The sequence below is a fragment of the Stylophora pistillata genome, chromosome 6 (genome assembly GCF_964205215.1).
Source record: "Stylophora pistillata chromosome 6, jaStyPist1.2, whole genome shotgun sequence".
Taxonomy (NCBI): domain Eukaryota; kingdom Metazoa; phylum Cnidaria; class Anthozoa; order Scleractinia; family Pocilloporidae; genus Stylophora; species Stylophora pistillata.
The window spans coordinates 6859266-6984574 of NC_142524.1; the positions used below are offsets into that span (position 1 = coordinate 6859266).

General features: G+C 39.1%; 16 protein-coding genes, 1 long non-coding RNA gene and 3 pseudogenes across 27 annotated transcripts; 4 read left to right on the forward strand and 16 right to left on the reverse strand.

Moving 5' to 3' along the window:
• Nucleotides 1–312: 312 nt before the first annotated feature.
• LOC148727992 (uncharacterized) lies at nt 313–3263 on the reverse strand. Its single transcript, XM_088762749.1, has 2 exons — nt 3162–3263; nt 313–2637 (listed from the first exon to the last, which is right to left on the reverse strand). The coding sequence occupies exon 2, from the start codon at nt 2607–2609 to the stop codon at nt 1566–1568; it is 1044 nt and encodes a 347-aa protein (XP_088618875.1). The 5' UTR covers nt 2610–2637; nt 3162–3263; the 3' UTR covers nt 313–1565.
• A 1071-nt stretch (nt 3264–4334) lies between these two features.
• On the reverse strand, nt 4335–14431 carry LOC148727993 (RNA polymerase II-associated protein 1-like). Of its 2 annotated transcripts, XM_088724426.1 has the most exons (17): nt 14280–14431; nt 13318–13475; nt 11996–12540; nt 11812–11921; nt 11210–11414; nt 10843–10905; nt 10175–10249; nt 9925–10073; nt 9593–9796; nt 8861–8986; nt 8046–8209; nt 7346–7478; nt 6436–6601; nt 5941–6035; nt 5552–5630; nt 5207–5269; nt 4335–4599 (listed from the first exon to the last, which is right to left on the reverse strand). In XM_088724426.1, the coding sequence occupies exons 5-17, from the start codon at nt 11249–11251 to the stop codon at nt 4435–4437; spliced, it is 1524 nt and encodes a 507-aa protein (XP_088580552.1). In that variant the 5' UTR covers nt 11252–11414; nt 11812–11921; nt 11996–12540; nt 13318–13475; nt 14280–14431; the 3' UTR covers nt 4335–4434. The 2 variants fall into 2 exon arrangements, with proteins under 2 accessions (XP_088580552.1, XP_088580551.1); XM_088724425.1 differs by lacking the exon at nt 4335–4599 and having other exon boundaries at nt 5238–5630; nt 11996–12067; nt 14280–14430.
• A 543-nt stretch (nt 14432–14974) lies between these two features.
• On the reverse strand, nt 14975–19676 carry LOC148727994 (uncharacterized). Its single transcript, XM_088724451.1, has 2 exons — nt 19543–19676; nt 14975–17130 (listed from the first exon to the last, which is right to left on the reverse strand). The coding sequence occupies exon 2, from the start codon at nt 16812–16814 to the stop codon at nt 16059–16061; it is 756 nt and encodes a 251-aa protein (XP_088580577.1). The 5' UTR covers nt 16815–17130; nt 19543–19676; the 3' UTR covers nt 14975–16058.
• A 637-nt stretch (nt 19677–20313) lies between these two features.
• Nucleotides 20314–21674, forward strand: LOC148727995 (uncharacterized). The gene is made up of 2 exons (XM_088724455.1): nt 20314–20478; nt 20598–21674. The coding sequence occupies exons 1-2, from the start codon at nt 20437–20439 to the stop codon at nt 21075–21077; spliced, it is 522 nt and encodes a 173-aa protein (XP_088580581.1). The 5' UTR covers nt 20314–20436; the 3' UTR covers nt 21078–21674.
• Nucleotides 21635–24311, reverse strand: LOC148727996 (uncharacterized). Of its 2 annotated transcripts, none has more exons than XM_088724460.1 (4): nt 24086–24311; nt 22568–22790; nt 22315–22386; nt 21635–21963 (listed from the first exon to the last, which is right to left on the reverse strand). In XM_088724460.1, the coding sequence occupies exons 2-4, from the start codon at nt 22593–22595 to the stop codon at nt 21659–21661; spliced, it is 405 nt and encodes a 134-aa protein (XP_088580586.1). In that variant the 5' UTR covers nt 22596–22790; nt 24086–24311; the 3' UTR covers nt 21635–21658. The 2 variants fall into 2 exon arrangements, with proteins under 2 accessions (XP_088580586.1, XP_088580585.1); XM_088724459.1 differs by lacking the exon at nt 24086–24311 and adding an exon at nt 23433–23559.
• Nucleotides 24312–28731: 4420 nt separating this feature from the next.
• Nucleotides 28732–30831, reverse strand: LOC148727997 (uncharacterized). Its single transcript, XM_088724450.1, has one exon. The coding sequence runs from the start codon at nt 30806–30808 to the stop codon at nt 30017–30019; it is 792 nt and encodes a 263-aa protein (XP_088580576.1). The 5' UTR covers nt 30809–30831; the 3' UTR covers nt 28732–30016.
• Nucleotides 30832–33009: 2178 nt separating this feature from the next.
• Nucleotides 33010–35594, reverse strand: LOC148727998 (RNA polymerase II-associated protein 1-like; annotated as a pseudogene).
• A 6295-nt stretch (nt 35595–41889) lies between these two features.
• Nucleotides 41890–55819, reverse strand: LOC148727999 (uncharacterized). Its single transcript, XM_088724901.1, has 2 exons — nt 54994–55819; nt 41890–44117 (listed from the first exon to the last, which is right to left on the reverse strand). The coding sequence occupies exons 1-2, from the start codon at nt 55817–55819 to the stop codon at nt 43144–43146; spliced, it is 1800 nt and encodes a 599-aa protein (XP_088581027.1). The 3' UTR covers nt 41890–43143.
• LOC148728000 (RNA polymerase II-associated protein 1-like) lies at nt 46001–50749 on the reverse strand. Of its 3 annotated transcripts, none has more exons than XM_088724443.1 (8): nt 50604–50749; nt 49705–49788; nt 49122–49254; nt 48212–48377; nt 47718–47812; nt 47215–47293; nt 46870–46932; nt 46001–46259 (listed from the first exon to the last, which is right to left on the reverse strand). In XM_088724443.1, exons 2-8 carry the CDS (start codon nt 49751–49753, stop codon nt 46095–46097), a joined length of 750 nt encoding a protein of 249 aa, XP_088580569.1. In that variant the 5' UTR covers nt 49754–49788; nt 50604–50749; the 3' UTR covers nt 46001–46094. The 3 variants fall into 3 exon arrangements, with proteins under 3 accessions (XP_088580569.1, XP_088580570.1, XP_088580568.1); XM_088724444.1 differs by having other exon boundaries at nt 49705–49783; nt 50604–50692; XM_088724442.1 differs by lacking the exons at nt 49705–49788; nt 50604–50749 and adding an exon at nt 49789–49963.
• A 10684-nt stretch (nt 55820–66503) lies between the features above and the next one.
• LOC148728001 (uncharacterized) lies at nt 66504–70907 on the reverse strand. 2 transcript variants are annotated; one of them, XM_088724441.1, is made up of 3 exons: nt 70738–70907; nt 70204–70365; nt 66504–68742 (listed from the first exon to the last, which is right to left on the reverse strand). In XM_088724441.1, exon 3 carries the CDS (start codon nt 68712–68714, stop codon nt 67755–67757), a length of 960 nt encoding a protein of 319 aa, XP_088580567.1. In that variant the 5' UTR covers nt 68715–68742; nt 70204–70365; nt 70738–70907; the 3' UTR covers nt 66504–67754. The 2 variants fall into 2 exon arrangements, with proteins under 2 accessions (XP_088580567.1, XP_088580566.1); XM_088724440.1 differs by having other exon boundaries at nt 70204–70907.
• Nucleotides 70908–71870: 963 nt separating this feature from the next.
• LOC148728002 (uncharacterized) lies at nt 71871–73397 on the reverse strand (the record flags this gene model as incomplete). Its single annotated transcript, XM_088724902.1, has 1 exon — nt 71871–73397. A coding segment is annotated over one exon (792 nt), but the record flags the coding sequence as incomplete, so codon positions are not given.
• Nucleotides 73398–73763: 366 nt separating this feature from the next.
• On the forward strand, nt 73764–75599 carry LOC148728003 (uncharacterized; annotated as a pseudogene). The gene is made up of 2 exons (XR_015988463.1): nt 73764–74193; nt 75204–75599. The product of XR_015988463.1 is annotated as an uncharacterized LOC148728003 (transcript).
• Nucleotides 75600–79797: 4198 nt separating this feature from the next.
• On the reverse strand, nt 79798–80964 carry LOC148728004 (uncharacterized). Its single transcript, XR_015988464.1, has 2 exons — nt 80819–80964; nt 79798–80063 (listed from the first exon to the last, which is right to left on the reverse strand). It is a non-coding gene; the product is annotated as an uncharacterized LOC148728004 (long non-coding RNA).
• Nucleotides 80965–82069: 1105 nt separating this feature from the next.
• Nucleotides 82070–84549, forward strand: LOC148728005 (uncharacterized; annotated as a pseudogene).
• An 8161-nt stretch (nt 84550–92710) lies between these two features.
• On the reverse strand, nt 92711–95903 carry LOC148728006 (uncharacterized). Its single transcript, XM_088724431.1, has 2 exons — nt 95812–95903; nt 92711–95288 (listed from the first exon to the last, which is right to left on the reverse strand). Exon 2 carries the CDS (start codon nt 95258–95260, stop codon nt 93965–93967), a length of 1296 nt encoding a protein of 431 aa, XP_088580557.1. The 5' UTR covers nt 95261–95288; nt 95812–95903; the 3' UTR covers nt 92711–93964.
• A 1080-nt stretch (nt 95904–96983) lies between these two features.
• LOC148728007 (RNA polymerase II-associated protein 1-like) lies at nt 96984–101031 on the reverse strand. Of its 2 annotated transcripts, XM_088724445.1 has the most exons (7): nt 100843–101031; nt 100227–100359; nt 99318–99483; nt 98824–98918; nt 98333–98411; nt 97988–98050; nt 96984–97248 (listed from the first exon to the last, which is right to left on the reverse strand). In XM_088724445.1, the coding sequence occupies exons 1-7, from the start codon at nt 100955–100957 to the stop codon at nt 97084–97086; spliced, it is 816 nt and encodes a 271-aa protein (XP_088580571.1). In that variant the 5' UTR covers nt 100958–101031; the 3' UTR covers nt 96984–97083. The 2 variants fall into 2 exon arrangements, 1 of the variants encoding a protein (XP_088580571.1); XR_015988462.1 differs by having other exon boundaries at nt 97163–97248; nt 97988–98411.
• Nucleotides 101032–102436: 1405 nt separating this feature from the next.
• Nucleotides 102437–106907, reverse strand: LOC148728008 (RNA polymerase II-associated protein 1-like). 4 transcript variants are annotated; one of them, XM_088724447.1, is made up of 8 exons: nt 106536–106907; nt 105044–105344; nt 104829–104900; nt 104645–104754; nt 104046–104248; nt 103521–103640; nt 103010–103084; nt 102844–102908 (listed from the first exon to the last, which is right to left on the reverse strand). In XM_088724447.1, exons 1-5 carry the CDS (start codon nt 106736–106738, stop codon nt 104122–104124), a joined length of 813 nt encoding a protein of 270 aa, XP_088580573.1. In that variant the 5' UTR covers nt 106739–106907; the 3' UTR covers nt 102844–102908; nt 103010–103084; nt 103521–103640; nt 104046–104121. The 4 variants fall into 4 exon arrangements, with proteins under 4 accessions (XP_088580574.1, XP_088580575.1, XP_088580573.1 ...); XM_088724446.1 differs by lacking the exons at nt 102844–102908; nt 103010–103084; nt 103521–103640 and adding exons at nt 103679–103741; nt 103887–103947; XM_088724448.1 differs by lacking the exons at nt 103521–103640; nt 104645–104754; nt 104829–104900; nt 105044–105344; nt 106536–106907 and adding exons at nt 102437–102632; nt 103679–103741 and having other exon boundaries at nt 102760–102908; nt 104046–104221.
• Nucleotides 106908–108278: 1371 nt separating this feature from the next.
• LOC148728009 (uncharacterized) lies at nt 108279–111676 on the reverse strand. Its single transcript, XM_088724438.1, has one exon. The coding sequence runs from the start codon at nt 110223–110225 to the stop codon at nt 109266–109268; it is 960 nt and encodes a 319-aa protein (XP_088580564.1). The 5' UTR covers nt 110226–111676; the 3' UTR covers nt 108279–109265.
• A 1634-nt stretch (nt 111677–113310) lies between these two features.
• Nucleotides 113311–114015, forward strand: LOC148728010 (chromobox protein homolog 3-like). The gene is made up of 2 exons (XM_088724461.1): nt 113311–113612; nt 113732–114015. The coding sequence occupies exons 1-2, from the start codon at nt 113454–113456 to the stop codon at nt 113870–113872; spliced, it is 300 nt and encodes a 99-aa protein (XP_088580587.1). The 5' UTR covers nt 113311–113453; the 3' UTR covers nt 113873–114015.
• Nucleotides 114016–121916: 7901 nt separating this feature from the next.
• Nucleotides 121917–124259, reverse strand: LOC148728011 (uncharacterized). The gene has a single exon (XM_088724436.1). The coding sequence runs from the start codon at nt 124243–124245 to the stop codon at nt 123202–123204; it is 1044 nt and encodes a 347-aa protein (XP_088580562.1). The 5' UTR covers nt 124246–124259; the 3' UTR covers nt 121917–123201.
• Between the last annotated feature and the right edge of the window lie 1050 nt (nt 124260–125309).

Here is a 125309-nt window from a genome sequence, read left to right on the forward strand (position 1 = left end):
TCTCACCTCTATTTACCCCTCCTGTTCTGTGAAGCATCGCGTATGGTCTTATAAAGACGCAGTTACCCCAAACTGGGTTGTTGTGACTTTAAGCAAATAAACTTTAGCTTTCAGATACTGTTGTTTGCGTTATTTTTGTTCTTTGGTAATAATTTTCAAGCCATTTCATTGAGCATTAGCAGAGTTCTCATCCCATTCTAATTCTTCTTAGTGCAGGCATTACAGTGATGAGTCGAGCTCAGCTAAAACTCAACCAAATGGCCTAAAATTGCTATCAAAGAACAAAACGAAAGTAACACAAACAACACTATATAGAGGTTGAAGTTTATTTGCTTTATTATTTACAGAGTTACAGAGCCCTCAAGCACCTCCCTTGTGGAGCTACCAGGGTACATTGCCATCACTCCAAGAATTCCCCTCAGTGCACCAACATCACTTTTTTTTCATTGATTTTTCTTTTATTCACATAACAGATTTAGCTGAAAAGGGGGACTGCTCATAGTCTATAAACTCCCATACACAGCTTTACAATATTATTCACTTACACAGAGCTTTAAGTCCTATGCGATTTATCTTAAAACAAGAAACTGAACATTTTCAAATCCCTTCCTGCAGAAGTTATTCCTCACTTAACTAAACTAATTCAACAATGAAAAAACACAAATAACCACCATAGTATGGATACTTTACCTTGATGGCAACTGTAACAACACAATTCTTTTTTAAGTACCACTAAATCAAAACCCAGTAGCCCTGGTCTGGTTATTCTGTAGGCAATTACAGGACTTCAGGTTAAACTCGACTTCATCTTTCGCAAATCAATTTTGATGTTGATAATCTCCACGGTTACATTGACCGACTATCAACTCAGTCTTAACTGAGTATCAACCAAGTATCAACTGAATATTAATGGAGTGTAAACCTAAGTATCAGCTGACTATTGACCAATTGTTGATTGAGTGTTGACCGACCTACTGGTGGAGTATCCACCGACTCTTGACCAACATATCGACTGATCCTACAGAAACATGATCTGATTTGTTTATACCAAAAAAAGAAAAACAAATAATACTAGTTTGAGGTGATAATAGAGTTGGTAGTTTAAACAGATACAAGCAAGTTTTGAATTTAGAAATTCAGCAAGACCTAAAAGAGTAGCATGCAAACACTGAGTGAATTTACAATCATCACTAAAAAGAGAAATGAATTTAGGCAAAACATGCAGTCACTCAGTACATGGTAAAATTCCACACCTAGGTAATATTGTCTATGGTTAACTATTCAACAGTGACTAAACTAAGCAGTTGAAGAAAACATGAACATCAAATATATGCTAAATTATAGTATTACTACTAAAAATGCTTTCATCTAAGTACAGTTACTGTAATAAAATAAGAACAAACTCAAATGCAACATGATTATTTACTTCTCAGTTCCAAAACTAAGAGTAAACCACCAGATTTTTCAGCACACATTATCAAGGTTATCCAAGGGCTGGACTTAACCGGAAGAGATATCAACCCTCAATAACACTTTTGCTCCAGAATGATTAAAAAAATATCAGTTTACTGTTTTTGCATACCATGTTCATACATATGGTGAAGTATGCCACAACAATTGTGACAAAATTTACCACACATCCAACACGTGAATTTCTCTCTGTCTAAAGATAGTTGTCTACACCTGTGTGTCTTTAAGCTCCTCTGATCCTCAAACCCTTTGCTGCAATAGCTGCACTTGTGAGGCCAATTCCCATGGTATGATCTGTTATGCACTGTCAGGTTTGACTTTGCAGTAAAGTATTTGTCACAATGAGTACATTTGTAAGGTTTCTCACCACTGTGAACTCTGAGGTGTAGTTTCAAAGTTCCTGCTTGATTAAATGTTTTGTCACAATGAGTACATTTGTAAGGTTTCTCACCACTGTGAACTCTGAGGTGTACTTTCAAATTTGTTGAATGATTAAATGTGTTGTGACAATGAGTACATTTGTAAGGTTTCTCACCACTGTGAACTCTGAGGTGTCTTTGCAAATTTCCTGCTCGATTAAATGTTTTGTCACAATGAGTACATTTGTAAGGTTTCTCACCACTGTGAACTCTGAGGTGTACTTTCAAAGTTCCTGCTTGATTAAATGTTTTGTCACAATGAGTACATTTGTAAGGTTTCTCACCACTGTGAACTCTGAGGTGTATTTTCAAATTTCCTGCTTGATTAAATGTTTTGTCACAATGAGTACATTTGTAAGGTTTCTCACCACTGTGAACTCTGAGGTGTCTTTGCAAATTTGATGAATGATTAAATGTTTTCTCGCACTGCATACATTTGTAGGGTTTCTCACCACTATGAACCCTACTGTGTTGATGTAACACACGTTGATGCTTGAAGCTCTTCTCACACTGTGTACATTGATAAGGTTTCTCATCACTATGAACCCTGTTGTGTTGCTTTAACCCTCTTTGATTTTTGAAGCTCTTCTCACATTGTGTACATTTGTAAGGCCTTTCATCTCTGGGAGTGCCAAAATGTGTTGTCTGATTTGTTTTTGAGTGAAAGCAGTTTTCACTGTTGGCACATCTGAGTACATTCCTTCTTTTGCTCTGCCTCATTTTCACTCTACTTGCCTTTTCTCACAAACTTCAAGACAAGAAATTGAACATAGTCAGGTAACATAGATAAAGACATTTCAATTGTTACTAGTTGACATCAGTTTTTTATTCAAACCTTGGACGGGATTAAGTTTTGGGGATCAATATATATTTCTTTTATTTCCCTTATTTTCTCTCGTTGAACTCTCTTTTCAAAATTGGCATGTTATTTTGACAAAAGATAGAAATGTTTTTGCGCAATATTTTCCACTCATTCACGGAAAGTATAGTGAACAAAACCGAAGATAAAAGTTCCAATTTGGCTTAAAATAGTTTATTCTGGTTTTCTAAACATGCAAAACTTGCAAATTCAACCTTTGATCCACTTATGTAACAAACTCTTGTGTTCAAAAACAATTTGCAGCTTTTAATTTAATCGAACCATGATTTAACGAAATAAAGTGAATTGAGTGCAATAGTGTTCGATTATTTAATTATCCATTCAATTTGGTTGAATTGCCTACGCCAGGACAACTAGTACGGAGCTAGAGTAGGGTGAATAAGATTACATACCTTATAGTTCCACAGGAATCAAATAAACCACAAGTCAAAAGATAACAAAATTGAACTACACCCATGAATATGGCGGATTTACCAGGCTAGCTCGGGAACGTAGCAAATTACGTCTTGTATGACTGCACAAAGTGTTCTCGCCACTGCAAAAAAACGATTGTTGCCTTCTATTAGTCAGATTTCATTGAAGCTATATATGGAGAAGGTGGAAATTTGATGATCGTTAATCCTTGCTAACAATGAGCAAACACTTGTTGAAATGAGATGAGATTTCCGTGCAGTTATTTGTTTTAAAGGGGAAGTACCCAAAGCGACGCGGCAGAAATGAAGTCACAATGACCCATGCTCACCTAATCACGTTTCAGAAATGAATTTTCATCATCAACCCGACATGTGCACTTGCGAAAACATCGATTTTCTTGGCTTTGAGTTGATAAACAGCTAATAGAAGAAAATGAAACCATTTCTAACAGAATTCGATTTGAGACGCGGTCTCTGTACGGTACTGTAACTAAACAGATTCTTTCGTTAGGCGCGAAGATACTAAGACGATAGCTTCCAATTGGCGGGAAATACGCTCGGATATTTGTCCGCGGATATCGTCTTTACCGAGATGCGAACAGTTTTCCGAGACGGTGACGCTAGACAAAAAGTATGAGCCACTAGTATGAATTTACCAGCATATTGTTGCACCAAATGGAGGCTATTGAGTTCAGTATCCTTCAGATGTTTTTGCAGCGAGCGAGAAAGATGTTTTGTTGCTTGGGATTTTTTCTGATCATTGTTCTCTGGTTCGAATTATGAACAAACAAACATGTCCATTCTCCTGTAACAACAGCAAACCGCTCTTGTCTTGAATCAAATTTAAAAGCGGGGCTTATATCGAAGCGGACGTAAGGTTTGAATATTAGGGCGTATCACTTGGGGTATATCATCCGATATTCCCTAGTTTTATCAAGAGCCTATGTGATGGGCTCCTGGTTTTTTTTCAGTCATGTGCTGCACTTAGAACAATCGCGCGCGAGCAAAAACATTTGATGGACTGTAAGTTCTGATATTTTTATCTCGGCCACATTTTGATCCGACGGTGAAGAAAAGACAGATGCCTACCTGTCTGGAAAAGGTAATAGTGGACTAAAGTGAACAAAGAAAACGAAAATAAACAGTACTACATTTGGTTCTCTGTCCGTTGCTATTTTTATTTTGAAAGAAATAATTATCATTGATCTATGCATTTCCACAACTTTAAATAGCAGAATGATTCCACTATTCTTTACGCAGAGGCCATTTTCTGGAACATTTTGCGGCATTCTTCGAGGTCGTCGCGATTCCTCAGTAGGAGTTGTCGGGCAACTGGAAGATTAGCGAACTTTTCAAAAAGTTCCAAGGAACTGGAGGAAGCTGGTTTGTAATAGTGTAGAAAATCATGTCGAACACTCTGAAGCAATCGAACATAGAAAAACAAATTAACCTAGAACGAAGGGAGAGGGAATACCAATTTCAAAAGGTCACAGGTCACAAACAGATCCTTTATTCGCAGAATGATAAACAGACAGAGAAACAGACACACAGACAGAGAAATAGACAAACGAAGACAGACAAACGACGAACAGGACAACCGACAGACAGACAGACAGACAGATAGTCAAACAGGAGAACAGATATACAGTCAGGCATAAAGATAGAGAGATAGACGAAAATGCAGGCAGATAGAAAGCTAAACATACAGACACGCAAACAGATACTCAGACAAGGCAAAAGACAGACAAACATTCAAACAGAAGAACAGACATACAGTCAGGCAGAAAAAAAGGCTCACGATCATACGGGGAGATAGCCATACAGATATTCAGACTCAGGTACGGGGAAAGATAGACATCTAGATAGACTAACAGAAAGATGATCAGACTGATAGGCAAACAGCAGCACGATAGAGATGACTGACCAACCTACTCACTGGCGGATTGAATGACTGAGTGATGGAATTGCTAACCACGAAACAACAGAAAAAAATGAGCATGCAATAAACCAAGTAAAACAGTTACCTCATTATTCACTGCGAGAACGTGCTTCAAAAAATTTACCTTCTTTTTCAATTCATGTGAATCCTAGGATAAAATAAAAGATTATGAAAAAAGAAAACTTTGCATGACAAGGGGAACATTACTGGATACGTGGCCTGTACAAGTGATTCTTAATATTACTTTCTCAATTGTTAATAGACGTTTTAGTGTCGAGTATCGTTGAGTATTTGAACAAGTCGTAACATATTTTGACGAGCCCGCAGGGTAAGTCGAAATACACGCAATTGCAAGTAGTCTCCCTTTCGCAAACGAAATCAAGCGAGCAGGAAGGCTGTATAACACTATCATAAAACAGTTCATACTCACCTCAGGGTCGACTCTTTGGAAAAGAAAAGAATTAACGTGATGAACAGCTACAAGGTAAAAGAAAGGGGACCACTGCGACCTGAAAAAAAAAAAATTCGCACTGCTTATGGCTTAATATTTTCCCGTAGGCGAAGAAATTAATACTTGTGCGGGAGACAACAGTAAAAATTAGAGGCCTGTTCACAAGTTAATTAAAAGGGTGGCGTCTATTTCAAGACAATATTCCTTAAATCCCTTAGAGTAATAAAGGGAAATTGTTCGTGGACCGATCACAGAGGGAAATAAAGTAAAAACCAAAGCATTCCCGAATAACTTTCGACGCTCAATTCTAAAACTGCTCGATCAACATGTATTTATGGACAAGAGCAAACCGTATTTGTCGCACTTACCTGACTGTTTGCGTGGCAAGAGCTCGTAAATAGAGCGCCAGTAATGACTGGTTTTGTTCAACAGGATACAGGTATTCCTCCACAGGGATGGGTAGCTAAAGGAAACAGAGAATAATATCGCACTTGCCATCGAATTGTACATTTAAAGTCATATGGCAATCTTATACAAAATGGTTACTTTAACCCTCTTCCCAAGGTTTGGTAGAAAACCAGATTTCTGTACAAAAAAGTGGAGAAATGTCCAGCAATGAGTGAAAAGTGTAAGTAAGAGTCAAAATACTTCGCAAAAGCGGCAAGCTATAAAACAGTTGCATTTTGTAAATTTTATCGCCTTGAGTAGGGATCTTGAGAAAGAAAGGCGGAAGTTCTATGCATTAGTGGTAGAGAATATAGAAGAGAACAAGACATTAGGGGAGGAAAACGTTGGCTATTATAAAGCAAGAAAAAAGATGAAACCTTCTGTAGATTTTACAGCAACCATTTTATTGAGTTTACCTGGTCTAAGGGTATCGACAGAGCTCGCAAGACCCCTATGTGTTCATCCCAAACAGCTGTTCTGAATTTGATGTCGTGCTTCTGAGCCAAAGGTAAAATAACAAAAGAACCAAACAGAGCATCTCCAAAGGAGACCGCGGAGTACTGGGACAGAAGGGATGCGTACCTACAGGAGACAAGGTCAAAGTCGTGAGTTCACTTTTTGTCAAAATTTAATTGGAGAGTTGATAATAATAAAAAGTTATGTTAGAACACTGGAGTTTCGTTCTTCTTTCTATTTTATCTTTCGTGGAGAAATATGGAGATTAGAATTTGGGAAAGCTGATTTGTCAGAGCGAAACAACCAATATTACCACTACACGCAGCCAAATGACAAACTTCCCTCTCTAAAACGCTCCTTTTCGCGGGTCAAACAGCAAATTGCGGGCTGTAAATGGCATTTACCGCTCTGATATATATTTTATTACATGAATTTGTACGATTTGGCCTTGAGTATTGATAATAATGATAATTCCATGACTTTGGTCGGGCATATAATTTATCTGTGTCCCTCGTAACATCATTTGCACCCTCACTTCGCTCGGGCGCAAATGATGCTACTCGGGCCACAAACAAACTACATGCCCTCCAAAATGGCTAGACCGCTGACCAGGATCAAACTGTTGCGATCCCACAATGCCTTATTTTGACTATCAGTGTTTAAAATGATTTTTTTTAAGTTTTCGCGGACCCTTTAGGCCAATCATTGCAGGAACTTATCTCGGTCTCCAGAGTGGTAAAAGTATTGTTATTCCTCCAGAATGGAGGCTATTTCTTGTCAAAGAATGTTGGTCTCACCCCTCAAAATGGGAAATAAACTTTATGTCATGAGAAACAGAAGCAGAAATACTGATAGCACTCAACTACATACAGGTCGTAGAAGGATGTAAGTCCAGGAATTGCAGAATTGAAATGAAGGTGAAGGAGACGTGAGGGGCTTGTGTAAATCTTCAAAAGAGATGATAAATAGTTGTGAACGCCACTGTTCAGAAAAAGATCGTTTCCTATGAAAGTAAAAAAGGATGATGGTAAATTGCCTAGAGAGACAAAACTGAATAAAGTTGAAACAGTAAATGAGGGAAGTCTACAAAAGTTCTTCGAACTTGACAATTTCTATTTCGCGTATGGTTGCCAAAATTACAATTCATCTCACACAAGGAAACTGCTGATTTTAAGCCATCTCGTTTTGCTGCCGCAAATAATTATCGTTTGTGCGCCTTCTCATTTTTAGCCGAAAATAGCGTCTTTGAAACCTATTGACTAGCCCATGCATACACTCTTCCAGTCCTCTATTTCCTCATATCAGCTGTCAACCACTAAAACTCTACAAAGCAATCGAATAAAGGCTGCTGCAATTTTCGCATTGCGTATGCAGTCCAACAAAAGTCCACAACCGTTAAAACATGAACTTACAGCTCGAGGCAAATCCATTCGGCACTCAACAAATTTACTTCAAACATTTCTCTGTTCAAAAAAAATCAGCTTACTTTGTTCAGAGTAGGCGTGAGCGATGTGACTTGCGTGACACTTAAACATCGTAAGAGTCAGGAAGTGTTGCCTATAAATCTAACCTGTCAAGAAAATGCACATGAGCCTGGCTATTCTTGATGCCATGGTAACGTGACGTAAACAGGAGGGCCGCCATTCCTCAAGCAAGAGAATCAGTTGAAGTGTATTGGTTACTATGGAAACTGCAGAGCCTGAGATGGTACCGATGCTCTCGCCCCTCATTTCACTGACAGAATAAATCGACAAACAATTCAATTCACAGAAGGAATGTCATCCGAGTCTTAAATGGAACCATTTCATGGTTTTGGTCTTCGGTTTGCATAAAATAAAACGGTTCCTATACATCTGCCCAACAAGTATTGATTGTTCAAGTGCTACAGAATTAATCTATCAACTGTGTATTAAATTCCAAGGTATTTCGGCTTCGTTTGGTTAGAACCATACTCGTTATTTCAATTCAGAGTATCGTAAAACTAAATCTATAGAAATGGCGGCGATGCAAACTCACAAGCAACACATTATCCACCCTTCCCTCTCCCCCACGAATTGCATGCCTGGTGCGGGCGGAAAAATGCGAGTGTTTGAGTTAAAATTGATTTCCGTCTTAATTCGGCTGAAAAGATGGCGCGCAATTCTACACAGAATTTGAAAGCATATAAAGCTCAGCAAAATTCGGAGCGTATTGCACACCACGAACACTTAGCCAAGAATATCTGTATCGTGAAAAGGCAGAGAGAAACGCAAACAGCTCACATCGCCACATAATGAGCTCGTGATATCGCCACTTGTTTAAACTTTTGCATCTTCACATTTCCCCAAAGAGCCGAAAGTTACAATTCAGTATAAAACAGAATTGCGAACGTTGATGAATACTCACACACTTGTTGCCAGGTTGTACAGATCCACTATGGGAAGGAACATCCAATCAGCGGGTTGAAGAGCACCTACGCAGAGGGGCACCAGAAATGACTCAATATTACGCACCTGACGAAGGGCCATTGACCTGAGAGGGGTCCAGAAATGAGAATGAATAAAGTACACATCAACTGATTCCTCTTTTAAATGCAATAGCTGCGCGAGAATGTTTCAATGTTTCTCAAAATCTATGCTTATATGATCTAGGACATGCCTAGTATTTAAGGCACACATCTGGGAAAAAAAAAAAAAAAAACGGTTGGCCTACGCCGCTTAAATTATTTGGCTGCAATTCCCAAGCCTGTTTGCATCTTCTTTATTCTTGGCCATTCTTAGTCCTTCAGAGCTGTTCATTACCTACTTTGTGTTATTCTATCTTACCAGATTCTTATTTCATATTCCTCTTTAAGATGAATGTGGTTGTTAGACGTAACAAAAAGAAAAAATTTGAGATAATGTCCTCGCGTAACTTCAAACGCCTAGAAGTAATTAACATGCAATTTCTCCCAACAATTTAACTATATTATAAAACAAACAAGCTATGAGAATAGCTGGGCCTATCAGCTAGACGGAGTTCTCTTGATACAACACCAAATTCTTTAATCTAACTTTAAAAAAAATGTATGATAGTCACAAAAGTTACTGTTCGGATCTTAAGAAGTGAAGAGCCTAAGACAGAAGTCTGATTTCATACCTAGAAGTGTTCAAGGGATAATTCATGCCGTCAAAGGCGCTCACGAAAGTCGACCTTATACCAGGTAAGTTTTTATGAGCCTCGGTTATAAGTTCTCCTCTACTTGTAGCTGAAGTACCACATGTACTTGGAACTGGAGGGGTGGCCAGGGTCATTTCTGAGAGGTCTTTGGCAATACACATAAATGGTGGTCTTTTCACTTTGCTGAAATGAAAATATCAAAGTCAATGAAATCTTCCAACTTCATAAACACTAGGATTACGTTATAAAAATTCTTGTTAGTTTTGTCACCATGGATCATCCTTAACAACACAAAAAAACGGCCAACTCACCCGAAAAACTTCGAATCGAACAAAATCGTCGAAAGTAGATCTAGTGCATAAAACTCATCTCCTGGGAAGATCTTGGAAAAAAGCGATAGCGCAGCCTCATGCCATGGGGAATCATTACTTGAACGCTCATCTGATTCTAGCGGTTCAATCTACAAAGCAGAAAAAGAGTAACCAGTGTTTAGAAAGGTACATGCACTTACACACAGAAAAGAAAGGGAAAAAACCTTCAATAATGATCTTTTTTTCTTACCAAGTTACTGGCAAGTTTCAGCACGAAATACTGCAAATGATGCTCTTGACGAACAAAGAAGGACAACGAAACATCCTGTCGAGAAGTACAGAGTGAAAGCGAAGATGAAAATGTTTCCATGCTGAAATATGAACTTAATGACTGAATGGAAGAGCCGGACGCAAAAATATCTGGCTAGAGGTCATTACGTAGGTATTGGTCGCGGCAAAGTCCGTGTGTCATGACCGAGAGCCGAATATTTTCCCGTCCGCTCCGTACTACCTCAGACAATAACCGTTTTATCTTGAGACCATCTTTCTTCCTTACTCTTCCTTTCTTCTCCTATCTCGCAGCTAGCAGGACCGTACCGCTTTTTCTAGCCCTGCTCACGCCATCGCGCACGGAGACTTTTGCCTCATGTTTTTCCATAAAAGCGTGCGCAGAAGCGTATGGGTCATATGATAAGTTCAAATCAGACAAGCCATGGGAACTATACTAAGACCATTACGTGTGATATGACGTGTATACTTACTGGTGACAAATACAATCATTGGAGCCAAGGCAATCTACTTAAAAAACAGTCAATACACTGGAATGAATCAAGAACGTGCACTCCACTCCATTTTGAGCACCAACGGTTTGAAGCTTTATTCTGTCGTATAAAATAAAAAAAAAAACTGTACACAAACCTGGGATTCAACGACAAGTTTCAAATACTCCAAGACCGCTTTGTTCGAAAAAACAGCAGAGAACTAATAGTGAAACAAAAAAATTAAATACATAAGAAAGACATGTGACAGAATAAGCCTTTGGTCTCTTTTTCAAAACCAGGCCTGGTGCTGAACCATTCGTATGAAAATCAGTTTGATTTGCACGTGAATGAAACCTTATAATCAAGTGAAAAGATGAAGAACAGGATTCACTTCAAAAAAGAGGCCAAATTTAATCCGAAAATGGGCTGTGGAGAGAAAGGTTGTTCAATTAGTCTATGAAACATGATGACCAAATAGTTATTGTTTTGTAACCAAAAGCATAACGTGAGAATGCACAACGTACCTTGTGGGTGATTCCTCTGTGCAACTTTGTGACATGATACATGAGTTCAATTGTACATGAAGTGAAAGCAATCAGTTCAGGTCTGTGTGACTCCGCCAGTTCTGTACCAGGATTCACCAGTTCTATTGAACCAAGGTCTGGAAGACTGGGAATAGCTTTTCTACAAAGCTTTGATCGTCTGGTCTTGTTATAAGCTGATCTGGAACTTAAAATTAAGGAAACTAAGAGACTAAAAATCACTAATAACAGCCTTATACAACATTTTTTTCATTGGGCGAAAGTTATCCAGGATTGCTTTCAATTGGTTTTTCTTTACTTTACTCTATGATTGGTCCAGGGAACTCGCGCCACTTTCTCAACCAATCAGAAGCCAAAGAAAAACCAATCGCGCCTTGGTCGCCCGCCTTTTCGCGCGCTTTAGGCAGTTTGCTTGTTTTTACTTTAAGTTCTCAATGGCTTTTGAAGGTCTCGAATACTGGTATAGTGGTTTTGGTTTTACGACACTTGATGAAAAAAGTGCTCTGACTAATGACTCCTTATGACAAATCTAATACAAAGTTTTCAAAGGTGTATCTCACCGTAATTCACAAAACTGTAGTTACCTGATTTGTGTAAAACACCAATCCACGACACGATGCTCTATCAATGGATGGAGCACAGTGCTGGCTAACTGTTCTAACTGCTGTAGAGTCTCCACGGGAGAGTGGGATACCTGTGATAGAGCACATTTATTAGTTCACACAAGCAGCATGAGACACAGTTTGGAAGACACAAAAAGAATGTAACCTGGTCGTGAAGTTCAGAGTAAAAAGCAGCCAAACCAGCAAAAGCTCCAGAGAGGAGACAGAGGTTTTCATACTGAAAAACAGAGAATTACACAAAACTCAATAAGTTAAAAAATTTAACATTATCTGAGTAGATATGAAATACCTAACTGACAAATTCTAGCCTTATCTCTTGTCGTAAATATGTAATACCTAGAAAACTATAAAATGTCATACCTGAAGATCTTGAATTTTCCTACATCATTTTTTTCAATTTCGGGTTCAGCGCGTCTCCTTCACCTATCCTGGCAAATTTCAATCCAGTCCGAGCACCAGAAGTATCTTTTTTTGGGCCTTTAAATTCGCGATTTCGCGTCAGTCATTATTTGACCATGTTCCGGAAGTTGATCGCGGGACTCAAAGGAACTGACGTCAAAGGTTCAATGCGAAAATTTCACATGGCAAAAGGCCAAGCAAACATAACGGAGTGCTTTACTCTAACACCCTAACATCGATAATACCAGTATCCACCTTCTCTACACTCTTCTCTTAACATTTTCTTTGGTACTAGAAAGAGAATTTGTTCAACAATCAAAGCTCCTTAGATTGGTGACCATTTCCTCTATTCTCGTGGTCTTAATTATTATGAATATATCAACAAAGTTGAAATGGTAAATTGGCCACCGTTACGATTGAAAAAGCTGACGTTTCGAGCGAAGGGCTAACGACGAAGGGCTAACGCTCGAAACGTCAGCTTTTATAATCGTGACGGTGGCCAATTTACCATTTCAAGTTTGAGATACAATGCATAAATGAAGTTCATATATTTCGAACTGCGGTATTGGATACGTATGATGCACGATCCTCGCAGTAGATAGCGCTATTTCTGCAATAGCGAAAATCAGAGCGCTGCACTAGTATCGCAGAGGTCAGTGGTTCGAGTCCCGTACAGGCCTGATTTTTTCAGGTCTGATTTTCGCTATTGCAGAAATAGCGCTATCTACTGCGAGGTTCGTGCATCATACGCATTTCAACTTCGTTGGTATATTCAAATTATTTCGTTACCCCCACCGACGCAGCCCCAAACAGTTTCTTTAGAAGCTATCAGCCTTTGTTTGTCTTAATTATTACTTTAGGAAGAAATTAGGTGCTGGTAACTCTTGAGTTTGACGGTTTATGAATGTCTGCCTTGGTTATTCTTCGCCATTGCCATCCTGTGCGACTAACATAATTATTTTCATTTTATCATGAATCAAGACCGTTTTTTGTTGTTGTTGTTTCACCTGTCCTGCTTTGCTTAATAATCCTAATATCTATGGAGAAAATTGAAGGTTTGTAGCTCACCTAACAGCGTCACAGCCCAAGCCATACAATATACAGACTCTCCATGTTCTTAAACTTTCAGTGTATAAAAAATACGCCTCTTGCAGTTTCATTTGAATATTCCTGGGGCTCAGGGCAGTGTAGCGCATCAGTCGATCAGATAAATTGTACTTTGACATCTGCCAAGGAAAAAAAAAGGGTTAGAACATTCAACAGACAATACATACACAAACTACACTTATTACTTGCTTTTTGTTTCTTAATTTTGTTTGCTAGCTGGGTTTTCTTTTTTCTTTTTAAAGACATAATTCAATTAATAGCTAGACAGCTGAAACATTATAATCAATTTGAGACACAGATGCCTGTCCAGGTGCACGTTGATTTGAGAAAATTGCTGAAAACTCAAGGTTGCTTATTTAGGTGCTTCCATGAATTTTTCCAGTGTAATGGGAATGTCTAATGGTTCATCCACTGACCTTCCAGTCAAAAGCTCAGAGTTCAGGGCGAACTCAGGTCTATTTTTTAGCAATACAATTAACCATCACAGTGCTTTGGTCCAGTCTACTGAATTAACAGAGAGGCCTGACCAAATGCAAAAGGGTAACACTGTATCCCATCCATAGGAAGTAAAAATACTTCTGGTCTCTTCACACTTCTGAAGTCTCAATAAGCTTTGGCAAGATTGATTCACTGGCTTGTGCCCTGACTCCACTATTTGAGAGATGAAACCTAATTCATCTCTTAAATAGTGGAGGAAGCATCCAAATGAAAATAACTCTTACAAACCCAATCGATCAGGACACTACAGACTTATTAGATTCAGGACTAAGCTCTGCTTGACAACTAATGACATAATTCATACAAATGACTTTTCACATTTAGTCCATGAATGAACCATACAGAACCACCTAATGTAACTAACCAATCAGGACCAACTTAAGGCAGTCGAGTTCTATAGCCAATAAAATCACATAGAAACTGACCAAACAGGTTACATAAACCAGGCTTAGCACAATTCCCCTTGTGACAGCTCTTCACCTGACTCTGATGATGGCTTCTCAGGAGTACTTTCACCTGTCCAACCCTCCAGTCAAGTACGTCATCTTTTAGCAATACCTGAAGTATCTGTAATTTCCCCTTCACTATTTCCTATCCCTTGATTTTTTCAACTCAAACTTCTTTACTGCTATAACTCATAATGGTCATAACAAGCCTGTAATTGTAGGCGTTTATCGCATAGAGGACATCGAGGTACTAAAACTAACACCAGACCAGTATAACTTTGATTCCAATACCATTTAATCTCAGACTGATATCAAACACGGCAAACTAAAACACAAACAAGAAAACCTAGTCTAAGCGACATTACAAGGAGCTAAACTAAAAAAATAATTATTACATAACAAAGGTCGAGCCCATAAACCCTAACAATAATCGCTCAAATAATAAACGAAAACAAGGTGAGAGAAAAATACACTTACCGATTATCCTCTCTGTACGCCTCATTAACCAGAAGTCGCAAATGATCGCAGATAGCTTTATCGGTGATAACTTTATCGCAGATAACTCTATCGCACAAAACTCACATCGACTCTCCTATTAGCGACAGCACATCAGCCCACAACGCATGAGGTCGCAATAATGTCTCACTAAAACTTAATATTTAACTTAACGACAGTTACAGAGCCTCCTTTGTTATTCTAATAAATTAACTTACAAATCATGATTATATAATTGTCTACTTTGCTATTGCTAACAAACTGCAAAATAGTCAAACCATGTAATAACTTTATTCAACTAAATTTTTTTTTTTTTTTTCATGCATCCAAACCAAACCCTAAACATTTTCAATTGCCTCCCTACAGAGGGAATTCCTCACTAACATACCAAAATTAATCAATAACAAAACAAAGTAACTACCCCTGATAATTATTGTATCTGTAACAAGACAATGGTTATTCAAGAAAATCAAACCCATTAGTCCTGGGTTGATTGTTCCAAAAGCAACAAGAATTAAACTTGCAACTGCAAAAAGAAAATGATTATAAAATTGTAACTGTAACAAGGAAATGGTTATTTAAGTAAATCAACCCCATTAGTCCTGGGTTGGTTATTCCAAAAGCGATAAGGATTAAAGATTAAACTTAAGTTTTCTCACATCAATTTGAACATTTCAACCATATTGTTTGTGTGATAATATTTTTCATGCTACCTACTGACCACCTACTGAGGCTTAAATGAATGAGATTTTGTATCAATTGGATTTTCCATTCAGATGCGGAGCAACATTTATGTCACTGAGAATTGTCTTCTTTCTCTTGGTTTCTGTCTCCTATAGAGAATTGGCTGTTGAATACATCAAATTCACTCTGGTAGGCAAACACCTTACAAAATAACAGAGAAGTTGCATAGACTGAAAAAAGCCTTGTGCCACCATATTTGTTTGGAATTTTTGTCTTTTAAATCTTGTGCTTCCCCTCTGTGTTTCTGTTATATGTGGCCTGCTCCTTGTGCAAGGAAACTGGTATTTAAGCCACCTTATATTTGCTCTTTTGTGAAATAATTTTTAACACTCATATCGAAATGTCGCGTGTCAGTGTGGCCATATAAAATCATTTATATCAGTTCTAAATTCTCTATGTCTCTGTGCAAAAGGAAACCACCACATTCTTCCAAACACATTATCCGAGTGTTGGACTTACCAGAAGAGACCCCAAGCTTAATTAACCCGTGTGCCCCAAAATAACAGACTAAACATCAGTTTACTCTTTTTTCATACCATGTTCATACATGTGGTGAAGTATGCCACAACAATTGTGACAAAATTCACCACACATCCAACAAGTGAATTTCTCTCTATCTAAAGATAGTTGTCTACACTTGTGTTTCTTTAAGCTCCTCTGATCCTCAAACCCTTTGCTGCAATAGCTGCACTTGTGAGGCCAATTTCCATGGTATGATCTGTTATGCAGTGTCAGGTTTGACTTTGTAGTATAGCATTTATCACAATGAGTACATTTGTAAGGTTTCTCACCACTGTGAACTCTGAGGTGTCTTTCCAAATTTCCTGCTCGATTAAATGTTTTGTCACACTGAGCACATTTGTAAGGTTTCTCACCACTGTGAACTCTGAGGTGTGTTTGCAAATTTCCTGCATTATTAAATGTTCTGTCACAGTGAGTACATTTATATGGTTTCTCACAACTGTGAACTCTGAGGTGGATTTGCAAAGTTCCTGATTGATTAAATGTCTTGTCGCAATGAGTACATTTGTAAGGTTTCTCACCACTGTGAACTCTGAGGTGTCTTTGGAAATTTGATGGATGATTAAATGTTTTCTCACACTGCATACATTTGTAAGGTTTCTCACCACTGTGAACTCTGAGGTGTCTCCGCAAATTTGTTAAATGATGAAATGTTTTGTCACAATGAGTACATTTGTAAGGTTTCTCACCACTGTGAACTCTAAGGTGTCTTCGGAAAGTTGATGAATGATTAAATGTTTTCTCACACTGCATACATTTGTAGGGTTTGTCACTACTATGAACCCTAGTGTGTTGATGTAACACGCGCTGATGCTTGAAGCTCTTTTCACACTGTGTACATTGCTAAGGTTTCTCATCGCTATGAACCCTGTTGTGTTGCTTTAACCCTCTTTGATTTTTGAAGCTCTTCTCACATTGTGTACATTTGTAAGGCCTTTCATCTCTGGGAGTGCCAAAATGTGTTGTCTGATTTGTTTTTGAGTGAAAGCAGTTTTCAGTATTGGCACATCTGAGTCCATTCCTTCTTTTGCTCTGCCTCATTTTCACTCTACTTGCCTTTTCTCACAAACTTCAAGACAAGAAATTGAACATAGTCAGGTAACAAAGACATTTCAATTGCCACTGGTTAACATCAATTTTTTATTCAAACCTTGGACGGTGTTAAGTTTTGGGGATCAAAATATATTTCTTTTATTCCCCTTATTTTCTCCCGTTGAACTCTCTTTTCAAAATTGCCATGTTATTTTGACAAAAGATAGAAATGTGTTTGCGCAATATTTTCCACTCATTCACGGAAAGTATAGGGAACAAAACCGAAGATAAAAGTTCCAATTTGGCTTAAAATAGTTTATTCCGGTTTTTAAACATGCAAAACTTGCAAATTCAACCTTTGATCTACTTATGTAACAAACTCTTGCGTTCAAAAACAATTTGCAGCTTTTAATTTAATCGAACCATGATTTAACGAAATAAAGTGAATTGAGTGTAATTGTGTTCGATTAATTAATTATCCTTTCAATTTGGTTCAATGGCCTACGCCAGGACAACTAGTGCGGAGCTACAGTAGGGTGAATAAGATTACATACCTTATAGTTCCACAGGAATCAAATAAACCACAAGTCAAAAGATAACAAAGTTTTAATAGCTGATTTAATCAAGCTTGACATCATTGTCAATTACACCTTGGACTGTATTATTAAGTATTGCACATTTTGTCACAAGTTTAAAAATTAAAATTGGATTTCGATATTTTCAGAATGAAACCATAACAAGATCTTGTTATGCAAAGAAAATAAAGAGGCTTTTGCATCTTCGTTTTTGCTACAATAGAGAGGGTCTCCTATAATCGTTTTTAAAACTCAGTAATGTAAAAATATTTAGCTTTCTCATGCACCACGAATACTATTTAAAAGTCTTTCATATTTGTGCAAAATTCAAGACAATCGCGTTGATTAAATACTTTACTTTTATTAGTGAGTAGTATTGACCAGAGGGGATATCATGTCTTATTTGTTCAAGAACCACTTGTGGTCTGTTTTTATCAATGCATATGAAGTCTATGTATAGTCAAAACGCTCATCAAAACCTACCACAGCCATTTGAGAACAGTGCATACATTTTCAAAACAATAAAATAGTTGGAAATTCATTGCAGAAAACAAAATGATTAATGAATCACATTTAACTCAGCTCTTTATTGATGGGTCATGTTTAAACAAAAAAAATTTTTCATGTGAACATGAAAAGATATTATCATCTTTAATCACAATTCATGAATAAAAGAAATCAAATCACGATTCACAAGAAAAAATAATTTCTCAGTCATCCTCCACGTAAAAAGTATAGGGGACCCACTATAAATTTTAGCCTCAAGATGAGTGGTCATCACTTATTCAATCAAGACCCAAAAGAGGCTAAATGGCAAACATGTGAGATATTTTTCCAAGAACTACAACATCAACACAGATTAATAGTCCTTTTTACAGTTCTGGGCTTGGTGGCCAAGCCTTTGAACAGGAGTGAGGCTGAGGGTGACCCTGTTGTGATAGAGACCTGTATCTAGTTAGCAAGATAACAAAGAAATTTGCATTTGAAAAGCAGCAACATCACTATCATAACAAGGTCACCCTTAGCCTCACTCCTGTTCAAAGGCTTGGCCACCAAGCCCACAACAGTAAAAAGGATTAGTATACACTAAAACAGTGGATAGCGTTGAAGGCGCGCTCTGATTGGCTAATCAAACTCGGAATATCCTTTGCTATTTACCCCCGAGCAACTCGGGAAAAAATGGCGTCCCGGTTTGCATCCGTGACAAACGAAGAAACCACTCAAATTAACGACGTTGGTGTATATTATCTCACTGTTTTAGTATATATTAAAACAACTATTCACCTCAGCGTCGGTGGTTAGCAGTGGATTTACCTCGCCGCTTCGCGGCTCGGTAAATATCCACTACTAACCACCTCCACTTTGGTGAATAGTTGTTAACTATTCATCAATAACCTAAACACTAAAAAAATATATTAGATAGAAATGATTCTTATCGAAGATCTTCCATCCAGTTACTCTTTGAAGATGAACACATTCGTTTAAGCGACATTCATGTAGAGCCAACGTTTGTGAATATATGAAAGTCATATATTCGAACTTACTGCGAAGATCGCTCTCAGTTATACCCCTTCAGGTAGAGTGTTATTCATACAACCGAAGATGCAAGTTCTAACTTGGCTTAAAATAATTGATCCTAGTCCTCTAAACGTGTAAAAATTGGCAATTTCAAGCTTTGATCTACTATGTGACAAACTCTCATGCACGAAAACAGTTTGCAGCTTTCAATTAATCGAACTGTGAGCGAACGAAATCCAACTCAGTCAATGAATTGAGTCCAACTGTGCTTGATTGATTATCCGCTCCATTTGGTTCGACTACCCACTCCAGGACTACTAGCATTACGCTTAGGTAGAGTGAATTAGAGTACGTACCTTATAGTTCCACAAGAATTAAAGAAAAGACAAGTTACAGCGAAAATACACCCTTGGCCCTGACCGGCGGTTACCGCGGGAACAGAGCGAATTACGTCTTGTATGGTAGCAGAAAGCGTCCGCATCTTTGCAACAAAACACTGGGGGAATAAACATGCTTAGTTTTTCTTTAATGTTGCCTCGTTTTTTCAGTAATGATTCAGTAATAAAAATAACTGTTGGGAAAGGACAGGAGTTTGCAATCCTTTGTACTTGCTAACAATGAACAAAGAATTGTTGGAATAGGACAAGATTTCCAATTGATTAGTTTAATATAAGAAGTACTCCAAGCGACTCGGAAAGATCCAAGTAACAATAAAACTCACGAACCCAATCGATCAAGACACTACAGACTCACCAGACTTGGGACTTGGCTCGGCTAACAACTAATGAGAACATTCATAGAAACTACTTTTAACAACATTTTTTCCAAAAACAAACCATACAGAATCACCCAATGTAACTAACCAATCATCACCAACTTCTCGCAGTTACATGAACCAGACTTAGTACACTCCCCTAGGAACAACTCTTCTCTTGACTCTGATGATGACTTCTCAGGGGTACTTTCACCTGTCCAACCCTCCAGTCAAGTACATCCATAGCCAGAAATTCCGATCGCGAACCAAAGTGGGTGGTGCTTATTTCTGTTACGCGCCAGCACACATGTTAGCCTGTCAATAAAGCTAGCATGTGATTGGCCCATCTCTTAAAGGGGAAAGCCGTTGGGAAACCAAACTGGCGTCGCGCGATAGACCGTTGAAAGGCTACTTCTCGGTGTTACATTCGATTTCATCCGCGGATGCCGGCTTCGGCCAGCCAAAAAATATTGTGAGCAGAAGATCATCTTATTGGATGGTTGGAAGGCTCGTTGAAAGACGGGAAAGAAAAGGAACGGTAAGTGTTTGGTTGTAGTGCCTGTTTTCGAACGTGCTCGCTTGGTTGATATATTTTTTTACTAAATTCAGTGTTTACCTGAAATCAGCACGGGCTTTTTTTATCTTTCATTTAATTAGGTAGAATATTTGGTGCAATGGAAGGACTACTCGCCCTACGAAGCCTCCTGGCAGCCAGAGGAGGGTATCTTACCTCGATGTGTGGAGTTATTTAACAGGCCAACCCCGGACGTGGCAATTTTTCAAGAAAATGTGGCCGTCGAACGGCACTTGAAGTCGCGGTCACGTTTGCCTGTAAGGTTGTTTTTTCGGGGGGATGTTTATCGTTTGTTGTTTACTGGTAAGGGAGTGACGTGGGAGGGATGGACATTTTTTGAGAAAGATGATTTTAATCCTGTTTATTTTCCTCTTGGGTGGGATTCCTGGGTGGACTCTCATGGCCAAGGAATGAAGGTTTTTTACCCTTTGAGGGTTAAAACCTTCATTTCTTGGTCTCCAAAGAAGTATGAAATGGGTACAGGTGGGATTCCTGCTTTGTTACCAAGAGCATATCAGGAGAATATTTCTTTTAATTTTACCAAAGTAGCTCTAAATGATTGAATCATAAAGGGCTACTTTAGCAAAATTGTTAATGGTAATAAAATTAACAATAAGCGGAGTGCAATTTGGTCTGTAATCATACACACGATTTCAAATTAATAAAAATATTCTCCTGATATGCTCCTTTCATATCAAATAAAAAAATTATAAGACTTTTGCATGCAGGGCTATTTAAGTCTGAGTCAGTGGAAAATGTGTTATACAAGATTTGAGATGTATATGCCAAGTTTAAATGGTAGGTACATTCAACTGCAAATGTGCATTCATCTTTATAAGTGTGTACAACTTTGTCACAAGTGTTCATTCATTCATTCAGTGTGCATACATCTCTGTAAGTGAACATTCAACTCTGTAAATTGTAAGTGTACCTACATCTTTTTAAGTGTACATTAAACTCTGTAAATTTTAACTTTGTTGGCTTTGTACATCAATCTGTGTAAGTCCACAGTCAAATCTGTTTAAGACACATTGCTTTGTACATAAACATTTATCTTTGTATACATACCTTTCACCTACCACAGTATGTGTACTTTGAACATTGAATGCAAATGTAAAAATTGTATGTGCAAAATTAAAGTATTTTATTTCTTTCCCTTTTGTTTGGGTTTTTGTTGCTTTTCTTTAGATATTTTAGCTCTTTTAGATACTTCTTTAGTAGGGGAGACTGCTAATTGAGTTATATTCTTTAAGTAGCTGATTCTGCATTTTGTTTTTATAAGTTCATCCCAGTATTCCTTGGCTCTTTTTGTGTATTTACAGTGCTGTCGCTCTCTGTGCTTCAGAGCTTCCAATCTGTATTCAGTGCATATCACCTCTGCTAGATCATCATTGTGATTGCTCTTCCTTTGTATGATGCATCGTGCATGGTCAATGTTTTTTTCAACCCCTGAAACAGTAAGTTGCAACAAAGAGTAACATGATGTCACACAAATATGTAATCACACCTTAATTTCAAGGCTAGTTAAACAACTGCCTGGTGTAGTAAACAGTTTTTCAAGAATTTTTACCTTGACCACTGAACTGTTTTATATTGTTATTTTTTTGTACCATTTGGGTAACATGATATGCTCCTGCATGCATGTAACAGGTGACTTGCTCTTTTCTGTAGGGTATTCCTTTCTCCCCAAGGTCAGTAAAACTAATGATCCACTTTTTTGTCTTTGGATTTTAAAACACATGTACACATCATCAATTAGAAATACATAAAGTTTCAAGTCGTAATGGGCTTGTTTTGTACCTGTGCTTAAATAGTACTGTAGAGAGTGGCTCCCATAATGAAATGTAGTTGAAGTAAACATCTTCAAAAGCCCTAAAGACAGAACATCAAGACTAGAAATACTCAAAAAAGTGAAAACAGCAAATTGCATAACTTTTCATTAAATTAGGAGGTAATAATTGATAAGGATGAATTGATTACTTGGACTGTGATGTTATCTTAATTGAATACTTTATGAATAGAGAAATTGCATAGACTTTTAAACTGTACCTACCTTCCATAATTGAACAACCATGTGGCATGTGTTTTTTGCAAACAGTTGTAACTGGTTAGCCTCTTTGGAAGCTCTCTTAAGAGCTTCTTCCTTTCATCTCCCATGAGGCTTGTCCAATCCAAGGTTCCACTACCCTTGCTGTCAGCATTTCTCTTCTCCCAAATTAAAAAATTTTTTCACGCGGTCGTGGTAAGATTACGGTTCGTGGATGCGTTCATATTTGCTGAAAGAGGACGAAAAAAGCCGCAATATTTTCAGGGCATTCACAGTCTTAATTGCTATAAATGTTGAGTGACATCTTTGAACTTAAACAATTTGATTGGGATGGATCGATACCAGGAGAGGATTTCGGCTAAGTCAAACTGTAGAAAGTGGCATTTATGAAGATAGGCGCCATTTTGTATGTTGTAAAGGGCATTTCTTTGGAATGAAACGCTGCAAGTAATAACCGAGAAAACCGCAACGGGTGTTTGAGTTACGAAAACAAAGTAATTCTGCAATAAAAGTACTGATGAGTGTCATTGAAACTGGCGTTGGGATGGTGGGGTTATGTCCGTAATACGAATTTTAGAAACTGTTTTTATATGAATCTCCATACTGAACCTTCTGTTCTTCGCCACGTTTAAAATACCGTTAAAATTCTAAGTCTTACGGTGTATGGCGCACGCGCGGTTCGGAATTTCTGGCTATGTCATCTTTTAGCAATACCTGAAGTATCTGTAATTTCCCCTTCCTTATTGCCCATGCCTTGATTTTTTTTCAAGTGAAACTCCTTTATTCCTATAACCCATAACAGTCATAATGAGCCTCCTTTGTTGTTCTAATAAGTTAACTTACAAGTCATTGTTACATTAGATAAGCTTACCAAGTGGTCTAGCGCATGTGCAGTGAAGAAACTAAGAACATGTTCGGGACACAGTTTATATTCCTTGATCTGAGATAACTATATAAAATTACCGAAAAGCTGCATATCCTTTTACATGGTGTCAGGAGGGGGATCGGAAAAGAAAGGATTTTCACTGGTAAAGGGTGGCGGGTAACGGGTGGCGGGTGGCGGGTGGCGGGTAACGGGTGGCGGGTGGCAGGTGGCGGGCAGCGGGTGACGGGTCACGTGTGACGGATAACAGGTAAAAAAAGCAAATGTATCTTCTTTAACTTCTAACGTGACCTTAAACAGCAAAAACGTTTTTGTAACTGTAACAGTTGATCGAGGAAAATTAGCTCATGATAACGAACACCGAGAGTTATTCGTTAATTATTGTGACTTAATTATAAAACACTATAAATTGCAATATCACAAGTGTCCCTGAGACAATAACGTTTAACCTATGAAATATAAAAATCACGTTGTTACAAGGGGAATAAGTAACTTCTAGAGCTTTAAAGGTGTCCTTTAAAGAAGGTGATTTTCAAAAGCAAACTACAACTTTAAAGAAGGTGATTTTCAAGAGCTTACAATTGCGACCACGAAATTCAACATAATTTTAATTTCTTTACAGTTACTCTAAATAGACTTACCTCGTAGTTTGAAGTCATCAAGATGTCTCAGTTTATTCCGTTTAATGACAGTGGAATCTCTCAAATGGACCTAAATATTCTTCTTGAAATCCGCGCGAGTGTCGAAAGTATTTCTACCTGGCCGTGACCTTTGAACTGCTTTCACAGCGGGGAGTTCCCTGAACACATTACGTAACACCACGCGTTTCTTACTTCAATCACCCTAACCCTAACCACCCGCTACCCGTTACCCGTTACCCGCCACCCGCTACCCGTTACCCGTCACCCGCTACCCGTTACCCGGCACCCGCTACCGGTCATTCGCCACCCGTTACCCGTTACCCGTTACCCGTCACCCGTCACCCGCTACCCGTTACCCGTCACCCGTGGAGAAGACCTGCTGACAAAGGCCCGTCAATTGACTGGAGTACAGACGAAAACCTATTCAACCGGTTCAAAATGTGGAAACAAAGATGCGATGGGCCGATGGCTAAAATTGACGAGGAAATCAAGTGTAAACATCTGTTGTACTGGTCGGGAGAGCAAGGTATCGAACTGTTCAACAGCTGGGATCTGTCTGCAGACGAGCAGAAAAAGCTGGACAACTACTGGGAAAGATTTGAAACCAAAATAAAATGAGTTAATAGCAGCGTGGGAGCTTTATGACCTTCGACAAGGTACTCTCTCTCTTGAGGAATTTATTGCGAAACTAAGAATTCTTGTGAAGGAAGCCAACTATCCAGTCGAACACAACGATCGTTTCCTTAGAGATTTTCTTGTACTGGGTATGAAATCTGACCGTATACGTAAGGACTGCTTCAAGGTTGGAAATGCTCTCACGTTTAACGCAGCTAGTGGGATGGTCAAGTCAGAAGAGTCAACAAAAAAACAGCTTCAGTTAATAAATACCTAAATAAACTCCATCAATGCACCTAAAGGATACCAAGGCCTCAAAAATCAGCGACAAAACACTGGCGAAGGTAAATCCCAGGCTTGCAGGAATGACGGCTTGGGTCCTCATTCCAGAGATCAGTGTCCAGCGAAGAATGCCACATGCCATTATTGTCATAAAGTAGGACACCTAGCTAAGGTCTGCCTATCAAATTTAAAAAAGAAAGATGTGCATGACATTGAAGCTACAAGTAATAGTGCAAGCGAGTCCGTACCAAACCCTAATGATCACATATTTCTGGGCCCAATTGGTGTAACACCCTTGACCAGTAGTGTCCATGCCATCTCTTCTGGAGAGCAAGCCCTCTTGGAAGTCTTGCTATCACTGAGCCCAGCAGGAAAACAGACATCCGTCCCATGTAAGATAGACTCTGTTGCAGAAACCAACATCATACCCACATCCTTATACAATCAACTTGCCCCTAGGATTATCTACAGAAACCTACCACCAAGCTAACAGCATATGGTGGAACTGAAATCCCGAGCTTGGGCTCCTGCCGAGTTTACGTAAAGGGCCCTAACAACCCAAAACCCAAAATAATCCAGGCGGAAGTTGTAGATGTCCATGGGCCTCCCATCATTGGTAACATATCAGCCCAAAGTCTGAATCTTCTGAAACTTAATTGGGCCGTCGACGTTGAAAGTAGCAGCAAATCAACCAGTCAGTCCTTTAAACTATTCGACGCACGTGGTAAGCCACATCCTTTCCCTCTGACGAAAGAATACCTTCTGAAAGAGTATCAAGATGTCTTTACCGGACTTGGCAGTTTCCCTGGCCCCCTATACCATATAGAAACTAAGTCGTATATTCCTCCAGAACAACAGCCCCCACGGCAGATTCCAGTCCACCTGCAAAGTGCCTACCGAGAAGAACTTCTACGGCTAACACATGCAGACATTTTAGTAGAAATACATGATGAGTATACACCATGGGTCAATTCAACAGTGGTCATAAGAAAGCCCAACGGCACGATCCGCTTATGCGTAGACCCCGTGACCTCAATAAAGCCATTCAGCGCACCCCTTGCTATGTGAGAACCATAGAAGATGTGATAGCCACGGTAAGTGGCGCCTCCCACTTTAGTATCCTCGATGCCCGAAGCGGATTCTGGCAAGTTGAACTGGACGACGAGAGCAGCAAACTTTGCACTTTCAGTACTCCATGGGGCAAATACAAATGGAAGAGGCTACCTTTCGGACTTACCTGCAGTGGAGACGTGTTCCAAGAGAAAATGTACGACAAAGTGTTTGGAAACCTCGATGGCCTGAGTGGTATTGCAGACGATACCTTTGTTTACGGCAAGAGCGAAGCAGAGCACGATCAGGACATACTGAATGTCCTTGACACAGCACGGGAGAACAACATACGATTCAACCCGGATAAGTTTCGGTTTAAAGTAGACCAAACATCCCTTTTTGGATTTACGTGGACTTCAGATGGTCTAAGAGCTGATGATCTCAAGATTAAGGCTATCAGAGACATGCCTTCCCTACAGAATCTAGCCGAATTGCAGATCTTCATGGGGATGGTCAACTACCTGAACAGATTCTCCACGATCATGGCCCAGACCTCAGAGCCCCTGATCGAGGCAGCTGATGAAGAAAGGCACACCCTTCGTATAGATGGCAACCAGAGCATCACAACGCATTTCAAAGTCTCAAACAAATAATCACCGAGGCACCAGTGCTGGCCTATTATGATCCAGAAAAAGACAATGTGATTCAATCAGATGCAAGCTTAAAAGGAATTGGGTGTGTACTCATATAAGACAGTAAACCGGTGTGCTATGCAAGCCGATCACTCAGCGATACAGAATCCCGATACAGCAACATTGAAAGAGAACTTTTAGCCGCCTGTTGGTCCTTAGAGCGATTCAGCCACTACGTCTTTGGTAAGCAAGTGGTTGTAGAAACAGACCACAAACGGCTTGAAAGCATATGGAAGCATACCCAGTGTCTCACTACGCCTCCAGAGGCTCCTCCTGAAGATCTCCAAATACAACGTGGAAATTAAGTACATTCAAGGCAAAACAAACGTTGCAGCAGATGCCCTATCCAGAGTCTGCTGCATGGAATCCCCCAAAGAAGACTCAGAAACACTGCTACTTGAAGTTGATGGCATTAGCCACACCTTGCCCGCTAGCCCAGCTAAACTGGATGAAATACGAAACCACACAACTCAAGATACTGTGCTCAGCCATTTGAAGGATGTCATTCATCAAGGGTGGCCTGAATATCCAAACGAATGTCTTGCTAACCTGAAAGAGTTTTGGAACTTCAGAGAAGATCAAAGTGTTGAAAATGGCCTCATCTTGAAGGGACATCGTCTTCTGATTCCAAGCAACATGCGTCCTCAGTTACTTCAGATTATTCACCAAGGCCATCTGGGGGCAGAAAAGTGTAACTTGAAAGCTAGAGACTGTGTTTTTTGGCCAGGTATCTCAAAGGATATTAATGAAATTGCTTTCAACTGCGCCACTTGCATACAGTTTTCTAAACGCCAGCCAAAGGAACCCTTACACCCTCACTTTGTACCCAGTTTTCCTTGGCAGAAACTTGCCACCGATTTGTTCGACTTCCAAGGCGCCCAATATCTGTTGGTAACAGATTATTACAGCAAGTACCCCATCGTGAGAAAGCTGAGCTCCACTACATCTACTACTCTCATTAACCATCTCAAGTCAATATTTGCAGAAAATCGGGTACCAGAAACCTTGATATCTGATAATGGCCCACAGCACAACAGACAAGAATTTACAGCCTTTTGCAAGCAGTGGGGCATTGACCATGTGACAAGCTCACCACTGTATTCACAAAGCAACGGCTTCGTAGAGTGGTCAGTCCAGAAAGTAAAGAACCTTCTACGAAAAGCACAAGCCTCGGAAGAAGATCCATACTTAGCATTGCTGACATACCGGGCCACACCCGTAGACAGCAACCAACCGTCACCTTCTCTGCTGTTGAACCGTAGAGCTTACCGTACACAACTGTCATGCAGTGGCCATCTCCAACGTTCACAAGCTTTTGATAGCCGCAGAGAGCAACTACAAAATCGACAGGACACCCAGAGAACCATTACGACCGCCAAGGGACACATATGCTTCGACGACTAAATCAAGGCGAGCAAGTAGTCGTGTTCCAACCACAGACCAAGGAATGGATTCCCGCAGAGGTAAAGGAAGAGACCAGTAAGCCAAGGTCTTACATAGTCAAGACAACGGGTGGGTCTGAGCCAAGACGCAACAGAGTCCAGCTGAAGCTTTTACCTTTCCAGAAAACACCAACAACCTGTGGAGAACAGGTTATTAGCAACCAGGAGAGTACAGCCATGAGACAAAGCCCTTACCTCTTCAGACGTCATCGTCAGAATTACCTCAGGCGCCTGCCAAGTCACCGTTATCTTCCAACCAAGGCAGTGACAAGTTGCCTATGACAACAAGGAGTGGCCACATTGTAAAGGAGCCAGCTAGACTAGACTTATAAGCTTTTTTTTGCTGTCTGAACACTGATGAAGAAACACTCAGAGAAACACATATAAACTCTGTTTTCATTGTTATTTTTGTTGTTTCTGTTTTCTTTCCCTTTTTTTTGTTTGGCTGTTACTTTTTGTTAGAAACTTAGATTTCCGTTTTTAGCCTTTCTTAGGATGGAGATGTTACATTAGCTAAGCTTACGCAATGGTCCAGCGCATGCGCAGTGAAGAGACAAAGCACATGTTCGAGACACAAAGTTTATTTTCCTTAATCTGAGATAACTAAATAAAATTACCAAAAAGCTGCATATCCCTTTACAGTCATGATTGTGTACTTTTCTATTGCTAACAAACTGCAAAATGGTAAATCCATGTAATAACTTTTTTCAAGTAAATTATTTATTGTTTTCATGTATCCAAACTAAACCCAAAACATTTTCCAATGCCTCCCTACAGAGGGTAATTCCTCACTCACATACACAAATTCATCAATAACAAAACAAAATAACTACCCCTGACAATTATTGTATCTGTAACAAGACAATGGTTATTCAAGAAAATCAAACCCATTAGTCCCGGGTTGGTTATTCCAAAAGCAACAACGATTAAAATTGTAACTGCAACAAGACAATGATTATAAAATTGTAACTGTAACAATGGTCATTTAAGTAAATCAAATCCATTAGTCCTGGGTTGGTTATTCTTAAAGCAATAAGGATTAAAGATTAAACTTGACTTAATTTTTCTCATATCAATTTGAACATTTCAAGCATATTATTTGTGTCACGGCTCAACACTAACGGTAGCCCACTAACCACAGACTAGTAGAAATTCAGTGGTTCAATTCAAGCAAGTGGTTCTCAATTTCTACTAGCCAGTTTGGCTTAAATTGTCATAACATCTAAAAACATCTAAGATGTCACTAGCCTAGTCACTAGGCCAGTCAATTGAAAAGTTAATGTCAGGCCCAGTGTGTGATATTTTTCATGCTATCTACTGAGGCTTGAATGAATGAGATTTTGTATCAATTGGATTTTTCATTCAGATGCGGAGCAACCTTTATGTCACTGAGAATTGTCTTCTTTCTCTTGGTTTCTGTCTCCTATAGAGAAGTGGCTGTTGAATACATCAAATTCACTCTGGTAGCCAAACACCTTACAAAATAAGAGAGAAGTTGCATAGACTGAAAAAGCCTTGTGCCACCATATTTGTTTGAAATTTTTGTCTTTTAAATCTCATGCTTCCTTTCTGTGTTTCTCTCACATGTGGCCTGCTCCTTGTGCAAGGAAACTGGTACTTAAGCCACCTTAAATTTGCTCTTTTGTGAAATAATTTTTAACACTCAAATAGAAATGTTGTGTGTCAGTGTGGCCATATAAAATCATTTATATCAATTCTAAGTTCTCTGTCTCTGTGCAAAGGTAAACCACCACATTCTTCGAAACACATTATCCAAGTGTTGGACTTACCAGAAGAGACCACAAGCTTAATTAACCCGTGTGCCCCAAAATAATCAACTAAACATCAGTTTACTCTTTTTTCATACCGTGTTCATACATGTGGTGAAGTATGCCACAACAATTGTGACAAAATTCACCACACATCCAACAAGTGAATTTCTCTCTATCTAAAGATAGTTGTCTACACTTGTGTGTCTTTAAGCTCCTCCAATCCTCAAACCCTTTGCTGCAATAGCTGCACTTGTGAGGCCAATTCCCATGGTATGATCTGTTATGCACTGTCAGGCTCCACTTTCCAGTATAGCATTTATCACAATGAGTACATTTGTAAGGTTTCTCACCACTGTGAACTCTGAGGTGTGTTTGCAAATGTCCTGCTAGTTTAAATGTTTTGTCACAATGAGTACATTTGTAAGGTTTCTCACCACTGTGAACTCTGAAGTGTTTTTGCAAATTTCCTGGATCATTAAATGTTTTGTCACAATGAGTACATTTGTAAGGTTTCTCACCACTGTGAACTCTGAGGTGTCTTCGCAAATTTGTTGAATAATTAAATGTTTTGTCACAATGAGTACATTTGTAAGGTTTCTCACCACTGTGAACCCTGGCGTGTTCATGTAATGTGCGTTGATGCTTGAAGCTCTTTTCACACTGTGTACATTGATAAGGTTTCTCATCACTATGAACCCTGTGGTGTTGGTTTAATGCTCTTTGATTTTTGAAGCTCTTCTCACATTGTGTACATTTGTAAGGCCTTTCATCTCTGGGAGTTCCAAAATGTGTTGCCTTATTTCTTTTTGAGGGAAAGCAGTTTTCAGTATTGGCACGTCGGAGTTCATTCCTTCTCTTGCTCTGCCTCATTTTCACTCTGCTTGCCTTTTTTCACAAACTTCAAGACAAGAAATTGAACATAGTCAGGTACCATAGATAAAGACAATTTAATTGCTACTAGTTGACATCATTTTTTATTCAAACCTTGGACTGTATTAAGTTTGGGGATAAAAATATGTTTCTTTTATTTCCCTTATTTTCTCCCGTTGAACTCTCTTTTGAAAATTGGCATGTTATTTTGACAAAAGATAGAAATGTGTTTGCGCAACATTTTCCACTCATACACGGAAAGTATAGTGAACAAAACGGAAGATAAAAGTTCGCATTTGGCTTAAAATAATTTATTCTGGTTTTCTAAACATGCAAAACTTACAAATTCAACCTTTGATCCACTTCTGTAACAAACTCTTATGTTCAAAAACAATTTGCAGCTTTTAATTTAATCGAACCATGATTTAACGAAATAAAGTGAATTGAGTGCAACTGTGTTCGATGAATTAATTATCCATTCATTTGGTTGAATTGCCTACGCCAGGACAACTAGTACGGAGCTAGGGTAGGATGACTAAGATTACATACCATATAGTTCCACAGGAATCAAATAAACGACAACTCAAAAGGTAACAAAATTGAACTACACCCATCAATATGGCGGATTTACCAGGTTAGAACGGGAATGGAGAAAATTACGTTTTGTATGACTGCACAAAGTGTTCTCGCCACTGCAAAAACCCTTGTTGCCTTCTCTTATTCAGATTTCATTGAAGCCATGGAGAAGGTTGAAAATTTGGTGATCGTTAATCCTTGCTAACAATGAACAAACACTTGTTGAAATGCGATGAGATTTCCGTGCAGTTATTTGTTTTAAAGGAGAAGTACCCAAAGCGACGCGGCAGAAATGAAGTCACAATGACCCTTCCTCACCTAATCACGTTTCAGAAATGAATTTTCATCATCAACCCGACATGTGCACTTGCGAAAACATCGATTTTCTTGGCTTTGAGTTGATAAACAGCTTATAGAAGAAAACGAAACCATTTCTAACTGAATTCGATTTGAGACGCGGTCTCTGTAAGGTACAGTAACTAAACAAATTCTTTCGTTGGGCGCAAAGATACCAAGACGATAGCTTCCATTTGGCGGGAAATAGGCTCGGATATTTGTCCGCGGACGTCATCTTTACCGAGATACGAACAGTTTTCCGAGACGGTGACGCTAGAGAAAAAGTATGAGCTACTAGTATGAATTTACCAGCATATTTTTGCACCAAATGGAGACTACTGAGTTCAGTATCCTTCAGATGTTTTTGCAGCGAGCGAGAAAAATGTTTTGTTGCTTGGGTTTTTTCTGAGCAGTGTTCTCTGGTTCCAATTATGAACAAACAAACATGTCCATTCTCCTGTAACAACAGCAAAACGCTCTTATCTTGAATCAAATTTAAAAGCGAGCTTATATCGAAGCGGACGTAAGATTTTAATATTGGGACGTATCGCTTGGGGTCTATCCTCCGATATTCCCTTGTTTTATCAGGAGCCTATGTGATGGGCTCCTGGTTTTTTTCAGTCATGTGGTGCGCTTAGAACAATCGCGCGCGAGCAAAAACATTTGATGGATTGTCAATTCTGATATTTTTATCTCAGACACATTTTGATCCGACGGTGAAGAAAAGACAGATCCCTACCTGTTTGGAAGAGGTAATAGTGGACTGAAGTGAACAAAGAAAACGAAAATAAACAGTACTAGATTTGGTTCTCTGTCCGTTGCTTTTTTTGTTTTGAAAGAAATAATTATCATTGATCTATGAATTTTCACAACTTTAAATAGCACAATGATTCCACTATTCTCTACGCAGAGGCCATTTTCTGGAACATTTTACGGTATTCTTCGAGGTCGTCGCGATTCCTCAGTAGGAGTTGTCGGGCAGCTGGAAGATTAGCGAACTTTTCAAAAAGCTCCAAGGAACTGGAGGAAGCTGGTTTGTAATAGTGGAGCAAATCATGTCGAACACTTTGAAGCAATTGAACAAAGAAAAACGAATTAACCTAGAACGAAAGCAGAGGGAACACCAATTGTCAAAAGGTCACAGGTTACAAACAGATCCTGTATTCGCAGAATGACAGAGAGACACAGACACACAGAAAGAGAAATAGACAAACGAAGAAAGACAAACGACGAACAGAACAACCGACAGACAGACAGACAGACAGACAGACAGACAGATAGTCAAACAGAAGAACAGACATACAGTCAGACAGAAAGATAAAGAGATAGACAAAAATGCAGGCAGATAGAAAGCTAAGCATACAGACACGCAAACAGATACTCAGACAAGGCAAAAGACAGACAAACAGTCAAACAGAAGAACAGCTAGACATACAGTCAGGCAGAGAAAAAGGCTCACGATCATACGGGGAAATATTTATTTTAAATCAAGAAAAAGGTGAAACCTTCTGTAGATTTTACAGCAACCATTTTATTTAGTTAACCTGGTCTAAGGGTATCGACAGAGCTCGCAAGACCCCTATGTGTTCATCCCAAACAGCTGTTCTGAATTTCATGTCGTGCTTCTGAGTCAAAGGTAAAATAACAAAAGAACCAAACAGAGGATCTCCAAAGGAGACCGCGGAGTACTGGGACAGAAGGCATGCGTACCTACAGGACACGAGGTCAAGGTCGTTAGTTCACTTTTTTCGTTTTAAAAATTTGATTGGAGAGTTGATAATAATAAAAAGTTATGTTAGAAAACTGGAATTTCGTTCTTCTTTCTATTTTATCTTTCGTGGAGAAATATGGAGATTAGAATTTGGCAAAGCTGATTTGCCAGAGCGAAACAACCATTCTTACCACTACACGCGGCCAAATGACAAACTTCCCTCTCTATAACGCTCCTTTTCGCGGGCCAAACAGCAGAGTGCGGGCTGTAAGTGGCATTTGCCGCCCTAATATATATTTTATTTTTTGAATATGTACGATTTGGCCTTGAGTATAGATAATAATGATAATCACATGACTTTTGTCGGGTATATAGTTTATTTGTGTTCCTCGTAACATCATTTGCACCCTCACTGCGCTCGGGCGCAAATGATGGTACTCGGGCCACAAACAAACTACATGCCCTCTAAAAGGGCTAGACCGCTGACCAGAATCAAACTGTTTTTAAAATGACTTTTTGAAGTTTTCGCGGACCCTTTTGGCCAATCATAGCAGGAACTTATCCCGGTTTCCAGAGTGGCAAAAGTATTGTTATTCCTCCAAAATGGAGGCTAGTTCTTGTCAAAGAATGTTGGTCTCACCCCTCAAAAAGCGAAATAAACTTTATGTTATGAGAAACAAGAGAAGAAATACTGATGGCCCTCAACTACTTACAGGTCGTAGAAGGATGTAAGTCCGGGAATTGCAAAATTGGAATCAACGTGAAGGAGACGTGAGGGGTTCGTGTAAATCTTCAAAATAGATGATAAATAGTTGTGAACGTCACTGTTCAGAAAAATAGGTTCCTATGAAAGTAAAAAAGGATGACAGTAAATTGCCTAGAGAGACAATACCGAATAAAGTTGAACCAGTAAATGATGGAAGTCTACAAAAGTTCTTCGAAATTGACAATTTCTATTTCGCGTATGGTTGCCAAAATTACAATTCATCTCACACAAGGAAACTGCTGATTTTTAAGCCATCTCGTTTTGCTGCGGACAATAGTTATCGTTTGTGCGCCTTCTCATTTTTAGCCCAAAATGGCGTCTCTGAAACCTATTGACTAGCCCATGCATACACTCTTCCAGTCTTCTATTTAAACAATAGAGTGTTTCTGTCAAGGAAGTATCGGCTGATAGTTGCCCCACGGAAATTTGATGTTCTTCAAACAAATATTTGCCTGAGAAGCGAGGCTTCCAGGGCAAATATGCTAGTTCGAGGGCAGCTATGCTAAATATGCTAAATATGCTAGTTCGAGGGAAAAACAAATATGCTACTTTTAAGAACATCAAATTTCCAAGGGGCAACTCTCAGACCGATAGTTCCGAGACATAAACACTGTATTGTTTTTATTGTTCATCACTAAATTTTATTCCGCGCCTACAGTTTTTCACAAATGTCAATAGTTCGCAACCGTACATTGGCTAAATAATACGTTATACCTGTCAAAATTGAAAAGTCACTGTTTTTCCGATCTGCCTAACTTCGCGGCCGTCAAACTATTCAAAACTTTTCACGGATGAGTACTATCAATCTCGGTAATTTCCACGGACGGGCACTCTCCATCCGAGTATTTACCGCGGGCGGGAACTATGGGCTGATAGTGTCTCTCCACGGATGGACACTATCGCCTCACGTGATCGATTTAAACCAATAAGAACCGGAGAAAATTTAGTGGTGAACTAAAGTTTCTCATATCAGCTGTCAACCACTAAAACTGTACAAAGCAATCGAATAAAGGCTGCTGCAATTTTCGCATTGCGTGTGAAGTCTACCAAAATTCCTCAACCGTTAAAACATGAACTTATAGCTTGAGGAAAATCCATTCGGCACCCAAGAAATTTACCTCAATAATTTCTCTGTCCAAAAAAATCAGCTTAGTTTGTTCAGAGTAGGCGTTACCAAAGTGACTTCCGTGACACTTAAACATCATAAGAGTCACGAAGTGCTACCTGTAAATCTAACCTGTCAAGAAAATGCACATGAGCCTGGCTATTCTTGATGCCATGGTAACGTGACGTAAACAGGAGGGCCGCCATTCCTCAAGCAAGAGAACCAGTTAAAATGTATTGGTTACTATGGAAACTGCAGATTCTGAGATGGTACCGATGCTCTCGCCCCTCATTTCACTGACAGAATAAATCTACAAACAATTCAATTCACAGAAGGAATGTCATCCGAGTCTTAGCAATAGAACCGTTGCATAGTTTTGGTCTTCGGTTTGCATAAAATAAAACGGTTCCTATACATCTGCCCAACAAGTATTGATTGTTCAAGTACTACAAAATTAATCTATCAACCGTGTATTACATTCCAAGGTATTTGGGCTTCATTTTGTTAGAACCATACTCGTTATTTCAATTCAGAGTATCGTAAAACTAAAACTATAGAAATGGCAGCGATGCAAACTGACAAGCAACATATTATCCACCCTTCCCTCTCCCCCACGAATTGCATACCTGGTGTGGGCGGGAAAACGCGAGTGTTTCAGTCATAATAACATACATGAAAAAATTTCTCAGTTCTGATTGGTGAAGATGAATGCAGTTTTCAGTTAATTTAATGCAGAAGAGAGTTAATTCAGTGCAGAAGAGAGTTAATTCAGTGCAAAGAAAGAAACAAACCAGACATTCTGATTGGTGAGAATGATTGGTCAATATCAAGGTCAAGGTCAATGTCAAGGTCAATGTCACTTGCACGGTTTGAATAAATTATTTTTGCACGTGGTGCGCGCGCTCTACTTCTGCTTAGTTATGAGAAGCTACCTCATATTTCTTATGTATATTATTAATAGATAATCACATGATTTTCTCGTGCAATTTGGAATAAATAAGCACTTGTAAATGTTTTCAAAGACCACAATTTGCACTCATCCTACGGGCTCATGTAATTTTGTTAGTCTTTGAAAAAATTTATTAGTGCTTATCTATTCTAAATTGCACTCGAAATCATGTGATTACCTATACAAATTGAGTTCCGTCTTACCTCGGCTGAAAAGATGGCGAACAATTCTACACAGAATTTGACAGCATAGCTCAACAAAATTCAGAGCGTATTGCACACCACGGACACTTAGCCAAGAATATCTGTATCGTGAAAAGGCAGAGAGAAGCGCAAACAGCTCACATCGCCACATAATGAGCTCGTGATATCGCCATTTGTTTAAACTTTTGCATCTTCACATTTTCCCAAGGAGCCGAAAGTTACAATTCAGCATAACACACAACTGTGAACGTTGATGAATACTCCCACACTCATTGCCAGGTTGTAGAGATCCACTATGGAAAGGAACATCCAGTCGGCGGGTTGAAGAGCACCTACACAGAAGGGCACCAGAAATCACTCAATATTACGCACCTAACGAAGGGCCATTGACCTGAGAGGGGTCCAGAAATGAGAATGAGTAAAGTACACATCAACTGATTCCTCTTTTAAATGCAATAGCCAGCTAAACCAGCGCAAAAATGCACTTTTGCAACTTTGGCCATCTTATCCATTAGTAGCAGTTTTCCCAAATTCCCAACAAGAGGCAGTTTTGCCATTTTGCCACCACTGGCAATTTTGCCACTTTGGCCCCTATTGGCAGTTTTACCATTTTGGCCACAAGTGGCTGTTTTCCCGTTTAAGCCACTAATGGCAGTTTTGCAATTTTGGCCACTTGTAGCAGCTTTCCCATTTTAGCCACAAGTGACACTTTTGCCAATTTAGCCACTAGTGGCAGTTTTGCCATTTTGGCCACTAGTGGCAGTTTTCCCATTTTAGCCACTAGTGCCAGTTTTACCATTTTGGGCACTTGTGGCAGTTTTCTCGTTTTAGCTACTAGTGACAGTTTTGCCATTTTGGCCACTTGTGGCAGTTTTCTCGTTTTAGCTACTAGTGACAGTTTTGCCATTTTGGCCAGGAGTAGCAGTTTTGCCATTTTGGCCACAACTTGCAGTTTTCCCATTTTAGTCACTAGTGGCAGCTTTCTCATTTTGGTCACTTGTGACAGTTTTTCTATTTTGTCCATACTGTGGCAGTTTTGCCATTTTGGCCACTACTTGTAGTTTTGCCATGGTAGTCACTAGTGGCAGTTTTTCCAAGGTGGCCACTACTTGGATTTTTGCTACTTTAGTCACTACTGGCAGTTATGCCATTTTGGCACCTGGTGAGAATTTTGACATTGTGGCCACTAGTGGTAGCTTTGTCCTTTTGGCCACTTGTGACAGTTTTTCCATTTGTCCACTGGTGGCAGTTTTTCCATTTTGGCCCCTAGTGGCAGTTTTGCCACTTTGGCCGCTTGTGGCAGTTTTGTCATTTAAGCCATGAGTGGCAGTTTTGCCAATTTGGCCACTGCTTCCAGTTTTGCCATTCTGGTCAGTGGGTGGAAGATTTGCCATTTCCGCCACTAGTGGCAGTTTTTGCCATTTTGGCCACTAGTGGCATTTTTTCCATTACAGCCACTAATGGCAGTTTTGCCATTTTGACCACCGGTGGCAGTTTTACCATTTTGACTACTGGTGGCAGTTTTCCCATTTTAGGCATTAGCAGCAGTTTTTGTCATTTTGGCCACTACTGAAAGTTTTGCCATTTTAGCTACTTGTGGCAGTTTTATTTATTTCCAATTGGTGCCAGCTGAAGCCAACTCGCCGTTTTTCTGCATGCCTCGGGGGCACATGCTTCAGCCCGTCACATTCTCCCTTTTCTCAAGCTTTCTCAAAGAAACCATCACGGCCGCCGGCTTAGATGCCACGAATCTCTCCCCGCATAGTTTCCGCCGAGGCGGCGTCACACACGCGTATCAGTCAGGGGTTCCTGACCACTTCATCAAGCTGCACGGGGACTGGCGCTCAGAGCCTTTTAAACTTTACCTGTCTTTGCCTGTGGCCACACGCACCAGTGTCGCGGACGCTATGGCCACCTCGCTCTTTAATACAGTGTAGTCAAGTTATCACTTTCTTTTTATTTTTTCCTTTCTTCATCGTCTCTAATTTTCATTACTAGTGTTTTCTTTTCATCCCGTTTGGGCCCTTTTTTTAACATACTAATTTGGGGATTTTACTATTCTATACTTAAATGAAATTTTTCTGACCCAAACGTGTCTCTCATCGTAATCATATTGTCATGTTAAGAGAATAATTTAGAGGTTTGATTTCAAAAATCAAATTGCCATTTTAGCCACTTGTGGTAGTTTTGCCACTTTAGCCACTTGTGGCAGTTTGGCCATTTTAGCCACTTGTTTAATTTAATTTAATAATAAGTTCTTATATAGCGCATTAAAATTGAACTCTATGCGCTTTACAATTACAAATTAACAAAATTTCAATAAAAATCCTATACATGCAATTCGCTACTCTATCTAAACTAATGAATTATTACGTGTTATACATATGTTTGACAACGTACGATATCAAAAAATCTGGTGGCTTAATTTTTGAAAAGATAAGTTTTCAACAAGCGTTTAAAGGAGTCAACAGATTCGGCGTTTTTTATGCATTCAGGTAATTGATTCCACAAATACGGTGCGGCGTAGGAGAATGCTCTTTGCCCATACGTTTTAGTTCGAATTGTTGGGACCTCAAGTAGATTCATATTTGATGAACGGAGGTTTCGTGCTGGAATATATCGACTAAGAAGTTCAACAAGATAGGTTGGAGCCATGTCATTTAGTGCTTTGTATGTTATCAACAGTATCTTGAATTGAATTCGTTTTGTGACCGGGAGCCAATGAAGTTTCATAAGTATAGGTGTTATACTGTCTCTTGATTTAGCACCGACTAACAAGCGGGCAGCTGTGTTTTGGATCCGTTGGAATTTTTCGATGTCACAAATCGGTAGACCGTACAATAGGCTATTACAGTAATCAAGTCTCGATGAGATGAAGGCATGTATCAATCTTTCATTTTGCTGCGTCGAGAGGTATTTACGAACGCGACCAATATTTCTGATTGCTAGAGACGACGATTTACAGATGGAATTTATATGCGAGCGTAAGTTCATCACAGAATCAAGCATGACGCCTAGGTCTCGGACAGTATTAGATAGATTAATGATATCATCTCCAATATTGATATTACAGAAAGGAGGATTTTTTGAGAAGCGTGAGAGGAAATGAATGATTTCTGTTTTTGAAGGGTTGCACTGCAATCTGTTTTTCTTGGCCCACTCCATGATTGCATTAACACATGATTTCAATCTTTCCATGCCTAGCATTCTGTCAGAGGAGTTAATCTTTATGTAAAGTTGCGAATCATCAGCATATATCATACAGTTTAGGCCATGTTCAGCAACTTGTGGCAGTTTTGCCATCCATGTTAGACACTAGTGGTAGTTTTCCCAATTTTGCCACTACTGGCAGTTTTACCATTTTAGCCACTTGTGGCAGTTTTATTATTTTGGCCACTAGTGGATGTTGAGCCATTTTAACCACCACTGGTGGTTTTGAAATTTTGGCCACTAGAGGCAGTTTTACCATTTTGGGCATGCGTGGTTGTTTTGCCGTTTTAGCCACTAGTTGCACTTTTTCTATTTTCACTACTAGTCACAGCAGTTTTGCCAACTCCAGCACTGCTGGCAGTTTTTCCAATTTCGCCACTAGTGGCAGTTTTGCCATCCATGTTAGACACTAGTGGTAGTTTTCCCAATTTTGCAACTACTGGCAGTTTTACCATTTTAGCCACTTGTGGCAGTTTTGCGATCCATGTTAGACACTAGTGGTAGTTTTCCCAATTTTGCCACTACTGGCAGTTTTACCATTTTAGCCACTAGTGGCAGTTTTGGCATCCATGTTAGACACTAGTGGTAGTTTTCCCAATTTTGCCACTACTGGCAGTTTTACCATTTTAGCCACTAGTGGCAGTTTTGCCCTTTTAGCCAAAAGTGGCAATTTTTCCATTTTAGTTACTAGTGGCAATTTTACCATTTGGTTATTAGTGACAGTTTTACCATTTTGGCCACTAGTGGTAGTTTTGCAATTTCGGCCACAAGTGAGTGTTTTGCCATTTTAGCCACTAGTGGCAGATTTGCCGTTTTTGCCACAGCTGACGGTTTTGCCATTTTAGCCACTAATTGTACTTTTGCCATTTTGGCCACTAGTGGCAGTTTTTCTATTTAAGCCACTAGTGGCAGTTTTGCCATTTTGACCACTGGTGGCAGTTTTGCCATTTTAGCCATTAGCGGCAGTTTTTGCCATTTTGGCCACTACTGGCAGTTTTGCCATTTTAGCCACTGGTGGCAATTTTGCCATTTTGGGCACAGGTGACCGTTTTGCCATTTTAGCCACTAGTTGCACTTTTGCCATTTTAGCCACTAGCGGCAGTTTTGCTATTTTGGCCACTAGTGGTGTGAGATCATCCTTGTAGCCTGTGGTGAATAAATTAGCCATTCACGCACAGTTTACCTTTATGCCTTTATGTGATACAGACAGTGTAGCAAAGTAATGAAGTTGCCTCATCGTAATTTGCTCAATATGCATTTGAAAAACAGAATATTTGTGACGACAAAATATACCAAAATCGTCACTAAAACGTATATTGCTATATTCTTAGAATTTAATTACATTACACAATTTGACATGTGTTGTACCAACTGAGATAACGTAATTCTCAAGTCAGTCGCATGCTGAGATAACAATTTGAGTTATGCCCCACAGAAATGAGAGCAATTTAGCTTAGTGTATAGCCTTTCCTTGAAAAAAAATGGTTTTTAAAACAATGGGTCTTCGTTTTAGACCAGTGGGTCTTCGTTTTAGACCAGTGGGTCTTCGTTTTAGACCCGAGGGTCTTCGTTTTAGACCAGTGGGTCTTTCTTTTAGACCAGTGGGTCTTCGTTTTAGACCAGTGGGTCTTCGTTTTAGACCCGTGGGTCTTCGTTTTAGACCAGTGGGTCTTTCTTTTAGACCAGTGGGTCTTCGTTTTAGACCAGTGGGTCTTAGGTGTTAGGTCTTCGTTTTCGACACATCTCTGTAACTCCGTAAATAATAAGTGAGTGATGGACTTGTATATGACAAATAAATACCGCAGTGGAAATTCCATGCCACACCCAGCAAGTATAAGCAAACTGGTGCAATTTTAGTAAGTATTCCCTTCACGATCAGTGAGGAATCAATGTTATACTGTGAATTTTTTTTCTCTCACCTCTATTTACCCCTCCTGTTCTGTGAAGCATCGCGTATGGTCTTATAAAGACGCAGTTACCCCAAACTGGGTTGTTGTGACTTTAAGCAAATAAACTTTAGCTTTCAGATACTGTTGTTTGCGTTATTTTTGTTCTTTGGTAATGATTTTCAAGCCATTTCATTGAGCATTAGCAGAGTTCTCATCCCATTCTAATTCTTCTTAGTGCAGGCATTACAGTGATGAGTCGAGCTCAGCTAAAACTCAACCAAATGGCCTAAAATTGCTATCAAAGAACAAAACGAAAGTAACACAAACAACACTATATAGAGGTTGAAGTTTATTTGCTTTATTATTTACAGAGTTACAGAGCCCTCAAGCACCTCCCTTGTGGAGCTACCAGGGTACATTGCCATCACTCCAAGAATTCCCCTCAGTGCACCAACATCACTTTTTTTTTCATTGATTTTTCTTTTATTCACATAACAGATTTAGCTGAAAAGGGGGACTGCTCATAGTCTATAAACTCCCATACACGGCTTTACGATATTATTCACTTACACAGAGCTTTAAGTCCTATGCGATTTATCTTAAAACAAGAAACTGAACATTTTCAAATCCCTTCCTGCAGAAGTTATTCCTCACTTAACTAAACTAATTCAACAATGAAAAAACACAAATAACCACCATAGTATGGATACTTTACCTTGATGGCAACTGTAACAAGACAATTCTTTTTTAAGTACCAGTAAATCAAAACCCAGTAGCCCTGGTCTGGTTATTCTGTAGGCAATTACAGGACTTCAGGTTAAACTCGACTTCATCTTTCGCAAATCAATTTTGATGTTGATAATCTCCACGGTTACATTGACCGACTATCAACTCAGTCTTAACTGAGTATCGACCAAGTATCAACTGAATATTAATGGAGTGTAAACCTAAGTATCAGCTGACTATTGACCAATTGTTGATTGAGTGTTGACCGACCTACTGGTGGAGTATCCACCGACTCTTGACCAACATATCGACTGATCCTACAGAAACATGATCTGATTTGTTTATACCAAAAAAAGAAAAACAAATAATACTAGTTTGAGGTGATAATAGAGTTGGTAGTTTAAACAGATACAAGCAAGTTTTGAATTTAGAAATTCAGCAAGACCTAAAAGAGTAGCATGCAAACACTGAGTGAATTTACAATCATCACTAAAAAGAGAAATGAATTTAGGCAAAACATGCAGTCACTCAGTACATGGTAAAATTCCACACCTTGGTAATATTGTCTATGGTTAACTATTCAACAGTGACTAAACTAAGCAGTTGAAGAAAACATGAACATCAAATATATGCTAAATTATAGTATTACTACTAAAAATGCTTTAATCTAAGTACAGTTACTGTAATAAAATAACAACAAACTCAAATGCAACATGATTATTTACTTCTCAGTTCCAAAACTAAGAGTAAACCACCAGATTTTTCAGCACACATTATCAAGGTTATCCAAGGGCTGGACTTAACCGGAAGAGATATCAACCCTCAATAACACTTTTGCTCCAGAATGATTAAAAAAATATCAGTTTACTGTTTTTTCATACCATGTTCATACATATGGTGAAGTATGCCACAACAATTGTGACAAAATTTACCACACATCCAACACGTGAATTTCTCTCTGTCTAAAGATAGTTGTCTACACCTGTGTGTCTTTAAGCTCCTCTGATCCTCAAACCCTTTGCTGCAATAGCTGCACTTGTGAGGCCAATTCCCATGGTATGATCTGTTATGCACTGTCAGGTTTGACTTTGCAGTAAAGTATTTGTCACAATGAGTACATTTGTAAGGTTTCTCAGCACTGTGAACTCTGAGGTGTAGTTTCAAAGTTCCTGCTTGATTAAATGTTTTGTCACAATGAGTACATTTGTAAGGTTTCTCACCACTGTGAACTCTGAGGTGTATTTTCAAATTTGTTGAATGATTAAATGTTTTGTGACAATGAGTACATTTGTAAGGTTTCTCACCACTGTGAACTCTGAGGTGTCTTTGCAAATTTCCTGCTCGATTAAATGTTTTGTCACAATGAGTACATTTGTAAGGTTTCTCACCACTGTGAACTCTGAGGTGTACTTTCAAAGTTCCTGCTTGATTAAATGTTTTGTCACAATGAGTACATTTGTAAGGTTTCTCACCACTGTGAACTCTGAGGTGTATTTTCAAATTTGTTGAATGATTAAATGTTTTGTCACAATGAGTACATTTGTAAGGTTTCTCACCACTGTGAACTCTGAGGTGTATTTTCAAATTTCCTGCTCGATTAAATGTTTTGTCACAATGAGTACATTTGTAAGGTTTCTCACCACTGTGAACTCTGAGGTGTCTTCGCAAACATGATGAATGATTAAATGTTTTCTCACATTGCATACATTTGTAGGGTTTCTCACCACTATGAACCCTACTGTGTTGATGTAACACACGTTGATGCTTGAAGCTCTTCTCACACTGTGTACATTGATAAGGTTTCTCATCGCTATGAACCCTGTTGTGTTGCTTTAACCCTCTTTGATTTTTGAAGCTCTTGTCACATTGTGTACATTTGTAAGGCCTTTCATCTCTGGGAGTGCCAAAATGTGTTGTCTGATTTGTTTTTGAGTGAAAGCAGTTTTCAGTGTTGGCACATCTGAGTACATTCCTTCTTTTGCTCTGCCTCATTTTCACTCTACTTGCCTTTTCTCACAAACTTCAAGACAAGAAATTGAACATAGTCAGGTAACATAGATAAAGACATTTCAATTGTTACTAGTTGACATCAGTTTTTTATTCAAACCTTGGACGGGATTAAGTTTTGGGAATCAAAATATATTTCTTTTATTTCCATTATTTTCTCTCGTTGAACTCTCTTTTCAAAATTGGCATGTTATTTTGACAAAAGATAGAAATGTGTTTGCGCAATATTTTCCACTCATTCACGGAAAGTATAGTGAACAAAACCGAAGATAAAAGTTCCAATTTGGCTTAAAATAATTTATTCTGGTTTTCTAAACATGCAAAACTTGCAAATTCAACCTTTGATCCACTTATGTAACAAACTCTTGTGTTCAAAAACAATTTGCAGCTTTTAATTTAATCGAACCATGATTTAACGAAATAAAGTGAATTGAGTGCATTGTGTTCGATTCTTTAACTATCCATTCAATTTGGTTGAATTGCCTACGCCAGGACAACTAGTACGGAGCTAGAGTTGGGTGAATAAGATTACATACCTTATAGTTCCACAGGAATCAAATAAACCACAAGTCAAAAGATAACAAAATTGAACTACACCCATGAATATGGCGGATTTACCAGGTTAGCTCGGGAACGGAGCAAATTACGTCTTGTATGACGGCACAAAGTGTTCTCTCCACTGCAAAAAACGATTGTTGCCTTCTCTTTGTCAGATTTCATTGAAGCTATATATGGAGAAGGTGGAAAATTTGGTGATCGTTAATCCTTGCTAACAATGAACAAACACTTGTTGAAATGCGATGAGATTTCCTTGCTGTTATTTGTTTTAAAGGGGAAGTACCCAAAGCGACGCGGCAGAAATGAAGTCACAATGACCCATGCTCACCTAATCACGTTTCAGAAATGAATTTTCATCATCAACCCGACATGTGCACTTGCGAAAACATCGATTTTCTTGGCTTTGAGTTGATAAACAGCTAATAGAAGAAAATGAAACCATTTCTAACAGAATTCGATTTGAGACGCGGTCTCTGTACGGTACTGTAACTAAACAGATTCTTTCGTTAGGCGCGAAGATACTAAGACGATAGCTTCCAATTGGCGGGAAATACGCTCGGATATTTGTCCGCGGATATCGTCTTTACCGAGATGCGAACAATTTTCCGAGACGGTGACGCTAGACAAAAAGTATGAGCCACTACTATGAATTTACCAGCATATTGTTGCACCAAATGGAGGCTATTGAGTTCAGTATCCTTCAGATGTTTTTGCAGCGAGCGAGAAAGATGTTTTGTTTCTTGGGATTTTTTCTGATCATTGTTCTCTGGTTCAAATTATGAACAAACAAACATGTCCATTCTCCTGTAACAACAGCAAACCGCTCTTGTCTTGAATCAAATTTAAAAGCGGGGCTTATATCGAAGCGGACGTAAGGTTTGAATATTAGGGCGTATCACTTGGGGTATATCATCCGATATTCCCTAGTTTTATCAAGAGCCTATGTGATGGGCTCCTGGTTTTTTTCAGTCATGTGGTGCACTTAGAACAATCGCGCGCGAGCAAAAACATTTGATGGAATGTAAGTTCTGATATTTTTATCTCGGCCACATTTTGATCCGACGGTGAAGAAAAGACAGATGCCTACCTGTCTGGAAAAGGTAATAGTGGACTAAAGTGAACAAAGAAAACGAAAATAAACAGTACTACATTTGGTTCTCTGTCCGTTGCTTTTTTTATTTTGAAAGAAATAATTATCATTGATCTATGCATTTCCACAACTTTAAATAGCAGAATAATTCCACTATTCTTTACGCAGAGGCCATTTTCTGGAACATTTTGCGGCATTCTTCGAGGTCGTCGCGATTCCTCAGTAGGAGTTGTCGGGCAGCTGGAAGATTAGCGAACTTTTCAAAAAGCTCCAAGGAACTGGAGGAAGCTGGTTTGTAATAGTGTAGAAAATCATGTCGAACACTCTGAAGCAATCAAACATAAAAAACAAATTAACCTAGAACGAAGGGAGAGGGAACACCAATTTCAAAAGGTCACAGGTCACAAACAGATCCTTTATTCGCAGAATGATAAACAGACAGAGAAACAGACACACAGACAGAGAAATAGACAAACGAAGACAGACAAACGACGAACAGGACAACCGACAGACAGACAGACAGACAGACAGATAGTCAAACAGGAGAACAGACATACAGTCAGGCACAAAGATAGAGAGATAGACGAAAATGCAGGCAGATAGAAAGCTAAACATACAGACACGCAAACAGATACTCAGACAAGGCAAAAGACAGACAAACAGTCAAACAGAAGAACAGACATACAGTCAGGCAGAAAAAAAGGCTCACGATCATACGGGGAGATAGCCATACAGATATTCAGACTCAGGTACGGGGAAAGATAGACATCTAGATAGACTAACAGAAAGATGATCAGACTGATAGGCAAACAGCAGCACGATAGAGATGACTGACCAAGCTACTCACTGGCGGATTGAATGACTGACGGATGGAATTACTAACCAAGAAACAACAGAAAAAAATGAGCATGCAATAAACCAAGTAAAACAGTTACCTCATTATTCACTGCGAGAACTTGCTTCAAAAAATTTACCTTCTTTTTTAATTCATGTGAATCCTAGGATAAAATAAAAGATTATGAAAAAAGAAAACATTGCATGACAAGGGGAACATTACTGGATATGTGGCCTGTACAAGTGATTCTTAATATTACTTTCTCAATTGTTAATAGACGTTTTAGTGTCGAGTATCGTTGAGTATTTGAACAAGTCGTAACATATTTTGACGAGCCCGCAGGGTAAGTCGAAATACACGCAATTGCAAGTAGTCTGCCTTTCGCAAACGAAATCAAGCGAGCAGCGAGGCTGTATAACACTATCATAAAACAGTTCATACTCACCTCAGGGTCGACTCTTTGGAAAACAAAAGAATTAACGTGATGAACAGCTACAAGGTAAAAGAAAGGGGACCACTGCGACCTAAACAAAAATAAAAAGCAAAAAAAAAAAATTAGGATGACATGGAAAATGCAACGTGCCTTTGTCCGCCATTGGAAATATTTCAGAGGGGTGGGGAGAACGTTGGCGGGCTTTGCTGACCTCTCGCTGGCTCGCATTGCTTATGGCCTAATATTTTCCCGTAGGCGAAGAAATTAATGCTTGTGCGGGAGACAACAGTAAAAATTAGAGGCCTGTTCACGAGCTAATTATAGGGCGGCGTCTATTTCAACACAGTATTCCTTAAATCCCTTAGAGTAATAAAGGGAAATTGTTCGTGGACCGATCACAGAGGGAAATAAAGTAAAAACCAAAGCATTCCCGAATAACTTTCGACGCTCAATTCTAAAACTGCTCGATCAACATGTATTTATGGACAAGAGCAAAGCGTATTTGTCGCACTTACCTGACTGTTTCGGTGGCAAGAGCTCGTAAATAGAGCGCCAGTAATGACTGGTTTTGTTCAACAGGATACAGGTATTCCTCCACAGGGATGGGTAGCTAAAGGAAACAGAGAATAATATCGCACTTGCCATCGAATTGTACATTTAAAGTCATATGGCAATCTTATACAAAATGGTTACTTTAACCCTCTTCGCAAGGTTTGGTAAAAAACCGGATTTCTGTACAAAAAAGTGGAGAAATGTCCAGCAATGAGTGAAAAGTGTAAGTAAGAGTCACAATACTTCGCAAAAGCGGGAAGCTATAAAATAGTTGCATTTTGTAAATTTTATTGCCTTGAGTAAGGATCTTGAGGATGAACGGCGGAAGTTCTATGCATCAGTGGTAGAGAATATAGAAGAGAACAAGACATTAGGGGAGGAAAAAGTTGGCTATTTTAAAGCAAGAAAAAGATGAAACCTTCTGTAGATTTTACAGCAACCATTTTATTTAGTTTACCTGGTCTAAGGGTATCGAGAGAGCTCGCAAGACCCCTATGTGTTCATCCCAAACAGCTGTTTTGAATTTCATGTTGTGCTTCTGAGCCAAAGGTAAAATAACAAAAGAACCAAACAGAGCATCTCCAAAGGAGACCGCGGAGTACTGGGACAGAAGGGATGCGTACCTACAGGAGACAAGGTCAAAGTCGTGAGTTCACTTTTTGTCAAAATTTAATTGGAGAGTTGATAATAATAAAAAGTTATGTTAGAACACTGGAATTTCGTTCTTCTTTCTATTTTATCTTTCGTGGAGAAATATGGAGATTAGAATTTGGCAAAGCTGATTTGTCAGAGCGAAACAACCAATATTACCACTACACGCAGCCAAATGACAAACTTCCCTCTCTAAAACGCTACTTTTCGCGGGTCAAACAGCAAATTGCGGGCTGTAAATGGCATTTACCGCTCCAATATATATTTTATTACATGAATTTGTACGATTTGGCCTTGAGTATTGATAATAATAAAAATTCCATGACTTTGGTCGGGCATATAATTTATTTGTGTCCCTCGTAACATCATTTGCACCCTCACTTCGCTCGGGCGCAAATGATGCTACTCGGGCCACAAGCAAACTAGATGCCCTCCAAAATGGCTAGACCGCTGACCAGGATCAAACAGTTGCGATCCCACAATGCCTTATTTTGACCATCAGTGTTTAAAATGATTTTTTTAAAGTTTCCGCGGACCCTTTAGGCCAATCATTGCAGGGACTTATCTCGGTCTCCAGAGTGGTAAAAGTATTGTTATTCCTCCAGAATAGAGGCTAGTTCTTGTCAAAGAATGTTGGTCTCACCCCTCAAAAAGCGAAATAAACTTTATGTCATGAGAAACAGAAGCAGAAATACTGATAGAACTCAACTACATACAGGTCGTAGAAGGATGTAAGTCCAGGAATTGCAGAATTGAAATCAAGGTGAAGGAGACGTGAGGGGCTTGTGTAAATCTTCAAAAGAGATGATAAATAGTTGTGAACGCCACTGTTCAGAGAAAGATCGTTTCCTATGAAAGTAAAAAAGGATGACGGTAAATTGCCTAGAGAGACAAAACTGAATAAAGTTGAACCAGTAAATGAGGGAAGTCTACAAAAGTTCTTCGAACTTGACAATTTCTATTTCGCGTATGGTTGCCAAAATTACAATTCATCTCACACAAGGAAACTGCTGATTTTAAGCCATCTCGTTTTGCTGCCGCAAATAATTATCGTTTGTGCGCCTTCTCATTTTTAGCCGAAAATAGCGTCTTTGAAACCTATTGACTAGCCCATGCATACACTCTTCCAGTCCTCTATTTCCTCATATCGAATAAAGGCTGCTGCAATTTTCGCATTGCGTATGCAGTCCAACGAAAGTCCTCAACCGTTAAAACATGAACTTACAGATCGAAGCAAATCCATTCGGCACTCAACAAATTTACTTCAAACGTTTCTCTGTTAAAAAAAAATCAGCTTACTTTGTTCAGAGTAGGCGTGAGCGATGTGACTTGCGTGACACTTAAACATCGTAAGAGTCACGAAGTGCTGCCTGTAAATCTAACCTGTCAAGAAAATGCACATGAGCCTGGCTATTCTTGATGCCATGGTAACGTGACGTAAACAGGAGGGCCGCCATTCCTCAAGCAAGAGAATCAGTTGAAGTGTATTGGTTACTATGGAAACTGCAGAGCCTGAGATGGTAGCGATGCTCTCGCCCCTCATTTCACTGACAGAATAAATCGACAAACAATTCAATTCACAGAAGGAATGTCATCCGAGTCTTAAATGGAACCATTTCATGGTTTTGGTCTTCGGTTTGTATAAAATAAAACGGTTCCTATACATCTGCCCAACAAGTATTGATTGTTCAAGTACTACAAAATTAATCTATCAACTGTGTATTAAATTCCAAGGTATTTCGGCTTCGTTTGGTTAGAACCATACTCGTTATTTCAATTCAGAGTATCGTAAAACTAAATCTATAGAAATGGCGGCGATGCAAACTCACAAGCAACACATTATCCACCCTTCCCTCTCCCCCACGAATTGCATGCCTGCTGCGGGCGGAAAAATGCGAGAGTTTGAGTTAAAATTGATTTCCGTCTTAATTCGGCTGAAAAGATGGCGCGCAATTCTACACAGAATTTGAAAGCATATAAAGCTCAGCAAAATTCGGAGCGAATTGCACACCACGAACACTTAGCCAAGAATATCTGTATCGTGAAAAGGCAGAGAGAAGCGCAAACAGCTCACATCGCCACATAATGAGCTCGTGATATCGCCACTTGTTTAAACTTTTGCATCTTCACATTTCCCCAAAGAGCCGAAAGTTACAATTCAGTATAAAACAGAATTGCGAACGTTGATGAATACTCACACACTTGTTGCCAGGTTGTACAGATCCACTATGGGAAGGAACATCCAATCAGCGGGTTGAAGAGCACCTACGCAGAAGGGCAGCAGAAATGACTCAATATTACGCACCTGACGAAGGGCCATTGACCTGAGAGGGGTCCAGAAATGAGAATGAATAAAGTACACATCAACTGATTCCTCTTTTAAATGCAATAGCTGCGCGAGAATGTTTCAATGTTTCTCAAAATCTATGCTTACATGATCTAGGACATGCCTACTATTTAAGGCACACATCTGGGAAAAAAAAAAAAAAAAAACGGTTGGCCTACGCCGCTTAAATTATTTGGCTGCAATTCCCAAGCCTGTTTGCATCTTCTTTATTCTTGGCCATTCTTAGTCCTTCAGAGCTGTTCATTACCTACTTTGTGTTATTCTATCTTACCAGATTTTTATTTCATATTCCTCTTTAAGATGAATGTGGTTGTTACACGTAACAAAAAGAAAAAATTTGAGATAATATCCTCGCGTAACTTCAAACGCCTAGAAGTAATTAACATGCAATTTCTCCCAACAATTTAACTATATTATAAAACAAACAAGCTATGAGAATAGCTGGGCCTATCAGCTAGACGGAGTTCTCTTGATACAACACCAAATTCTCTAATCTAACTTTAAAAAAAATGTATGATAGTCACAAAAGTTACTGTTCGGATCTTAAGAAGTGAAGCGCCTAAGACAGAAGTCTGATTTCATATGAAGAAGATTTTCATCTGATTTTCATCTGATGAAGAAAGGCACACCCTTCGTATAGATGGCAACCAGAGCATCACAACGCATTTCAAAGTCTCAAACAAATAATCACCGAGGCAGCAGTGCTGGCCTATTATGATCCAGAAAAAGACAATGTGATTCAATCAGATGCAAGCTTAAAAGGAATTGGGTGTGTACTCATATAAGACAGTAAACCGGTGTGCTATGCAAGCCGATCACTCAGCGATACAGAATCCCGATACAGCGACATTGAAAGAGAACTTGTAGCTGCCTGTTGGTCCTTAGAGCGATTCAGCCACTACGTCTTTGGTAAGCAAGTGGTTGTAGAAACAGACCACAAACGGCTTGAAAGCATATGGAAGAAGAGCATACCCAGTGCATCGCTACGCCTCCAGAGGCTCCTCCTGAAGATCTCCAAATACAACGCGGAAATTAAATACATTCAAGGCAAAACAAACGTTGTAGCAGATGCCCTACCAGAATCTGCTGCATGGAATCCCCCGAAGAAGACTCAGAAACACTGCTACTTGAAGTTGATGCCATTAGCCACACCTTGCCCGCTAGCCCAGCAAAACAGGATGAAATACGAAACCACACAACTCAAGATACTGTGCTCAGCCATTTGAAGGATGTCATTCATCAAGGGTGGCCTGAATATCCAAACGAATGTCTTGCTAACCTAAAAGAGTTTTGGAACTTCAGAGAAGATCTAAGTGTTGAAAATGGCCTCATCTTGAAGGGACATCGTCTTCTGATTCCAAGCAACATGCGTCCTCAGTTACTTCAGATTATTCACCAAGGCCATCTGGGGGCAGAAAAGTGTAACTTGAAAGCTAGAGACTGTGTTTTTTGGCCAGGTATCTCAAATGATATTAATGAAATTGCTTTCAACTGCGCCACTTGCATACAGTTTTCTAAAAGCCAGCCAAAGGAACCCTTACACCCTCACTGTGTACCCAGTTTTCCTTGGCAATAAACTTGCCACCGATTTGTTCGACTACCAAGGCGCCCAATATCTGTTGGTAACAGATTATTACAGCAAGTACCCCATCGTGAGAAAGCTGAGCTCCACTACATTTACTACTCTCATTAACCATCTCAAGTCAATATTTGTAGAAAATCGGGTACCAGAAACATGGATATCTGATAATGGCCCACAGCACAACAGTCAAGAATTTACAGCCTTTTGCAAGCAGTGGGGCATTGACCATGTGACAAGCTCACCACTGTATTCACAAAGCAACGGCTTCGTAGAGTGGTCAGTCCAGAAAGTAAAGAACCTTCTACGAAAAGCACAAGCCTCGGAACAAGATCCATACTTAGCATTGCTGACATACCGGACCACACCCGTAGACAGCAACCTACCGTCACCTTCTCTGCTGTTGAACCGTAGAGCTTACCGCACACAACTGCCATGCAGTGGCCATCTCCAACGTTCACAAGCTTTTGATAGCCGCACAGAGCAACTACAAAATCGACAGGACACACAGAGAACCATTACGGCCGCCAAGGGACACATATGCTTCGACGACTAAATCAAGGCGAGCAAGTAGTCGTGTTCCAACCACAGACCAAGGAATGGATTCCCGCAGAGGTAAAGGAAGAGACCAGTAAACCAAGGTCTTACATAGTCAAGACAACGGGTGGGTCTGAGCTAAGACGCAACAGACTCCAGCTGAAGCTTTTACCTTTCCAGAAAACACCAACAACATGTGGAGAACAAGTTATTAGCAACCAGGAGAGTACAGCCATGAGACAAAGCCCTTACCTCTTCAGACGTCATCGTCAGAATTACCTCAGGCGCCTGCCAAGTCACCGTTATCTTCCAACCAAGGCAGTGACAAGTTGCCTATGACAACAAGGAGTGGCCACATTGTAAAGGAGCCAGCTAGACTAGACTTATAAGCTTTTTTTGCTGTCTGAACACTGATGAAGAAACACTCAGAGAAACACATATAAACTCTGTTTTTATTGTTATTTTTGTTGTTTCTGTTTTCTTTCCCTTTTTTTTTGTTTGGCTGTTACTTTTTGTTAGAAACTTAGATTTCCGTTTTTAGCCTTTCTTAGGATGGAGATGTTACATTAGCTAAGCTTACGCAATGGTCCAGCGCATGCACAGTGAAGAGACAAAGCACATGTTCGAGACACAAAGTTTATTTTCCTTGATCTGAGATAACTAAATAAAATGACCAAAAAGCTGCATATCCTTTTACAGTCATGATTGTGTACTTTTCTATTGCTAACAAACTGCAAAATGGTCAAACCATGTAATAACTTTTTTCAAGTGAATTATTTATTGTTTTCATGTATCCAAACTAAACCCAAAACATTTTCAAATGCCTCCCTACAGAGGGTAATTCCTCACTCACATACACAAATTCATCAATAACAAAACAAAATAACTACCCCTGACAATTATTGTATCTGTAACAAGACAATGGTTATTCAAGAAAATCAAACCCATTAGTCCCGGGTTGGTTATTCCAAAAGCAACAACAATTAAAATTGTAACTGCAACAAGACAATGATTATAAAATTGTAACTGTAACAATGGTCATTTAAGTAAATCAAATCCATTAGTCCTGGGTTGGTTATTCTTAAAGCAATAAGGATTAAAGATTAAACTTGACTTAATTTTTCTCATATCAATTTGAACATTTCAAGCATATTATTTGTGTCACGGCTCAACACTAACGGTAGCCCACTAACCACAGACTAGTAGAAATTCAGTGGTTCAATTCAAGCAAGTGGTTCTCAATTCCTACTAGCCAGTTTGGCTTAAATTGTCATAACATCTAAAAACATCTAAGATGTCACTAGCCTAGTCACTAGGCCAGTCAATTGAAAAGTTAATGTCAGGCCCAGTGTGTGATATTTTTCATGCTATCTACTGAGGCTTGAATGAATGAGATTTTGTATCAATTGGATTTTTCATTCAGATGCGGAGCAACCTTTATGTCACAGAGAATTGTCTTCTTTTTCTTGGTTTCTGTCTCCTATAGAGAAGTGGCTGTTGAATACATCAAATTCATTCTGGTAGCCAAACACCTTACAAAATAAGAGAGAAGTTGCATAGACTGAAAAAGCCTTGTGCCACCATATTTGTTTGAAATTTTTGTCTTTTAAATCTCATGCTTCCTTTCTGTGTTTCTCTCACATGTGGCCTGCTCCTTGTGCAAGGAAACTGGTACTTGAGCCACCTGAAATTTGCTCTTTTGTGAAATAATTTTTAACACTCAAATAGAAATGTTGTGTGTCAGTGTGGCCATATAAAATCATTTATATCAATTCTAAGTTCTCTGTCTCTGTGCAAAGGTAAACCACCACATTCTTCGAAACACATTATCCAAGTGTTGGACTTACCAGAAGAGACCACAAGCTTAATTAACCCGTGTGCCCCAAAATAATCAACTAAACATCAGTTTACTCTTTTTTCATACCGTGTTCATACATGTGGTGAAGTATGCCACAACAATTGTGACAAAATTCACCACACATCCAACAAGTGAATTTCTCTCTATCTAAAGATAGTTGTCTACACTTGTGTGTCTTCAAGCTCCTCCAATCCTCAAACCCTTTACTGCAATAGCTGCACTTGTGAGGCCAATTCCCATGGTATGATCTGTTATGCACTGTCAGGCTCCACTTTCCAGTATAGCATTTATCACAATGAGTACATTTGTAAGGTTTCTCACCACTGTGAACTCTGAGGTGTGTTTGCAAATGTCCTGCTTGTTTAAATGTTTTGTCACAATGAGTACATTTGTAAGGTTTCTGACCACTGTGAACTCTGAGGTCTTTTTGCAAATTTCCTGCATCATTAAATGTTTTGTCGCACTGAGTACATTTGTAAGGTTTCTCACCACTGTGAACTCTGAGGTGTCTTCGCAAATTTGTTGAATGATTAAATTTTTTGTCACAATGAGTACATTTATAAGGTTTCTCACCACTGTGAACTCTGAGGTGTGTTTGCAAATGTCCTGCTAGTTTAAATGTTTTGTCACAATGAGTACATTTGTAAGGTTTCTCACCACTGTGAACTCTGAAGTGTTTTTGCAAATTTCCTGGATCATTAAATGTTTTGTCACAATGAGTACATTTGTAAGGTTTCTCACCACTGTGAACTCTGAGGTGTCTTCGCAAATTTGTTGAATAATTAAATGTTTTGTCACAATGAGTACATTTGTAAGGTTTCTCACCACTGTGAACCCTGGCGTGTTCATGTAATGTGCGTTGATGCTTGAAGCTCTTCTCACACTGTGTACATTGATAAGGTTTCTCATAGCTATGAACCCTGTTGTGTTGCTTTAACCCTTTGTGATTTTTGAAGCTCCTCTCACATTGTGTACATTTGTAGGGCCTTTCATCCCTGGGAGTTCCATAATGTGTTGTCTTATTTCTTTTTGAGGGAAAGCAGTTTTCAGTATTGGCACATCGGAGTTCATTCTTTCTTTTGCTCTGCCTCATTTTCACTCTGCTTGCCTTTTTTCACAAACTTCAAGACAAGAAATTGAACATAGTCAGGTAACATAGATAAAGACAATTTAATTGCTACTAGTTGACATTTTTTATTCAAACCTTGGACTGTATTAAGTTTGGGGATAAAAATATGTTTCTTTTATTTCCCTTATTTTCTCCCGTTGAACTCTCTTTTCAAAATTGGCATGTTATTTTGACAAAAGATAGAAATGTGTTTGCGCAACATTTTCCACTCATACACGGAAAGTATAGTGAGGGGGGTGAATAGGCTAACGGATCGGCGGATTCCGAGAATTATTTTTCCCGGATTTTGGATTTCGAGCAAAATTTTAACGGATTTGCGGATCCAGAAGTTGCAACGGTTCGCGATTTCGTCGATTTTTTAGGTTCGGATTTTGGATTTTGTTTGTGAGGAAGTTCGGATCGAGGATCTGAACGATCGTCAGAAATGCGTTGTTTTCTGAGTATGTGTATTTTTATGTCACGGACTAGACTCTCTGCATGTCACGCGCTAGGGGAAATAGTAACGCACTGGGACGTCTGCTGTGTTCGCACCCCTAGGCCCCTATCCATGACACTGTACCCCACCAATTGCGATTCGCTCGATGGGAAGGCCATTGCCTAGCTAACACACAACAGCTCAAGGTGCGTTTTCCACCTTTTTACGAGACAAGTAGCGAACGGATTCGGATTTAACAATATTTTTTAACGGATTGACGGATTTGGTTATCAAATCGCAGCAGAGCGGCGGATTTGCATACCCCTATTCACCCCCCCCCCCCCCCCCTATAGTGAACAAAACCGAAGATAAAAGTTCGCATTTGGCTTAAAATAATTTATTCTGGTTTTCTAAACATGCAACACTTACAAATTCAACCTTTGATCCACTTATGTAACAAACTCTTATGTTCAAAAACAATTTGCAGCTTTTAATTTAATCGCGTTAATCGAACCATGATTTAACGAAATAAAGTGAATTGAGTGCAATTGTGTTCGATGAATTAATTATCCATTCAATTTGGTTCAATTGCCTACGCCAGGACAACTAGTACGGAGATAGGGTAGGATGACTAAGATTACATACCATATAGTTCCACAGGAATCAAATAAACGACAACTCAAAAGGTAACAAAATTGAACTACACCCATCAATATGGCGGATTTACCAGGTTAGAACGGGAATGGAGAAAATTACGTCTTGTATGACGGCACAAAGTGTTCTCGCCACTGCAAAAACCATTGTTGCCTTCTCTTATTCAGATTTCACTGGGAAGCCATATATGGAGAAGGTGGAAAATTTGGTGATCGTTAATCCTTGCTAACAATGAACAAACACTTGTTGAAATGCGATGAGATTTCCGTGCAGTTATTTGTTTTAAAGGAGAAGTACCCAAAGCGACGCGGCAGAAATGAAGTCACAATGACCCTTCCTCACCTAATCACGTTTCAGAAATGAATTTTCATCATCAACCCGACATGTGCACTTGCGAAAACATCGATTTTCTTGCCTTTGAGTTGATAAACAGCTTATAGAAGAAAACGAAACCATTTCTAACTGAATTCGATTTGAGACGCGGTCTCTGTAAGGTACAGTAACTAAACAGATTCTTTCGTTGGGCGCAAAGATACCAAGACGATAGCTTCCATTTGGCGGGAAATAGGCTCGGATATTTGTCCGCGGACGTCATCTTTACCGAGATACGAACAGTTTTCCGAGACGGTGACGCTAGAGAAAAAGTATGAGCTACTAGTATGAATTTACCAGCATATTTTTGCACCAAATGGAGACTACTGAGTTCAGCATCCTTCAGATGTTTTTGCAGCGAGCGAGAAAAATGTTTTGTTGCTTGGGTTTTTTCTGAGCAGTGTTCTCTGGTTCCAATTATGAACAAACAAACATGTCCATTCTCCTGTAACAACAGCAAAACGCTCTTATCTTGAATCAAATTTAAAAGCGGGCTTATATCGAAGCGGACGTAAGATTTGAATATTGGGGCGTATCACTTGGGGTCTATCATCCGATATTCCCTAGTTTTATCAGGAGCCTATGTGATGGGCTCCTGGTTTTTTTCAGTCATGTGGTGCACTTAGAACAATCGCGCGCGAGCAAAAACATTTGCTGGATTGTCAATTCTGATATTTTTATCTCAGACACATTTTGATCCGACGGTGAAGAAAAGACAGATCCCTACCTGTTTGGAAGAGGTAATAGTGGACTGAAGTGAACAAAGAAAACGAAAATAAACAGTACTAGATTTGGTTCTCTGTCCGTTGCTTTTTTTGTTTTGAAAGAAATAATTATCATTGATCTATGAATTTTCACAACTTTAAATAGCACAATGATTCCACTATTCTCTACGCAGAGGCCATTTTCTGGAACATTTTACGGTATTCTTCGAGGTCGTCGCGATTCCTCAGTAGGAGTTGTCGGGCAGCTGGAAGATTAGCGAACTTTTCAAAAAGCTCCAAGGAACTGGAGGAAGCTGGTTTGTAATAGTGGAGCAAATCATGTCGAACACTTTGAAGCAATTGAACAAAGAAAAACGAATTAACCTAGAACGAAAGCAGAGGGAACACCAATTGTCAAAAGGTCACAGGTTACAAACAGATCCTGTATTCGCAGAATGACAGAGAGACACAGACACACAGAAAGAGAAATAGACAAACGAAGAAAGACAAACGACGAACAGAACAACCGACAGACAGACAGACAGACAGACAGACAGACAGATAGTCAAACAGAAGAACAGACATACAGTCAGACAGAAAGATAAAGAGATAGACAAAAATGCAGGCAGATAGAAAGCTAAGCATACAGACACGCAAACAGATACTCAGACAAGGCAAAAGACAGACAAACAGTCAAACAGAAGAACAGCTAGACATACAGTCAGGCAGAGAAAAAGGCTCACGATCATACGGGGAAATATTTATTTTAAATCAAGAAAAAGGTGAAACCTTCTGTAGATTTTACAGCAACCATTTTATTTAGTTAACCTGGTCTAAGGGTATCGACAGAGCTCGCAAGACCCCTATGTGTTCATCCCAAACAGCTGTTCTGAATTTCATGTCGTGCTTCTGAGTCAAAGGTAAAATAACAAAAGAACCAAACAGAGGATCTCCAAAGGAGACCGCGGAGTACTGGGACAGAAGGCATGCGTACCTACAGGACACGAGGTCAAGGTCGTTAGTTCACTTTTTTCGTTTTAAAAATTTGATTGGAGAGTTGATAATAATAAAAAGTTATGTTAGAAAACTGGAATTTCGTTCTTCTTTCTATTTTATCTTTCGTGGAGAAATATGGAGATTAGAATTTGGCAAAGCTGATTTGCCAGAGCGAAACAACCATTCTTACCACTACACGCGGCCAAATGACAAACTGCCCTCTCTATAACGCTCCTTTTCGCGGGCCAAACAGCAGAGTGCGGGCTGTAAGTGGCATTTGCCGCCCTAATATATATTTTATTTTTTGAATATGTACGATTTGGCCTTGAGTATAGATAATAATGATAATCACATGACTTTTGTCGGGTATATAGTTTATTTGTGTTCCTCGTAACATCATTTGCACCCTCACTGCGCTCGGGCGCAAATGATGGTACTCGGGCCACAAACAAACTACATGCCCTCTAAAAGGGCTAGACCGCTGACCAGGATCAAACTGTTTTTAAAATGACTTTTTGAAGTTTTCGCGGACCCTTTTGGCCAATCATAGCAGGAACTTATCCCGGTTTCCAGAGTGGTAAAAGTATTGTTATTCCTCCAAAATGGAGGCTAGTTCTTGTCAAAGAATGTTGGTCTCACCCCTCAAAAAGCGAAATAAACTTTATGTTATGAGAAACAAGAGAAGAAATACTGATGGCCCTCAACTACTTACAGGTCGTAGAAGGATGTAAGTCCGGGAATTGCAAAATTGGAATCAACGTGAAGGAGACGTGGGGGGTTCGTGTAAATCTTCAAAATAGATGATAAATAGTTGTGAACGTCACTGTTCAGAAAAAGATCGTTTCCTATGAAAGTAAAAAAGGATGACAGTAAATTGCCTAGAGAGACAATACCGAATAAAGTTGAACCAGTAAATGATGGAAGTCTACAAAAGTTCTTCGAACTTGACAATTTCTATTTCGCGTATGGTTGCCAAAATTACAATTCATCTCACACAAGGAAACTGCTGATTTTTAAGCCATCTCGTTTTGCTGCGGACAATAGTTATCGTTTGTGCGCCTTCTCATTTTTAGCCCAAAATGGCGTCTTTGAAACCTATTGACTAGCCCATGCATACACTCTTCCAGTCTTCTATTTAAACAATAGAGTGTTTCTGTCGAGGAAGTATCGGCTGATAGTTGCCCCACGGAAATTTGATGTTCTTTAAACAAATATTTGCCTGAGAAGCGAAGCTTCCAGGGCAAATATGCTAGTTCGAGGGCAGCTATGCTAAATATGCTAAATATGCTAGTTCGAGGGAAAAACAAATATGCTACTTTTAAGAACATCAAATTTCCAAGGGGCAACTCTCAGACCGATAGTTCCGAGACATAAACACTGTATTGTTTTTATTGTTCATCACTAAATTTTATTCCGCGCCTACAGTTTTTCACAAATGTCAATAGTTCGCAACCGTACATTGGCTAAATAATACGTTATACCTGTCAAAATTGAAAAGTCACTGTTTTTCCGATCTGCCTAACTTCGCGGCTGTCAAACTATTCAAAACTTTTCACGGATGAGTACTATCAATCTCGGTAATTTCCACGGACGGGCACTCTCCATCCGAGTATTTACCGCGGGCGGGAACTATGGGCTGATAGTGTCTCTCCACGGATGGACACTATCGCCTCACGTGATCGATTTAAACCAATAAGAACCGGAGAAAATTTAGTGGTGAACTAAAGTTTCTCATATCAGCTGTCAACCACTAAAACTGTACAAAGCAATCGAATAAAGGCTGCTGCAATTTTCGCATTGCGTGTGAAGTCTACCAAAATTCCTCAACCGTTAAAACATGAACTTACAGCTTGAGGAAAATCCATTCGGCACCCAAGAAATTTACTTCAAACATTTCTCTGTCCAAAAAAATCAGCTTAGTTTGTTCAGAGTAGGCGTTACCAAAGTGACTTGCGTGACACTTAAACATCATAAGAGTCACGAAGTGCTACCTGTAAATCTAACCTGTCAAGAAAATGCACATGAGCCTGGCTATTCTTGATGCCATGGTAACGTGACGTAAACAGGAGGGCCGCCATTCCTCAAGCAAGAGAACCAGTTAAAATGTATTGGTTACTATGGAAACTGCAGATTCTGAGATGGTACCGATGCTCTCGCCCCTCATTTCACTGACAGAATAAATCTACAAACAATTCAATTCACAGAAGGAATGTCATCCGAGTCTTAGCAATAGAACCGTTGCATAGTTTTGGTCTTCGGTTTGCATAAAATAAAACGGTTCCTATACATCTGCCCAACAAGTATTGATTGTTCAAGTACTACAAAATTAATCTATCAACCGTGTATTACATTCCAAGGTATTTGGGCTTCATTTTGTTAGAACCATACTCGTTATTTCAATTCAGAGTATCGTAAAACTAAAACTATAGAAATGGCAGCGATGCAAACTGACAAGCAACATATTATCTACCCTTCCCTCTCCCCCACGAATTGCATACCTGGTGTGGGCGGGAAAACGCGAGTGTTTCAGTCATAATAATATACATGAAAAAATTTCTCAGTTCTGATTGGTGAAGATGAATGCAGTTTTCAGTTAATTTAATGCAGAAGAGAGTTAATTCAGTGCAGAAGAGAGTTAATTCAGTGCAAAGAAAGAAACAAACCGGACATTCTGATTGGTGAGAATGATTGGTAAATATCAAGGTCAAGGTCAATGTCAAGCTCAATGTCACTTGCACGGTTTGAATAAATTATTTTTGCACGTGGTGCGCGCGCTCTACTTCTGCTTAGTTATGAGAAGCTACCTCATATTTTTTATGTATATTATTAATAGATAATCAAATGATTTTCTCGTGCAATTTGGAATAAATAAGCACTTGTAAATGTTTTCAAAGACCACAATTTGCACTCGCCCTACGGGCTCATGTAATTTTGTTAGTCTTTGAAAAAATTTATTAGTGCTTATCTATTCTAAATTGCACTCGAAATCATGTGATTACCTATACAAATTGAGTTCCGTCTTACCTCGGCTGAAAAGACGGCGCACAATTCTACACAGAATTTGACAGCATAGCTCAACAAAATTCAGAGCGTATTGCACACCACGGACACTTAGCCAAGAATATCTGTATCGTGAAAAGGCAGAGAGAAGCGCAAACAGCTCACATCGCCACATAATGAGCTCGTGATATCGCCATTTGTTTAAACTTTTGCATCTTCACATTTTCCCAAGGAGCCGAAAGTTACAATTCAGCATAACACACAACTGTGAACGTTGATGAATACTCACACACTTATTGCCAGGTTGTACAGATCCACTATGGAAAGGAACATCCAGTCGGCGGGTTGAAGAGCACCTACACAGAAGGGCATCAGAAATCACTCAATATTACGCACCTAACGAAGGGCCATTGACCTGAGAGGGGTCCAGAAATGAGAATGAATAAAGTACACATCAACTGATTCCTCTTTTAAATGCAATAGCCAGCTAAACCAGCGCAAAAATGCACTTTTGCAACTTTGGCCATCTTATCCATTAGTAGCAGTTTTCCCAAATTTCCAACAAGAGGCAGTTTTGCCATTTTGCCACCACTGGCAATTTTGCCACTTTGGCCCCTATTGGCAGTTTTACCATTTTGGCCACAAGTGGCTGTTTTCCCGTTTAAGCCACTAATGGCAGTTTTGCAATTTTGGCCACTTGTAGCAGCTTTCCCATTTTAGCCTCAAGTGACACTTTTGCCATTTTAGCCACTAGTGGCAGTTTTGCCATTTTGGCCACTAGTGGCAGTTTTCCCATTTTAGCCACTAGTGCCAGTTTTACCATTTTGGGCACTTGTGGCAGTTTTCTCGTTTTAGCTACTAGTGACAGTTTTGCCATTTTGGCCACTTGTGGCAGTTTTCTCGTTTTAGCTACTAGTGACAGTTTTGCCATTTTGGCCACAACTTGCAGTTTTCCCATTTTAGTCACTAGAGGCAGCTTTCTCATTTTGGTCACTTGTGACAGTTTTTCTATTTTGTCCATACTGTGGCAGTTTTGCCATTTTGGCCACTACTTGTAGTTTTGCCATGGTAGTCACTAGTGGCAGTTTTTCCAAGGTGGCCACTACCTGGATTTTTGCTACTTTAGTCACTACTGGCAGTTACGCCATTTTGGCACATGGTGGGAATTTTGACATTGTGGCCACCAGTGGTAGCTTTGTCCTTTTGGCCACTTGTGACAGTTTTTCCATTTGTCCACTGGTGGCAGTTTTTCCATTTTGGCCCCTAGTGGCAGTTTTGCCACTTTGGCCACTTGTGGCAGTTTTGTCATTTAAGCCATGAGTGGCAGTTTTGCCAATTTGGCCACTGCTTCCAGTTTTGCCATTCTGGTCAGTGGGTGGAAGTTTTGCCATTTCCGCCACTAGTGGCAGTTTTTGCCATTTTGGCCACTAGTGGCATTTTTTCCATTACAGCCACTAATGGCAGTTTTGCCATTTTGACCACCGGTGGCAGTTTTACCATTTTGACTACTGGTGGCAGTTTTCCCATTTTAGGCATTAGCAGCAGTTTTTGTCATTTTGGCCACTACTGAAAGTTTTGCCATTTTAGCTACTTGTGGCAGTTTTATTTATTTCCAATTGGTGCCAGCTGAGGCCAACTCGCCGTTTTTCTGCATGCCTCGGGGGCACATGCTTCAGCCCGTCACATTCTCCCTTTTCTCAAGCTTTCTCAAAGAAACCATCACGGCCGCCGGCTTAGATGCCACGAATCTCTCTCCGCATAGTTTCCGCCGAGGCGGCGTCACACACGCGTATCAGTCAGGGGTTCCTGACCACTTCATCAAGCTGCACGGGGACTGGCGCTCAGACGCTTTTAAACTTTACCTGTCTTTGCCTGTGGCCACACGCACCAGTGTCGCGGACGCTATGGCCACCTCGCTCTTTAATACAGTGTAGTCAAGTTATCACTTTCTTTTTATTTTTTCCTTTCTTCATCGTCTCTAATTTTCATTACTAGTGTTTTCTTTTCATCCCGTTTGGGCCCTTTTTTTAACATACTAATTTGGGGATTTTACTATTCTATACTTAAATGAAATTTTTCTGACCCAAACGTGTCTCTCATCGTAATCATATTGTCATGTTAAGAGAATAATTTAGAGGTTTGATTTCAAAAATCAAATTGCCATTTTAGCCACTTGTGGTAGTTTTGCCACTTTAGCCACTTGTGGCAGATTGGCCATTTTAGCCACTTGTGGCAGTTTTGCCATCCATGTTAGACACTAGTGGTAGTTTTCCCAATTTTGCCACTACTGGCAGTTTTACCATTTTAGCCACTTGTGGCAGTTTTATTATTTTGGCCACTAGTGGATGTTGAGCCATTTTAACCACCACTGGTGGTTTTGAAATTTTGGCCACTAGAGGCAGTTTTACCATTTTGGGCATGCGTGGTTGTTTTGCCGTTTTAGCCACTAGTTGCACTTTTTCTATTTTCACTACTAGTCACAGCAGTTTTGCCAACTCCAGCACTGCTGGCAGTTTTTCCAATTTCGCCACTAGTGGCAGTTTTGCCATCCATGTTAGACACTAGTGGTAGTTTTCCCAATTTTGCAACTACTGGCAGTTTTACCATTTTAGCCACTAGTGGCAGTTTTGCCATCCATGTTAGACACTAGTGGTAGCTTTTCCCAATTTTGCCACTACTGGCAGTTTTACCATTTTAGCCACTAGTGGCAGTTTTGCCATCCATGTTAGACACTAGTGGTAGTTTTCCCAATTTTGCCACTACTGGCAGTTTTACCATTTTAGCCACTTGTGGCAGTTTTGCGATCCATGTTAGACACTAGTGGTAGTTTTCCCAATTTTGCCACTACTGGCAGTTTTACCATTTTAGCCACTAGTGGCAGTTTTGGCATCCATGTTAGACACTAGTGGTAGTTTTCCCAATTTTGCCACTACTGGCAGTTTTACCATTTTAGCCACTAGTGGCAGTTTCGCCCTTTTAGCCAAAAGTGGCAATTTTTCCATTTTAGTTACTAGTGGCAATTTTACCATTTGGTTATTAGTGACAGTTTTACCATTTTGGCCACTAGTGGTAGTTTTGCAATTTCGGCCACAAGTGAGTGTTTTGCCATTTTAGCCACTAGTGGCAAATTTGCCGTTTTTGCCACAGCTGACGGTTTTGCCATTTTAGCCACTAATTGTACTTTTGCCATTTTGGCCACTAGTGGCAGTTTTTCTATTTAAGCCACTAGTGGCAGTTTTGCCTTTTGACCACTGGTGGCAGTTTTGCCATTTTAGCCATTAGCGGCAGTTTTTGCCATTTTGGCCACTACTGGCAGTTTTGCCATTTTAGCCACTGGTGGCAATTTTGCCATTTTGGGCACAGGTGACCATTTTGCCATTTTAGCCACTAGTTGCACTTTTGCCATTTTAGCCACTAGCGGCAGTTTTGCTATTTTGGCCACTAGTGGTGTGAGATCATCCTTGTAGCCTGTGGTGAATAAATTAGCCATTCACGCACAGTTCACCTTTATGCCTTTATGTGATACAGACAGTGTAGCAAAGTAATGAAGTTGCCTCATCGTAATTTGCTCAATATGCATTTGAAAAACAGAATATTTGTGACGACAAAATATACCAAAATCGTCACTAAAACGTATATTGCTATATTCTTAGAATTTAATTACATTACACAATTTGACATGTGTTGTACCAACTGAGATAACGTAATTCTCAAGTCAGTCGCATGCTGAGATAACAATTTGAGTTATGCCCCACAGAAATGACAGCATTTTAGCTTAGTGTATAGCCTTTCCTTGAAAAAAAAAATGGTTTTTAAAACAATGGGTCTTCGTTTTAGACCAGTGGGTCTTCGTTTTAGACCAGTGGGTCTTTCTTTTAGACAAGTGGGTCTTCGTTCTAGACCAGTGGGTCTTCGTTTTAGACCCGTGGGTCTTCGTTTTAGACCAGTGGGTCTTTGTTTTAGACCAGTGGGTCTTCGTTTTAGACCAGTGGGTCTTAGGTGTTAGGTCTTCGTTTTCGACACATCTCTGTAACTCCGTAAATAACAAGTGAGTGATGGACTTGTATATGACAAATAAATACCGCAGTGGAAATTCCATGCCACACCCAGCAATTATAAGCAAACTGGTGCAATTTTAGTAAGTATTCCCTTCACGATCAGTGAGGAATCAATGTTATACTGTGAATTTTTTTTCTCTCACCTCTATTTACCCCTCCTGTTCTGTGAAGCATCGCGTATGGTCTTATAAAGACGCAGTTACCCCAAACTGGGTTGTTGTGACTTTAAGCAAATAAACTTTAGCTTTCAGATACTGTTGTTTGCGTTATTTTTGTTCTTTGGTAATGATTTTCAAGCCATTTCATTGAGCATTAGCAGAGTTCTCATCCCATTCTAATTCTTCTTAGGGCAGGCATTACAGTGATTAGTCGAGCTCAGCTAAAACTCAACCAAATGGCCTAAAATTGCTATCAAAGAACAAAACGAAAGTAACACAAACAACACTATATAGAGGTTGAAGTTTATTTGCTTTATTATTTACAGAGTTACAGAGCCCTCAAGCACCTCCCTTGTGGAGTTACCAGGGTACATTGCCATCACTCCAAGAATTCCCCTCAGTGCACCAACATCACTTTTTTTTCATTGATTTTTCTTTTATTCACATAACAGATTTAGCTGAAAAGGGGGACTGCTCATAGTCTATAAACTCCCATACACAGCTTTACGATATTATTCACTTACACAGAGCTTTAAGTCCTATGCGATTTATCTTAAAACAAGAAACTGAACATTTTCAAATCCCTTCCTGCAGAAGTTATTCCTCACTTAACTAAACTAATTCAACAATGAAAAAACACAAATAACCACCATAGTATGGATACTTTACCTTAATGGCAACTGTAACAACACCATTCTTTTTTAAGTACCACTAAATCAAAACGCAGTAGCCCTGGTCTGGTTATTCTGTAGGCAATTACAGGACTTCAGGTTAAACTCGACTTCATCTTTCGCAAATCAATTTTGATGTTGATAATCTCCACGGTTACATTGACCGACTATCAACTCAGTCTGAACTGAGTACCGACCAAGTATCAACTGAATATTAATGGAGTGTAAACCTAAGTATCAGCTGACTATTGACCAAGTGTTGATTGAGTGTTGACCGACCTACTGGTGGAGTATCCACCGACTCTTGACCAACATATTGACTGATCCTACAGAAACATGATCTGATTTGTTTATACCAAAAAAGAAAGACAAATAATATTAGTTTGAGGTGATAATAGAGTTGGTAGTTTAAACAGATACAAGCAAGTTTTGAATTTAGAAATTCAGCAAGACCTAAAAGAGTAGAATGCAAACAGTGAGTAAATTTACAATCATCATTAAAAAGAGAAAGGAATTTAGGCAAAACATGCAGTCACTCAGTACATGGTAAAATTCCACACCTTAGAAATATTGCTTATGGTTAACTATTCAACAGTGACTAAACTAAGCAGTTGAAGAAAACATGAACATCATATATATGCTAAATTATAGTATTACTTCTAAAAATGCTTTGATCTAAGAACAGTTATTGTAATAAAATAACAACAAACTCAAATGCAACATGATTATTTCCTTCTCAGTTCCAAAACTAAGAGCAAAGCACCAGATTTTTCAGCACACATTATCAAGGTTATCCAAGGGCTGGACTCAACCGGAAGAGATATCAACCCTCAAAAACACTTTTGCTCCAGAAAGATTAAAAAATATCAGTTTACTCTTTTTTCATCCCATGCTCATACATATGGTGAAGTATGCCACAACAATTGTGACAAAATTCACCACACATCCAACACGTGAATTTCTCTCTATCTAAAGATAGTTGTCTACACTTGTGTCTCTTTAAGCTCCTCTGATCCTCAAACCCTTTGCTGCAATAGCTGCACTTGTGAGGCCAATTCCCATGGTATGATCTGTTATGCACTGTCAGGTTTGACTTTTCAGTAAAGCATTTGTCACAATGAGAACACTTGTAAGGTTTCTCACCACTGTGAACTCTGAGGTGTATTTTCAAATTTCCTGCTCCATTAAATGTTTTGTGACAATGGGTACATTTGTAAGGTTTCTCACCACTGTGAACTCTGAGGTGTCTTTTCAAATGTTCTGCTCGATTAAATGTTTTGTCACAATGAGTACATTTGTAAGGTTTCTCACCACTGTGAACTCTGAGGTGTCTTTTCAAAGTTCCTGCTTGATTAAATGTTTTGTCACAATGAGTACATTTGTAAGGTTTCTCACCACTGTGAACTCTGAGGTGTGTTTGCAAATTTCCTGCTTGATTAAATGTTTTGTCACAATGAGTACATTTGTAAGGTTTCTCACCACTGTGAACTCTGAGGTGTCTTTGGAAATTTGATGGATGATTAAATGTTTTCTCACACTGCATACATTTGTAGGGTTTGTCACCACTATGAACCATGGTGTGTTGATGTAACCCCTGTTGATACTTGAAGCTCTTTTCACACTGTGTACATTGATAAGGTTTCTCATCGCTATGAACCCTGTGGTGTTGGTTTAATGCTCTTTGATTTTTGAAGCTCTTCTCACACTGTGTACATTTGTAAGGCCTTTCATCTCTGAGAGTGCCAAAATGTGTTGTCTGATTTCTTTTTGAGTGAAAGCAGATGTCAGTATTGGCACATTTGAGTACACTCCTTCTTTTGCTATGCCTCATTTTTACTCTACTTGCCTTTCCTCACAAACTTCAAAGAGAGAAATTGAACATAGTTAGGTAATATAGATAAAGACATTTTAATTGCTGATTTAATCAAGCCTGACATCATTGTCATTTAAACCTTGGACTCTATCGGACTCAAATGTATTTCCTTTATTTCCCTCATTTTTTCCCACTCAACTCTGATTTCAAAGTTGGCATGTTATTTTGAAAATAAAGGGTGTTTGTTTGTGGGTCTTCCATTGCAATATAATTAAAAAAACGTTTTTTAATTATATTGCATGTATTGTCACAAGTTGAAAGATTAAAATTGGATTTGGATATTTTTTCCATGAAACGATAACAAGATCCTTTTATACAAAGAAAATAAAGGGGCTTTCGTTTCTTAGTCTTTGTTTTCAAGTTTCTTCTTTTTTGCTACAACCATCCCAGAGTATCTATAGAGAGGGTCTGCTATACTCCTTTGTAAAACTGAGTAACGTAAAAATACTTCGCTTTCTCATGCATCACAAATACTATCCAAAAGTCTTTCCTATTAAAGCAAAATTCAAGACAATTGCGTTGATTCAATACTTTACTCTTTCTAGTGAGTAGTCTTTACCAGAGAGGACATCATATCTTATTTGTTCAAGAACCACTCGTGGTCTGTTTTATAACTTTTATCAATTTATATGAAGTCCACATACAGTCAAAACCCTGATCAACACCTACCAGAGCCATTCCACATTAATGCATACATTTTCAAAACAATAAAGTAGCTAGAAATTAATCGCACAAAACAAAAATGGTCCTCGAATCACATTTAACTTAGCTTTTTATTGATAGGTCACGTTTAAAAAGAAAAATTTGTTCATGTGAACATGAAAAGATATTATCATCTTTACTCACAATTAACGAATAAAAAACATAAAATCACAATTGACGAGGAAAAATCATCGCTCAGTCACGCTTCACGTAAAAAGTATAGGGGACCCTCTATAGATATTAACCTGAAGATGGGGTCAATCAAGACCCAAAAGAGGCTGTGTGGGGGATAATATGAAATATTATTCCAGGAACTACAACATCAACACAGATTACTTCATCAATAACCTAAACACTCAAAAAAAAATTTCAATAGAAATGATTCTTATCGATCATCTTCCATTCAGTTGTTCTTTGAAGATGAACACATTCCTGTAGATGTCACTATGTAGTGTTGGTTGTACAACCGAAGATACAAGTTGTCATTTGGCTTGAAATAATTGATCCTAGTCCTTTGAACGTGTAAAACTTGACAAATTCAAGCTTTGATCTAGTATGTAACAAACTCTCACGCTCGAAAACAGTTTGCAGCTTTTCATTCATCGAACTGTGAGCGAATGAAAATCCAATTCAATCAATGAATTGAATCCAACTGTGCTTGATTGATTATCCATTCGAATTGGTTCAACTAACCGCGCCAGGACTACTAATGTTACGCTTAGGTAGAGTGAGTGAGAGTTCCTACCTTGTAGCTCCACGAGAAATAAATAAAAGACAAGTTTACAGCGAAGAGAATTGAAAATATGCACCCTGGCCATGAAATATGACGGATCAAATAATCAGCGCGGGAGAGGAGAATATTATGCTTTGTATGATGGCACAAAGTGTCCGCATCTTTGAAATCAACCTGCCAGGGGAGAAATCACACATAGTTTTTCTTTCGTGTTGTCTCATTTTTTAATTAATGATTCAGTGATCATTATAACTGTTAGGGAAGTACAGGATTTTGTGATCCTTTGTTCTTGCTAGCAATGAACAAAGAATTGTGGAAACGGGGCAAGATTTCCAAACAATTGGTTCGTTTCATTTAAGAAGTACCCCAAGTGACACTGAAGCATCCAAATGACAATAACTCTCACAAACCCAATCGATCAGGAAACTATAGAGTTATTAGATTCAGGACTCAGCTCTGCTTGACAACTAATGACATAATTCATAGAAATGACTGTTCACATTTAGTCCATGAATGAACCATACAGAACCACCTAATGTAACTAACCCGCAATCATGACCAACTTAAGGCAGTTGAGTCCTATAGCCAATAACATCACATAGAAACTGACCAAACAGGTTGCATAAACCAGGCTTAGAACAATTCCCCTTGTGACAGCTCTTCACCTGACTCTGATGATGGCTTCTCAGGAGTACTTTCACCTGTCCAACCCTCCAATCAAGTACATCATCTTTTAGCAATACCTGAGTATCTGTAATTTCCCCTTCACTATTTCCCATCCCTTATAATAATAATAATAATAATAATAATAATAATAATAATAATAATAATAATAATAATAATAATAATAATAATAATATACATTAATTGAAGCTCCCCCTTAGGGGCTTTTCAGCCACAATGTAGACTAACTAAGAGCTTAAAAATCCCCACTGGCAGGAGAAAGACCAGTGGGCTATTTACAGACCACAGCCAAGGAGTTGAACCAGGGGCAACCGAGAACAAATCCAGTAAGTGGCAGGGTGGAGAACTTGAACCCGGGACACCGGATTACAAGTCCAGCACCCTAACCACTCGGCCACGCCGCCTCCTCTTAATGATTTTTTCAACTCAAACTCCTTTACTGCTATAACCCATAATGGTCATAACGAGCCTGTAATTGTAGGCGTTTCTCACATAGAGGACATCGAGGTACTAAATCTGACACCAGACCCATATAACTGATTCCAATACGATTTAATCTGATATCAAACACGTCAAACTAAAACACAAAGAAAACCTAGTCTAAGCGACATTACATGGAGCTACACTAAAAAACAATAATTATTACATAACAACACAAAGGTCGAACGCATAAACCCTAACAATAAATCGTTCAAATACTAAACGAAAAAAGGTGAGAGAAAAATACACTTACCAATTGTCCTCTTTACGCCTCATTAACAAGAAGTCGCAAAAGATTGCAGATAACTCTATCGCAGATAACTCTATCGCACAAAACTCGCATCAACTCTAATATTAGCGACAGCGCATGAGCCCACAATGCACGAGGTCGCAATAATGTCTCACTAAAACTTAAACGACAGTTACAGAGCCTCCTTTGTTATTCTAATAAATTAACTTACAAATCATGATTATATGATTGTCTATTTTGCTAACGCTAACAAACTGCAAAATACTCAAACCATGTAATAACTTTATTCAACTAAATTATTTATTTGTTTTCATGCACCCAAACCAAACCCCAAACATTTTCAATTGCCTCCCTACAGAAGGTATTCTTCACTAACATACAAAAATTAATCAATAACAAAACAAAGTAACTACCCCTGACAAGTATTGTATCTGTAACAAGACAATGGTTACTCAAGAAAATCAAACCCATTAGTCCTGGGTTGATTGTTCCAAAGGCAACAAGAATTAAAATTGCAACTGCAACAAGAAAATGATTATAAAATTGTAACTGTAACAAGGAAATGGTCATGCATTTAAGTAAATCAACCCCATTAGTCGTGGGTTCGGTATTCCAAAAGCAATAAAGATTAAAGATTAAACTTAAGTTTTCTCACATGAATTTGAACATTTCAACCATATTGTTTGGAATTTCTGTCTTTTAAATATCGTGCTTCCTTTCTGTGTTTCTCTCACATGTGGCCTGCTCCTTGTGCAAGGAAACTGGTACTTAAGCCACCTTATATTTGCTCTTTTGTGAAATAATTTTTGACACTCATAGAAATGTAGCATGTCAGTGTGGCCATATGAAATCATTTATATCAGTTCTAAATTCTCTCTGTCTCTGTGCAAAAGGAAACCACCACATTCTTCCAAACACATTATCCAAGTGTTGGACTTACCAGAAGAGACCACATGCTTAATTAACCTGTGTCCCCCAAAATAATAGACTAAACATTAGTTTACCCTTTTTTCATACCGTGTTCATACATGTGGCGAAGTATGCCGCAACAATTGTGACAAAATTCACCACACATCCAACAAGTGAATTTCTCTCTATCTAAAGATAGTTGTCTACACTTGTGTTTCTTTAAGCTCCTCCGATCCTCAAACCCTTTGCTGCAATAGCTGCACTTGTGAGGCCAATTCCCATGGTATGATCTGTTATGCACTGTCAGGTTCCCCTTTCCAGTAAAGCATTTATCGCAATGAGTACATTTGTAAGGTTTCTCACCACTGTGAACTCTGAGGTGTCTTTGCAAATTTCCTGCTCGATTAAATGTTTTGTCACAATGAGTACATTTGTAAGGTTTCTCACCACTGTGAACTCTGAGGTGTATTTTCAAATTTGTTGATTGATTAAATGTTTTGTCACAATGAGTACACTTGTAAGGTTTCTCACCACTGTGAACTCTGAGGTGTATTTTCAAATTTCCTGCTTGATTAAATTTTTTGTCACAATGAGTACATTTGTAAGGTTTCTCACCACTGTGAACTCTGAGATGTCTTCGCAAACTTGATGAATGATTAAATGTTTTCTCGCACTGCATACATTTGTAGGGTTTGTCACCACTATGAACCCTAGCGTGTTGATCTAACACGCGTTGATCCTTGAAGCTCTTTTCACACTGTGTACATTGATAAGGTTTCTCATCACTATGAACCCTGTGGTGTTGCTTTAACCCTCTTTGATTTTTGAAACTCTTCTCACATTGTGTACATTTGTAAGGCCTTTCATCTCTGGGAGTTCCAAAATGTGTCGTCTGATTTGTTTTTGAGTGAAAGCAGTTTTCAGTGTTGGCACATCTGAGTCCATTCCTCCTTTTGCTCTGCCTCATTTTCACTCTACTTGCCTTTTCTCACAAACTTCAAGACAAGAAATTGAACATAGTCAGGTAACATAGACATCAGGCCCCGGTTGTTCAAAAGCCGATTAAATTATCCCTCTATTAGAGGTTAATCGACGATTAAATTTCTTATCCCAAGGATAGCTAATCTAGTATTAAAATAACGTTCCTGAAAGCAGATTTATCCCTCGATTAACTATCCTGCGATTAAGCTGAGATTAAACCAGTCAAACCGGTTATTAGGAGCTATGCGGCTACGCACGAACAAAAAAAAATTGGAGGGAAAAAATGGCGGAAAGTGAGAGTGCACATGGAAATGGAAACCAAACGAAAGATAGAAAAACAAAACAGAATTTTTCACTTTATGAGATTGAAATCGTCACCGATAATGTCAAAAAACATCTGGACTTAATCCAGTTCAAGTGAACGAATGCTGTGACCAACAAAAAGAAACAAATGCTCTGGGAAGAAATAACCCAAGCGGTAAATGCTGTCGGAACAGCGAAGCGAACGGTTACGGAGGTAAAAGACAAGTGGAAAAATCTCCATAGCATCGCCAAGAAAGAATTTGCAGAATTCAAGAGGGAGATCAAGGTAACTGGGGGTGGTCGGCCTCCAAAGTCGCCAAGTGCTGCCAGCAGAGAGATAATTGAGGTGCTTGAGGACACGCCGGCGTTCAGCGGTTTGATTGGCTTTGAGACAGGTTTGTAAACAATTGTTTCTAGGTTACCAAAAATTTTAAAATTGTAGACGGTCAACCGGCCATGTTGTTTCGGCGGGGTTTTCAGCTCATCACTCGCCTTCCCGTCTTTGAGCGTACAAAATGTTCGGACACAAGGGAGGAAAAGATAAGTTTGCACGTTCTTTTTTTTTTAACCTACATCCATAACTCTATTAATCAAGTTTTACTTTATTTAGTTTATTATCCCATCGCATTTCATGAGTGTACTTCACGAACCGGAGGCTGCCACGGAGAATTCCAAACCGGTTTGCTGCCTTTGCGGCATTTACAGGGTTGCATTCGATTAAACCCTATTTAAGCTGACTCTAGACGAACGTTCCATGACGGACTATTAGTAATTCTCTTGATTAATTCATTTATGAAAAATGGCAAGCTGCGTCACTTTGCAAAGCGATCTCAGGAGTGAGACAAAAACCTTTGATTTCGAAGAATGTCTTGGATACAGTTTCTAATTTGGTTAAAATTTGTTTTGTCAAAGGCAAAGTGCTCCTAGTTTTTCTTTATTAATCTTTTACTAAAGAGTGTTCTTCAATTATTTACGAACGGCTATTTATAAATAACTAGTTTTTATCATTTCGTCTTCACGCAACTTTGTTTAGGTTTGTGATTGATGAAATAATTTGTTGTTGCTCCTGTTATTATGTCCTACTTTTTTGGTCACTAAACTGTGGTATGGTTCTCACTGGCAATTCACTTTGGTTCCACTTTATCTGTCTATATGAAGCCTAACTTTTGGTACATGACTTTCAGATTTTGTAAGCATTTTCGTAAATGATTTCACTGAGTTAAGTCTACTAGACGTACACAAATTCATTGTATGAATTTGAATAATTTATTTTTGTACATGTTAAAGCTTAAGATTCCTTGTGGGAGAGATGCTCCTTCTGTTGTTTCATTATGTGATGCATAAAACTAAATTCACACCCTTTGAGCCTGAGTGAAACCTTAATTGTGCTTGAAATATTTTATAGGAGAAGATGCTCATTTACTATCAGAGTCTGCAAAGATTGGGACTGAAGAAGACTGTTTGAGCATCAGTAAAGATTTGCATTCTTCACCAGCCAAGGCTGATGAACGGAAGAAGCCTGCAAGAATCAGTAATGATGATGTTCTGAAAAAGCAGTATGAATGCCTGTGTACTCAGAAGGAAACTTTGATTCTTAAAAAACAGAAATTAAAATTGCAAATTAATATTTTGGAGCAACAGGTGAATGGCAACAAGACCTTTGGAACTGCATTAAATGCAAATTTTGTAGTTGCTGACACTGATTCATTTTAAATGAGGAATATTGTAAAAAGTCCTCTAAAAGAATTATTTTGGGCAAATGTTCTTCTTGTATAATTTATAATGAAAAGTAAACAATGTATTCTGTTCTTAAACACGAAGGTGCGCTATATAAGGAAGTCTTCCCTGGGAAGACCTAGGCTCATTTGTCCCTCACCGTTGACGTGTGCGGGTCAAATTCAAATGCTGGTAGATGAACACAAGGAGCTAATGAGATGTCTATTGTTTACTTCTACCAGCATGGTGGCATGAGGTAACGTGCAAACCACCTACTTCGATGTCAAATTTACGGCCACAAATAAAGACAGTTTCGATTGGAGAAAGGAAATACAAATCTCAAAAACTCCTGTATTGTGATGAAGACATAAAACAATTTTGAGGAATGCACCCACTGTTCACTGCATTGGAGTAGCTGTAGCTCAAGCTGAATTGACCCCAAGAGTTCTACATTACACGACGGTTGATTAACAAATGGTCCAGTGGGACCTATGGCTCCTTTTTATAGCCACCTTTGTGTTTAAAATGTATTTTGATGCAATAAAACAGATTCTTGAGTGAAAATTATTTTAATGTTTTTTTTTCATCCAGAAACCCCTTCAATTTATCAGTGAATTTTTAATTTTTTATGGGTAGTTAAATTACAAGCAAAACTGATTGCATTAGGCAAATACAAAAATTAAAACTTGTCAGAAAAAGGTGTTGCAGATGTGGTCTCGGATGACCTTGCCATCCTGTGGACCATGGAAGCAAACAAGATTAGGCTGATCATCAGCCTCAGCATGGCCATCCAAAGGTTCATTTCTCAGAATTGCAATGTTATGTAAAACAGCACATGCTCCAATGATGATAAATACTTTCTCTGGCTTCATTCTGATCTCAGAATGAAGTAGATGGAACCTTCACTTCCACCAGCCAAAGGCTTGTTCTATTGCCACTCTTGTTCTTTTGTGGGCACTGTTGTGCTCTTGCTGCTTGTCTGTGACTGGATTCAGGTAAAGGGGTCATCAGGTAAGGCTTACAAGGGTAACCACTGTCACCTAACAGTAAACCATCTTCCAGGGACTGGTGTTGGTTATTAAGTTGTTGTCCAATTCTCGAATCCCTAAATATGAAGCTGTCATGGGTGCTGCCCGGCCATCGTTCTACAATGTTAGTAAACATGCCTAAAATGAAACAGCAAATAAGTAATGTGACCATTTCTTACCTATGATGTAGAAAATCTCATCTCATTTTATTACAACAATGTACTGCAAAGAGAAACCACAATAATCGTGTCTATGATTAACTTGGGTAACTGATTCAAATATTTAATTTACTTGCATAACCTTTTCATTATTTATTTAATTTGTGTTTTGAAAATTGGGGGGCTGCATCATTTTGAAATCCCTGCTGATTGCTGCACTCTGTTGGCCATTAGCTGTGTAATATATTCACAAACATCTCACATTTTTTCTTTTTTTTCCAAGCTTTTTTCTTTTTTATGCTGTTATTAAAATATTGGTGTAATAATCTTGGTTAATTTCCATGTGTTTTTGCAAACCAAACTTTACCCATACCATTTGAATCAAATTATTTCATTTAGTTTTGTTTTAAATAAGGTTGTCAATTGGGAACAGAATGTATGTGAACTGAAATGTTCAACAATATATTGACTCAGATCTTCTCATACCCTTAATTCCTAATAAAAAAATTTTTTTTATCACTACTCCCATATCCTAAATATATGAAACTACAATCTTAGTAGTAACTCCCATCAATGCAACCCCATAGCAGCTGGTTTGCTAGAAATCTCAATCTAAAAAAACTCTCAAGGGAGTTCCCCTCCCTGTCAAAGGTTATTTTACAATTTTTATGGAACACTAACTGTGATGATATTTTAGTATGTTACTAACCTTTGTGATTGCAAACTGCTTGCACATCTATGGAATGAAACCCTTTACGATTGACAAAATCATTTTCGTTTTGATGTGGTGCCTGAATCTTGATGTGAGTGCCGTCAACACAACCAATCACCCCAGGAAACCCCCCCCTCTGTGAAAAAACCGCGTTTGTTTTGAAATATCTCTGCTTCGGTCAATGGCCACTTGATGAAGTTTCCTTGTTTCTGTGCGAGGGCAAGGGAAACTTGGCCGATAATTCGGGACACAGTTGATTTTGACAAGCCCAGAGTATCTCCAATAACTTGAAGAAAGCTTCCGGAGGCGAAAAAGCGCAACGCTACAAGGACTTGCACAGTTGTCGACAAGGCATGGTTTCGAGATGTATCTTTTTCGAGATCGTCGCGAAGGAGCTCAGAAAAAAATTCTATGGACTCTCGACCAAAACGATATCGACTTCTCAATTCTTCATCAGTGAAATCGTCCAGGGAAAAGTCGTCTGGAGGCCTTAATGTTGTTTCTTTCCTTCTTGGGGCCGGCATTAAGCCTAATCCGCCAAGCAACAAGTCGGCCATTTTCTTTTGTTTGGGGAAAGTTTACCCTCGATTAGTGAGTTAATCCACCTCGCTAGGTGTGTTAAAATTAACCTTTACTTTAACCCAGGGATAGCGCTAATCGCGCTTTCAGGAACAGAAACTATTCGTGGGTTAGATTTTAATCTTGGGTTAGGGTGATTTAATCGAGGGTTAGCGCTAATCGGCTTTCGAACAACCGGGGCCTGTTTTTTATTCAAAGCTTGGACTGTATTAAGTTTTGGGGATCAAAATATATTTCCTTTATTTCCCTTATTTTCTCCCGTTGAACTCTCTTTTCAAAATTGGCATGTTATTTTGACAAAAGATAGAAATGTGTTTCCGCAATATTTTCCACTCATTCACGGAAAGTATAGTGAACAAAACCGAAGATAAAAGTTCCAAGTTGGCTTAAAATAGTTTATTCTGGTTTTCTAATCATGCAAAACTTGCAATTTTAACCTTTGATCCAATTATGTAAAAACTCTTGTGTTCAAAAACAATTTGCAGCTTTTCATTTAATCGAACCATGATTTAACGAAATAAAGTGAACTGAGTGCAATTGTGTTCGATGATTTAATTATCCATTTAATGTGGTTGAATTGCCTACGGCAGGAAGGGTAGTACGGAGCTAGAGTAGGGTGAATAAGATTACATACCTTATAGTTCCACAGGAATCAAATAAACCACAAGTCAGAAGATAACAAAATTGAACTACACCCATGAATATGACGGATTTACCAGGTTTGCTCGGGAAAGGAGCAAATTACGTCTTGTATGACGGCACAAAGTGTTCTCGCCACTGCAAAAAACGATTGTTGCCTTCTATTAGTCAGATTTCATTGAAGCTATATATGGAGAAGGTGGAAAATTTGGTGATCGTTAATCCTTGCTAACAATGAGCAAACACTTGTTGAAATGCGATGAGATTTCCGTGCAGTTATTTGTTTTAAAGGAGAAGTACCCAAAGCGACGCGGCAGAAATGAAGTCACAATGACCCTTACTCAGCTAATCACGTTTCAGAAATGAATTTTCATCATCAACCCGACATGTGCACTTGCGAAAACATCGATTTTCTTGGCTTTGAGTTGATAAACAGCTTATAGAAGAAAATGAAACCATTTCTAACAGAATTCCATTCGAGACGCGGTCTCTGTACGGTACTGTAACTAAACAGATTCTTTCGTTAAGCGCGAAGATACTGAGACGATAGCTTCCATTTGGCGGGAAATACGCTCGAATATTTGTCCGCGGATATCGTCTTTACCGAGATGCGAACAGTTTTCCGAGACGGTGACACTAGAGAAAAAGTATGAGCTACTAGTATGAATTTACCAGCATATTTTTGCACCAAATGGAGGCTATTGAGTTCAGTATCCTTCAGATGTTTTTGCAGCGAGCGAGAAAAATGTTTTGTTGCTTGGGATTTTTTCTGATCAGTGTTCTCTGGTTCGAATTATGAACAAAGAAACATGTCCATTCTCCTGTAACAACAGGAAACCGCTCTTGTCTTGAGTCAAATTTAAAAGCGGGGCTTATATCGAAGCGGACGTAAGGTTTGAATATTAGGGCGTATCACTTGGGGTATATCATCCGATATTCCCTAGTTTTATCAGGAGCCTATGTGATGGGCTCCTGGTTTTTTTCAGTCATGTGGTGCACTTAGAACAATCGCGCGCGAGCAAAAACATTTGATGGATTGTAAGTTCTGATATTTTTCTCTCGGACACATTTTGATCCGACGATGAAGGAAACACAGATGCCTACCTGTTTGGAAGGGGTAATAGTGGACTGAAGTGAACAAAGAAAACGAAAATAAACAGTACTACATTTGGTTCTCTGTCCGTTGCTATTTTTATTTTGAAAGAAATAATTATCATTGATCTATGCATTTCCACAACTTTAAATAGCAGAATGATTCCACTATTCTTTACGCAGAGGCCATTTTCTGGAACATTTTACGGCATTCTTCGAGGTCGTCGCGATTCCTCAGTAGGAGTTGTCTGGCAGCTGGAAGATTAGGCGAACTTTTCAAAAAGCTCCAAGGAACTGGAGGAAGCTGATTTGTAATAGTGTAGAAAATCATGTCGAACACTCTGAAGCAACCGAACAAAGAAAAACAAATTAACCTAGAACGAAGGGAGAGGGAACACCAATTTCAAAAGGTCACAGGTCACAAAGAGATCCTTTATTCGCAGAATGATAAACAGACAGAGAAACAGACACACAGACAGAGAAATAGACAAACGAAGACAGACAAACGACGAACAGGACAACCGACAGACAGACAGACAGACAGACAGACAGACAGACAGACAGATAGTCAAACAGGAGAACAGATATACAGTCAGGCATAAAGATACAGAGATAGACGAAAATGCAGGCAGATAGAAAGCTAAACATACAGACACGCAAACAGATACTCAGACAAGGCAAAAGACAGACGAACAGTCAAACAGAAGAACAGACATATAGTCAGGCAGAAAGAAAGAGAGATAGACAAAAATGCAGACAGATAGAAAGCTAAACATACAGACACGCAAGCAGATACTCAGACAAGGCAAAAGACAGACAAACAGTCAAACAGAAGAACAGACATACAGTCAGGCAGACAAAAAGGCTCACGATCATACGGGGAGATAGACATACAGATATTCAGACTCAGGTACGGGGAAAGATAGACATCTAGATAGACTAACAGAAAGATGATCAGACTGATAGGCAAACAGCAGCACGATAGAGATGACTGACCAACCTACTGACTGGCGGATTGAATGACTGACGGATGGAATTGCTAACCACGAAACAACAGAAAAAAATAAGCATTCATTAAACCAAGTAAAACAGTTACCTCATTATTCACTGCGAGAACTTGCTTCAAAAAATTTACCTTCTTTTTCAATTCATGTGAATCCTAGGATAAAATAAAAGATTATGAAAAAAGAAAACTTTGCATGACAACGGGAACATTACTGGATGTGTGGCCTGTACAAGTGATTCTTAATAATTAAAGGGCGGCGTCTATTTCAACACAATATTCCTTAAATCCCTTAGAGTAATAAAGGGAAATTGTTCCTGGACCGATCACAGAGGGAAATAAAGTAAAAACCAGAGCATTCCCGAATAACTTTCGACCCTCAATTCAAAAACTGCTCGATCAACATGTATTTATGGACAAGAGCAAACCGTATTTGTCGCACTTACCTGACTGTTTCGGTGGCAAGAGCTCGTAAATAGAGCGCCAGTAATGACTGGTTTTGTTCAACAGGATACAGGTATTCCTCCACAGGGATGGGTAGCTAAAGGAAACAGAGAATAATATCGCACTTGCCATCGAATTGTACATTTAAAGTCATATGGCAATCTTATACAAAATGGTTACTTTAACCCTCTTCCCAAGCTTTGGTAGAAAGCTTTTACTTCGCAAACACGGCAAGCTATAAAATAGTTGCATTTTGTAAATTTTATCGCCTTGAGTAGGGATCTTGAGGATGAACGACGGAAGTTCTATGCATTAGTGGTAGAGAATATAGAAGAGAACAAGACATTAGGGGAGGAAAAAGTTGGTTATTTTAAAGCAAGAAAAAGGTGAAACCTTCTGTAGATTTTACAGCAACCATTTTATTTAGTTTATCTGGTCTAAGGGTATCGACAGAGCTCGCAAGACCCCTATGTGTTCATCCCAAACAGCTGTTCTGAATTTGATGTCGTGCTTCTGAGCCAACGGTAAAATAACAAAAGAACCAAACAGAGCATCTCCAAAGGAGACCGCGGAGTACTGGGCCTGAAGGGATGCGTACGTACAGGACACAAGGTCAAGGTCGTTAGTTCACTTTTTTCGTTGTCAAAAAATTGATTGGAGAGTTGATAATAATAAAAAGTTATGTTAGAACACTGGAATTTCGTTCTTCTTTCTATTTTATCTTTCGTGGAGAAATATGGAGATTAGAATTTCGCAAAGCTGATTTGTCAGAGCGAAACAACCATTCTTACTACTACACGCGGCCAAATGACAAACTTCCCTCTCTAAAACGCTCCTTTTCGCGGGCCAAACAGCAGAGTGCGGGCTGTAAGTGGCATTTGCCGTCCTAATACACCCTATGCATAACGAGAAGAGACTGGGAGCGATAAACGTGAAAACGAGGCTAGTTGGGCCTTGTTAGCTCGTGTTAAAAATATGGCCGCTCATGACTCTGTAAGTAGCCGTCTTTCTCAGATTCTTACAGAGGAAGATATCCCAGGAGCATCGCTTCAAGGAAGAAATCCGACTGCTCTAAAATCAGATGAACTTCGTTTTTGGTTAAAATGTCGTGGCGATCCAGCAAAGGGGTTAAAAACAAAGGCACAATTGGCGAAAAGGCAAGTACAGTATTTGTCAGTCGTGCGTGATACTTCTTAGAATTAAACAGATTTTAATATCGTACAAGAAGATCAAAGGATTTTAGGAATTACTTTTCGAAATGAAATGTTGATGAAATGATTAATAGTTTTTCAACTTTTCATTTTAAAGAGTTCTTGAATATGTTGCGTCTGGTCGTGATAAAGATGTTGTGGATCCCGATAAAAATCTGTTATACACGCGTCGGAAGGAGAGACAAGAACAACTCGCTCAAAGTGATGCGATGCCTGAGGAAAGAACTGTTGAATTTCCATCAGCTGGATGGTCTACAAATTTGCAACGCATGCCATTATTCACAAGGGCAGAGATGGATTTACATATTTCTAAATCTGGAAAAAACTTGGACAAAAATAAACAGAACCATGCGGTTCCAACAAGCATGAAAAAGGCAAAAACATTTCTTGTTGATGAATATCTGAAGGACTTAACTTGCGCAAGTGACGACCATTATTTCTTTTTTAAATGCTTGTGTTACCATAGTTTCAAAAAAAATGAGCCACCCCATAAATTACAAGTTGCACTTTGTTTAGTAACTGGAGCTGTTAAATATGCCTCATGTACATGTGTAGCAGTAACTGTTGGTTTTTGCAATCATGTGCTGGCTGTTATGATGAAACTCTGTAAGTTCAGCTTGTATTGTTGTCAAGATATCAAGGACTTGGAAAATGACTCTGATATGACACAAGCTAAGGCATGCACTTCAAGTTTACAACTATGGCACAGGCCTGTAAGAGGGGATAAAATCAAGCCCCAACCTGTCATGGAACTTGAGGTAAAAAAGGTGAATTTAGACGCAGAATATAACCCTGATAGTGGAGTAAGGTGCTTGTTGTAAGAAGCTAGGAAAAATTTGGGTACACAGGCATCTGATGAGGCTTTGTTAAAAGACAAACTTCAAAAGATCAACCCTAAGTTTTCCCTGTCTCAAATTATGTCTACTGGTTGTACCAACTTACAGGAAACAAAATTTGGAAAATGTCCAAGTGGCTCCTATGCAAGTTACCAGTTACAGTTCACAGAGTCTAATTTTCAAGTTTTCTGTAATATTGACTCAATGCCAAGAGTAGACTGTCATAATGAACAAAATGCTATTTCTGTATATCCTCCATTTCCTTTGCAACAATCTGAGCCATATGAAAAGCCAGATGATTTAAGAAGCAGCCAGGAAGCACTCCTGGAACATTTGATTGTTGATGAGGTAAAGCTTAATACCATCGAGAAGAAAACAATTGAACAAGTAGCATCAGAAGAATGGCAGGCAGAAAGAAAATTTCGGTATACAGCATCTAATTTCTATACAATTGTAAAAAGGCAAAGGAATCATGACACTCTAATAAACAATCTGCTTCATCCCAAACCATTTACTGCCAAACAAACTGCACATGGGAAAACCTACGAGCCTGTAGCCTTAAAGGAGTATAAAAAATATATGTTTTCAACAAGGAATCCAGTTTCAGTGTTCAAAAGTGGTCTTGTTGTCAGTATGGCCTCTCCCTTTTTAGCAGCATCACCAGATGGCAAGGTCATTGACCGAGGCTGTAGCAAGCCTTTTGGGTTGGTAGAGGTTAAATGTCCTTACACAAAATTTCATGTTAGTCCCTTAGAAGCATGTGCAGATGAAAGTTTCTTTGCAGAAAATGTAAATGGAAAGCCAAGGCTGAAAAGGGGGCATCAGTACTACTTCCAGATACAGGGTCAACTAGGTATTACAAGAGCAAGTTGGTGTGACTTTGTTATCTATACTAACAAAGGCATAAGTATAGAGAGGATCATAATTGATCCTCAATTCTGGGAAGTATTGAATGAAGGCCTAAGGAACAGCTATTTTGAATATTTCATAGCACCAGCCTCTGTAGAGTTCAGTAAGCACTAGAAGGGTTAACTACCACAATCTAATCTTGTCATGAGTAAAGAGAATTGTGTCTCATACCTAACTGGATATGTTTAAACCAACATGGTCTGCATAATAAGATAGCTTTGAGGATAAAGCTTTTGTAAGTTTAGTACCTCTTTATTATTTGATTTTAAGATCTTTGGAACTACATGTAAAACTTACATCTTAAAGTGTTTGGGACTGAAAGCAAGCGAATCACATCCTTAGTTTTAGTTGGTTTAGAAAATAGTTAACCTGAGAGATATCATGAAGTTTACATTTATTAAATTGACTGAAATTCTGTAGTGTACCTCAGAGCTCTGTCTAACTCAGTATTAAGTGGAAATGAGAGGGTCCTGAATGTTACATAAAAAGGCACAGACACTCCACATTTGGTTTACTACCCCAAACAAACTGAGGGGTACAACACTATCCCATAAGTGAAAATTCTTGATTTTGTTGATAGCCAGTTCAACATGTATTCTAACAGAAGCAATTTCTTGAGTCTTGATAACATCTTGTGCTGTCAATTGGCTATTGGAACCTAAAAAGGGGGGAATGTTTAGGGTTACACCCAGTGGGAGTAGGTCTTCAATTGTAAAACCTTTATCGGCCATCACGGTGTCACCATTGTCAAACTTCAACTTCAGGAAACCACTTTGTTCAACAATTTCACGATCGGAAATGCTTCCACTATATAGCTGACTGATAAAAGTTATAGCTCCACTGGGAGCAATTCCAACTAAGCCTTTTAGAGTTACATGTTTCTTATAGGAGCTGAACAGTTTGGAATTCAACAGAAGGCTGGAAGGCATTTGGCATCTTATTTCCGTACAATCGATTATTACACGGGTGGAAGAGTACTTCTCTTTAAAGCTGTCATGCATTGTAGCTCTTATGACCTCCCTATTAGGCCATATAGATACTTGACCAAATTTTAAATATATATAATTAATCCAAGAAAGGAATGTTCTGCTTACTGTCGATTGTGAAATACCAAACAAGTGAGCCAGATGTTTTTCTGAAAATCCTCTTCTCAGTCTGCACAGAACAAGGAAGAACTCCTCTCTGGGTTCTAAGCTTCTTCGTCTACCTATGCTAGTACATCCCTCTGGTTCCTCGTTTCCACCATCGTAAAACTCCTTTTGGACAGTTCTTTCTTTTGATGAACAGTACCTAATGTTTTCTCCTTTCGATCCAGTATTTAAAAATTCAAACACAGCATTAAATGTTGCTAAGTTAGGAAATCCAGTATAAAAGGCAATGTCCTCGTCGGTAGTAAAATTGCGTGGTTGAAAAAGGCGGGAATCTTTAAGATTCAACTGGCGTTTCAATACCTCTATTTCAGCCTTTAACTTCGCATTTTCGAGTTCAAAACCTCGAATACTTACAAGTTCTTTAACTTCACCTGTTTGATCTCCACACGAATTTAAGCTGCTTTCCACATCAGGATAACTAATAGCTGCCGATGAAGTACAGGTTTCAAAAGTTTCTTTAGCTGCATTTGCAGTTGTTTGACTTTGACTTTGAGATTGTTGCAACTCCTTGTTTGAACACCCTGTTATAGAAGAAATATTGCGACATTTAGGAGGTGCTCTCTTTTTCGGAGAACCTGCTTTGGACCACGAAAATCGAGATGGAATTACCCCTGCCTTCACATAAACACGCTGACCTCCAACAGCTTTAACCAAGTCCTCGGGCTTAAAATGACGAGAACAGACCTTCGTGTTTTCGCTGACTCTAAACTCTTTTCCTTCGTCTCGACGAATGGCATGGAGCCAACGCTTTTTTAGGATAGTGTCGTCCGGAAATTTAAAGTAAGAAATTTTCTCCCCACTTTCGGTTCTGTACTTCTTTTTGGTACAGTTTGGCACGCAACAGTTTTGCGGCATTTTCAAAACCTGGCGCTCTTCACATCAGGCGGCCATTTTTATTTACTTGGCCCAACTAGCCTCGTTTTCAAGTTAAACGCTCCCAGTCTCTTTTCGTTCTGCATAGGGTGTATATATATTTTATTATATGAATTTGTACGATTTGGCCTTGAGTATAGATAATAATGATAATCAGATGACTTTTGTCGGGTATATAATTTATTTGTGTCCCTAGTAACATCATTTGCACCCTCACTCCCCTCAGGCGCAAATGATGCTACTCGGGCCACAAACAAACTACATGCCCTCCAAAAGAGCAAGACCGCTGATCAGGATCAAACTGTTTTCAAAAGGATTTTTTTAAGTTTACACAGACCCTTTTGGCCAATCATTACAGGAACTTATTCCGGTCTCCAGAGTGGTAAAAGTATTGTTGTTCCTCCAAAATGGAGGCTAGTTCTTGTCAAAGAATGTTGGTCTCACCCCTCAAAAAGCGAAATAAACTTTATGTCATGAGAAACAGGAGCAGAAATACTGATGGCCCTCAGCTACTTACAGGTCGTAGAAGGATGTAAGTCCTGGAAATGCAGAATTGAAATCAAGGTGGAGACTTGAGGGGCTCGTGTAAATCTTCAAAATAGATGATAAATAGTTGTGAACGCCACTGTTCAGAAAAAGATCGTTTCCTATGAAAGAAAAAAAGGATGACACTAAATTGCCTAGAGAGACAACACTGAATAAAGTTGAACCAGGAAATGATGGAAGTCTACAAAAGTTCTTCGAACTTGACAATTTCTAATTCGCGTATGGTTGCCAAAATTACCACTCATCTCACACAAGGAAACTGCTGATTTCAAAGCCATCTCGTTTTACTGCGGCAAATAATTATCGTTTGTTCGCCTTCTCATTTTTAGCCGAAAATAGCGTCTTTGAATCCTATTGACTAGCCCATGCATACACTCTTCCAGTCCTCTATTTCCTTATATCAGCTGTCAACCTCTAAAACTCTACAAAGCAATCGAATAAAGGCTGCTGCAACGATCGTATCGCGTGTGCAGTCCACCAAAATTCCTCAACCGTTAAAACATGAACTTACAGCTTGTGCACAATCCATTCTGCACTCAAATTTACTTCAAACATTTCTCTGTTCAAAAAAATCAGCTTACTTTGTTCAGAGTAGGCGTGACCGAAGTGAGTTGCGTGACATTAGAACATCGTAAGAGTCACGAATTGCTGCCAGCAAATCTAACCTGTCAAGAAAATGCACATGAGCCTGGCTATTCTTGATGCCATGGTAACGTGACGTAAACAGGAGGGCCGCCATTCCTTAAGCAAGAGAACCAGTTAAAGTGTATTGGTTTCTATGGGAACTCCAGAGCCTGAGATGGTACCGATGCTCTCGCCCCTCATTTCACTGACAGAATAAATCGACAAACAATTCAATTCACAGAAGGAATGTCATCCGAGTCTTAAATGGAACCATTTCATAATTTTGGTCTTCGGTTTGCATAAAATAAAGCGGTTCCTATATATCTGCCCAACAAGTATTGATTGTTCAAGTACTACAAAATTAATCTATCAACTGTGTATTACATTCCAAGGTATTTGGGCTTTGTTTTGTTAGAACCATACTCGTTATTTCAATTCAGAGTATCGTGAAACTAAAACTATAGAAATGGCAGCGATGCAAACTGACAAGCAACATATTACGTACCCTTCCCTCTCCCCCACGAATTGCATACCTGGTGCGGGCGGGAAAATGCGAGTGTTTCAGTCATAATAGTATACATGAAAAAATTTCTCAGTTCTGATTGGTGAAGATGAATGCAGTTTTCAGTTAATTCAATGCAGAAGAGAGTTAATTCAGTGCAGAAGAGAGTTAATTCAGTGCAAAGAAAGAAACAAACCAGATATTCTGATTGGTCAGAATGATTGGTCAATATCAATGTCAAGGTCAATGTGAAGGTCAATGTCACTTTCAGGGTTTGAATAAATTATTTTTGCACGTGATGCGCGCGCTCTTCTTCTGCGTAGTTATGAGAAGCTGCCTCATATTTTTTCATGTATATTATTAATAGATAATCACATGATTTTCTCGTGCAAATTGGAGTAAATAAGCACTTCTAAATTTTTTCAAAGACCACAAATTGCACTCGCCCTACGGGCTCATGCAATTTTGTTAGTCTTTGAAAACATTTACTCGTGCTTATTTATTCTAAATTGCACTCGAAATCATGTGATTACCTATACAAATTGATTTCCGTCTTACCTTGGCTGAAAAGATGGCGCGCAATTCTATACAGAATTTGACAGCATAGCTCAACAAAATTCAGAGCGTATTGCACACCAGGGACACTTAGCCAAGAATATCTTTATCGTGAAAAGGCGGAGAGAAGCGCAAACAGCTCACATCGCCACATAATGAGCTCGTGATATCGTCATTTGTTTAAACTTTTGCATGTGCACATTTCCCCAAAGAGCCGAAAGTTACAATTCAGCAGAACACACAACTGCGAACGTTGATGAATACTCACACACTTATTGCCAGGTTGTACAGATCCACTATGGAAAGGAACATCCAGTCGGCGGGTTGAAGGGCGCCTAGCAGAAGGGCACCAGAAATCACTCAATATTACGCACCTAACGAAAGGCCATTGAGCTGAGAGCGGTCCAGAAATGAGAATGAATAAAGTACACATCAACTGATTCCTCTTTTAAATGCAATAGCCAGCTACACCAGCGCAAAAATGCATTTTTGCAACTTTGGCCATCTTATCCACTAGTAGCAGTTTTCCCAAATCCCCAACAAGGGGCAGTTTTGCCATTTCGCCACCATTGCCAATTTTGCCACTTTGGCCCCTACTGGCAGTTTTACCTTTTTGGCCACAAGTGGCTGTTTTCCCGTTTTAGCCACTAATGGCAGTTTTGCAATTTTGGCCACTTGTAGCAGTTTTCCCATTTTAGCCACAAGTGACACTTTTGCCATTTTAGCCACTAGTGGCAGTTTTGCCATTTTGGCCACTAGTGGCAGTTTCCCCATTTTAGCCGCTACTGATAGTTTTGCCATTTTGGCCACTTGTGGCAGTTTTTCCATGTTGGCCACTAGTGCCAGTTTTGCCATTTTGGCCACTTGTGGCAGTTTTCCCATTTTAGCTACTAGTGCCAGTTTTGTTATTTTGATGACTTGGGGCAGTTTTCCCGTTTTAGTCACTAGTGACAGTTTTGCCATTTTGGCCACTAGTAGCAGTTTTGCCATTTTAGCCACTAGTGGCAGTTTTGCCATTTTGGCCACTTGTGGCAGTTTTGTCATTTAAACCATGGGTGGCAGTTTTGCCAATTTGTCCACTGCTGTCGTTTTGCCATTCTGGCCACTGGGTGGTAGTTTTGCCATTTCAGCTACTAGTGGCAGTTTTTGCCATTTTGGCCAGTAGTGGCAGTTTTGCCATTTCAGTCACTAGTGGCAGTTTTTCCATTTTGGCCACTAGTGGCAGTTTTGCCACCTTGGCCACTTGTGGCAGTTTTGTCATTTAAGCCACGAGTGGCAGTTTTGCCAATTTTGCCACTGCTTCCAGTTTTGCTATTCTGGCCACTGGGTGGTAGTTTTGCCATTTCAGCCACTAGTGGCAGTTTTTGCCATTTTAGCCACTAGTGGCAGTTTTTCCATTACAGCCACTAGTCGCAGTTTTGCCATTTTGACCACTGGTGGCAGTTTTGCCATTTTAGCCATTAGCAGCAGTTTTTGTCATTTTGGCCACTACTGGCAGTTTTGCCATTTTAGCCACTTGTAGCAGTTTTATCATTAATTTCCAATTGGTGCCAGCTGATGCCAACTCGCCGTTTTTCTACGTACCTCGGGGGCACATGTTTCAGCCCGTCACATTCTCCCTTTTCTCCAGCTTTCTCAAAGAAACCATCACGGCCGTCGGCTTATATGCCACGAATCTCTCCCCGCATAGTCTCCGCCGAGGCGGCGTCACACACGCGTATCAGTCAGGGGTTCCTGACCACCTCATCAAGCTGCACGGGGACTGGCGCTCAGACCTGTCTTTGCCTGTGGCCACGCGCACCCGTGTCGCGGATGTTATGGCCACCTCGCTCTTTAATACAATGTAGTCAAGTTATCACCCTCTTTTTATTTTTTCCTTTCCTTATCGTTTCTAATTTTCATTAGTGTTTTCTTTTCATCCCGTTTGGGCCCTTTTTTTAACATACTAATTTGGGGATTTACTATTCTACATTTACATGAAATTTTTCTGGCCCAAACGTGTGTCTGATCGTAATCATATTGTAAGGTTTAGAGAATAATTTAGAAGTTTGATTCCAAAAATCAAATTGGTTAATTATTGTTAGTGTTATTACGCAACCACAATCTAGCACGATCAAGTTTCGTTCGTTGCACGTGGTTATCTCGCCCGTGCTAGTTGTCGCTTTCGTTAGCCTCTTCGTTGTATCCTTGTTTTTGTTTCCCTCCCCCCGTCCCAGGGGGATTTTAATATTCTACAATTAAATGAAATTTGTCTGGCCCAAACTTGTGTCTCATCGTAATCATATTGGAATGTTTAGAGAATAATTAGAGGTTTAATTCAAAAAATCAAATTGCCATTTTAGCCACCCTTGGCAGTTTTGCCATTTTAGCCACTTGTGGCAGTTTTATCATTTTGGCCACTAATGGAAGTTTAGCCATTTTAACCACCACTGGTAGTTTTGCAATTTTGGCCACTAGTGGCAGTTTTACCATTTTGGGCATGCGTGACTGTTTTGCCGTTTTAGCCACTAGTTGCACTTTTGCTATTCTCGCTACTAGTCACTGCAGTTTTGCCAACTCCAGCACTGCTGGCAGTTTTGCCAATTTCGCCACTAGTGGCAGTTTTGCCATCCATGTTAGACACTAGTGGTAGTTTTCCCAATTTTGCCACTACTGGCAGTTTTACCATTTTAGCCACTAGTGGCAGTTTTGCCATCCATGTTAGACACTAGTGGTAGTTTTCCCAATTTTGCCACTACTGGCAGTTTTACCATTTTAGCCACTAGTGGCAGTTTTGCCATCCATGTTAGACACTAGTGGTAGTTTTCCCATTTTTGCCACTACTGGCAGTTTTACCATTTTAGCCACTAGTGGCAGTTTTGCCCTTTTAGCCAAAAGTGGCAATTTTTCCATTTTAGTTACTAGTGGCAATTTTACCATTTGGCCATTAGTGACAGTTTTACCATTTTGGCCACTAGTGGTAGTTTTGCAATTTCGGCCACAAGTGAGTGTTTTGCCATTTTAGCCACTAGTGGCAGATTTGCCGTTTTTGCCACAGCTGACGGTTTGGCCATTTTAGCCACTAATTGCACTTTTACCATTTTGGCCACTAGTGGAAGTTTTTCTATTTAAGCCACTAGTGGCAGTTTTGCCATTTTGACTACTGGCGGCAGTTTTGCCATTTTAGCCATTAGCGGCAGTTTTTGCCATTTTGGCCACTACTGGCAGTTTTGCCATTTTACCCACTGGTGGCAATTTTGCCATTTTGGCCACAGATGACCGTTTTGCCATTTTAGCCACTAGTTGCACTTTTGCCATTTTAGCCACTAGCAGTAGTTTTGCTTTTTTGGCCACTAGTGGTGTGAGATCATCCTTGTAGCCTGTGGTGAATAAATTAGCCATTCATGCACAGTTGACCTTTATGCCTTCATGTGATACAGACAGTGTAGCAAAGTAATGAAGTTGCCTCATCGTAATTTGCTCAATATGCATTTGAAAAACTGAATATTTGTGACGACAAAATATACCAAAATCGTCACTAAAACGTATATTTCTATATTCTTAGAATTTAATTGCATTACACAATTTGACATGTGTTGTACCAACTGAGATAACGTAATTGTCAAGTCAGTCGCACGCTGAGATAACAATTTGAGTTATGCACCACAGAAATGAGAGCATTTAAGCTTAGTGTATAGCCTTTCCTTGAAAAAAAATGGTTTTTAAAACAATGGGTCTTCGTTTTAGACCAGTGGGTTTTCGTTTTAGACCCGTGGGTCTTCGTTTTAGACCAGTGGGTCTTTGTTTTAGACCAGTGGGTCTTCGTTCTAGACCAGTGGGTCTTAGGTGTTAGGTCTTCGTTTTCGACACATCTCTGTAACTCCGTAAATAATAAATGAGTGATGGACTTGTATATGACAAATAAATACCGCAGTGGAAATTCCATGCCACACCCGGTAAGTATAAGCAAACTGGTGCAATTTTAGTAAGTATTCCCTTCACGATCAGTGAGGAATCAATGTTATACTGTGAATTTTTTTTTCTCTCACTTCTATTTACCCCTCCTGTTCTGTGAAGCATCGTGTATGGTCTTATAAAGATGCAGTTACCCCAAACTGGGTTGTTGTGACTTTAAGCAAATAAACTTTAGCTTTCAGATACTGTTGTTTGCGTTATTTTTGTTCTTTGGTAATGATTTTCAAGCCATTTCATTGAGCATTAGCAGAGTTCTCATCCCATTCTAATTCTTCTTAGTGCAGGCATTACAGTGATGAGTCGAGCTCAGCTAAAACTCAACCAATTGGCCTAAAATTGCTATCAAAGAATAAAACGAAAGTAACACAAACAACACTATATAGAGGTTGAAGTTTATTTGCTTTATTATTTACAGAGTTACAGAGCCCTCAAGCACCTCCCTTGTGGAGCTACCAGGGTACATTGGCATCACTCCAAGAATTCCCCTCAGTGCACCAACATCACTTTTTTTTTCATTGATTTTTCTTTTATTCACATAACAGATTTAGCTGAAAAGGAGGACTGCTCATAGTCTATAAACTCCCATGCACAGCTTTACAATATTATTCACTTACACAGAGCTTGAAGTCCCATGTCATTTATCTTAAAACAAGAAACTGAACATTTTCAAATCCACCCCTGCGGAAGGTATTCCTCACTTAACTAAATTAATTCAACAATGAAAAAACACAAATAACCACCATAGTATGGATACTTTACCTTGATGGCAACTGTAACAACACAATTCTTTTTTAAGTACCACTAAATCAAAACCCAGTAGCCCTGGTCTGGTTATTCTGTAGGCAATTACAGGACTTCGGGTTAAACTCGACTTCATCTTTCGCAAATCAATTTTGATGTTGATAATCTCCACGGTTACATTGACCGACTATCAACTCAGTCTTAACTGAGTATCGACCAAGTATCAACTGAATATTAATGGAGTGTAAACCTAAGTATCAGCTGACTATTGACCAATTGTTGATTGAGTGTTGACCGACCTACTGGTGGAGTATCCACCGACTCTTGACCAACATATCGACTGATCCTACAGAAACATGATCTGATTTGTTTATACCAAAAAAAGAAAAACAAATAATACTAGTTTGAGGTGATAATAGAGTTGGTAGTTTAAACAGATACAAGCAAGTTTTGAATTTAGAAATTCAGCAAGACCTAAAAGAGTAGCATGCAAACACTGAGTGAATTTACAATCATCACTAAAAAGAGAAATGAATTTAGGCAAAATATGCAGTCACTCAGTACATGGTAAAATTCCACACCTTGGTAATATTGTCTATGGTTAACTATTCAACAGTGACTAAACTAAGCAGTTGAAGAAAACATGAACATCAAATATATGCTAAATTATAGTATTACTACTAAAAATGCTTTAATCTAAGTACAGTTACGGTAATAAAATAAGAACAAACTCAAATGCAACATGATTATTTACTTCTCAGTTCCAAAACTAAGAGTAAAGCACCAGATTTTTCAGCACACATTATCAAGGTTATCCAAGGGCTGGACTTAACCGGAAGAGATATCAACCCTGAATAACACTTTTGCTCCAGAATGATTAAAAAAATATCAGTTTACTGTTTTTTCATACCATGTTCATACATATGGTGAAGTATGCCACAACAATTGTGACAAAATTCACCACACATCCAACACGTGAATTTCTCTCTGTCTAAAGATAGTTGTCTACACCTGTGTGTCTTTAAGCTCCTCTGATCCTCAAACCCTTTGCTACAATAGCTGCACTTGTAAGGCCAATTCCCATGGTATGATCTGTTATGCACTGTCAGGTTTGACTTTGAAGTAAAGTATTTGTCACAATGAGTACATTTGTAAGGTTTCTCACCACTGTGAACTCTGAGGTGTAGTTTCAAAGTTCCTGCTTGATTAAATGTTTTGTCACAATGAGTACATTTGTAAGGTTTCTCACCACTGTGAACTCTGAGGTGTATTTTCAAATTTGTTGATTCATTAAATGTTTTGTGACAATGAGTACATTTGTAAGGTTTCTCACCCCTGTGAACTCTGAGGTGTCTTTGCAAATTTCCTGCTCGATTAAATGTTTTGTCACAATGAGTACATTTGTAAGGTTTCTCACCACTGTGAACTCTGAGGTGTATTTTCAAATGTCCTGCTTGATTAAATGTTTTGTCACAATGAGTACATTTGTAAGGTTTCTCACCACTGTGAACTCTGAGGTGTATTTTCAAATCTTCTGCTCGATTAAATGTTTTGTCACAATGAGTACATTTGTAAGGTTTCTCACCACTGTGAACTATGAGGTGTCTTTGCAAATTTCCTGCTCGATTAAATGTTTTGTCACAATGAGTACATTTGTAAGGTTTCTCACCACTGTGAACTCTGAGGTGTATTTTCAAATGTGCTGCATGATTAAATGTTTTGTCACAATGAGTACATTTGTAAGGTTTCTCACCACTGTGAACTCTGAGGTGTATTTTCAAATTTCCTGCTTGATTAAATGTTTTGTCACAATGAGTACATTTGTAAGGTTTCTCACCACTGTGAACTCTGAGGTGTCTTCGCAAACATGATGAATGATTAAATGTTTTCTCACATTGCATACATTTGTAGGTTTTCTCACCACTATGAACCCTACTGTGTTGATGTAACACACGTTGATGCTTGAAGCTCTTCTCACACTGTGTACATTGATAAGGTTTCTCATCACTATGAACCCTGTTGCGTTGCTTTAACCCTCTTTGATTTTTGAAGCTCTTGTCACATTGTGTACATTTGTAAGGCCTTTCATCTCTGGGAGTTCCAAAATGTGTTGTCTGATTTGTTTTTGAGTGAAAGCAGTTTTCAGTGTTGGCACATCTGAGTACATTCCTTCTTTTGCTCTGTCTCATTTTCACTCTACTTGCCTTTTCTCACAAACTTCAAGACAAGAAATTGAACATAGTCAGGTAACATAGATAAAGACATTTCAATTGTTACTAGTTGACATCAGTTTTTTATTCAAACCTTGGACGGGATTAAGTTTTGGGGATCAAAATATATTTCTTTTATTTCCCTTATTTTCTCTCGTTGAACTCTCTTTTCAAAATTGGCATGTTATTTTGACAAAAGATAGAAATGTGTTTGCGCAATATTTTCCACTCATTCACGGAAAGTATAGTGAACAAAACCGAAGATAAAAGTTCCATTTTGGCTTAAAATAGTTTAATCTGGTTTTGTAAACATGCAAAACTTGCAAATTCAACCTTTGATCCAGTTATGTAACAAACTCTTGTGTTCAAAAACAATTTGCAGCTTTTAATTCAATCGAACCATGATTTAACGAAATAAAGTAAATTGAGTGCATTGTGTTCGATTATTTAATTATCCATTCAATTTGGTTGAATTGCCTACGCCAGGACAACTAGTACGGAGCTAGAGTAGGGTGAATAAGATTACATACCTTATAGTTCCACAGGAATCAAATAAACCACAAGTCAAAAGATAACAAAATTGAACTACACCCATGAATATGACGGATTTACCAGGTTAGAACGGGAACGGAGCAAATTACGTCTTGTATGACGGCACAAAGTGTTCCCGCCACTGCAAAAAACGATTGTTGCCTTCTCTTTGTCAGATTTCATTAAAGCTATATAAGGAGAAGGTGGAAAATTTGGTGATCGTTAATCCTTGCTAACAATGAGCAAACACTTGTTGAAATGCGATGAGATTTCCGTGCAGTTATTTGTTTTAAAGGGGAAGTACCCAAAGCGACGCGGCAGAAATGAAGTCACAATGACCCTTGCTCACCTAATCACGTTTCAGAAATGAATTTTCATCATCAACCCGACATGTGCACTTGCGAAAACATCGATTTTCTTGGCTTTGAGTTGATAAACAGCTAATAGAAGAAAATGAAACCATTTCTAACAGAATTCGATTTGAGACGCGGTCTCTGTACGGTACTGTAACTAAACAGATTCTTTCGTTAGGCGCGAAGATACTAAGACGATAGCTTCCAATTGGCGGGAAATACGCTCGGATATTTGTCCGCGGATATCGTCTTTACCGAGATGCGAACAGTTTTCCGAGACGGTGACGCTAGACAAAAAGTATGAGCTACTAGTATGAATTTACCAGCATATTGTTGCACCAAATGGAGGTTATTGAGTTCAGTATCCTTCAGATGTTTTTGCAGCGAGCGAGAAAGATGTTTTGTTGCTTGGGATTTTTTCTGATCATTGTTCTCTGGTTCGAATTATGAACAAACAAACATGTCCATTCTCCTGTAACAACAGCAAACCGGTCTTGTCTTGAATCAAATTTAAAAGCGGGGCTTATATGGAAGCGGACGTAAGGTTTGAATATTAGGGCGTATCACTTGGGGTATATCATCCGATATTCCCTAGTTTTATCAAGAGCCTATGTGATGGGCTCCTGGTTTTTTTCAGTCATGTGCTGCACTTAGAACAATCGCGCGCGAGCAAAAACATTTGATGGACTGTAAGTTCTGATATTTTTATCTCGGCCACATTTTGATCCGACGGTGAAGAAAAGACAGATGCCTACCTGTCTGGAAAAGGTAATAGTGGACTAAAGTGAACAAAGAAAACGAAGATAAACAGTACTACATTTGGTTCTCTGTCCGTTGCTATTTTTATTTTGAAAGAAATAATTATCATTGATCTATGCATTTCCACAACTTTAAATAGCAGAATGATTCCATTATTCTTTACGCAGAGGCCATTTTCTGGAACATTTTGCGGCATTCTTCGAGGTCGTCGCGATTCCTCAGTAGGAGTTGTCGGGCAGCTGGAAGATTAGCGAACTTTTCAAAAAGCTCCAAGGAACTGGAGGAAGCTGGTTTGTAATAGTGTAGAAAATCATGTCGAACACTCTGAAGCAATCGAACATAGAAAAACAAATTAACCTAGAACGAAGGGAGAGGGAACACCAATTTCAAAAGGTCACAGGTCACAAACAGATCCTTTATTCGCAGAATGATAAACAGACAGAGAAACAGACACACAGACAGAGAAATAGACAAACGAAGACAGACAAACGACGAACAGGACAACCGACAGACAGACAGATAGACAGACAGATAGTCAAACAGGAGAACGGGTATACAGTCAGGCATAAAGATAGAGAGATAGACGAAAATGCAGGCAGATAGAAAGCTAAACATACAGACACGCAAACAGATACTCAGACAAGGCAAAAGACAGACAAACAGTCAAACAGAAGAACAGACATATAGTCAGGCAGAAAGAAAGAGAGATAGACAAAAATGCAGACAGATAGAAAGCTAAACATACAGACACGCAAGCAGATACTCAAACAAGGCAAAAGACAGACAAACAGTCAAACAGAAGAACAGACATACAGTCAGGCAGACAAAAAGGCTCACGATCATACGGGGAGATAGACATACAGATACTCAGACTCAGGTACGGGGAAAGATAGACATCTAGATAGACTAACAAAAAGATGATCAGACTGATAGGCAAACAGCAGCACGATAGAGATGACTGACCAACCTACTCACTGGCGGATTGAATGACTGACGGATGGAATTGCTAACCACGAAACAACAGAAAAAAATGAGCATGCAATAAACCAAGTAAAACAGTTACCTCATTATTCACTGCGAGAACTTGCTTCAAAAAATTTACCTTCTTTTTCAATTCATGTGAATCCTAGGATAAAATAAAAGATTATGAAAAAAGAAAACTTTGCATGACAACGGGAACGTTACTGGATGTGTGGCCTGTACAAGTGATTCTTAATATTACTTTCTCGATTGTTAATAGACGTTTTAGTGTCGAGTATTGTTGACTATTTGAACAAGTCGTAAAATATTTTGACGATCCCGTGGGGTAAGTCGAAATACACGCAATTGCAAGTAGTCTCCCTTTCGCAAACGAAATCAAGCGACCAGCGAGGCTGTATAACACTATCATAAAACAGTTCATACTCACCTCAGGGTCGACTCTTTGGAAAACAAAAGAATTAACGTGATGAACAGCTACAATGTAAAAGAAAGGGGACCACTGCGACCTGAAAAAAAAAAAAAAAATTAGGATGACATGGAAAATGCAACGTGCGTTTCTCCGCCATCGGAAATATTTCAGAGGGGTGGGGAGAACATTGGCGGGCTTTGCTGACCTCTCGCTGGCTCGCATTGCTTATGGCCTAATATTTTCCCGTTGGCGAAGAAATTAATGCTTGTGCGGGAGACAACAGTAAAAATTAGAGGCCTGTTCACAAGCTAATTAAAGGGCGGCGTCTATTTCAAGACAATATTCCTTAAATCCCTTAGAGTAATAAAGGGACATTGTTCGTGGACCGATCACAGAGGGAAATAAAGTAAAAACCAAAGCATTCCCGAATAACTTTCGACGCTCAATTCAAAAACTGCTCGATCAACATGTATTTATGGACAAGAGCAAAGCGTATTTGTCGGACTTACCTGACTGTTTGGGTGGCAAGAGCTCGTAAATAGAGCGCCAGTACTGATTGGTTTTGTTCAACTGGATACAGGTATTCCTCCACAGGGATGGGTAGCTAAAGGAAACAGAGAATAATATCGCACTTGCCATCGAATTGTACATTTAAAGTCATATGGCAATCTTATACAAAATGGTTACTTCAACCCTCTTCCCAAGGTTTGGTAGAAAACCGGATTTCTGTACGAAAAAGTGGAGAAATGTCCAGCAATAACTGAAAAGTGTAAGTAAGAGTCAAAATACTTCGCAAAAGCGGCAAGCTATAAAATAGTTGCGTTTTGTAAATTTTATTGCCTTGAGTAGGGATCTTGAGGATGAACGGCGGAAGTTCTATGCATTAGTGGTTGAGAATATAGAAGAGAACAAGACATTAGGGGAGGAAAAAGTTGGCTATTTTAAAGCAAGAAAAAGATGAAACCTTCTGTAGATTTTACAGCAACCATTTTATTTAGTTTACCTGGTCTAAGGGTATAGACAGAGCTCGCAAGACCCCTATGTGTTCATCCCAAACAGCTGTTTTGAATTTCATGTCGTGCTTCTGAGCCAAAGGTAAAATAACAAAAGAACCAAACAGAGGATCTCCAAAGGAGACCGCGGAGTACTGGGACAGAAGGGATGCGTACCTGCAGGAGACAAGGTCAAAATCGTGAGTTTACTTTTTGTCAAAATTTAATTGGAGAGTTGATAATAATAAAAAGTTATGTTAGAACACTGGATTTCGTTCTTCTTTATATTTTATCTTTCGTGGAGAAATATGGAGATTAGAATTTGGCAAAGCTGATTTGTCAGAGCGAAACAACCAATATTACCACTACATGCTGCCAAATGACAAACTTCCCTCTCTAAAACGCTCCTTTTCGCGGGCCAAACAGCAAATTCCGGACTGTAAATGGCATTTAGCGCTCCAATATATATTTTATTACATGAATTTGTACGATTTTACCTTGAGTATTGACAATAATGATAATTCCATGACTTTGGTGGGGCATATAATTTATTTGTGTCCCTCGTAACATCATTTGCACCCTCACTTCGCTCGGGCGCAAATGATGTTACTCGGGCCGCAAACAAACTACATGCCCTCCAAAATGGCTAGACCGCTGACCAGGATCAAACTGTTGCGATCCCACAATGCCTTATTTTGACTATCAGTGTTTAAAATGATTTTTTTAAAGTTTTCGCGGACCCTTTAGGCCAATCATTGCAGGGACTTATCTCGGTCTCCAGAGTGGTAAAAGTATTTTTATTCCTCCAGAATGGATGCTAGTTCTTGTCAAAGAATGTTGGTCTCACCCCTCAAAATGGGAAATAAACTTTATGTCATGAGAAACAGAAGCAGAAATACTGATAGCACTCAACTACTTACAGGTCGTAGAAGGATGTAAGTCCGGGAATTGCAGAATTGAAATGAAGGTGAAGGAGACGTGAGGGGCTTGTGTAAATCTTCAAAAGAGATGATAAATAGTTGTGAACGCCACTGTTCAGAAAAAGATCCTTTCCTATGAAAGTAAAAAAGGATGACGGTAAATTGCCTACAGACACAACACTGAATAAAGTTGAAACAGTAAATGAGGGAAGTCTACAAAAGTTCTTGGAACTTGACAATTTCTATTTCGCGTATGGTTGCCAAAATTACAATTCATCTCACACAAGGAAACTGCTGATTTTAAGCCATCTCGTTTTGCTGCGGCAAATAATTATCGTTTGTGCGCCTTCTCATTTTTAGCCGAAAATAGCGTCTTTCAAACCTGTTGACTAACCCATGCATACACTCTTCCAGTCCTCTATTTCCTCCTATCAGCTGTCAACCACTAAAACTCTAAAAAGCAATCGAATAAAGGCTGCTGCAATTTTCGCATTGCGTGTGCAGTCCACCAAAAGTCCTCAACCGTTAAAACATGAACTTACAGCTTAAGGAAAATCCATTCGGCACTCAACAAATTTACTTCAAACATTTCTCTGTTCAAAAAAATTCAGCTTACTTTGTTCAGAGTAGGCGTGACCGATGTGACTTGCGTGACACTTAAACATCGTGACACTTAAACATCGGCTATTCTTGATGCCATGGTAACGTGACGTAAACAGGAGGGCCGCCATTCCTCAAGCAAGAGAATCAGTTGAAGTGTATTGGTTACTATGGAAACTGCAGAGCCTGAGATGGTACCGATGCTCTCGCCCCTCATTTCACTGACAGAATAAATCGACAAACAATTCAATTCACAGAAGGAATGTCATCCGAGTCTTAAATGGAACCATTTCATGGTTTTGGTCTTCGGTTTGCATAAAATAAAACGGTTCCTATACATCTGCCCAACAAGTATTGATGGTTCAAGTACTACAAAATTAATCTATCAACTGTGTATTACATTCTGAGGTATTTCGGCTTCGTTTGGTTAGAACCATACTCGTTATTTCAATCCAGAGTATCGTAAAACTAAATCTATAGAAATGGCGGCGATGCAAACTCACGAACAACACATTATCCACCCTTCCCTCTTCTCCCCCACGAATTGCATACGTGGTGCGGGCGGGAAAATGCGAGTGTTTGAGTTAAAATTGATTTCCGTCTTAATTCGGCTGAAAAGATGGCGCGCAATTCTACACAGAATTTGAAAGCATATATAGCTCAGCAAAATTCAGAGCGTATTGCACACAACGGACACTTAGCCAAGAATATGTATCGTTAAAAGGCGGAGAGGAGCGCAAACAGCTCACATCACCACATAATGAGCTCGTGATATCGCCATTTGTTGAAACTTTTGCATCTTCACATTTCCCTAAAGAGCCGAAAGTTACAATTCAGTATAAAACAGAATTGCGAACGTTGATGAATACTCACACACTTGTTGCCAGGTTGTACAGATCCACTATGGGAAGGAACATCCAATCAGCGGGTTGAAGAGCACCTACGCAGAAGGGCACCAGAAATGACTCAATGTTACGCACCTGACGAAGGGCCATTGACCTGAGAGGGGTCCAGAAATGAGAATGAATAAAGTACACATTAACTGATTCCTCTTTTAAATGCAAAAGCTGCGCGAGAATGTTTCAATGTTTCTCAAAATCTATGCTTACATGATCTAGGACACGCCTAATATTTAAGGCACACATCTGGCAAAAAAAAAAAAAAACGGTTGGCCTACGCCGCTTAAATTATTTGGCTGCAATTCCCAAGCCTGTTTGCATCTTCTTTATTCGTGGCCATTCTTGGTCCTTCAGAGCTGTTCACTGCCTACTTTGTGTTATTCTATCTTACCAGATTCTTATTTGATATTCCTCTTTAAGGTGAATGTGGTTGTTAGACGTAACAAAAAGAAAAAATTGAGATAATATCCTCGCGTAACTTCAAACGCCTAGAAGTAATTAACATGCAATTTCTCCCAACAATTTAACTATATTATAAAACAAACAAGCTATGAGAATAGCTGGGCCTATCAGCTAGACGGAGTTCTCTTGATACAACACCAATTTCTTTAATCTAACTTTTAAAAAAATGTATGATAGTCACAAAAGTTACAGTTCCGGTCTTAAGAAGTGAAGCGCTTAAGACAGAAGTCTGATTTCATACCTAGAAGTGTTCAAGGGCTAATTCATGCCGTCAAAGGCGCTCACGAAAGTCGACCTTATACCAGGTAAGTTTTTATGAGCCTCGGCTATAAGTTCTCCTCTACTTGTAGCTGAAGTATCACATGTACTTGGAACTGGAGGGGTGGCCAGTGTCATTTCTGAGAGGCCTTTGGCAACACACATAAATGGTGGTCTTTTCACGTTGCTGAAATGAAAATATCAAAGTCAATGAAATCTTCCAACTTCATGAATACTAGGATTACGTTATAAAAATTCTTGTTAGTTTTGTCACCATGGATCATCCTTAACAAAACAAAAAACGGCCAACTCACCCGAAAAACTTCGAATTGAACAAAATCGTCGAAAGTAGATCTAGTGCAAAAAACTCATCTCCTGGGAAGATCTTGGAAAAAAGCGATAGCGCAGCCTCATGCCGTAGGGAATCATTACTTGAACGCTCATCTGATTCTAGCGGTTCAATCTACAAAGCAGAAAAAGAGCAAGCAGTGTTTAGAAAGGTACATGCACTTACACACAGAAAAGAAAGGGAAAAAACCTTCAATAATGATTTTTTTTTCTCACCAAGTTACTGGCAAGTTTCAGCAGGAAATACTGCAAATGATGCTCTTGACGAACAAAGAAGGACAACGAAACATCCTGTCGAGAAGTACAGAGTGAAAGCGAAGATAAAAATGTTTCCATGCTTAAATATGAACTTAATGACTGAATGGAAGAGCCGGACGCGAAAATATCTGGCTAGAGGTCATTACGTAGGTATTGGTCGCGGCAAAGTCCGTGTGTCATGACCGAGAGCCGAATATTTTCCAGTCCGCTCCGCACTACCTCAGACAATAACCACTTTATCTTGAGACCATCATTCTTCTTTACTCTTCCTTTCTTCTCCTAGCTCGCAGCTCGCAGGACCGTACCGCTTTTTCCAGCCCTACTCACGCCATCGCGCACGGAGACTTTTGCCTCATGTTTTTCCATAAAAGCGTGCGCAGAAGCGTATGGATCATATGATAAGTTCAGATCAGACAAGTCATGGAAACTATACTAAGACCACTACCTGTGTTATGACGTGTATACTTACTGGTGACAAATACAATCATTGGGGCCAAGGCAATCTACTTAAAAAACAGTCATTACACTGGAATGAATCGAGAACGTGCACTCCACTCCATTTTGAGCACCAACGGTTTGAAGCTTTCTTCTGTCGTATAAAATAAAAAAAAAAAACTGCGTACAAACCTGGGATTCAACGACAAGTTTCAAATACTCCAAGACCGCTTTATTCGAAAGAACAGCAGAGAACTAATAGTGAAACAAAACAATTAAATACATAAGAAAGACATGTGACAGAATAAGCCATTGGTCTCTTTTTCAAAACGAGGCCTGGTGCTGAACCATTCGTATGAAAATGAGTTTGATTTGCACGTGAATGAAACCTTATAATCACCTGAAAAGATGAACAACAGGATTCACTTCAAAAAAGAGGCCAAATGTAATCCGAAAATGGGCTGTGGAGAGAAAGGTTGTTCAACTAGTCTATGAAACATGATGACCAAATAGTTATTGTTTTGTAACCAAAAGCATAACGTGAGAATGCACAACGTACCTTGTGGGTGATTCCTCTGTGCAACTTTGTGACATGATACATGAGTTCAATTGTACATGAAGTGAAAGCAATCAGTTCAGGTCTGTGACTCGGCCAGTTCTGTACCACGATTCACCAGTTCTATTGAACCAAGGTCTGGAAGACTGGGAATAGCTTTTCTACAAAGCTTTGATCGTCTGGTCTTGTTATAAGCTGATCTGGAACTTAAAATTAAGGAAACTAAGAGACTAAAAATCACTAATAACAGCCTTATACAACATTTTTTTCATTGGGCGAAAGTTATCCAGGATTGCTTTCAATTGGTTTTTCTTTACTTTACTCTGTGATTGGTCCAGGGAACTCGCGCCACTTTCTTAACCAATCAGAAGCCAAAGAAAAACCAATCGCGCCTTGGTCGCCCGCCTTTTCGCGTGCTTTAGGCAGTTTGGTTGTTTTTACTTTAAGTTCTCAATGGCTTTTGAAGGTCTCGAATACCGGTATAGTGGTTTTGGTTTTACGACACTTGATGAAAAAGTGCTCTGACTAATGACTCTTTATGACAAATCTAATACAAAGTTTTCAAAGGTGTATCTCACCGTAATTCACAAAACTGTAGTTACCTGATTTGTGTAAAACACCAATCCACGACATGATGCTCTATCAATGGATGGAGCACAGTGCTGGCTAACTGTTCTAACTGCTGTAGAGTCTCCACGGGAGAGTGGGATACCTGTGATAGAGCACATTTATTAGTTCACTCAAGCAGCATGAGACACAGTTTGGAAAACACAAAAAGAATGTAACCTGGTCGTGAAGTTCAGAGTAAAAAGCAGCCAAACCAGCAAAAGCTCCAGAGAGGAGACAGAGGTTTTCATACTGAAAAACAGAGAATTACACAAAACTCAATAAGTGAAAAATTTAACATTATCTGACTAGATATGAAATACCTAACTGACAAATTTTAGCCTTATCTCTTGTCGTAAAAAATGTAATACCTAGAAAACTATAAAACGTCGTACCTGAAGATCTTGAAGACTGTGATCACAACCCAGAATCTCTTTAACCCACTTAGCTACACATCCACCAATCAGAGGTAGAAATCCTGTAATATGACCCCAGTTAATTGGCAGAGGTGGTACAGAATCCATCCCACGACGTTCTGCAGGTTCTTGCTGGTCAGCAGCAGCATGGATGGCTGCTTCTATAATACCAAATATGGCAGCTGCACAGTTGAGTTCTGATCTCTCCTCTGGTGTTGTCATCCAAATGGAGAGAGATTGAATTGAGTGCAGGTGTTCAATAAAAGTTGAATACATCTCTCTACAAAAGAAAAGAGAAGATAGAAGCACACTAACTCGTCATCCCCTTGGTATATTAAAGTGCCCCTGAGATCGAATTTTCGTACATCATTTTTTTCAATTTCGGGTTCAGCGTGTGTCCTTCACCTATTCTGGCAAATTTCAATCCAGTCCGAGCACCAGAAGTATCTTTTTTTGGGCCGTTAAATTCGCGATTTCGCGTCTGCCATTATTTGACCATGTTCCGGAAGTTGATCGCGGGACTCAAAGGAACTGACGTCAAAGGTTCAATGCGAAAATCTCACAGGTTCAATGCGAAAATCTCACATGGCAAAAGGCCAAGCAAACAGAACGGAGTGCTTTACTCTAACACCCTAACATCGATAATACCAGTATCCACCTTCTCTACACTCTTCTCTTAACATTTTCTTTGGTACTAGAAAGAGAATTTGTTCAACAATCAAAGCTCCTTAGATTAGTGACCATTTCCTCTATTCTCGTGGTCTTAATTATTATGAATATAACAACAAAGCTGAAATGGTAAAATGGCCACCGTTACGATTAAAAATGCTGACGTTTCGAGCGAAGGGCTAACGACGAAGAGCTAACGCTCGAAACGTCAGCTTTTATAATCGTGACGGTGGCCAATTTACCATTTCAACTTTGAGATACAATGAATATATGAAGTTCATATATTTTGAACTGCGGTATTAGATACGTATGATGCACGATCCTCACAGTAGATAGCGCTATTTCTGCAATAGCGAAAATCAGAGCGCTGCACTAGTATCGCAGAGGTCAGTGGTTCGAGTCCCGTACAGGCCTGATTTTTTTCAGGTCTGATTTTCGCTATTGCAGAAATAGCGCTATCTACTGCGAGGATCGTGCATCATACGCATTTCAACTTTGTTGATATATTCAAATTATTTCGTTATCCCACCGACGCAGCCCCAAACAGTTTCTTTAGACACTATCAGCCTTTGTTCGTCTTAATTATTACTTTAGGAAGAAATTAGGTGCTGGTAACTCTTGAGTTTGACGGTTTATGAATGTCTGCATTGGTTATTCTTCGCTATTGCCATCCTGTGCGACGAACATAATTATTTTCATTTTATCATGAATCAAGACCGTTTTTAGCTGTTGTTGTTTCACCTGTCCTGCTTTGCTTAACAATCCTAATATCTCTGGAGAAAATTGAAGGTTTGTAGCTCACCTAACAGCGTCACAGCCCAAGCCATACAATATACAGACTCTCCATGTTCTTAAACTTTCAGTGTATAAAAAATACGCCTCTTGCAGTTTCATTTGCATATTCCTGGGGCTCAGGGCAGTGTAGCGCATCAGTCGATCAGATAAATTGTACTTTGAAATCTGCCAAGGAAAAAAAAGGGTTAGAACATTCAACAGACAATACATATAGAAATTACACTTATTACTTGCTTTTTGTTACTTAATTTTGTTTGCTAGCTGGGTTTTCTTTTTTTTTTTTAAGAACATAATTCAATTAATAGCTAGACACATGAAACCTTATAATCAATTTGAGCCACAGATGCCTCTCCAGGTGCACGTTGATTTGAGAAAATTGCTGAAAACTCAAGGTTGCTTATTTAGGTGCTTCCATGAATTTTGCCAGTGTAATGGAATGCCTAATGGTTCATCCACTGACCTTCCAGTCAAAAGCTCAGAGTTCAGGGCGAACTCAGGTCTATTTTTTAGCAATACAATTAACCATCACAGTGCTTTGGTCCAGTCTACTGAATTAACAGAGAGGCCTGACCAAATGCAAAAGGGTAACACTGTATCCCATCCATAGGAAGTAAAAATACTTCTGGTCTCTTCACACTTCTGAAGTCTCAATAAGCTTTGGCAAGATGGATTCACTGGCTTGTGCCCTGACTCCACTATTTAAGAGATGAATCCTAATTCATCTCTTAAATAGTGGAGGAAGCATCCAAATGAAAATAACTCTCACAAACCCAATCCATCAGGACACTACAGACTTATTAGATTCAGGACTAAGCTCTGCTTGACAACTAATCACATAATTCACACAAATGACTTTTCACATTTAGTCCATGAATGAGCCATACAGAACCACCTAATGTAACTAACCAATCAGGACCAACTTAAGGCAGTCGAGTCCTATAGCCAATAACATCACAGAGAAACTGACCAAACAGGTTACATAAACCAGGCTTCACACCATTCCTCTTGTGACAGCTCTTCACGTGACTCTGATGATGGCTTCTCAGCAGTACTTTCCCCGGTCCAACCCTTCAGTCAAGTATGTCATCTTTTAGCAATAACTGAAGTATCTGTAATTTCCCCTTCACTATTTCCCATCCCTTGATTTTTTCAACTCAAACTCCTTTACTGCTATAACCCATAATGGTCATAATGAGCCTGTAATTGTAGGCGTTTATTGCATAGAGGACATCGAGGTACTAAATCTGACACCACACCCATATAACTTTGATTCCAATACGATTTAATCTGATATCAAACACGTCAAACTAAAACACAAACAAGAAAACCTAGTCTAAGCGACTTTACAAGGAGCTAAACTAAAAAAATAATTATTACATAACAACACAAAGGTCGAGCCCATAAACCCTAACAATAATCGCTCAAATAATAAACGAAAACAAGGTGAGAGAAAAATACACTTACCGATTATCCTCTCTGTACGCCTCATTAACCAGAAGTCGCAAATGATCGCAGATAACTTTATCGGTGATAACTTTATCGCAGATAACTCTATCGCACAAAACTCACATCGACTCTCCTATTAGCGACAGCACATCAGCCCACAACGCATGAGGTCGCAATAATGTCTAACTAAAACTTAATATGTAACTTAACGACAGTTACAGAGCCTCCTTTGTTATTGTAATAAATTAACTTACAAATCATGATTATATAATTGTCTACTTTCCTATTGCTAACTGCAAAATAGTCAAACCATGTAATAACTTTATTCAACTAACTTATTTATTTGTTTTCATGCATCCAAACCAAACCCTAAACATTTTCAATTGCCTCCCTACAGAGGGAATTCCTCACTAACATACAAAAATTAATCAATAACAAAACAAAGTAACTACCCCCGATAATTATTGTATCTGTAACAAGACAATGGTTATTCAAGAAAATCAAACCCATTAGTCCTGGGTTGATTGTTCCAAAAGCAACAAGAATTAAACTTGCAACTGCAAAAAGAAAATGATTACAAAATTGTAACTGTAACAAGGAAATGGTCATTTAAGTAAATCAACCCCATTAGTCGTGGGTTCGTTATTCCAAAAGTGATAAGGATTAAAGATTAAACTTAAGTTTTCTCACATCAATTTGAACATTTCAACCATATTGTTTGTGTGAAAATATTTTTCATGCTACCTACTGACCACCTACTGAGGCTTAAATGAATGAGATTTTGTATCAATTGGATTTTCCATTCAGATGCGGAGCAACATTTATGTCACTGAGAATTGTCTTCTTTCTCTTGGTTTCTGTCTCCTATAGAGAATTGGCTGTTGAATACATCAAATTCACTCTGGTAGGCAAACACCTTACAAAATAACAGAGAAGTTGCATAGACTGAAAGCCTTGTGCCACCATATTTGTTTGGAATTTTTGTCTTTTAAATCTCACGCTTCCTTTCTGTGTTTCTCTCACATGTGGCCTGCTCCTTGTGCAAGGAAATTGGTACTTAAGCCACCTTATATTTGCTCTTTTGTGAAATAATTTTTAACACTCATATAGAAATATCGCGTGTCAGTGTGGCCATATAAATTCATTAATATCAGTTCTAAATTCTCTATGTCTCTGTGCAAAAAGAAACCACCACATTGTTCCAAACACATTATCCAAGTGTTGGACTTACCAGAAGAGACCACAAGCTTAATTAACCCGTGTGCCCCAAAATAATAGCCTAAACAACAGTTTACTCTTTTTTCATACCATGTTCATACATGTGGTGAAGTATGCCACAACAATTATGACAAAATTCACCACACATCCAACAAGTGAATTTCTCTCTATCTAAAGATAGTTGTCTACACTTGTGCTTCTTTAAGCTCCTCCGATCCTCAAACCCTTTGCTGCAATAGCTGCACTTGTGAGGCCAATTTCCATGGTATGATCTGTTATGCAGTGTCAGGTTTGACTTTGTAGTATAGCATTTATCACAATGAGTACATTTGTAAGGTTTCTCACCACTGTGAACTCTGAGGTGTCTTTGCAAATTTCCTGCTCGATTAAATGTTTTGTCACACTGAGCACATTTGTAAGGTTTCTCACCACTGTGAACTCTGAGGTGTGTTTGCAAATTTCCTGCATTATTAAATGTTCTGTCACAGTGAGTACATTTATATGGTTTCTCACAACTGTGAACTCTGAGGTGTCTTTGCAAAGTTCCTGATTGATTAAATGTCTTGTCGCAATGAGTACATTTGTAAGGTTTCTCACCACTGTGAACTCTGAGGTGTCTTTGGAAATTTGATGGATGATTAAATGTTTTCTCACACTGCATACATTTGTAAGGTTTCTCACCACTGTGAACTCTGAGGTGTCTCCGCAAATTTGTTGAATGATGAAATGTTTTGTCACAATGAGTACATTTGTAAGGTTTCTCACCACTGTGAACCCTAGTGTGTTGATGTAACACGCACTGATGCTTGAAGCTCTTCTCACACTGTGTACATTGATAAGGTTTCTCATCACTATGAACCCTGTTGTGTTGCTTTAACCCTCTTTGATTTTTGAAGCTCTTCTCACATTGTGTACATTTGTAGGGCCTTTCATCTCTGGGAGTTCCAAAATGTGTTGTCTGATTTGTTTTTGAGTGAAAGCAGTTTTCAGTATTGGCACATCTGAGTCCATTCCTTCTTTTGCTCTGCCTCATTTTCACTCTACTTGCCTTTTCTCACAAACTTCAAGACAAGAAATTGAACATAGTCAGGTAACATAGATAAAGACATTTCAATTGCTACTGGTTGATATCAATTTTTTATTCAAACCTTGGACGGTATTAAGTTTTGGGGATCAAAACATATTTCTTTTATTCCCCTTATTTTCTCCCGTTGAACTCTCTTTTCAAAATTGCCATGTTAATTTGACAAAAGATAGAAATGTGTTTGCGCAATATTTTCCACTCATTCACGGAAAGTATAGGGAACAAAACCGAAGATAAAAGTTCCAATTTGGCTTAAAATAGTTTATTCCGGTTTTTAAACATGCAAAACTTGCAAATTCAACCTTTGATCCACTTATGTAACAAACTCTTGCATTCAAAAACAATTTGCAGCTTTTAATTTAATCGAACCATGATTTTACGAAATAAAGTGAATTGAGTGTAATTGTGTTCGATTAATTAATTATCCTTTCAATTTGGTTCAATTGCCTACGCCAGGACAACTAGTACGGAGCTACAGTAGGGTGAATAAGATTACATACCTTATAGTTCCACAGGAATCAAATTAAACCACAAGTCAAAAGATAACAAAATTTTAATAGCTGATTTAATCAAGCTTGACATCATTGTCAATTACACCTTGGACTGTATTATTAAGTATTGCACATTTTGTCAGAAGTTTAAAAATTAAAATTGGATTTCGATATTTTCAGAATGAAACCATAACAAGATCTTGTTATACAAAGAAAATAAAGAGGCTTTCATATCTTCGTTTTTGCTACAATAGAGAGGGTCTCCTATACTCGTTTTTAAAACTCAGTAATGTAAAAATATTTAGCTTTCTCATGCACCACGAATACTATTTAAAAGTCTTTCATATTTGTGCAAAATTCAAGACAATCGCGTTGATTAAATACTTTACTTTTAATAGTTAGTAGTGTTGACCAGAGGGGAGATGATGTCTTATTTGTTCAAGAACCACTTGTGGTCTGTTTTATAACTTTTATCAATCCATATGAAGTCTATGTATAGTCAAAACGCTGATCAAAACCTACCAGAGCCATTTGAGAACAATGCATACATTTTCAAAACAATAAAATAGTTGGAAATTCATTGCACAAAACAAAATGATTAATGAATCACATTAAACTCAGCTCTTTATTCATGGGTCATGTTTACACAAAAAAAATTTTTCATGTGAACATGAAAAGATATTATCATCTTTAATCACAATTCATGAATAAAAGAAATCAAATCACGATTCACAAGAAAAAATAATTTCTCAGTCATCCTCCACGTAAAAAGTATAGGGGACCCACTATAAATTTTAGCCTCAAGATGAGAGTGGTCATCACTTATTCAATCAAGACCCAAAAAAGGGTAAGTGGCAAACATGTGAGATATTTTTCCAAGAACTACAACATCAACACAGATTAATAGTCCTTTTTACAGTTCTGGGCTTGGTGGCCAAGCCTTTGAACAGGAGTGAGGCTAAGGGTGACCCTGTTGTGATAGAGACCTGTATCTAGTTAGCAAGATAACAAAGAAATTTGCATTTGAAAAGCAGCAACATCACTATCATAACAAGGTCACCCTTAGCCTCACTCCTGTTCAAAGGCTTGGCCACCAAGCCCACAACAGTAAAAAGGATTACTATACACTAAAACAGTGGATAGCGTTGAAGGCGCGCTCTGATTGGCTAATCAAACTCCGAACATCCTTTGATATTTACCTCCGAGCAACTCGGGAAAAAATGGCGTCCCGGTTTGCATCCGTGACAAACGAAGAAATCACTCAAATTAACGACGTTGGTGTATATTATCTCACTGTTTTAGTATATACTAAAACAACTATTCACCTCAGCGTCGGTGGTTAGCAGTGGATTTACCTCGCCGCTTCGCGGCTCGGTAAATATCCACCACTAACCACCTCCACTTTGGTGAATAGTTGTTAACTATTCATCAATAACCTAAACACTAAAAAAATATATTAGATAGAAATGATTCTTATCGAAGATCTTCCATCCAGTTACTCTTTGAAGATGAACACATTCGTTTAAGCGACATTCATGTAGAGCCAACGTTTGTGAATATATGAAAGTCATATATTCGAACTTACTGCGAAGATCGCTCTCAGTTATACCCCTTCAGGTAGAGTGTTAGTCATACAACCGAAGATGCAAGTTCTAACTTGGCTTAAAATAATTGATCCTAGTCCTCTAAACGTGTAAAAATTGGCAATTTCAAGCTTTGATCTACTATGTGACAAACTCTCATGCACGAAAACAGTTTGCAGCTTTTAATTAATCGAACTGTGAGCGAACGAAATCCAACTCAGTCAATGAATTGAGTCCAACTGTGCTTGATTGATTATCCGCTCCATTTGGTTCGACTACCCACGCCAGGACTACTAGCATTACGCTTAGGTAGAGTGAATTAGAGTACGTACCTTATAGTTCCACAAGAATTAAAGAAAAGAGAAGTTACAGCGAAAATACACCCTTAGCGCTGACCGGCGGTTACCGCGGGAACAGAGCGAATTACGTCTTGTATGGTAGCAGAAAGCGTCCGCACCTTTGCAACAAAACACTGGGGGAATAAACATGCTTAGTTTTTCTTTAATGTTGCCTCGTTTTTTCAGTAATGATTCAGTAATAATTATAACTGTTGGGAAAGGACAGGAGTTTGCAATCCTTTGTACTTGCTAACAATGAACAAAGAATTGTTGGAATAGGACAAGATTTCCAATTGATTAGTTTTATATAAGAAGTACTCCAAGCGACTCGGAAAGATCCAAGTAACAATAAAACTCACGAACCCAATCGATCAAGACACTACAGACTCACCAGACTTAGGACTTGGCTCGGCTAACAGCTAATGAGAACATTCATAGAAACTACTTTTAACAACATTTTTTCCAAAAACAAACCATACAGAATCACCCAATGTAACTAACCAATCATCACCAACTTCTCGCAGTTACATGAACCAGACTTAGTACACTCCCCTTGCAACAACTCTTCTCTTGACTCTGATGATGACTTCTCAGGGGTACCTTCACCTGTCCAACCCTCCATTCAAGTACATCCATAGCCAGAAATTCCGAACCAAAGTGGGTGGTGCTTATTTCTGTTACGCGCCAGCACACATGTTAGCCTGTCAATAAAGCTAGCATGTGATTGGCCCATCTCTTAAAGGGGAAAGCCGTTGTGAAACCAAAATGGCGTCGCGCGATAGACCGTTGAAAGGCTACTTCTCGGTGTTACATTCGATTTCATCCGCGGATGCCGACTTCGGCCAGCCAAAAAATATTGTGAGCAGAAGATCATCTTATTGGATGGTTGGAAGGCTCGTTGAAAGACGGGAAAGAAAAGGAACGGTAAGTGTTTGGTTCTAGTGCCTGTTTTCGAACGTGCTCGCTTGGTTGATATATTTTTTTACTAAATTCAGTGTTTACCTGAAATCAGCACGGGCTTTTTTTACCTTTCATTTAATTAGGTAGAATATTTGGTGCAATGGAAGGACTACTCGCCCAACGAAGCCTCCTGGCAGCCAGAGGAGGGTATCTTACCTCGATGTGTGGAGTTATTTAACAGGTCAACCCCGGACGTGGCAATTTTTCAAGAAAATGTTCTTTAAGGGTGGCCGTCGAACGGCACTTGAAGTCGCGGTCACGTTTGCCTGTAAGGTTGTTTTTTCGGGGGGATGTTTATCGTTTCTTGTTTCCTGGTAAGGGAGTGACGAGGGAGGGATGGACATTTTTTGAGAAAGATGATTTTAATCCTGTTTATTTTCCTCTTGGGTGGGATTCCTGGGTGGACTCTCATGGCCAAGGAATGAAGGTTTTTTACCCTTTGAGGGTTAAAACGTTCATTTCTTGGTCTCCAAAGAAGTATGAAATGGGTACAGGTGGGATTCCTGCTTTGTTACAAAGAGCATATCAGGAGAATATTTCTTTTAGTTTTACCAAAGTAGCTCTAAATGATTGAATCATGAAGGGCTACTTTAGCAAAATTGTTAATGGTAATAAAATTAACAATAAGCGGAGTGCAATTTGGTCTGTAATCATACACACGATTTCAAATTAATAAAAATATTCTCCTGATATGCTCCTTTCATATCAAATAAAAAAATTATATGACTTTTGCATGCAGGGCTATTTAAGTCTGAGTCAGTGGAAAATGTGTTATACAAGGTTTAAGATGTATATGCCAAGTTTAAATGGTAGGTACATTCAACTGCAAATGTGCATTCATCTTTATAAGTGTGTACAACTTTGTCACAAGTGTTCATTCATTCATTCAGTGTGCATACATCTCTGTAAGTGAACATTCAACTCTGTAAATTGTAACATAGTCATTGTAATTAAATACATACCTGTAAACTTTGTAAGTGTGCATACATCTTTATAAGTGTACCTACATCTTTTTAAGTGTACATTCAACTCTGTAAATTTTAACTTTGTTGGCTTTGTACATCAATCTGTGTAAGTCCACAGTCAAATCTGTGTAAGACACATCGCTTTGTACATAAACATTTATCTTTGTATACATACCTTTCACCTACCACAGTATGTGTACTTTGAACATTGAATGCAAATGTAAAAATTGTATGTGCAAAATTAAAGTATTTTATTTCTTTCCCTTTTGTTTGGGTTTCTGTTGCTTTTCTTTAGATATTTTAGCTCTTTTAGATACTTCTTTAGTAGGGGAGACTGCTAATTGAGTTATATTCTTTAAGTAGCTGATTCCGCATTTTGTTTTTATAAGTTCATCCCAGTATTCCTTGGCTCTTTTTGTGTATTTACAGTGCTGTCGCTCTCTGTGCTTCAGAGCTTCCAATCTGTATTCAGTGCATATCACCTCAGCTAGATCATCATTGTGATTGCTCTTCCTTTGTATGATGCATCATGCATGGTCAATGTTTTTTTCCACCCCTGAAACAGTAAGTTGCAACAAAGAGTAACATGATGTCACACAAATATGTAATCACACCTTAATTTCAAGGCTAGTTAAACAACTGCCTGGTGTAGTAAACAGTTTTTCAAGAATTTTTACCTTGACCACTGAACTGTTTTATATTGTTATTTTTTTGTACCATTTGGGTAACATGATATGCTCCTGCATGCATGTAACAGGTGACTTGTTCTTTTCTGTAGGGTATTCCTTTCTCCCCAAGGTCAGTAAAACTAATGATCCACTTTTTTGTCTTTGGATTTTAAAATACATGTACACATCATCAATTAGAAATACATAAAGTTTTAAGTCTTAATGGGCTTGTTTTGTACCTGTGCTTAAATAGTACTGTAGAGAGTGGCTCCCATAATGAAATGTAGTTGAAGTACACATCTTCAAAAGCCCTAAAGACAGAACATCAAGACTAGAAATATTCAAAAAAGTGAAAACAGCAAATTGCATAACTTTTCATTAAATTAGGAGGTAATAATTGATAAGGATGAATTGATTACTTGGACTGTGATGTTATCTTAATTGAATACTTTATGAATAGAGAAATTGCATAGACTTTTAAACTGTACCTACCTTCCATAATTGAACAACCGTGTGGCATGTGTTTTTTGCAAACAGTTGTAACTGGCTAGCCTCTTGGGAAGCTCTCTTAAGAGCTTCTTCCTATCATCTCCCATGAGGCTTGTCCAATCCAAGGTTCCACTACCCTTGCTGTCAGCATTTCTCTTCTCCCAAATTAAAAAATTTTTTCACGCGATCGTGGTAAGATTACGGTTTGTGGATGCGTTCATATTTGCTGAAAGAGGACGAAAAAAGCCGCAATATTTTCAGGGCATTCATAGTCTTAATTGCTATAAATGTTGAGTGACATCTTTGAACTTAAACAATTTGATTGGGATGGATCGATACCAGGAGAGGATTTCGGCTAAGTCAAACTGTAGAAAGTGGCATTTATGAAGATAGGCACCACTTTGTATGTTGTAAAGGGCATTTCTTTGGAATGAAACGCTGCAAGTAATAACCGAGAAAACCGCAACGGGTGTTTGAGTTACGAAAACAAAGTAATTCTGCAATAAAAGTACTGATGAGTGTCATTGAAACTGGCGTTGGGATGGTGGGGTTATGTCCGTAATACGAATTTTAGAAACTGTTTTTATATGAATCTCCATACTGAACCTTCTATTCTTCGGTGCGTTTAAAATACCGTTAAAATTCTAAGTCTTACGGTGTATAGCGCACGCGCGGTTCGGAATTTCTGGCTATGTCATCTTTTAGCAATACCTGAAGTATCTGTAATTTCCCCTTCCTTATTTCCCATCCCTTGATTTTTTTTCAAGTGAAACTCCTTTATTCCTATAACCCATAACAGTCATAATGAGCCTCCTTTGTTGTTCTAATAAGTTAACTTACAAGTCATTGTTACATTAGATAAGCTTACCAAGTGGTCTAGCGCATGTGCAGTGAAGAGACTAAGCACATGTTCGGGACACAGTTTATATTCCTTGATCTGAGATAACTAAATAAAATTACCGAAAAGCTGCATATCCTTTTACATGGTGTCAGGAGGGGGATCGGAAAAGAAAGGATTTTCACTGGTAAAGGGTGGCGGGTAACGGGTGGCGGGTAACGGGTGGCGGGTGGCGGGCAGCGGGCAGCGGGTGACGGGTCACGTGTGACGGGTAACAGGTAAAAAAAGCAAATGTATCTTCTTTAACTTCTAACGTGACCTTAAACAGCAAAAACGTCTTTGTAACTGTAACAGTTGATCGAGGAAAATTAGCTCATGATAACGAACACCGAGAGTTATTCGTTAATTATTGTGACTTAATTACAAAACACTATAAATTGCAATATCACAAGTGTCCCTGAGACAATAACGTTTAACCTATGAAATATAAAAATCACGTTGTTACAAGGGGAATAAGTAACTTCTAGAGCTTTAAAGGTGTCCTTTAAAGAAGGTGATTTTCAAAAGCAAACTACAACTTTAAAGAAGGTGATTTTCAAGAGCTTACAATTGCGACCACGAAATTCAACATAATTTTAATTTCTTTACAGTTACTCTAAATAGACTTACCTCGTAGTTTGAAGTCATCAAGATGTCTCAGTTTATTCCGTTTAATGACAGTGGAATCTCTCAAATGGACCTAAATATTCTTCTTGAAATCCGCGCGAGTGTCGAAAGTATTACTACCTGGCCGTGACCTTTGAACTGCTTTCACAGCGGGGAGTTCCCTGAACACATTACGTAACACCACGCGTTTCTTACTTCAATCACCCTAACCCTAACCACCCGCTACCCGTTACCCGTTACCCGCCACCCGCTACCCGTTACCCGTCACCCGCTACCCGTTACCCGGCACCCGCTACCGGTCATTCGCCACCCGTTACCCGTTACCCGTCACCCGTCACCCGGTACCCGTTACCCGTCACCCGTGGAGAAGACCTGCTGACAAAGGCCCGTCAATTGACTGGAGTACAGACGAAAACCTATTCAACCGGTTCAAAATGTGGAAACAAAGATGCGATGGGCCGATGGCTAAAATTGACGAGGAAATCAAGTGTAAACATCTGTTGTACTGGTCGGGAGAGCAAGGTATCGAACTGTTCAACAGCTGGGATCTGTCTGCAGACGAGCAGAAAAAGCTGGACAACTACTGGGAAAGATTTGAAACCAAAATAAAATCAGTTAATAGCTGCGTGGGAGCTTTATGACCTTCGACAAGGTACTCTCTCTCTTGAGGAATTTATTGCGAAACTAAGAATTCTTGTGAAGGAAGCCAACTATCCAGTCGAACACAACGATCGTTTCCTTAGAGATTTTCTTGTACTGGGTATGAAATCTGACCGTATACGTAAGGACTGCTTCAAGGTTGGAAATGCTCTCACGTTTAACGCAGCTAGTGGGATGGTCAAGTCAGAAGAGTCAACAAAAAAACAGCTTCAGTTAATAAATACCTAAATAAACTCCATCAATGCACCTAAAGGATACCAAGGCCTCAAAAATCAGCGACAAAACACTGGCGAAGGTAAATCCCAGGCTTGCAGGAATGACGGCTTGGGTCCTCATTCCAGAGATCAGTGTCCAGCGAAGAATGCCACATGCCATTATTGTCATAAAGTAGGACACCTAGCTAAGGTCTGCCTATCAAAGTTTAAAAAGAGAGATGTGCATGACATTGAAGTTACAAGTAATAGTGCAAGCGAGTCCGTACCAAACCCTAATGATCACATATTTCTGGGCCCAATTGGTGTAACACCCTTGACCAGTAGTGTCCATGCCATCTCTTCTGGAGAGCAAGCCCTCTTGGAAGTCTTGCTATCACTGAGCCCAGCAGGAAAACAGACATCCGTCCCATGTAAGATAGACTCTGTTGCAGAAACCAACATCATACCCACATCCTTATACAATCAACTTGCCCCTAGGATTATCTACAGAAACCTACCACCAAGCTAACAGCATATGGTGGAACTGAAATCCCGAGCTTGGGCTCCTGCCGAGTTTACGTAAAGGGCCCTAACAACCCAAAACCCAAAATAATCCAGGCGGAAGTTGTAGATGTCGATGGGCCTCCCATCATTGGTAACATATCAGCCCAAAGTCTGAATCTTCTGAAACTTAATTGGGCCGTCGACGTTGAAAGTAGCAGCAAATCAACCAGTCAGTCCTTTAAACTATTCGACGCACGTGGTAAGCCACATCCTTTCCCTCTGACGAAAGAATACCTTCTGAAAGAGTATCAAGATGTCTTTACCGGACTTGGCAGTTTCCCTGGCCCCCTATACCATATAGAAACTAAGTCGTATATTCCTCCAGAACAACAGCCCCCACGGCAGATTCCAGTCCACCTGCAAAGTGCCTACCGAGAAGAACTTCTACGGCTAACACATGCAGACATTTTAGTAGAAATACATGATGAGTATACACCATGGGTCAATTCAACAGTGGTCATAAGAAAGCCCAACGGCACGATCCGCTTATGCGTAGACCCCGTGACCTCAATAAAGCCATTCAGCGCACCCCTTGCTATGTGAGAACCATAGAAGATGTGATACCCACGGTAAGTGGCGCCTCCCACTTTAGTATCCTCGATGCCCGAAGCGGATTCTGGCAAGTTGAACTGGACGACGAGAGCAGCAAACTTTGCACTTTCAGTACTCCATGGGGCAAATACAAATGGAAGAGGCTACCTTTCGGACTTACCTGCAGTGGAGACGTGTTCCAAGAGAAAATGTACGACAAAGTGTTTGGAAACCTCGACGGCCTGAGTGGTATTGCAGACGATACCTTTGTTTACGGCAAGAGCGAAGCAGGGCACGATCAGGACATACTGAATGTCCTTGACACAGCACGGGAGAACAACATACGATTCAACCCGGATAAGTTTCGGTTTAAAGTAGACCAAACATCCCTTTTTGGATTTACGTGGACTTCAGATGGTCTAAGAGCTGATGATCTCAAGATTAAGGCTATCAGAGACATGCCTTCCCTACAGAATCTAGCCGAATTGCAGATCTTCATGGGGATGGTCAACTACCTGAACAGATTCTCCACGATCATGGCCCAGACCTCAGAGCCCCTGATCGAGGCAGCTGATGAAGAAAGGCACACCCTTCGTATAGATGGCAACCAGAGCATCACAACGCATTTCAAAGTCTCAAACAAATAATCACCGAGGCACCAGTGCTGGCCTATTATGATCCAGAAAAAGACAATGTGATTCAATCAGATGCAAGCTTAAAAGGAATTGGGTGTGTACTCATATAAGACAGTAAACCGGTGTGCTATGCAAGCCGATCACTCAGCGATACAGAATCCCGATACAGCGACATTGAAAGAGAACTTTTAGCCGCCTGTTGGTCCTTAGAGCGATTCAGCCACTACGTCTTTGGTAAGCAAGTGGTTGTAGAAACAGACCACAAACGGCTTGAAAGCATATGGAAGCATACCCAGTGTCTCACTACGCCTCCAGAGGCTCCTCCTGAAGATCTCCAAATACAACGTGGAAATTAAGTACATTCAAGGCAAAACAAACGTTACAGCAGATGCCCTATCCAGAGTCTGCTGCATGGAATCCCCCGAAGAAGACTCAGAAACACTGCTACTTGAAGTTGATGGCATTAGCCACACCTTGCCCGCTAGCCCAGCTAAACTGGATGAAATACGAAACCACACAACTCAAGATACTGTGCTCAGCCATTTGAAGGATGTCATTCATCAAGGGTGGCCTGAAGATCCAAACGAATGTCTTGCTAACCTGAAAGAGTTTTGGAACTTCAGAGAAGATCAAAGTGTTGAAAATGGCCTCATCTTGAAGGGACATCGTCTTCTGATTCCAAGCAACATGCGTCCTCAGTTACTTCAGATTATTCACCAAGGCCATCTGGGGGCAGAAAAGTGTAACTTGAAAGCTAGAGACTGTGTTTTTTGGCCAGGTATCTCAAAGGATATTAATGAAATTGCTTTCAACTGCGCCACTTGCATACAGTTTTCTGAACGCCAGCCAAAGGAACCCTTACACCCTCACTTTGTACCCAGTTTTCCTTGGCAGAAACTTGCCACCGATTTGTTCGACTTCCAAGGCGCCCAATATCTGTTGGTAACAGATTATTACAGCAAGTACCCCATCGTGAGAAAGCTGAGCTCCACTACATCTACTACTCTCATTAACCATCTCAAGTCAATATTTGCAGAAAATCGGGTACCAGAAACCTTGATATCTGATAATGGCCCACAGCACAACAGACAAGAATTTACAGCCTTTTGCAAGCAGTGGGGCATTGACCATGTGACAAGCTCACCACTGTATTCACAAAGCAACGGCTTCGTAGAGTGGTCAGTCCAGAAAGTAAAGAACCTTCTACGAAAAGCACAAGCCTCGGAAGAAGATCCATACTTAGCATTGCTGACATACCGGGCCACACCCGTAGACAGCAACCAACCGTCACCTTCTCTGCTGTTGAACCGTAGAGCTTACCGTACACAACTGTCATGCAGTGGCCATCTCCAACGTTCACAAGCTTTTGATAGCCGCAGAGAGCAACTACAAAATCGACAGGACACCCAGAGAACCATTACGACCGCCAAGGGACACATATGCTTCGACGACTAAATCAAGGCGAGCAAGTAGTCGTGTTCCAACCACAGACCAAGGAATGGATTCCCGCAGAGGTAAAGGAAGAGACCAGTAAGCCAAGGTCTTACATAGTCAAGACAACGGGTGGGTCTGAGCCAAGACGCAACAGAGTCCAGCTGAAGCTTTTACCTTTCCAGAAAACACCAACAACCTGTGGAGAACAGGTTATTAGCAACCAGGAGAGTACAGCCATGAGACAAAGCCCTTACCTCTTCAGACGTCATCGTCAGAATTACCTCAGGCGCCTGCCAAGTCACCGTTATCTTCCAACCAAGGCAGTGACAAGTTGCCTATGACAACAAGGAGTGGCCACATTGTAAAGGAGCCATCTAGACTAGACTTATAAGCTTTTTTTTGCTGTCTGAACACTGGTGAAGAAACACTCAGAGAAACACATATAAACTCTGTTTTTATTGTTATTTTTGTTGTTTCTGTTTTCTTTCCCTTTTTTTTGTTTGGCTGTTACTTTTTGTTAGAAACTTAGATTTCCGTTTTTAGCCTTTCTTAGGATGGAGATGTTACATTAGCTAAGCTTACGCAATGGTCCAGCGCATGCGCAGTGAAGAGACAAAGCACATGTTCGAGACACAAAGTTTATTTTCCTTGATCTGAGATAACTAAATAAAATTACCAAAAAGCTGCATATCCTTTTACAGTCATGATTGTGTACTTTTCTATTGCTAACAAACTGCAAAATGGTCAAACCATGTAATAACTTTTTTCAAGTAAATTATTTGTTGTTTTCATGTATCCAAACTAAACCCAAAACATTTTCAAATGCCTCCCTACAGAGGGTAATTCCTCACTCACATACACAAATTCATCAATAACAAAACAAAATAACTACCCCTGACAATTATTGTATCTGTAACAAGACAATGGTTATTCAAGAAAATCAAACCCATTAGTCCCGGGTTGGTTATTCCAAAAGCAACAACAATTAAAATTGTAACTGCAACAAGACAATGATTATAAAATTGTAACTGTAACAATGGTCATTTAAGTAAATCAAATCCATTAGTCCTGGGTTGGTTATTCTTAAAGCAATAAGGATTAAAGATTAAACTTGACTTAATTTTTCTCATATCAATTTGAACATTTCAAGCATATTATTTGTGTCACGGCTCAACACTAACGGTAGCCCACTAACCACAGACTAGTAGAAATTCAGTGGTTCAATTCAAGCAAGTGGTTCTCAATTTCTACTAGCCAGTTTGGCTTAAATTGTCATAACATCTAAAAACATCTAAGATGTCACTAGCCTAGTCACTAGGCCAGTCAATTGAAAAGTTAATGTCAGGCCCAGTGTGTGATATTTTTCATGCTATCTACTGAGGCTTGAATGAATGAGATTTTGTATCAATTGGATTTTTCATTCAGATGCGGAGCAACCTTTATGTCACAGAGAATTGTCTTCTTTCTCTTGGTTTCTGTCTCCTATAGAGAAGTGGCTGTTGAATACATCAAATTCATTCTGGTAGCCAAACACCTTACAAAATAAGAGAGAAGTTGCATAGACTGAAAAAGCCTTGTGCCACCATATTTGTTTGAAATTTTTGTCTTTTAAATCTCATGCTTCCTTTCTGTGTTTCTCTCACATGTGGCCTGCTCCTTGTGCAAGGAAACTGGTACTTAAGCCACCTTAAATTTGCTCTTTTGTGAAATAATTTTTAACACTCAAATAGAAATGTTGTGTGTCAGTGTGGCCATATAAAATCATTTATATCAATTCTAAGTTCTCTGTCTCTGTGCAAAGGTAAACCACCACATTCTTCGAAACACATTATCCAAGTGTTGGACTTACCAGAAGAGACCACAAGCTTAATTAACCCGTGTGCCCCAAAATAATCAACTAAACATCAGTTTACTCTTTTTTCATACCGTGTTCATACATGTGGTGAAGTATGCCACAACAATTGTGACAAAATTCACCACACATCCAACAAGTGAATTTCTCTCTATCTAAAGATAGTTGTCTACACTTGTGTGTCTTCAAGCTCCTCCAATCCTCAAACCCTTTGCTGCAATAGCTGCACTTGTGAGGCCAATTCCCATGGTATGATCTGTTATGCACTGTCAGGCTCCACTTTCCAGTATAGCATTTATCACAATGAGTACATTTGTAAGGTTTCTCACCACTGTGAACTCTGAGGTGTGTTTGCAAATGTCCTGCTTGTTTAAATGTTTTGTCACAATGAGTACATTTGTAAGGTTTCTGACCACTGTGAACTCTGAGGTGTTTTTGCAAATTTCCTGCATCATTAAATGTTTTGTCGCACTGAGTACATTTGTAAGGTTTCTCACCACTGTGAACTCTGAGGTGTCTTCGCAAATTTGTTGAATGATTAAATTTTTTGTCACAATGAGTACATTTATAAGGTTTCTCACCACTGTGAACTCTGAGGTGTGTTTGCAAATGTCCTGCTAGTTTAAATGTTTTGTCACAATGAGTACATTTGTAAGGTTTCTGACCACTGTGAACTCTGAAGTGTTTTTGCAAATTTCTTGGATCATTAAATGTTTTGTCACAATGAGTACATTTGTAAGGTTTCTCACCACTGTGAACTCTGAGGTGTCTTCGCAAATTTGTTGAATAATTAAATGTTTTGTCACAATGAGTACATTTGTAAGGTTTCTCACCACTGTGAACCCTGGCGTGTTCATGTAATGTGCGTTGATGCTTGAAGCTCTTCTCACACTGTGTACATTGGTAAGGTTTCTCATCGCTATGAACCCTATGGTGTTGCTTTAACCCTTTGTGAATTTTGAAGCTCTTCTCACATTGTGTACATTTGTAGGGCCTTTCATCTCTGGGAGTTCCAAAATGTGTTGTCTTATTTCTTTTTGAGGGAAAGCAGTTTTCAGTATTGGCACATCGGAGTTGATTCTTTCTTTTGCTCTGCCTCATTTTCACTCTGCTTGCCTTTTTTCACAAACTTCAAGACAAGAAATTGAACATAGTCAGGTAACATAGATAAAGACAATTTAATATCTACTAGTTGACATTATTCAAACCTTGGACTGTATTAAGTTTGGGGATAAAAATATGTTTCTTTTATTTCCCTTATTTTCTCCCGTTGAACTCTCTTTTCAAAATTGGCATGTTATTTTGACAAAAGATAGAAATGTGTTTGCGCAACATTTTCCACTCATACACGGAAAGTATAGTGAACAAAACCGAAGATAAAAGGTCGCATTTGGCTTAAAATAATTTATTCTGGTTTTCTAAACATGCAACACTTACAAATTCAACCTTTGATCCACTTATGTAACAAACTCTTATGTTCAAAAACAATTTGCAGCTTTTAATTTAATCGAACCATGATTTAACGAAATAAAGTGAATTGAGTGCAATTGTGTTCGATGAATTAATTATCCATTCAATTTGGTTCAATTGCCTACGCCAGGACAACTAGTACGGAGCTAGGGTAGGATGACTAAGATTACATACCATATAGTTCCACAGGAATCAAATAAACGACAACTCAAAAGGTAACAAAATTGAACTACACCCATCAATATGGCGGATTTACCAGGTTAGAACGGGAATGGAGAAAATTACGTTTTGTATGACGGCACAAAGTGTTCTCGCCACTGCAAAAACCATTGTTGCCTTCTCTTATTCAGATTTCATTGAAGCTATATATGGAGAAGGTGGAAAATTTGGTGACCGTTAATCCTTGCTAACAATGAACAAACACTTGTTGAAATGCGATGAGATTTCCGTGCAGTTATTTGTTTTAAAGGAGAAGTACCCAAAGCGACGCGGCAGAAATGAAGTCACAATGACCCTTGCTCACCTAATCACGTTTCAGAAATGAATTTTCATCATCAACCCGACATGTGCACTTGCGAAAACATCGATTTTCTTGGCTTTGAGTTGATAAACAGCTTATAGAAGAAAACGAAACCATTTCTAACTGAATTCGATTTGAGACGCGGTCTCTGTAAGGTACAGTAACTAAACAGATT

What these genes read in the sequence shown, in the direction of transcription:
- LOC148727992 (XM_088762749.1), bottom strand. Translation starts at nt 2,609, where the DNA reads ATGAGGCAGAGCAAAAGAAGGAATGTACTCAGATGTGCCAACAGTGAA.
- LOC148727993 (XM_088724425.1), bottom strand. Translation starts at nt 11,251, where the DNA reads ATGTATCATGTCACAAAGTTGCACAGAGGAATCACCCACAAG. An exon ending in CTTACATCCTTCTACGACCT is followed by an intron (nt 6,602 to 7,345) that starts GTATGTAGTTGA and finishes TGTCTCCTGTAG; the next exon opens with GTACGCATCCCTTCTGTCCC. An exon ending in CTTGCCACGCAAACAGTCAG is followed by an intron (nt 5,631 to 5,940) that starts GTAAGTGCGACA and finishes TTTTTTTTTCAG; the next exon opens with GTCGCAGTGGTCCCCTTTCT.
- LOC148727994 (XM_088724451.1), bottom strand. Translation starts at nt 16,814, where the DNA reads ATGCAGTGTGAGAAAACATTTAATCATTCATCAACTTTCCGAAGACAC.
- LOC148727995 (XM_088724455.1), top strand. Translation starts at nt 20,437, where the DNA reads ATGGTTGGAAGGCTCGTTGAAAGACGGGAAAGAAAAGGAACG. An exon ending in GACGGGAAAGAAAAGGAACG is followed by an intron (nt 20,479 to 20,597) that starts GTAAGTGTTTGG and finishes TCATTTAATTAG; the next exon opens with GTAGAATATTTGGTGCAATG.
- LOC148727996 (XM_088724460.1), bottom strand. Translation starts at nt 22,595, where the DNA reads ATGCCACATGGTTGTTCAATTATGGAAG. An exon ending in TGGTTGTTCAATTATGGAAG is followed by an intron (nt 22,387 to 22,567) that starts GTAGGTACAGTT and finishes TTCTGTCTTTAG; the next exon opens with GGCTTTTGAAGATGTTTACT. An exon ending in ACAGTACTATTTAAGCACAG is followed by an intron (nt 21,964 to 22,314) that starts GTACAAAACAAG and finishes TTACTGTTTCAG; the next exon opens with GGGTTGAAAAAAACATTGAC.
- LOC148727997 (XM_088724450.1), bottom strand. Translation starts at nt 30,808, where the DNA reads ATGAGGCAGAGCAAGAGAAGGAATGAACTCCGACGTGCCAATACTGAA.
- LOC148728000 (XM_088724442.1), bottom strand. Translation starts at nt 49,948, where the DNA reads ATGAGGGGCGAGAGCATCGCTACCATCTCAGGCTCTGCAGTTTCCATA. An exon ending in TCTCGATACCCTTAGACCAG is followed by an intron (nt 47,813 to 48,211) that starts GTAAACTAAATA and finishes TGTTTCCTTTAG; the next exon opens with CTACCCATCCCTGTGGAGGA. An exon ending in CTTGCCACCGAAACAGTCAG is followed by an intron (nt 47,294 to 47,717) that starts GTAAGTGCGACA and finishes ATTTTTGTTTAG; the next exon opens with GTCGCAGTGGTCCCCTTTCT.
- LOC148727999 (XM_088724901.1), bottom strand. Translation starts at nt 55,819, where the DNA reads ATGAGGCAGAGCAAAAGAAAGAATGAACTCCGATGTGCCAATACTGAA. An exon ending in ATGCTATACTGGAAAGTGGA is followed by an intron (nt 44,118 to 54,993) that starts GCCTGACAGTGC and finishes AAAATCAAAGAG; the next exon opens with GGTTAAAGCAACACAACAGG.
- LOC148728001 (XM_088724441.1), bottom strand. Translation starts at nt 68,714, where the DNA reads ATGAGGCATAGCAAAAGAAGGAGTGTACTCAAATGTGCCAATACTGAC.
- LOC148728006 (XM_088724431.1), bottom strand. Translation starts at nt 95,260, where the DNA reads ATGAGACAGAGCAAAAGAAGGAATGTACTCAGATGTGCCAACACTGAA.
- LOC148728007 (XM_088724445.1), bottom strand. Translation starts at nt 100,957, where the DNA reads ATGGCGGCCCTCCTGTTTACGTCACGTTACCATGGCATCAAGAATAGC. An exon ending in CTTACATCCTTCTACGACCT is followed by an intron (nt 99,484 to 100,226) that starts GTAAGTAGTTGA and finishes TGTCTCCTGCAG; the next exon opens with GTACGCATCCCTTCTGTCCC. An exon ending in CTTGCCACCCAAACAGTCAG is followed by an intron (nt 98,412 to 98,823) that starts GTAAGTCCGACA and finishes TTTTTTTTTCAG; the next exon opens with GTCGCAGTGGTCCCCTTTCT.
- LOC148728008 (XM_088724447.1), bottom strand. Translation starts at nt 106,738, where the DNA reads ATGTATTGTCTGTTGAATGTTCTAACCCTTTTTTTTCCTTGGCAGATT. An exon ending in ACAGTCTTCAAGATCTTCAG is followed by an intron (nt 104,901 to 105,043) that starts GTACGACGTTTT and finishes TCTGTTTTTCAG; the next exon opens with TATGAAAACCTCTGTCTCCT. An exon ending in ACTCTGAACTTCACGACCAG is followed by an intron (nt 104,755 to 104,828) that starts GTTACATTCTTT and finishes GCTCTATCACAG; the next exon opens with GTATCCCACTCTCCCGTGGA.
- LOC148728009 (XM_088724438.1), bottom strand. Translation starts at nt 110,225, where the DNA reads ATGAGGCAGAGCAAAAGAAGGAATGGACTCAGATGTGCCAATACTGAA.
- LOC148728010 (XM_088724461.1), top strand. Translation starts at nt 113,454, where the DNA reads ATGGCGTCGCGCGATAGACCGTTGAAAGGCTACTTCTCGGTGTTACAT. An exon ending in GACGGGAAAGAAAAGGAACG is followed by an intron (nt 113,613 to 113,731) that starts GTAAGTGTTTGG and finishes TCATTTAATTAG; the next exon opens with GTAGAATATTTGGTGCAATG.
- LOC148728011 (XM_088724436.1), bottom strand. Translation starts at nt 124,245, where the DNA reads ATGAGGCAGAGCAAAAGAAAGAATCAACTCCGATGTGCCAATACTGAA.